This window comes from Ammospiza nelsoni, chromosome 2, assembly GCF_027579445.1.
Source record: "Ammospiza nelsoni isolate bAmmNel1 chromosome 2, bAmmNel1.pri, whole genome shotgun sequence".
Lineage (NCBI taxonomy): Eukaryota > Metazoa > Chordata > Aves > Passeriformes > Passerellidae > Ammospiza > Ammospiza nelsoni.
Window position 1 is genome coordinate 104,631,596 of NC_080634.1, and position 144,179 is coordinate 104,775,774.

The following is a 144,179-nucleotide window of genomic DNA, read 5'->3' on the forward strand; positions in this document are numbered from 1 at the left end:
GTGTTAGATCAGGTCTATAAGCACCAGCAGAACAGGAATTTTTCCTTTGTCTCCATGTTTGCTTTCCTCAACATGCTGCAATGTCAGGACACTGGCTTTTTACAAACCCTTTCTGGCTGGCAAAGCACACTCAGTGTGCTGTGAAGGTAGTTCAGAGCTAGTGATGAACAAACAATGACTTTTGTAACTGGTCAGAACAAATGACTACACAAAACAACCCTTTAAGATGTTTCAAAGTTTATTCATAGTAGAAATTTCAATTTCTTTTGAAGACTACAAAACCTGCCATTAGACAGGAAAACAAGCAATGATACTTTCCAAAACTGTTCATAGTTACATCTGGAACAGTTTTAATTACACATTAATAGCATGATTGGAACATCTCTTAGATCAGACTCTGAATAAAACAATCATTTAAAGTATTCAGTACAATTAATTTTTTTTTAACTAGCATTTCATTCTATGACAGCAGTGCCAAGCATCTAACAGATGCTATTGTAATGGTCTAGAACAAGGTACAATACCACTGATTTCTTGGAACAGTACCTTAGACTCACATGCCATGCTGAGAAAACTAGTATAAAGTATGATTGTATAGAATCGTAGAAAAATATTTTATCTGTGATTTTGTAATTTTTTAAAAATTGTTTAAGTCGACTTCCCCCCCCCAACTAGGTTGCAAAATAATTACATCCCTCATAAGTACACCTTCCCTTTGATTAGGTCAAGAGTATCAAGATAAAGCTAATCATTTACATCATTTTCATAAGTGAAAATTCATCTATGAACCACTGCTGCTTAGTAAGGGCCAGCACACTTTGAATCCTTTCCTTCCAGTAATAGAAAAGCACAGCTTTAATTGGTAACACCACATTTACAAAAGCAAAACACACACACACATAAATCCCAGACACGGTTAATCTATTTTCTTATGGCCTTGTCTCTTCAGAAAAAAAGTTTTAACTATTTGTTTGAAAAACTCCTTTTAAGTTTTACTCAATGTTATAGTTATTATGAACACAGAACTTTGCCATTACTGGCCATAGATGGCATTTAATGGGTATTGCAACTTCACTCTTCCCTCTGTTCCCTCATGCTCTCAAGCACAGTAAATGGTAATTTCACACTAAACAAATTAAAAACAAACCATGGTCAACACAGAAAAATTCACCTGTATCTGCATTCTCTTTTCATCCTCTATGACTCTCTGAGTCACTTGCTATGCCTTGCAGACCAAGCAGCAGTCCAGCAATGCATGTACACAGTGTGTCATAAACTCACATTCTAACAGAAAAGTGCTGAGACTCAGAGAAGCATTATGTGGATTTCTTTACAGGTTATAACAACTGCAGCTATAAAAACAAAGAAAAAAGTGGAAGTCATGAACATGGATCCAAACCAGGAAGTAAGGTACATAAACCCTGCCTGGCTGTAAAATACACCTCCCTGATTAGGCAGGCCCTTTATACCTTGGTTTAGAAAGTAACTTCAAAATATAGGATCTAGACTTCAACACATTCAGCTTAGGGTGTGCTAAATTTTTGTGTTTTGCTACAATTTAAAATGTTCATCCTCTGCTGATATATATACATGACTTAAAAGCAACATTTGTAAAGTCTAGACTAAATTAACAGCTCACTTGAGAGTGTAGATACATAAAATGCAGGAGTTGACTTTGCCTCACTATTTGGCTAATGAGCTTGAGGACCACAAAATAAGGCTACAATAAAACTACTGAAAGTATTTTTATATTATTTTAATATGGATATTGACAATAGTGAGGCAGCTCAACACTTCCTCTTTTTGGTCTGTTCTCTGCCAGGTACCTATATACACACACTGAACAGAGCAGGAACTCCTTCCTGAAGTGAAATGTTATTACTGACACACTGGCAAGTACTGCCATCCTTTTATTTCAACAGTATTTTAATTATTTGGTTGACTAGATATGATAATCTTCTAATTAACACCTTGAAAGCCACCAGAAAGTACAGTTTCCAGATTTTGAGAAGCCTGATTTAAAACTGCTCACAGAGCTGAAAAATACATTTTTTGAGAGGTAAGGTTTTACTAAATTCCTCTGGAACTGCTGACACTGTCAAAAAAAAAAAAAAAAAAAGATGGCCTTTTTCTGCCTCTACTTAAAAATGTTTCTTGAAGGAAGGGTAGATGCATCTGTACAGCTAAAGGGAACTTCAATGTTAGAGCACCAAGTAAGGGAAAAATACTGTTTGCTTGGGAAGAGCTGTGTTTTCAAACTTCTGAGAGCTAGGCTAATTAAGAATCCTTGTTTATAAAACCAATTTCTTCACAATTATATAATGGATTAAATATTTAGCAAAATTTTAAGTGGGATCCTTTGCAGATCTAGCAAAGGAAGCTTCCCCAAGGAACTAAAAAATTCTGGCAGAAGAAACACTCCCATCCAGAGCAAATCTCTGGTGTCATAAAAATGATTGTTTCTTTCAACAAATCACTGATGATTTCAGGGAAATAGGCCAATTAATGAGCATAAAAGAAAGTTAATTCCACTAAGCCAAGAAAATACCTTCTTATGCAAAACACAAAATTGCATTGTTCACCAACAGCCATTCACCCAGATCTGCATTTTATTAAAGCTAGAATTCCCAATAGTCATTTCATATCTGGAAGGACTTTACACAGCCTGTAATTTTGGTGGAATGGAACACTCACTGTATTCAAACACATTCCAGTGCCCTTCTCATTTGGGAAATTTCATCTTTTCAAGACAAGCCATCAAGATGGGCCTTTAATTACTTTAGATACCAAGAGGCCAAAAATATTAAAAATTTATACCAGTATTTAAAGTGAGTCTTCCACCCTCACTACCAACTCATGTTCATCTGTGGAAAAGTGAGAATGTTCCCTTTGAATGGCTTCATCTTACCTGTCTGGGATGACACTATTTTCATGGTAAATTAGAATGATCCTTTGCTAACCAAACAGATCTTTATGTCCTGCCCCTCATTTTGCTTTTGAAGTCAATTAAAATTATCAGAAAGTAATTGACAGAACATTACATCCATCAGTTTTGCAGCTGCAATGAATGCAGTTTAAGTCTACTCTTTGCAGGCTGCTACTTATTAGTGACCAATATGTTTTGCTTTATCTTCAAATGTTGCCTTTCTTCTATAATGCCAACATTCATTCACTGAACAATTCCTTAAACAAAAGTCATAGAATACAGATAAAATATTAACAATGGGTTATAAGAATAAACCATATAGAAATGTCCTCTATCAGAAAGTATTTAGCAATAATTCCTGAGTCCAGAGATTAGATGGGAGAGACTAAAAGTGAGGGGAGGGGTAACAAAAACAGTGAGATATGGAGCAAGTTATCTTTTCTCTGGGTTACATTACCTATAGGATATATAGTATGGTGAGAGATTCATTGTTTACATTTTATAACGTGACATGTGGCATCAAAAACACAGAAATGTAGAAAAGACATAGGCAAGGAAAACTACTTATCCATAGTATTACATTCAGTAGCTGTTTAACAGTCAGGCTTCTTTTAGAGCTGTCCAACAATACTGATTAATCCAGGTGCACTGTTTAATCAGACTTACTTGTCATAATGATTAATAATATCTAAGTAAAACAAGGCATGTATACATTAAAGAAAACAGCACGGAAATGTACTGCTTGTGAACTGTTTACAAAAACATACAAAATGTTGGATGGCACAATGTATAGTGCTAATATAAACAGATTGTTTAAGCTAAGTGCTTAACATAAATTGTCCATCTCGGCCTGTAACAAAGAATATTTTAGGGGACAAAAATAATATTCCTTATAAAAATAATGCTATGTGGTGCAGAGTGCTTTATTCAGTGTATTTTTGACAGAGGTGGCATTTGTAATTCTTCTGGTTTACGCAGTCGCGAACACGGTAATTTTCACTGTCTCCACTTGTCACTCCATTTGCAGCTCCAGTAAGATCAGTAACTTGCCATCAACAGTTTAAAGCGAGAGTAGATGAAAGCATAGCAGCAGCAGGAGCAGCAGCATTATAGGTACCAGCTGGGACAGAGTGTGCTTGCAGGTATCTGTCAGATATGTGCTACCTGTCGCCATGAGTTGTGCTATCATCTTATGCCGTGGTACCAAGTGTCTGCTTGAGGTCATTTCACAGGGCTGTTGAGGTAATTTTTTTAATACCTCTCCTCTGAGCAAGAGTGGAACGGCCAACTGGCTCCAAAACTGGTGACTGATTACGATTCAAAGCAGAGTAAGTTGCTGCCATTGCACCCTGGGCAGAGAGGAAAAGAACAGTAAGAGTATGTTGTGACTGATGCACACACTACAGCAGTGCTAAATGCAAGAAAATGAACAGGTTTCAACTTTCAGCCTATTTTCATCTACAAAACAGAAACATACTACTGCATTACTCAAGTCCTAGCAGTGCTAGGAGTGAGTTTTTTAGGGTAATAAACAGTTTTACATTGCTTGGAGTCAAACCCAGAAGGTATAAGCTAGGTTGCCAAATTAAGTTCTATCCCTATGTTGTGTGAAAGAGCTGGGGAATGAAATCCCATTGGCAGACTGTCTCTGCTTATCACTTACATAACCATTTCAGTTTCCAACAAAATATTTAAAAATCACCCACGGTATTCAGCACATAAAATTAATTTAAAAAAGATTTAGAAAGTTGTGAGCTGAGGGATAGAACTCCCCACTTCCCATTTGTGTTTTGGATGCTAGAACTTTTTAATAGCTGACTCAGAGTGTTAATTATATTCTTCAGACCTGTTTTATGTTGCACAAGAGATTCTTGAAAGTAGGACTGAAAACAAGGTTGAATACAAAGAAATAGAATTCAATTATTTTTTATTTTCCTCTGCTTATTCAAAGTAAAAAAGTTCCAGGTTGTTTCAGACACGGTGGAGAAGTGTGATACTATAGTAATTAACACTGCCCTTTTGACTTCAGCTTTTACTGTGATCAAAAATTATTCTGTTTTCCTTCAGTTACTGGCAAGTACCCCCCCGAAACTGTAAAGTTAGCAAACGATTTTACAGCTCCTCTATAGTCATCAGATATTTTTCACTTGGAGAAGAATGATTTAAGTTGGTTTCTAAAAGCACTTAAACCTTCCAGTGTAAGTAAGCCCAATAGATTTCAAACACAAGAAAATTAAATTTTTTTCAAATGTATTAGATTTATCACCTGTAAGTGGTTTCACATTAAATCCTATTACATATTCCAAGTTCATTTTATGTCTTAGTGCAACATCCACTTGTAACAACTTTTTCACAGTACTTAGAAGACACCCATGCCACCCCCAGTCTTAAAAACAAAACCCCTTTTGTTTACACTGATTTTGGCTAAACAGCAAGCTGAAAAAATACCTGCTTACCTTCACTAAATGGGGAGCATCCTGCCTGTTCAGCTGGTATTGAGGCAACTGGTCACAGTGAACTATCCAGGGGTGACTGAGAACTTGGGCTGCAGTCAATCTTTGATGAGGGTCAACATGAAGCATTTTGGAAACAAGGTCCTGTCAACAACGGCCAATGGAAATAACAGCAGAATTTCAACTTTAAAACAGACTAATAGTTCAAACTATAAAAGATTCTAGAGGTATAAAAATAATGTTCATCATGGCAGTTTAAAACAAGTGAAAAACCACCCAGCAATGCTAACAGTGTAACACAAAAGGAAAGTGTCCAATTAAACACGGAAAATGTTAGCATTTGAAGCATCCATATAAAAGGGGCATAAAGGATATTGCACACTGAGGTTCAGAGTCTATTTGCTGTCAAAAACAGAATTATCAAAAATGTAATACTTCATTGATTTTCATTTTTGAAAGTCATGCTTCTACATGGAGTTTTATCAAAGCACTCCTCACCATGGATAACTGTGTGTGTGAACACTGATAGAACACACGATTTCTAAGGACAGCTCTTAAGTGCTACAGTGTAAGTCACACCTGTTCTTTCCTCCTACATGCAAGTGACTGCTGAAACATGAACAGCTCAAAAACAGGAAACAAAATTCTAGGCACATAAGGGATTAGATCAGTATTTTAATATAACAATGAGAGGAACTTTGCCAATCATCTCTGATACAACATATACATTATAATCAACAATGTTACATTGCAATCCATCCCTGATTCCCCAAGAGAAAAAGCAAATATACTTGCCTTAGCTGTGTCTGAAACACTGTTCCAATAACCACCACTGAGGGAGAACTTTCCACTTCCTATTCGGGCCAGAATCTCCTCAGGGGTGTCATCAGGACCATTTGCAAAAGGAGTGTAGCTATTTAACCAAACAAATTCAATGTTAGCAACTTTCATAACCTAGGTCTCAGTATTATAAATCTGACTGCAAGTTCAACATAATTATAGGCAACAAACAGTCAAACAGTTGTAAAAATAATTTATTTAACATATGAAAATACATGGCACTGACTATCTGTGCGGCACAGATTGCTGGTGTTCTTATTGCATGTATTTCCTCTGTATCTGGTCTGAAAAGCAGATTTTTCCTATAGCAGTTCAAATACTGGTGGTTCCTGAATTACAGAAAGTATTCCTTAAGCTTTCATAATTTAGTGAAGTACTAAAACAATCCATTCTGTTGTAAATCTAAATGTCTGAGAAAGAATGACTGCTGGTTTAATGCCACAGGAAGAAAGGTGCACCAGTTTTCCTTGCCTGACTATACATATTCTTGCTATCAGAATGTCCCCAACCAAAAAAGAGATTCACTTAAAACACAGCATGTTTGTCATTTATTTTAAAATACAAAAATCTTTGATGACGTTAACACTTAACCAAAGTGGCAATCTGAATAACACAGCATAAAAAGATAGTTGCTATTGAATCTGCTAAATAGACATTATTTTGAACTCCTTGTACCATAGTTGAAATCCTTATAAGCTTTTATACAATTAATTTCTGTTGCATATACAAATGTCTTTCTATTGCATTTATTATATTCTAACTGCATCACTTCAAACATTCAGTGGCTGGATTTTGCACACAAACATGCTTTAATGCATTGTAATTGTATTTGCAACTTATATTTTCTTCAATATATATGCTGCTTAATCTGTCTTTTAATTTTCACATGAAATAATAAATTTTTACTGCAAAATCACCTTTAAGCAGAAATTAAAACCCTAAAATAGAGGAGACAATAGAAGCAAAGATTTTTTCACATCAGTCCCTTAAAACTTGGATTTTACTGAAGGCAAAGCATATTCTCAACCCCCAAAGATGAGATTAAGCACTGCTTTGATAGAAACATCTGTAACAATGTGCCTAAATTTATTACTGGTTTTGTTTGCATTGGTTTGGTATTCTACAGCAAAGCAAATTATAATCACCCTTACCCAGTGAGCATGGTATAAAGCAGAACACCAAGGCTCCATATGTCACATGCAGCGTCATAACCTTGCCTCTTTAAAACCTGAGGGAGACAAATATTTTTTTGGAAAAAAAATGCTTAGCAATGCTTTGATTATGCTATAAAAATGGTAAAATTTCAAATTTTTACTGTTTACAGAGTGATTCTACTTGTTACATAAGAGCAACAACAAAAAATCCATTTAGCAAAAAAATCCCAGTAAAATCTATCAAGGCATATAAACTATCCTGGGTTTTACCTCTGGTGCAACAAAATTTGCTGTGTAACATGGAGTCATCAGAAGACCATTTTCTGCTCGCAGTTGTTTTGCAAAGCCAAAGTCACAAATTCTAATTGATTCTGGATTACCAGATTCATCAACATAAAGAATATTGCTAGGCTTCAGGTCTCTGTGAACAACCTAAGAAAAAAAAGAAACCATTAAATACAGTGAGCTAAACACATGAAAAGCTTTTTATTTTAATTGACAATTTTGATACTTAATTTTAAGTCTCCCATCAGCATGCTCAGTTTCCAGAGTTCCAGCTTCCACCAACAGCTGCAGTGTTTTGATGCTCCATGATGTCTGGAGCAAAGAAATTCTAATTTGGAAACTCTTAACTGTAAAACCCCCTCCCGACATCCCTGCCACCCTAATTTATTTGTGCAGACAGTTCCAGATATCTCTTCTAATGGTTGAATAATGTATTTCTTTTTTAACATGCATAACTACCAGGCTCTTTAAATCAGAACCTTTGGTTTCTATTATCTTTTGGAGTCAGGGATGCCCATAGCTGCTGATGTGCCACCTTGCTATGTAACCACAGACTAGTTACTAATGGAGTAACTCTGTATTCCATTCTCTTCATTCAGACAGTCTGAATTAATCTCAGAAAAACACTTAAAGCCTGATTAAGAAGGAATAATAATAACAACAACAACAACCCAACGAAGTATCAAAGGGTATTCTCCAAGTACCAAAAAAGCCTGTACTGGTTCCCAAGGGTCCGCTTTTGCAGGGACTCAAGATGTAAAATGCTTGACAATACTGGAGAAGCTGCCATGTTCTGGCAGAATTTAAAGCTATGTGATAACAAGCCTTAACAAAACCTGGAATGCACAAGGACAGTCTTTGAAATCAGATGACCTGCTATATTTTCTTCACAAGATTAGACAGCCTAAAGCCTCCAGAGACTTTGCTCTTTGTAAAGAACAGGGTATATACCACTGTAAGGCAGCAGAGTGGATCTAAGTGTCCTCCTTTAAATATTGAAGCATAACATGAGGGCCTTTATCTTCCTTGTTGTGCTGTGTGTTTCATTAATGTTAAACACAGCTTTTTCATGGTTAAATTGAAACAGAAGAGATTGTGAAATAATCACATCAGAACAAAAAGATACCCCCAGACTTCTGCAAGTAAGTGACATCTAGAAATTAGAAGCTCAACACACTCATCCAAACCTATCAGGGTTTCAGGAAAGCGGTATGAGACCAAGGGGTAAGAGTGCAGAGGGTCATGCACATTGCAAAGCCATTTAACACATTAAGTCTATTTAGCAGAGACTTCTCCAGCATGCAAATCCTATGCAATTCTCAGATTTAACAAACCAAGTACCTTAAAGTATGGAAATAAGCACCCTGTAAGCTGAAATATACAAATGATATTAAAGAATTTGACTGGGAACAGAGGTGTTAAGGGGAACACCCTGGCCTGAGATGTCAGTGTATGAGAGAATCAGTTCCTGATTGCCCTCAGTTTTTACCTTTTTTCCCTAATAATAAGTGAAACAACCTTTACTGCTCCAAGAGGCAAATAAAAAAAAAAAAAACAACCAGTTTTAGTCTTATTGATGATCTGGGAGGGTTTTGAAAGAGATTCTAAAAGGGGTAGAAAGGAAGAAGTGAGCAATGGAAGCAGCACAGAGCTGAGGATTTGGCAGTTTCTAGAACAGTCTGCTTGAGTTGTATGCTTTTTTTGGAAGAAGGGGAAGCAAGGCTCAAGTAGGAGGACAAGTAAGTGTAACAGTGCTGCTCAAATTAAAACACTACTTCCCAAGCAACCAGAATGTTTATGTCAAAGAATAAGTGAAACACCTTCCTATGTTAAGCTGTTTTCCCAAAGGTAAATTTCCATGAGGAAACTCTTCCTGGAAGGGTTGTGGAGACTACACACAGATGCAGAGACTGTCAAACCAGATATTACCTAATACCATATTCAAATAAGCTCCTCCAGTGTCCAAAGGAGTTTCAACAGGAAAATCCACTGAAGATATGAGAGACTCTTCAAAAAAAGATTTAGACTACTGAAGTGCCCACTATTTACATATGTGGACAGCTCTGCTGTGGAGGTGTACTTAATGTAAGACTTGAAAATTTACAAAAGCAAACATTCCAAAGTGTGTGTGGTGTAATACAAATTAAAATGTCAATATTTATGGATATCTACAGTAAAGAAACTAAAATCCCTAAAATCCCTTACTTGATGCAAGGACTCTGGGCATCTTTTAGCCACATGTGACAAGAGTGAACCAAGCTATGATTTGTTATTCTATTATGTGTATTTCCATACAGAGGTATCAAGGTTTGATCATAATTCCCATGGGTGCTGCTGGCCAAGGACTATAAGCTGTGCACACAGGCTCAAAAACCAAACCACACACATGAGAAAGTGACTGGAGTGATGAATCTCAGAATGAGATACCAGATAACTTTGATCATAAGTTTTCTGAAATAATAGCTTCCAGCCATGACAGTATGTACTGAATTCTTTGTTATTTAAAATAATTTGAATACTATATATTCCAAAAAGCATCTTTTCTTGGGTAACAACATCATGTATTAGCAGCTTAACTTTTTCCTTGCACCCTTATTTTCTGCTTTTTCTCCATCCCCTTTTTCTTGTTTACTTAAAAATGCAACGCAACTTGTCTTTCTTGCCATGCAATTATCACATTGTCCTTCTCTATATTTGAACTACTTCTTCTGTCTCCAAATTAATTTCCCAAAGTGTTAATTTTCTATCTCCTACAAGTTCTTGACCCTATGGCACCAGAGTTACAAGTCATAAACCATGTTCTTCAAAACCAAGAAGTCAAAGGAGTATGACAGGTGGAAAATAAATTTTCAGTGTATGTCACAGGACAAGACTGAAGTTGCATTAAGTCCCATGGCTATACAACAACACTGGTCCTAGCACTTCTTCTTGGACTTTCTTTCCCTCATATCCTCTCTGTTAGTAATTATCTGCATATTCCACAGAACTGCTGACAGACTGCATAAAGAACAACAGAAACAGTTGCATCATCTCAGTTATCTGAACACATACAGAGCTGATAAGGAAAGTTTTGATTTCAACACAAATTCCGGCTGCAATGTAATTGTTTACCAAAAACTACTTAATTACCACACAGAAGAATGTATCAAGATACAAGTTTATGCTTCTGAAAGAGAAGCTTTCAATGGCAAAAACCATTTTGTCTGAGATGAAAACTTACCCCTTGTGTGTGCAGATATTCAACCGTTTTTGTTATTGTGAACAGAACAGCACTAGCTTCTCGTTCTGAGAAAAATTTTTGCCTAAGAATTTTATCCAGCAGTTCTCCTCCTTTCATAAGTTCTGTTACTACATATACATATTTTCCATCATCATACACCTGCAAAAAGTACAAAAAATTTTAAACTTCAAAACATTTATTCTCTGCTGTCTTCTGTGAAGCACATAGAGATAGTGCAGGTGTGTCCACAAGCTGTTTTCTTCAATTGTTTTCCCCTGATTTCATAACCCACGTTATGTCCAAATGTTGTGCATCTTCAGAACTGAACACAAAACAGTCACAAAAAGGCAATACTGTACCAAAATAACATAGAAATACTAGCATGAAAGTGCTTAAAGATAAAAGATAAATAACAGGTAGTTTCCCCCACACAGGTTCACTACAACAAAGGAAACCAGACATGAGAAATTAAGTAGCAAAAAATGGAAACTGGTCTAATTAGGCAAAACAAGAGCTAGTTCAAGCAGCGATTATTGCACTAAATTAAAAATATAAATAGAGATCATGCCAACAGTCAGACAAAAAAAAAAAGGAAAAATAATCAAAATTTATCTGAAATAGCCACTGTGAACAGTGAAAAACACCTAAAAGTTATACAACAGTCTGCATATGAAGACTATGACAAAGTCTAAAAGCATTAAAAGAAGCATATTTTATCCCTTACTTCTATGGAAAATGGCTCAATTTTTGCATGGATTTTATCATCCAGGGAAGCATTTGAGAATTCTTTACATTCTCACCAGAGGGCACTATAGACTGAGTGATACCAAAGCACATTTAAGGTACTAACACTTCAGCATTTCATTTCAGTTCCACTTCCACAGAATCACAGACTTGGGCTAAAAGTGTCCTTAATGATCATCTAGTCCCAACGTTCTGCCATAGGAACATGTTTCACTAGATCAGGTTGCTCAAAGCCCCATCCAGCCTGGGTTTGGAGTTCCAATTTAATCCAGAAACCATTCCTGCTTTAGTGAAATCTTTTACAAACTGTTCCCTTTAATTTTTTCAACCTACTTTTATGGGGATGTCGTAATTGTTATTTTCAGTAAAATGTGTGAAATAAAAAACTCCTTGTGTTTAAGTAGAAACAATTATCAAAATTATAGTAAAATGCAGTTAGGAATAGATACCAGCTAAGAAACAGAAAATAAGAATAAAAAAAAAAAAGTTTTTATCCCAATTCCCTGGTCTTAAGCTACCTGGGAAAAAGTCGCTAATAAAGTTCTAAGCATCAAAATTTTCTTCTCCTAACAATACTAAAAGGATTTATTTTCTCAGCAAATTAAAAGAAAAAGAATGCTAAATAATTCTGTGGGCCTTACAAGCTTACGATTGTAAGGAGATGAAGACATGATGGGTTTCTGTGCTCACATTTAACAGGAATTTTTCTCCCATTAAATAGCTGAGCACCCGAATGTGTTTGTATTAAGACTTTAAATATAACACAGTATTCAAAAGCAGAATTATCTAATTCTAGATACAAAACTGGATTTTTTTTTATAGGCATGCTTCCTCTAATCCTGGTATGACATGAGGAGATCAGCTTATTTCATTTGACATGACAAAGCATACACATCTCAGTATTGCTGAATTTAAGCAAAATTTGCATTTGATTACTATTTTATCTGCTGGTCCTGTCTGCCAGCCAAAAAACCCTACAGATAACTCACCCCAAACAAACTATTCCCCTTGCACCAATGGTATTACCAACTTAAGTTGTTTTACCATCCTCTAATGGTATTACCAACTAAAGTTGTTTTTGAATAAATACTGCTCAAGTTTTCTTCACAGATGGACAGTATCAGGCTAAGATCACAAATGTGACACTACTTTTTAAAATTAACTCTGAGCACAAGCCATAGGTCAGTCATTATGTTTGCTCTACAAGGTAAAGTGGAAGAAACTATAGTGAGAAACAGATGTAGGCGTATGAACAAAACATAATGCAAGGGAGAAAGAAATCAAGGTTTTTGCCAAGGGAAGTAAGATTTTACAGACATATTATGAGGTATTTTGAAATCATAAATAAGCACCTGGACAGGGAGACTGGATATCTTGTATTCAGGTTTCTAAAATGTTTCTGAAAAGATTCTTCAGGCAATGCTTTAAGTAACTCAAAGCAGGACAAAAGTTCTGTTACAGAACAGTAACTATTACATAAAAGGGTACAATACTTATAAAGGTCTGCCACAGGAAGTTTCTAGGTAATGTTTTGTTGGAAGCTGTGTGCTTCCTCCCTTCTTACACTGTTTCCTAGGCATGCACCAAGGGCCTCTGTCAGAGGCAGGATATTGGATAAGAAGGATATCTGAATTAGCACAATATAGCTCCTTTTGTTTATACACTGTGTAACTGAAAAAGACCACTGATAACAATCAGAAGGAAAATCACCAGAGGACTGTGCACTGCAGAAAGAATTTGGTCTCTTGAATATCCATTGTTTCAATCCAAACACCTTCAGAATTAAATTACATAAAAAGGCTGAACAAGAATGAAAACTTCCATCTTAAGCAAAATTCAAATATTGCTGCATTCCTTCTTGAAATAGAAGAAAAGATAGAAATTGTTTCTTGCAGAATAATAATTTCCAAAGCCGGCACTTAAATACTGAAATATTTTATTTTGGCACTTCAGATTAGAAATATTTCATTCTTGATGTGGAACTAAATGAAAAAATGAGGAAATCAACAGTGAGTTTTATTTTTACAATAGTACTCTAGAGTTTGGTATACAATGGTGCTCTAGAGTTTGAGACCTGAAGGCAAAATGCTCCTTATCTTCTCTGAAAGCTGTAATAGCACACCACTATAATGTGGGGTATGCAAGCAATCTGCCCCATGGGTCTGCATTAGGACAAGAAAAACTTAATGCCAAATTCTTACAGATTTACACAAGATTCTATTACATATGAATTCTACATCTCTTTACATCCTTCCATAATCTTGCTTGGGGAACTGATCTTGAAGCAGAAGTGAGTGAGAATTACAGCCTTTCTCCCTTTGTGGGCTTAAGGAGGTTTTTTTTGGTAGTTCTCCTATTTGTGTGTTGCTGTTGCTGTGCATGAAAGATGGTTCCTGCTGGAAGATGACTGATGATAATAAAAGATTAATTACAGAGTGAGATAATTCAGCATATATTGCAGCTGTTTAAGACTGCCTGGATTTCTGTTCTCAATGTAAAATTTTCATCATGCTTACATTCAGGTTAAGTGCTCACATTCTCATGTTTGCGTTCCTGCTTAAATAGCATAAGCTGTGTTATGAATTAAAATAACACATGAGCCCAGCATGCAGCACTAAAAGCACCATGAATGCTGATGCAGGTTCTGTTCAGCACAGCTCCTTCCAGGTAGCTTTACTGTCCACCCACATGAAACAGAACAGAAAGTGGGACTGTAATTGTGGCATCTTGCTTACAAGAAGATAAGCTCCCTGGTGGGCTTCCCTGAATATCTACCTTATTTTCTCTGTCCAAGAAAGGGCCAAACAGTATGATATCAATAAAGTGAAGACAGATTATAGCAGATCAGCTTCATGCAGAGTTCTCTAGTGCTCATCTCCACAGCATTTATGAGCTGTTGTTTTAATGGCTTCAAAATGTCTGGCAATCTCCTTTCAGTTGAGCTCAGCTTCCTGGAAATGGTTTGCTGTTTTGCCTGAGGTTTGGGGGACCAGAATATTTCCCTGCAGTCTAAGAAAGTCATTACGCATACGCCTTTTTAATTTTTAATCCTCTTCAATGAATAACCAAGGAGACAATTTTCTTTTTCAGTTAGGTCATCAGAATATACTGTTCACTATGAAAAACCTCTTCGTCCCAGCTTATATTATTCCTTCCTTTTTATGGACAAAGTGTTTCCATGGTCAGAGCAAATAACAGAAGGAAAAAATACCTAGATAGTGTTCATACAGAGGCCAGATAAAGATAAAAAACAGTGAAAACCATGGACATGGAAAGATTTTGTCTACTACTTGTAGTAATACTACTTGAGTAATACTTGCTACTGTCCATGAAAAATACCTTGGGTACTGTGCTAACAATAAGTCCTTTGTTATATAATAAAATTGCTTCTGATTTATGTAAGGGAAATCAGATTTAAAGTTAACTAAGCAATCAAAAAACTTCCCTGAGCCTTTAAAAACACAGCCAACATTAAATAAATTATTCTTGCTAGGATTTATGAAGGATGAATTATTTGACTCCTTAGAATAACACTGTACCACAATATATGCATCTTTAAAAGAAAACACAGACATCCCAGTAAAAACCTAGATACTACTGAATAAATTGCACTGTTTTATATTTAAATACTGAAAAACATGAACATAAATCTAAAATATGTAGCTTCTCATCTCTCAGATTAGAAGTTATTCGGAATTGTAATACACTAAAGGATGTGTTTAAAACACCACTTACATCTTTCAGGGTGATAATATTTGGATGCTGTCCATAGCGCAGCAGGATTTCAATCTCTTCTGTTGGATCTCTTTTGCTCTTGTCAATAATCTGTTAAGAGCACATACAGAAATGGGCATAATTCTTTTTGTGAATCTAGTGTAATGCTTTGGTTTGCTTATTAGCATGAACAGTTAAGCAGTATTTATTGTTGCAAAAGGCAGAGATTATAACCAAAACCAAGTTTGTTAAATTGGAAAAGCAAGGCAAAGCAAAAAATATTGGGAAAAATGAAAAAATTTCTTTTGAAAATGATTTCAGAGGATAAGTGACCTAACCTCTTTGGCCATGATAAATAATGCAAGGCTGTTCAGCAGATAAGACTTCAGTGATCCATTATTTAATAAAATGGGAAGTTCATAATTTAACATGAGATACTGGTTGGATGATGCTAATCAACAGATTTTCACAATGCTAATCTCAAACATTTGGAGCAGTAAAAGAAAGCAGGAGAGAAAGAGAACAAAAAAAATAGTAAAAATAAAAATCTCTCAGAGTTAATTCAAACACATTCATTACAAAAGTCCATTTGAATCTCTGGCTCTCAAGTTCACCTTGTTCAAACAAGCAAAATAACATTAACCCTACTTAAATGTACTCTTGTTCTTACTTTTTTCCTCTCCTGAACTGCAGAATTTTCTATAATGTCTCTTCCATTGTTATGTTAGCCCTTCACCCTTATGCCCATACTGCTACCCATCCCCTGCTAACACATCAGACACTGGCACCAAATTCTTTTTTTCAAGATTCCTTGAGGAAAAAAATGCCCTAACAGAGGCAATAGAAAAGCAAGTGAATCTTCACAACAAATGTTATAGCTGAGGGAATTATCAGCTATGCCAGGACCTTCTTGCAGTTTCAAGAAATTACTTCAAATTGAAAGGAAAGAAGTCAAATCTGTTCCTGGCCAGAACCAGAATAAAATAAAGTATTTAAGTACCAGATTAAAACTGGAAGGTTTAGAGGAGGCAATCTACATACTTAATTAATCTTTGTATTTTACATAATTAAGTACTAAGCTGTTCAACAATTCAAAAAGAGAACTGCCCCACAGAATAGGATTTAAAGATTGCTTTTTTTTTTTCCACTTAAAAAGTCTGCTAATCCATACTCTTGCTTTCACAGCAACCATTTGGTCCTAGGTAATTACACAGAAAGATAGAAAACCTTATCATTGCAGTTCTGGGAAATCTACTGATTCCAAGTGAGAATTTAATGCCTTCAAAGAAGTGCTAGAAAGCCCTAGAGAATAACAAAAACAACATTAAATACCTTTAAATGAAAACCAGGAAGCCAAAACAGCTGAAGTTATTCTGGAAGATATAGCAGACTGAAGACTGTTATGAACTCCTTACCCATTTAAGAATTTATGAATTTATTTTTATAGCTGCACATAAAATATTTTTACATTAAAAAAATTAATCTTAATCTCTGTGTTTCTCTATGGCAAATAAAAGATGCCCAATGCTAAAATCTGAAAAGTGTGATTTGTAACAAAATAATTACCTTTACAGCATATTCCATGTTTGAAGCTTTATGAACACATCTCTTGCAGACAGAATAAGAGCCAACTCCAATATCTTCTTTTACTTCATATCCATCAGTAAACTGAATGCTGTTCCTGTGCAACTGCTACCAAAATAACATTATCAATTAATGAATATTCTTAATGTGTAACTGATTTTTTAATTAAAATAACTTTTAAAAAATTCCTATTGATTTGCTTAAAATTTTAACTGATGACTCTACTAGGTGAAAGTGGTCAAAATCCCCATTACCTTCTGTTCAAACTTACTATAAGATAAATTATATATTACACATGCTGTAAATGATGCACACTCTATTTTAGAAACTGATGGCATTATTTTTCTGATTGCTGCTTTACTAATTTAAAGATAGAAACTCCAAACCAGAAGACTTCAAGATAAAATAGTGATACAACAATGGTAAAGAAGTATCACTGCTTTTATTATCTGAATAGACAGAATGGCAGCTGGAAAATTCAGACATACTGAATAGAATCAGATTGGTTGGAATTGCATGGAATAGCAGTCAAAAATCCTTTCACAGAAATAAAAAGCTGAAAGGAGGACAAGTGCTCACTCTTGTAAGGGAAGGAAATGGTGTTCTAGTGTATGGAGTTTGTGCAAAGGATGCAAAGCATTTGCAGGAAACCATCTGGGTATCCTGCAGCACAGAGAAGAGGAAATAGGAGTGAGGAAGTTGTTGAGGAGCACAGAGGAAAGGCAGCAGAGAAACAGATCTTTACAAGAGAAGGAAACCATATACAAAGAGCAATAATGCCATCTACAAAACTACATAGAAATAAAGCAGCACAGAGAAGCTTTCAGAAACTTCTAGCAAGATGCCAGGATCAGAAATAATTCTGATGTATATATCAAATCAGAAAGCTTCTGGAGAATAAAAAAGGATCTAAAGCTATATTTAAAAAAATATTATACATGAAACTGTAATGTGTAGAAAAGCATGTTGTGACAATTCTAGACATGACAGTGTTAATGAAACACAAGGGCCATTCACATTCTTTATAAATTCTGGGTTTTTTGCAATTTTCTCAGGTATACCAGTGCACTGAAAAATACAAATAAACCAAATAATACAAATAAATCTAATAGTAAATCCAATCATTTATTCCTACCTACATTAAGAAGTTTTCAACACAATTTGGATCATGAGTTGGTTTTCATGAGTCAGTAATTATTAAAAGAAGAGAGAGGAGGGAGAAATACAATTTTTACATAGGTCTCCTTTTCTACGTGATAATCTCACAATTATTAATACAGGAGACTCCACTGGGGTCATCCAAACACATGAAGGAAGCCAAAGCTTGAGTGTGCACTGTAACACTGACTTGTATCATGCACTGATACCAGTCACAAAAAGAGAGATTAGCTAACTAACTTCAAGTGGCTTAGGAGGGACAGAACATGTCCTGGGACAGGATTCCAGCAGTTCAGAACATCCAGATACAATTCACAATCATAGTCCAGTGCCTCCTACTACTGCATTGCAGGAGTCAACTGACATTTTCATGTATGGGGGAAAAAAACAATACATCAACATATCTGTTATTCTACTCCACCTTATAATTATGGCTTGACGTTAAAGAGTTAATACAGTACATACAGTATAAGGTTTTCATTTAAAAGCCTGTTTGAAGCTGTAGCTGCTCAGTAATTATACAGGTCCTGTACCTTCAGAGATTTTGTTTGGATGAAACAATCTGATCTTTACTTTTCTTGTCTAAAAGATGACAATGATTTTGTCATGATACTTCATTCTGTGACAAGGAAACAATCCATCCACCAAGAGACAGCACTGATTTTTTTTTTATTAGATGTACTCACCTGGACAATTGAATGCACTCCAACTGTCTGCATTGCTTGGCTTTCATCATCTGATGCAATAGCTACAAAGCTAAATCCCCGAAAAAGCTGATGTGCATTAGCACTGGGTGGAATACCAGGTGAATCTGAAAAATACATCATCTACTTACAAGCAGATTCTTTAACATGTAGATATGAGATTAAATACTGACATTTTGGTAGCACCTTGAAGTTATGAAGACAATAATTTCTATCAAATTTTGAATGAAAAAATCTGAAATTCAAATTCAATCTTTTGAATATGTAATTTCTCTCATTCTTATCTCTTTACCTTTTGGAGTTTTTGCTGTAAATTCAGGGTCAAAATAAAATGTATCTTCAGGTCTGCCAGTTGCAGGTTTAAAAGGAGGATGAATTTCTCTCCGGTACAATTTCTGAAGAGAAGGGACAAATTTGAAGTGGAAAAGTTACATGATACCATAAAAGACTTAACCAAGAAATTTACTGGATTGATTTTTAATTAAATACTCACATTCCAATCTATTTTGGAAAAGAATGCATGCCTCTTAATTTCTTCTACTCCATCAGGACCTGCTCCTTTTATAAGGAAGAAAAATGTCTTTGAATTATTTTCTTTTTGGTCAAAGGAATGGCTAGCAAAATTATATTTCTTATTCCTTCTGCATTAATTTTAGCTGTACGACTAGCAGAAATGATAATATTTGAAGGGCAAACTACATTCTTCCTTTAAAGTCTATTTTAGATAGGAAAAAATTTTAGTCAGTTTAATGACCACTGATGTTATGAATATTATGATCAAATTTAAAATATTCTGCTAAAAACTTTACCTAATCTGTTTGCTGGGTTTCTTTTGAAGAGCATTCGCAGGAGGCTCTGTGCTTCAAGACTCAAGAACTGGGGCATTCCAAGTTTGGCCCTAGAGAATAAAAATAATTAATAGCATACAAATATATCTAGGTAAGAATTAACTCTGCATTCCCCCTGTCCTTCGCCATTCAACAAGTCCATAATAAATGAAGTAGCATCACTGAGAAATTGCCTTCAGACATCAGATACAGAGCAAAAGTGCTGTCAGTCATGTAACCATGTTTGGGTTTTTAATTTTTTTTTAAGTAGTATAGTATTTTCAGTAATGACTCAGGAACTTAGGTGGAAGAAAAGGTGGAAAAGGTAGAGAAGAATAGCTAGAGAACAGCAGTTTATAAACTTGTACATTTCCACAATATGCTTTGATCCACTTATAGGTCCAGTTACTAGCAAATGACACCAAACCAAGCATTCTGATAGTTATCTAATAGAAGGACTAAGAAAAGTACCACACTATGACACACACCAAGATAACCCAGGAAACAAACCAGAATACAGAAATTCAATTAAGGTAGGACAGATCTTGCAGGATTAGCTGGTAAAAAAACCCCAAAAAATCAAACAATAAAACCCCACTTCTCTTTTCCTTTTTCTCCCCTCCCCAATCTACTTCAAATAATACTTTTACAATTTGCCAGCCTTGAATTTTTAGATTTAAATTTCTGTACTTTAACTTAATTTTGTTTTGTAATCCTTGTCATATTTTCTTCCTTGCCATTTAATGTTGAGCCCTCATTCTCTCACTGTTACTAGGTCTTACTTTTTCTTGTAACTATGATAATGGGAAAGAGGGATATAATTCCCTCCTTTCCATCACTAATTCAACCTGTAGCTTGTATTTTTCTGTAACAGTCCATGACACAAGCTCTGTGTTTCAATCAGAATTTGATTTGTCTTGTATTCCAGGTATTTGTAGATATTCACCTCTCTATCACTTGTGTAAATGCATAGGTGCTTGCCACTGATTCACTATTCATTACTTTAAAACTAGAACATAGTAAATTTTCCATTCCTTTCAGCTCTAAAAAAGCTAGGGCAGGGAGGAGGAAAATCTGAAAAACATTGGCTTCTTTGGACTCTTCAATAACATACTACAGACAGATGAAGGCCACCAGTGGAGGGGAGGAATGGGCAGTGGGCCATCCAGCTCTTCCTGACTGCCATGCACCACCACCTTTCACAAAATCCTGTACCAGGCACATGGCAGAGGAGAAGGAAAGGCAATTACCAGCTCCTCAGAGTTCCTATATTACGCAACTACATGAGTGACAGCAATTTTTTTCTGACATTCCTGATGGACAATGGCAAAATTTTATATGAAGGATATCTCTTAAGTAAAGGAGAAAAATGTTTAAAAATTTAACTTTGTTGCAGCGACCTATGATTTCTTCAAACTGCAGGGTTTCCCAGTTTTACGTAAAACACACAAGAATGAACAAAAATTTCTCTTGATAATGTTGTAAGAAATAAAGAACCCTTGAAAAAATATGTTGTAAGGAGAATGCATTTTCCATAGATTTTTAGGAACAGAAGGTAAGAAAAGCAATATATTGTAAATATACACTATGGAAACCAGAATTCATATGCACATCTGTCCATTTTAAAGTTTAATGGAAAATTTAAGGAAAAATATACTACGTATGTGGAAAATAAAAAGAAAACATAGACCAGAAAAAAAGTGTGGACTTAATCAGAAAATACTTCAAAATATCTTCTGGTTTTCAGCTGCTTTTATGACCAAAAGAAAAACACTTCTATGCAAGATAATATTAATAAGAATATGGAACATTCAAAGAGGGTAAAATATCTTTACATCATAGCACACTTTCTGTGCAGCTATTCGAAACCATTAACAATTGCAAAGACTAGAAGGTGAAAAAAGCTGGAAAGAAGTTGTATCTCATTAAGAGATATAGTCTCAAATGAAATCTGAAAGTAATTACAGAATCATAGAAACCTCTAATTGCTTAGGTTGGAAAAGACCTTTAAGACTGTCAAGTCCAACCATTAAGCCAGCACCACTCAAGTCCACTACTAAACCATATCCCTGTGTGCCACAACTTTTTAAAAAACCTCCAGGGATGGTGAATCAGCCACTTCCCTGGGCAGCCTGTTCCAACCCTTTTAATGAAGAATTTTTTCCCAATATCCAGTTGTAACCTCCCACAGTGCACTCATGATCCTCTCATCTGATTGTTTCTTACTGTGGAGAAGAGACCGACCCCCACCTGGCTACAGCCTCCTTTCAGGGAGCTGTAGAGCGAAAAGGTGACCCCTGCACATCCTCCAGATAAAACAAACCCAGATCCCTCAGCTGTTCCTCACAGAATCTGTGCTCCAGACCCTTCATTGGCTCCACTGCTCTTCTCTGCACTCGCTCCAGCACTTCAGTGTGTCCACAGTGAGAAGCCCAAAACTAGACACAGGAGGTGTAGCATCACCAATGCTGAGTACAGGTGACAATCCCTGCCCTGGTCCTGCTGGCCACACTATTGCTGACACAGGCCAGGATGCCATTTGGCTTCTTGGCCACCTGGCCACACACTGGTTTATGTTCAGCAGCTATTGACCAATGCTCCCTGGTGCTTTTCTGCCAGGCAACTTTGCAGCCACTCTTCCCTAAGCCTGGCTGTTGTGATGCAAGTGTAGGACCTGGCACTTGGCCCCACTGAAACTCATCCTACTGGCCTCATCCCATCGATTCAGCCTGTCCAGATCCCTCTGCAGAGCCTTCCTACCCTCCAGCAGATCCATATTCCCTCTTATCCAGGTTGGGGGCACCTGCAAACTGTCACTCAATCCCCTTGTCCAGGTTGTTGATACAGATGTTTAACAGGACTGGCCCCTTGGGAACACCACTTGTGACCGGCCATCAGCTGGATTTCACTCCATTCAGCACCACTCTCTGGGCTATGAATGACTATGAATGTCAATTACCTGGAGAAATGCAAGGATATTCTACATGGCAGCTGAATACAGAAGATATTTATAGCAACAGTGAAAAGACTGTTGAGGAACAGGGCAGAGTCACATGCAGACAAAGAGAAGAGAAAGATATGACTCATAAGACACACAGAAAAAAATGCATGGCTCCCGAAGCAAGTGAGAGTGCAGCAGAATTATCTCAGACTAGCTTCTTGTAAATAGGAGATGGTCAGAAGGAGTTTATGCTTGCTGTGAATAGATAGAACTTTTTAGTTAAAAGACATTGAATAATCACAACATGAAGATTTGATCTCACATAGTGCTGAGGCAGCAGAAGAAACTAGCATCACTAAATACATTTGCAAAAAAAATGAAGAAAAAACCAAAGAATAACATAAGATATATGCATTATGAAAGCAAAAGCCAGGAAAATAATGAGTGTGTTTTCTAGTGGTTTTCACATTCTAATTATTTAGAGAAAATATTAAAAGTTCCATGTATTTATTTTTCAAAAGAGGCTTTTAGTGCAAAAAAAATTCCAGCTTTGATATATGGGTAGACAAGTGGCTAACAGGACTGAGAACAATGATAAACAATGAAGCAGAAAACAAATTAGAAAACTAAGATAATCTTATGAACTTCCATGGAAAAAAAATGGTATTAGTTAAAAATAGATGGAAACAGAGAAGTGAACCTATGGTATGAAGAAACAGACTTGTTTGCACGGTGTTTGGCTACAGTCCCAAAAATGGGGCATTTACGCCATAGGTTGTACTAGTTTAGAGAATATGTGGGGAATTGGCAAAGAAAAAAGCAGACCTTCATAAGCAAAAACAAGAACATTAACTGCATGAAGGAAAGCAATTCCCACAATAGAACTAATGCAAAATCAATGCTGAAAATAGCAAAGGGAAAAATTGGAGCTAAGGCAAGTCATAGGAGAGTACAGAAGGGAGGAGTACTGGGGAGGCAAGTTGTTGGCAGCACCATTAATATAAAGAGTGAGGAGCTGGTAAGATAAAGAAGGATGAGGAGTGAAAATACTTTCTCAAAAAACCTCCAAAAACCTAAACAAAGGAAAAAAAAACCCAACAAGAAAAAAAATGCACATGTTATCAAAAAGGATAAGAAAGTTAAAAAAATATTATGGAGATAAGATGGGAGAGATCATGTGGTTGGAGAAGTTATTATTACAGATTAAAGAGCTGCTATGAAATCCTTTGTACCTGGTATGGTGGAGGAATAGTGATGCAAATTAGATAGGCAGCAAAGGGAATTAATAATATGGAATAGGGAGTGAGGATTTACCAGTACCTTTGAAAATGAGGGAGGAGTAGAAATTAGATTTTGCAGCCCGGAGGGCATCCCTGTAGAATACCTGATGAGATATATAAATAAGAGTGTACTCACTTGAGAATCATAGTCATGGTTTCTTTTCTGTCTTTCCCTTGGAAAGGTAGAGTACCAGTGAGCATTTCAAACTGTATAGAGTAAAACTTTCATCAATTACATTACCTGGACAAAAACTAATTTTTGACAAAACTACTTAGCATCTTAACCTTCCAAAATTCATGCATGTTAACAATCAAGTCTGAGCAAAACAACTTCATTGTACAGTTTCAATTGCTAAGAACATTGAGCAGCCTTTGCCATTTTTAAAGCTGCAAAATATTTTCCTATATTGGTAACTTCTTTACACATCCTTTTATCTGAACAACTTAGACTATAATGTTCTGTATTTAATTTCTGCCTAAAAATTTTGTCCTAGGAAGACTTGATCTGTACAACTGTATTTTTAGTTTTAAACAAAGGGGATGGGGTAGGGGAAAAGGTTTTCCTTTGAAAAGTTAGTGATGATTTCTCCTCATGCAGAATTTTTTTAAAAGGTCAAAATTTTGAAAATTGGCATGTACACAGCCTTCATTGGGAAGGGGAAAAGGTTAGCTGATTGACAAAGACATGCATGATGAAAAGTGGTTACTGTATGCATACAGTGGAAATAAAGCCTGAAGGAACACGGAAGAGCTACACAGTACGTGCATGCACATTCCACAGTGCCTGGCAGTAAGCAACAGACACTGCTGAAATACTGATTTGTTCTGAAAGTGACTGAGTAAAAATAGATAAATATAAAGGCACTCCTGTTGGACTGCAGTATGCTGCAGGGATATCAGATCTAAGTGAGGCAGTGAAAGCAGGCTGGCAGCAGTCATGGCAGCCAGCACCTAGGCAGAAATTGGATTTTTTTGGTTTAAAGACTGCAAAGCAATTTAGTTCAATGCAATTTCATGGCCTTCAGTTAATGACATCAAAATTAAAATAATTATAAAGGAACCCTTGAAAATGCTTATGCAAACTTAAGTCACCCTGAACACAAGGTATCCTCTATTCCTCTCTTTTCTGCTATGACCCAAACACTCAGCCTCCTAAACATAAAAAATGGAGTGGATAACTTGAATAAATAATGCATGACTACAGTATTTGTAGATCTACAATAAGAGCATGAAGCTGAACTAATAATATTCTTTAAAACACCATTTTATTGAAATAAAATTTGAATTCCTTACTGCCATCTCTTCACTACTGGTAGATACTTTACAGTCTAGATAATATTTCTTACTGATATATTTAAAAAATTAAATTTAATAATAATGCCAACATGAAAAAAAGACTACTTTTAACTTTAACACCTAGGACAATTGTCAGGAAGATGCGAGAGGGATAAGCCAGAACTGTAAGTATAAAAAAAAAATTTGTTTGTGGCTTAGCAAGATTTTTATAAGGTGCACTTCTAAAGTTTTTTTTTTTTTAAAGCTAAATTTGGAGTGCTCCACTTACACTTGCATGAAATACAGTTTCTTTTACAAGCTCCTAATTTGTCACAAGCACACATGCTTGTATTAACAATTCAATACGTGTATTCTTTGTCACCCCTCCCAAATACTATATTCCAACATTAATAAGCCAATAGTGCTTATAGAATAAGCCAACATTGGCCTTTCCTACTTATGTTTTATTTCAGGAGGAGAGTACCTCAGTGCTTCTGAAAACTTTAAATGAATGTTTTTACTTGTATGGCATCCCTTAAAACTGTCACTGCTTTAAAGGACAAATTGGAATATAGTTCTTAACAATGGCTTAAGCATACTTCATGTCTAGCAGCACAAGAAAAGAAGCAAAATGATTTGCTGAAATATCTTCAAAGTCTCAATTTCTATGCTATAAATTCTGCTGAATCTAGCTCCTGTGTACTTATACCACACCAATCATCACTTGAATTTTTGATCAGCTCAGAAATTAAGAATTAGTTAAAAGTGGATACTTACAGATTTGTTATGAAAATTACAAACTATAAATGCAAGTAATAAAAATATGTCCTAAAAAAAGCTGCACTGTATTTCATATATTACTTTAAAGAATTTGGTTTTTATGGTCATATTTTTGTATTCAAAGTAGAAGCCAAAGCATTTAACATGCAGAGCACTTCAGACTGTGAAAGCCACCCCAATCACAGCTAACATCTTACAGCAATTTTCAATTACACCATATCCACTTGATAAACACCAAATTATGTTTTCTACCTTTATAAATTAAAGCTGAAGTTTAATTATGTTTGTGTTATCAACAACAAATATTCTGCAACTACACTGTAATTATCTTTTAATTGACTGTTCTTAATGATAAAATGTGAGGTTGTGAGGAGTGTGTGTGCTTGTCTGGAGAGAGTTCAGTTATCAGGTGCTACTTTTACATAGTCAGTTTTCAGATCACAACAGCATTCTAATCATCATAAAGCCATAGGATGACCTATTTTCAGACACAAGAGTCCTTGTACTATAAAGCACACGCATTAGCTGTACTGTTACAGTTGTGTAGCAGAAGCAGTAAGAAATGAATACATTTATACAATTGCTTAATTTCCATGTCAAAAATGCACACAAATATTTTAAATATTAGAAGTCTTTCAGCATTTCTTAAATAACAAACATGATCTATTATTATTTTCCAATTCATATTCCATATACATAATATTTTCCCTGACCGTGAAACTTTACAGTAATTACCCCTTGCAGAAACACCATAAGCAACTGAGAAACTATATCCCATACCAGGTCAGTGTCATTTAGATCATCATGATGGGTGAGAACAACAGTTGAACAGTTGTCATTATTCCACTAACTTGTAATTACACTGTAGATTCTAATTAGAAAGTTGCCAATCACCTTTTTCCCCTTGAATGTAAATTCAAAATTAAAATTTGAATATGAATTTCTTCCCCACCTTGGAATAGACAGCATTTTTCTGTATACTTCTCTTGGTCATAACATTCAAACTATTATAAAGTATTTGATTGAAATGATAATAAAAATATGGTATATTATTGGTGTTGATATAAAACCTAGTCTATGTTCTTGACCAAAGTTTGTGGTGTTACTGATTTCACACAATTTCGACTTCCTTTGTAGTTAAAATTCATGTAAAGCTCACCTTAGGGGTTAGTATTTGATTTGTTTCACCAGACCTTGCAAATCACAATTTTGCTATTATTTACATTTGCCAGAAACCTACCATTAAAACACCAAAAGACCACCAGTCTGCACTCTGTGTATGGCCTCGTCTGTTAACAACTTCTGGTGCCATATATTCCACTGTTCCACAGAAAGAGTAGGCCTTTTTTTCATGATCAATTGACTCCTTACTTAAGCCAAAATCTGAAAGGATAAAAGTAATTCCAAATGTAATTTTTAAAAACAAAAAGTTGATGGTTGATACTCTTACCATAATATGATGTGTTTTGCTTTTACCATTTGTATAGACAACTGAACGCTAATATGGGACCTACAGGATTCTCCTTCCCTCCCCACATTACCACAGGTCCATAACATCAGATATACTTGTAAAGCAGGTATCTTATTGAAATATTTAGATTTTATTTATTTCAACCAAATTACACTACTTGCTTCCACAGCTAAATTACTGATCAGTTAAAATTACTTATTATATCTTACTGGTTTACCAAAAGGAAAATGCAAATATTTTACTATAAACAGAAATGAACCTAGTATTGCAATTCCTTTATTCACCTGTCAATTTGATATGTCCTTCCTCATCAAGCAGGATGCTAAAAAATAATAAAAACAATATTAAAAACTAATTAAAATATCTTAAGTATTGTTTCAGAAAACATACTGACAATATTTGAGAATAAACAGTAGAGGATACACAAAGACAAGGAGAATCAAACATGCAAGAAAATGAATTCTTAGAAGATACATTCAAACTACACATTTTGATTTCCTTTTACTCTTTCTTTTTAAAGATTAAGAAACAGGTTTACTAGAGTTTTATTCAAATATTTTATTAAATTCAGCATGTAGTAACAGTTTTGGCTATCTGCAGCACATGCAGCAGTATTGTAACTGTTAAAAACAGAGACATAGTTCTATTTTTCTTATACCAGGTATGTTTCCATATGTATACATAACAGGTATTAATTTGTAATTACCATATGTTGACCACTTCAAGTAACATTGAGTAATAAATACCCTCATGTTGCACCAAAGGACAGGACCCACAGGCCCTGTACTGGGAGCAGACCTTAGACTTCCACCTTTTCACTTCAATCACAAGTAAGGCCACACTTCTCAGAGATGCCAACTGTCCTTGACTACCACTGAATATTACTGTATTGCAAAACATGCAAAGTATTCAAGAACTGGATTTTGTAACACCCCTTACACAATGGATTTAGTTCCTCCATCTGCATTTCATCCTGGGGGCAAGACATGACCCAGGCCCCATTCCCTTCCTTTTTGCAGTTTCCATGGTGGGAACCATTAAAATCTGTCCTCAAGTGCCATATGCAAACACTGCCTTCCTGCCCACCAGCACATCAACACTTCCACCCAACTTGGTGCTGTCTGTGGGCTTGCTCAGGGCCACTCAATGCCCTCATCCAGAACTCCAGTGAAGATGCTAAACAGTACTGGTCAAACACAGAGGCCTGAGGATCACCACTGGTGACCAGCCTCTGGCTGGATGTAATTCCATTCAGCACCACTCTCTGAGCCTGGTCAATAAATCAGTCTTTTACCACGTGAAGAGTGCACCCATCCACACCATGGGAAGCCAGTTTCTCCAGGAGAATGCTGTGGGAAATGGTGTCAAAGGCATAGAATCACAGAAGATAAGGGGCTAATGTGTATGTCTCAAACACTGAAAGCCATTTGGCTCTGGGGCTAACCACAGATTGTTGCTAGAAACAGATAAGGATTGCCTGTAATAAGCAAGGATTGCTGGTAATAACACACTGTGAGAAAGAACAAGATGTGCCCAGAGAAGAGGCCATGCAGAGATAGGGCAGCACTTTTCCGGGACAAACATCCTCGTTCTAATTCCTCAAGATAAGCACAACCCAGTACAGCACAAGTGCAGGAATGAGGTTGAGAAACAGGCATGGACTGCAGGGGAAGAAAAGACCACCCAATATTCCCAAAAACCCCCAACCCATTTCCCGAAAGATCTGAAAGAACAGACTGTGCCTAATAACTAATTTGTACAGAAAACAAGAAACTTACCTTTGTGGCAGGGAAAGCTATCTATAAAAACATGTCCCCAGCAAGCCCAGCTGACACCCCCCAGACCCTGGATGTCCCAACTGTTGGACTGGCACTGTGATCACAGCCAAAACTGGTGATCTCTTTTTCTCTTTTCCTCTCTCTCTCTCTCTTCAATTCACCTTTTCTCTCTTTATCTTACCCCTTTACCTAAACCCCACTGCATGTGCTTTTATAGTAGGTCAGGGACTAAAATGCCAATTTCCATGCCAGGTATATAATTTACTAGTAAAGCCTTGTGATTTTTTTCAGACCCTCTGACTTCTGTTGCTCCTTTCCATGACAAGCATTTACAAATCTTGGGTGGTCCTTTCCCCTTAAGGGTTGGATGTTACAAAAGGCTTTACTAAAGTCTAGGTAGACAATATCCAGAGCCTTTCCTTCATCCACTAAGCGTGTCACGTCATCATAGAAGATGATCAGTTTGGTCAAGCAGGACCTGCCTTGCATAAACCCAGGCTGGCCTGGCCTGAACCCCTGGCTGTCCTGTACATGTGACATGATGGCACTCAAGATGATGACTCCATGACCTTTCCTGACAACGAGATCAGGCTGACATCCTGGCTTCTCCTTCCAACCCTTCTTATAGCTGGGTGTCACATTTGCCAACTTCCAGTGACCTGGGACCTCCACAGTTGACCTGGGCTTCTGATAAATGATTCAAAGTGGCTTGAGTTCTTCTACCAGCTCCCTCAGAACTCCTGGGTGAGTCCTATCTGCTCCCATGGACTTTTGGGGTTCTAAGTTGCACAGCAGTCTGCTGGCCATTTCCTCCTATATTATGGGGGTTTCATTCTGCTCCCCATCTGTCTTCCAGCTCAGGGGGCTGGGCACCTTGACAACAACTGGTCTTGTTATTAAAGACTGAGGCAAGAAAGGCATGAAGCATGTCAGCCGTTTCTTCATCCTTTGTCACTATGTTTCCCCTCATATCCAACAAACGATGGAGATTCTCCTTGGTCCTCCTTTTGCTGCTGATTTGTACAAATATTTTTTTTTGTTTTGTTTTTGTCTTCTGCTTCTGGGATTTCTAACATATTGATACTTCTTTCATCCTAGCTGCTGAAAGGACCTCCATCCCTTAACTCTACCTCTATGGCAGACCAAAGGACCTTGGAGGAACATTGTCCCTCAAAGAGTGGTGTGCCATCCATAGGCTTACCTATTGCTTTGCCCCCATTTCCCTTCAAACAGAGTTTAAAGTTCCCTCAAAAAACCCCTATAAGTCCTAAGCTAAGATCCTTTTTCCTCTTTCAGACAGGTGAAATCCAACCTTTTAAATGAAAATAGCTCATAAATCTCCTCCACCTCCCTCTGTTCAATTTATATAGTAAATTACCAAAGTTTAAGAGTTGGGAAAAAGTACACAGGAAGAAGTGCCATAGAAATGAAAGTAATACACTGCATTTCTCACAGAGGAGCCTTACTTTTCTGGTTTTAGATCCCGGTATATTATTCCAAGACTATGTAGATGGTCTAAAGCAAGTGCTAATTCTGCCAGATAAAATTTAACGTCATCTTCTGTGAACATCACCTGAAAAAGTAGCACAATGTATTTTACATGTGAAATCTGTAAAGGTTACACCAGCACAAACTAAACAACAACAGTGGTGTTTCAGAAGGGTTTCCTACAATACTTTAATTCATTGATACACAAAACACTAGAAAATTCAAATTTCTTAGTTATACAAAAACTAGGATTTTATAACCCACACTATTTCATACTTGAAATACTTGGACATACTTGAAAAAGAATTTTTAAAGGCAATATATTCTTCTTTCTGCAAATTGAGAGATTATCTGTTTCTGATTATTCAAGAAAACAGATAGACACATTGTAGTCAAACCGAAATACTTTGGAAGCACTTAAACAATGTGAGTACCACGTGGTTAGATGGGTTAATTTCATTTACAGACAACAAATGGACCAAACAAGTCCAAATGCCTGAATTTCATCTGCAAAGTAAGAGAGAAGAAAAGTATATATATCTTGATTTTGGAAAGACTGCTCCTGGGTACTTTGAGAAGAAGTGACAGCAATGGTAAAAGCTCCAAGGTGCAGCCTGAGATGTAACTGCAGAAAGGCAGATGAAGGAGTAAACTAACAGGAGCTAACAAGGAGTAAAGTGAACAGCCTGCATAAGAGCACGGGGAGGATCCCAGGTAGCAATCCCACTTTTTGGATTAGGAAGATAAACTACTCCCTGTTTATGTTAATTGAAATGAACATGTTGTCCCAGTATATCAACTGTTGTGATCCCTGACAGAATACATTACAATTCAACTCTTCTGAGACTGCAGAAAAAGATAAAAATAAAACCAGATCCTGCATGATTTGATTCTATTTCAGTTACTACTCAGTTATTTCACTTGCATTGTTTTTAGAATCGAAGACTTAATACCTTAAGATAAAGCATATACACCCAGAAAAAAGAATGGCAATTCTTTTTTATGCAAAAGCATAAAAATTTATTTCAGCATAGCAGAAGATTATTTTAAAGAAAAGTTAAGAATGGAAAACATGTTTCCCCTCAGCAGTTTCATGAGAGAAAGCAATACTAAAGCTTATACAATAGGTTGTTGCTGATGTTACCTCTACAAAAGAGCCAATATTTAGTGCAGACATATTCAAGAAAGGAAATCTGTATAAGAAACATTTAAAAGCTCAAATAATAAAAGATCCTATGAGGAGGATAATACACCCACACTATGTTATTTAAAACCATTGCATGGGACTCGTCTTTCCTAACCTTAAACATCTGCAGTGTAGACATCTAGCTTGGAATTAATCACCTTTCCCTTTGCAGTCAATAGGAAAAAGCAACAACTTTCATGTGATCTCTTTCAAAATCACATGGTGTGGTATAAGGATGACATTAACAGCATCCAGCATGCCATTTCACTCACCAGTCATTAACTCTGCTTAGATTCAGGTACCTATAATGAATATTTCTCATCTAACCACATTAAATTTCATAAAATGTGAGTAGCTCAGGAAAAAGTCAGGAAGCAGGAAGCCAATATACATTCTTTTCTGGGAATCAAGAATGAACTACAAACTTTAAACATATCTCAACTTTAGAGTACTAATAACCTATTAGTTACCTGTGGCAAAACAAATGACAAAGGGCAACTTGAAACAGATGGCATCATCAAAACAAATGTAATAATTTATGTGCACAGAAGTAAGGGTACATCTATATACAAAGTCAATTCCATTCTACTCTCCTTTTTATAACAATAAGTGGTATTGCACTTACTGCAGTGGCAACCCAGCTGCCCCTGACACTGTTGTGGCAAAGGAAAATGGAAAGCAGGGACGACTGCAAGTCCCTTGGATAGAGATTGTATCCAAAGTGTATCTGGTAGCCTGGACTTGCAGTTGTCGCTGCTTTCCATTTTGTTTGGTGTGAGTTTTTGAACACGAGTAATGGATAACAAAAACTTAAAAATATGGTGATATATTAGATGTTAACATTTATTTTAGGAATTATAATCAAATTAAATTGAGGTAATGAAACCCTTTGAAGTTGTTATTTCCTATATCTACACAGACACATTACCATCATGACAGAGGCAAAACATTCACTTTTTGAAAATTACTAAAATAAGTGGAGTACAACTCTCACTTTTTAAATATTCATACATAATGCAATTTTGCATTCAGGGGTAAAAAAGAGAATATCTTATCTGTCCCTGAATTCTGGATATTAAAACCAGCCATAAATTTACTTTATAAAAATCCAAGTTCTGAGTCTTATATTTAAACATGGTGACAAAAGGAGATTTTGCCAGGTATAAAAAGCAGCATAGGAAGACTGCTTATCTAAGATTTTTTTCAGAAATAATGTAAATTGCCATCGGCCCTTCTATGAAGTGACTGTGCAAAGAAACCCAAACAAACAAAAAATGTACCTGGTTAAAAACAAGTCAAAATTTTCTTAAATGAAAACAGAATTTAAAATGTAAATTCTCCTAATACAGACAATTTATAGTCAAGTTCTATCAACAGACAATTTTTCAAATTTAAAGACTGTACCTCTTTGGATAAACGTGTAAACAAGTCTCCTCCCCTGAGAAAATCCAAAATAAGATACAGCTTCCCTTCTGTTTGAAAAGCTGAAAAGATCAATTAAAAAAAATTAAATATCACCTAACTTTATCCATGATTAGGAAAATAACATACCAAATAATTCCCCCTTATTTTCATTATTAAAATTATTTTCTCTTGTTTGTGAGAAAACGTATTGAAATGAATTAGATAAATGATTCTCTACCAAGTAATTCCCATGCTATATGAAAGTAAAGCAATCACCAATAAAGTTCCTTAAAAAATAAACTTAACTTAGGTTAACCAGCATTTTATTTCAGATTTTAAAGTAAGAAGCTAAATTTAAAGGGCAAACTAGTAACTAATCAACCCTTTAAAATCTAAAGATCTAAAATCTAAATGTCCCAGCTAAACAGGGACATTTAATCTAGTCTGCAAAAGAATGGCAAATAAAATAGTGAAAGGTACATAATTTAAGCCACTTTAAAAAAATGAGAGAGAGACATTAAGCCACTTCAAAAAGTGAGAGAGAGTGAGGTTTAACTACAGGAAAAAACAAACCCTAAAAGAAAAATACGAGGTGAAAAAAACCCAAACCAAGCTAGAAACTCCCCTTTTTTTTCCACATGTTAAAAGTATTGATATCCTCCCCTTTTATACATAAATATTGTGCTACAGCTGCTCCTACTATTAAAATTAAAAGGCTAATTTCCACCAATTTTGATGCAAGTGGAATTAATGCCATTGCATACATTTTCTATAGAATAAACAAAGCAACTGTAAGAAATAACTTAAAAAATGTATGTCATACAAAAGATTGGAGGTTTTGGAAAATAATGGGTAGTTATTAATAGATAACTGCTTTTAATAACACAAAAGGCTACAGACTCTCAGTTTTATAAAGAATTAACACTGCATGAAGTCAGTCATGTGCTTCTTTTGCATGAGAATTATTGCAGAACAAGTCTGCACAATTGGGACTTAACACCCTAAAGTTCTGTGATTTTCTGAACCACAGAGCAAATATTAAAAGCTATCTTGACAAACACACTAGGCTATAAAAATGAATTTTTCTGCAACTCACCATAATGTAACTTGACAATAAAAGGATGGTTAACTTCCACTAGGATATCGCGTTCCATTTTTGTCCGAACCCGATCTCGAACTACAACAGAACATGAGCACGCAAGATTAAAAAAAAATTACATTATAACTCAGTACTTCTCATATGTTTCCTGATGTACTTCCCATTGTATAATATTATAATTGCCTGCAGGTCATTGTACTTTACACAGCTGAGTACTGAGAAAATTTATTCTATATTTTTTCTGATAAATATCTTTATGCATTTTGCTTTACTTCAGTTTTTGCTATAGACAAAACCTAACACTAGGCAAATAAATATAACAAAAGCACATGAGAAAACACAGCCACCCTTCAGTCTGCTCTGTACTTAGTAAACCTTTCAAACAACAGAGCAAAACTGCCACAGCTATGTATAGAACACATTCTGCTAGTGAAAAGAATAGAGAAAGTCATAGCAAAACAAACAGCATAAGTATAATCATACTATCATAAAGATGTTATATTGGTTTAACCCATTAAATAACTCACTCTAATAGAATATAAAGTCCTTTACAATTTGGAAGGGATTTTTTTCATTTCCTTTATTACGAACTTAAAAATGCCATTGATTCAATGTAGTGTATACTTCAGATTATATTTTTGATTTTAAGGACATTTACTGAGAGTAAATGTGCATGGAGAAATATATCAGACATTAGAAGCAGTTGCTGCTCAAGATGCCTGTGCTGTCCATCCATGGTGGCTCTGAACAGGACATGTAAGTGCTCCAATGCCACCAGAGATTAAACCTGAATGAGCATCACATACCAGCAATGCAGGAATACAGGCAGGGCAGTCAGCTGAGCACAGCACCTGCTTCAGCTGTTCTCCTGCCAGCTCCAGTCAGGGCTTGGTTCCCTTCTGAAGAAGCTCTGAATCAGCCAGGACACAGACAATATTCAGTACTTTACACAGAGGAGAACTATCAAAGTTTTTTCTTTTCATTTTCGTGTTTCGTGTTTCATTTTTCTCTTTCCCTCTATTCTACATTTTGTTACTGCTCCTTTCACAAATGTATCTTCCTGGAGGAAGCACCCCAGAGCAATGAAGTCCTGTCCAAAGTTTAAGCTGACAGCATTCCTTGTACAGTTTACAAGCCAGAGTTCTCATATATTAAAACATAACAAGGCAGAAAAGAAAAAAGAACAAGAAGCAAAATGGTGTTAAGGCATTTACCTATATTTTCCCAGAAACACACACATTAATACAGATACTTATGAAAAAGCTATATAGATATGTTTTCATGAATGAATACAACCATGAAGTTTCCATCTGCCTGCAGAACACATCCCTAAAAATGGAAGCTTATGAAATAAGTGCTCAAGTACAAAGCAAACATCACATCTGAATGTTGACCTTTGCATCTAAAGCCATTAAAATGTCACAAGATAGTTAGTTGTGCAGTTTAACTGTTTCAGCAGTTTATCTGAATTACAAGACTGAAATTCAGAATACTCTTTTTTTTTTTTTAGGCAGGTTCAGATGAAAAAAAAATTTAAAAGACTTTCAGGTGCCTGCAGCTATGCAGCAGTTACATGGAAAGCATGGACTTAAAACTCCAAGCAAAAGAAGTGAAAAGAACTGAGCTCCTTCCAGATAATGGCATAAACCATTATTTGACTTGACATCTGATTTTTATTTGACTGTAATTTCCACATGGGTTCTACTGGAAGCACTGATTTGTCTTAATATATTTGATTCCAAACACTCTAGCAATGTTTTGGCTCTGTTTCTCTCTCCACTTCATAATGGGGCACTGAAAGATAACACCTTCTATCAGAGTGTATTAATAAACTAGTCTCTGCAGTAAACAAAATTATATGTATATATTCTTGCATTTGCTCTAAACATTAGAAAGTTGGACTGTGTAGTTACATCAATGTGTTCTGGCTAATACAGTTGCATTTCTATGAAAATATTTTCTCTAATTTTGATTTGTGGATCACGTACACTGTTTGCAAGCGGTATTTTTAACTTTAATTATAGAGTGCAAAAATAACTTTATGAAATAGATTTGAAAGAGCTAAAGAAACAGACATCAAGTAATATGCTATATTCTTTAAAAATACAGTATTACATATAGTAAAAAGTTGCAATTATGGAAAATAAAATTAATTTCAGTTAATTTCATATTAAAGTTTTAACAGTAATCTTAATTTGCTTGCAACTCTGCTCTCCCTAAAACATGAATCACAAGCAAACAGTGCATGAAAAACATCTGATAATCCAGATACAAAGTGTTGAGGACTGGGGCATCCTCTTGATGTTGTCACCTTTTTGCTCAAGCCTTTTGCATCCTTGAATTCTTAGTGCCTCAGAGGGTCTCCTTTCCCAATTAGAAGTCATGCTCTCAATTTCAGTACATATCAGTCTCTCCCAGGGGTAGGCAAAACTAGAACCACAGCCTGGACTGTAATTTTTACACGAGGTTAAACTGCAATCAAAAGGTGATGAAGACAAGCCCTCAAACATCTTAAAAAGCAACTGCTGAGTGACCTCTGACCAGTCCTGAGCTATTAACAGGCTGGGGAATGAAAGGCTGTTGAGGATATTAATGTACCTTAAATGAGTGGAAATCAAATTCAGAAAAATAGGAAGTAAATAATGAGAATGACACGTGCCACAAAACACAAAGGAATCAAAATATAGGAAACTGTTCAAATACACAGCCCTCTGTAAGAACTGTGACATTCAGCACTAGATCTTAAGTGAAAAAATGTAAACATTTTAGCAGAAGTTCATAAACCAATGTTTTTGTTCCCTCCATCACTCTACAAATATTTGACGATAAAAGGATTAAAGCTGAAATTAAAACATTAAAACTGAAATTCAATACAACAATCGATAACATCGGTAAAGCACTACAGGCACTTGGAATCATCCCAAAATTATCATTTCAGTTTCAGTAGAGTCATAAATTAGAAGAACTTCACATAGACAAAACTATAAAACAATGACACAAAAGAACAAGCATACAATCTGGTCAAGGCAGTGCAAAAGATGAGTTTCATTCTGATCTAGGTAAAAAATACCTTATTTCTTTTTTCTTACAGAATTCTCTGAGACAGAATTGAGATTGTTCAGGCTTAGACTTATTTTGCTACTGATAGCATTCAAGATCAAAATCACCCATGAAACAGATCAATTCACAATTCATTTTTGCTCAAGTAACTTAGATGATTAACATAAGATTTTATAAAATACATTCCACATCAAGATCACGTGCTAAGCGTTTGGGGCAAGTGTACTGTATACGTCTGTTTCAAAAGAAAAGACTAAGTCATGTGCTTAGGAACTTCCAGAATACAACAGCCAATATAAAGTACTTTTAAGTATCATGACCTAATTATAAAGTGAGCAAAAGGCATTAACTGTATCCTTGGTGACACACAGCAAAGGAAAAACGGAAGGATATTGAATTTCAAATAACAGCTCAGGAGCAAGTCACGGGGCAGATGCACCACAAGCACTCCATTAAACCCCCCATCACCTAAGGAAAGTGGCAAGGGAAGGAGCCTGCTGTCCTCTCTGACTAGCACTATGGTATTGTTAATCCTTAATCCTTCCAGGTTTACAAGACAAAGCAGTGTATTCTGCTATTTCCTGTTTCAGAGAAGAAAGCTGTAAGACACAATCTGTAGAGCAGCAGCTGTGTAAAGATTAGGTTTTGGTATAATGTCCCTGAGTGACCTTTTTTATTTCTCTTTCCTTGTTCTAAACAATGCTTACCTTTCAAGGTGGCCTTTTTCAATACCTTCATTGCATAAAGCTGTCTAGCATCTGATCCTGAGATTTTTTTGACAAGGAAGACCTGCATTAAAAATTAGAAAGAATTCTTAAAATAAAATAAAAGCAAGTCAGATTAATTTTTTTTTTGCTATGAAATTCAAGTAGTCACTATGATTTCAATGAAACTTTATTTGACAGTTTTAGATTCTGCAAAGCCAAATCTCCTTTCATAATCTAAAAAGTTCATTCAGAGGATACTCTGCCAAATTAATTTTGGTCTAATTTAAGTCATTTCAGTGAGTAAAAAAAATAAATTGGATTCTCTCTGAAGTTCTTCCAAATTTGACACACAAAAGTCAGCTTTTTAAAATTAATCTCTAGTTTTATCTTAATGAAATTCAGAGGATGAAACAGGAAATGTGCTAATAAAATAATTTTCAGATATGACCATAGATATGTGAACAAAATTTGATCCAGAAACTTATATAAATCCATGTATAAATAAACTTTAAAAATATCCTAGTGTTGGATGTAACAATAAAGAACAAGCAGCCTCAATTAAAGGGTGTTTCATTTCCTTCTTCAATATCATGGGATTTCTTGACTGGTATTGTTTTAAATACCCTTAACACAAAATTAATTCCAGTAGAGACAAATTTTAGATTTAGGAATGAAAAAAACCCCAAGTACCAAAACCAACTGTCACAGGTTTTCTGGCTGTGGACATGTATAGACATATGTTGTGGTACATGAGGAAGTTAAACATGTCATGTGAAATTAGTTTGATGCCTGGTTTTGTGCCCAATTCTCACTTATGTTAGCATTCCTTGCATTACTCAGAGACTACCAGATCATTATCAAGAGACCTTGAAAAGCATGCTAATCTACTTTTTTTAAACTAAATGGGAAACAGAGACAGCTTCACCAATTATTAACAAAATGATTAATGGATTTTTAAAAGATATTAATGATTTTTGCATAAAGGCTAAGACAACTGAGAACAAGACTGGCATTTTTGCAGAAAATTGTGTCAGCTAGACAGTTTATTATTTTTGCTTTTTTAAAAACTCACATTCCCCCTTCTCCCTCCCATTAAATTACTGAATTTAATATTATCAATAAAAGAATTGCTGAAATGATAATTTATTAGCTTACTTTTCCTTGCTCTTGAATGATTTACTTCTCGTGATCTGAAGATTTCCAAATAAAATCTTGGTTATGATTCTGGATTAAATCAAACCTTTGGAATCAGCTTTCCCAGTGGATTCTTACTAGTATGAATACAAAATTTTATAGTTTCTAAGCACCTAGATTTCCAAACTTAACTGGAACAATAATGTGACTAACAGTAACTTGTTACCACCAAAAGAGAATTGGACCTATTTTTCTTATTTCCCACTATATCTAAGGGTTTTTTTTTTACATGCTAGAGCTTAATATCACATTAAGAACTGCAATTAGGCTGAAAACAGATGCAAAGGCTCTGCTGCCCTGTCTTGCATATTCCATTCAGTCTTGATCTGTCTTGTCATGTGAACTTAATGTTTTGCTTTCAAGTTGGATTTGGACAACCAAAAGTATAAAAAATGTATCCCTAGTGAGATCTCAGTACTCATGAAATGTTAGAAACTTTGAGTCATTAACAGATGTTCAGATAAATATCAAGGTACACTGCACCTTAACCAAATTACACCAGAAAATGAACATGACTGGGATGTATCACATTTACTTCAGTAGCCATTATTGCCTAAAATTTGTTCATTACAATTGCACCATGCTACAAAAACCAGCTTCTGTACTGGTGATGTCCTACAGTTAGCAAGCAACAAGGAATACTTACCAAAAAAATACTTCAGCCCTCACCCTCTCAAATAGAGAAGAGTAGTTAAAAGAAGAATGACATTTCATTTTAACAGTAAATACTGAATTACTTCATATCAAGCCATTTTTTCTATTGAACTTTGAAACCCACATATCATGCTAACATGAAAAAAAATTACTGCTTTAAAAAGATCTGTCACAATTACAGTGCCTAATTAGCACTAATTTAGAAAGCAGTTTTCACTTGCAACATTGCCTTAATGCAAAACTGCCACTGTTCTGAATATTTCACAACCAATATTCAATGCTATATTCCTGAATAATTGGCTCCACAAGAGCTCAGTTACCAACCTTTCCAAAGGATCCTTGTCCTAGTACTTTCAGAAGTTCAAACTGTGAAGGGTCTGCTTTCTCATGTCCTTCCTTTACATGGTGAGTTATTGCAATTTCTTTGATACTTCCTTCTTCCTGGCAGAGGAAAACAGAGGAAGAAATTTAGATTAATGGTTTACAAATATTTACAAATTCACAATATGTTGGAAAATAACAGTGTCACTGAACCCAATCAATTAGACAATGCCAAATATAGGGAAAAAACCACTTAGCAATGCTATGTGCATAATTAAGACAGACAGCACAATTTCAGTAACAATATAGCTTAAACTTTTAGAGATGCACCAGGATCCAAACAATAACAGTTGACAGAAGTCAGGAATTCCCAAGATTTTCCTCTTAGGCCCATATTATCGGGTTCATATTTCTGTTCCAGATTCACAAACAATTAATGGAAACCAATCTTCTTAAGAATTCAGTAATCTTAAAACATACTTGGAGTGGATCAAATGGACCAGATGTCTGGAAAGCCCTCCTTTTTAACACCTGAATGAGGAGCACCATGCTGCAGCAATGCCAATGCTCACCTTTTAAGACGGTGTGAGACTCAAGAGATTCCCACACAAAGCAACACTCTCCACCCCCACTTCAGCAGCAGGCTCCACCTGCCACTGACAAAGTTCTGTTGAAGAAGGTATTCTGCCATTCTTCTCAAGGAAAGTCTATCCTATAAGAGCTGCCCAGTCTTAACCTTTTCCCCTTCTGTGAGAAAATGGTCATCAGAAAGCTCTGAGCAGCAGTGAATCTTATCTTCTTGTGCTCTGCACTTAATTCAGTGTTTTCTGCACTGAATTTGAAAACCCCTGAAAAGTGACACTCCTTGCCACACAAGGAAAGAATTTCAGAGCTTACAATCATCAAGTCAAAAAACCTGCATTGTTGATGTTATCTGAAGATCTATCTAGGCATTACATGCAATCCAAGCTACTCTAAGTTAACACACAACTGATTGCTAGTTAACAAACAGAAAGCAACATACTATCTATAATTTTAACTTCTTGTTCATCCTCTATTTCTTCTATTGGTTATGGTGAACAAAATAAATCTGAGAATACTTTCCATCTATTTATTGAGGAACTCTTAGATCCATTTCATAGAATTGCAGACTGACTGACATTCAAAGGGACGTCTGGAGATCATCCTGTCTAACCCCATACGCTATGCTCAAGCAGGGCCACCCAGAGCCAGGACCTGATCATCTCCATGGATGGTGACAACCTCCCTGTGCAGCCTGTGCCAGGGCCCAGCCAGCCTGACAGTGAAAAAATGTTTCCTAATATTCAGACAGAAACTCCTGCATTTCCCCTTTTGCCCATTGCCTCTGGTCCTGCCACTGGGCAGCACTGAAGAAAAGCTCTTTGCACCCTCCCTTCAGGCTGGTTGAACATCATTTCACCATTGTGAATCCATGCTGAATAAGCCCAGCTACCCTTTGGTACTCCATGCATACAGGAATACTTTGTTTCTCCATGATTTCCCTAAGGATTAAAGCCTGGCTGACCAACCTGTAGTTCCCTGGATCCTCCTGCTTTTTGAAGACAGGAATTGACAATCACTTTCCTTCAGTCCTGCCACCTCTCCCAGTAATTGTGATAATTAGAAAATAATCAACAGTGGCCTCACAATGACAGCTGCCAGGTCCCTCAGCACTCAGGTGCATTCCACCAGGGCCCACAGACTCAGATACACTCTGTTTGCTTATCAGGGCCCACAGACTTAGATACACCCTGTTTGCTTAAGTATCCTCTAACCTACCCAGGGGCAGGACCTGAGAGAATGGCCTGAAGCAGTGTCAGAGAAGGCTTAGGTTGAATATTAGGAAAAGGTTCTTCATCCAGAGGGTGGTTGGGCACTGGAACAGCTCCCCAGGGAAGAGGTCACAGCACCAATTCTGACAGAGCTCAAGAAGCATTTGGACAATGCTCTTGGGCACATGGTGTGGGGTGGTGATGGTGCTGTGCAAGACAAGGAGCTGAACATCAGTGTCAGATCATCAGTGATCTTGATGAATCTCTTCCACCCCAGGATATTCTATGATTTACCTCTAAGACTATGTCCTCCTTGCTCCAGTCTTTTCCTTCATCTATATGCACCAAAATGTGCACTAATTAGCTATAGTGATAGGTTAGTAGAGGCCAAGTTCTAAAACTGTGTTTCTGAAGCACTAATTTGTAAGCTTTTCAAGCATTCTGCAAAATTTATGTGCGTGAATTAGTGCTGAAAGTACCCTTTTGCATCTGATCATTTCAGTACTGTATATAAATGCAAAGCCACTGTCCACCCAGGTCAGCATATTCCAACACATGCTTCTCCCACCCAGACAGACAATTCTTCTTCAAAAGATTCTTTTTTCAAAAGATTACAAAGTTGGAAATGAGTTGCACACAAGAAATCCTGAGAGCGCGTCATAGTCAGTATATATTAAAAAAACCCAGCATGTGATTTGGAATAATGCACAGAACATGCTGGCAACTTTTAAAATCAGTGAGTGAAAAAAAAGATACTTTAGTGTGAAGAATTTAGTTTTAAGAATAGTTTTAGAAGACCCAAGACAAATCCAAGATGTCCTGTACGTTTAGGTGGCTGTTTCCATTTAAGACAGCCAAATTTTGCATGTGTGTGCACATAGTCATGCTGAGTACTCCACCAAATAACCTGAACTTTCGTGTCATTTCAGGAGAAAATGCTACCATTGTTGATTACCAGCTGAATCTTTATAGAGTCTGAAAGAAATATTGTGGACATTTTTGGTTTTATATTTCGTATTATAATGTGATCAGTTTGATTACATACTACTTAAACCACCCACTGAATCTTAGAGAATCCCAAGGGAGGAACAGAATAGCTCAGAAAAACAAACTGCCACGCACACATTACTTCAGATACTTTGATCCATTTCTGCTTAACAGTTTTATCTATTTGCTCCCTGGCAATCTTGGGAAAGACAAGAACATGTGAAACACAATGTACTCAAATCTTTTTTATTTACTGCCTTCATGGATACAATGCAATCAGGTGGACATAAGAAGGAGCAGGTGGAACTGTAGGAGCAAATCCAGAGGAGAGCCATGAAGTTGGTAAGATGACTGGAGCTCCTCCCTGTGAAGACAGGCTGAGAAAGGTGGGGCTGTTCAGCCCACAGGAGAGAAGTTTGCGTGGAGAGCCCACAGCAACTTCCCAGTATCTGAAGGGGACTGCAGGGAAGCCAGAAGGGATCCTTCAGCAAGAACTGCAGTGACAGGACAGGGAGTAATGGGGACAAACTGAAGGAAGGGAAATTTAGGTTAGGTATTAGGAAGAAATTCTTTACTATGAGGATGGTGAGATACTGGAACAGCTTGCCCAGGGAAGTTATAGATGCCCCAACAGTGTGGAAAGCCAGGCTGGGTAAGGCCTTGAGCAACCTGATCTAATGGGAGGTGGCCCTGCCCAAGGCAAGTGGGCTGGGATTAGGTGACTCTTCCAACCCAAATCCTTCTATGATTCTATATTGCTTTAAGGGCACTACAAAACTCAACAAGAACAAGAAAATATATTAACTTGCTCTCTGTACACAAACAAAATTATTATTTTTGAATGCTATGCAATTATTATGCAACCATCTTTCCAGTGGTTATTTTGAGCACCCTCTAAAAAACAAAACAAACCCCAAACCACCACTTCACATTCCTGATACCAAGAGAATATTCCCAGGCTTTGCATTTTCTCAGGGCTCAGTTACTCTTCAGTCCATAAAAGGCAGCCCTAATAGAACTCTGTTTTAAACTAAAAGGAACTCTAATGATATTCAATTTTAATTTGTCGGTAACTCTTATTTGGGAGCAAGATTTATGATGAGTGGTTGTCCACAAATTTGCAGTTTCCTTTTCTGACATGACTGCTGAATGTTTGTTATTTTAACCTAAACAGTGCTCTGCAAATGCAGTTAAAAATACAAAAGCTAAGCCTTTTATAGAAACACTAATTATATGGAGAGGTAATCAAGCCTCACTATCTACCTGAATTAAAACACAAATCTTATACACTGTAGAAAGAGATGTCTATTCTCAACCAGCTGCACCAATTCTATCAGATTATAGATGTCACCTTGAAGTAAACTGGAAGAGAAGCCAGCTGTTCCATCGGGTACTGAATTGTTTGATCATTTCTTGGTACCTGGCAAAAACATTTGTCCCATGTGATGAATTGAAAATAAATGAGGTGCTGGAATGCTTGGGTTCTCTGCTCCTCTCTTCCATTCCTTGACACCTTTCACACAACTACAGACAGTCAACTCACCAGCTGCAATGGTGGGCTCTTCCTTCTAGTTACAACTATACCCTACTGCCTACATTTCATTTCTGTTATTTATAAGCTTGGAAAGCTCCCTTTTCTCAAGCATTGTACTGCAGCAGGGTCTAAATAAAAGTCTCGAGACATGATTTCCTCTTCTAGGCACACAGTTCTCTCAAGGCCTTCTTCACACTATAAAGTTACACTGCCTCAGAAAGCGATTTAAAAAAATCCCCAAAACAACCATGTGTGTCAACTTTTAAGTAGTTGCTGCTGGCTTCCACTACAGTGAAACTCAATGTGGAATACAAGGAAACAAACAGAAGGTAACATTACTCTGAGTTTACTTAACAATGTAATAGTGGTTAAATCAACACTGGCCTAGAAAGGAAGGGAGTGACAAACAAGTTTAGGTATGAATTTAAAATACGATATTCCAGAACAATTTCCTGTACTGATCTAGTCTATTCTGGGCAGTATCTCCATATAAGTAAGATTATAGTAATATATTTCACAATATATGTCTGTGCACAAGAACACACACATACACACAGGAAAGAACACCAAATGGACTGTATGGTACAGACAAAATCTGAATGAAAAATTTTATAGAAAAAAAAAATGGGGATTCTGCAACACCAAGGGCAGCTCATTTTTATCATAAATAATCAGCTACAAATTGGAATAGGAAACATGCTTGCCAATAAAACAAAAGCACAGACACCTTCTAGGGAAGCAGTGAAAAACTATTTAATCATTATCAAACTATAAAAATGATAGCCTAATCATGTTGCTGGGAAAAAAACTCCCAATATTTTAGGTACTTAATTAACAATAAAACAATAATTTTACTTCTAGTAATTGAATTTATGTGAATTTCCTTTACCATAATTTTTAAATTCAAAAGTAAATTAACCCTGCTGCAACATAAAATATTTGTATTTGTTTGAGATCTTATTACAGGAACAACTAATAGATAATGTGTTAAAAGAAAACCAGACTTCAAACCCTAAAGGAAGTAGAAACAGAGTCTTACTAGGCATGTATTTCTCAGTAGTAATGAAAAAGTCCAGAAAAACATGAGTTTACTTATACATAGACTCTTCTGCAACTTACCCTTCAGAATTTTGAATTTTCAATAGGAAACCTGAAAACTGCTCTGTGTAAAGAAGTGGCCCATGCAGAGCTGGATGGCATAAGTTCATCAGTGCAGAACAAGCTGTGTGTTATCTGCAGACCTTTCTCTGAGCAGTATGGTCCAGGGACAGCTGAAAAGCTGCTCTAGGACTACTAAACTGGGCTCTGAACTGATATTTAGGAAAACTACCGGTAAAACCAACAATATCATTGCAAAACTCATTAGTGTTTAAATTGTAAACATTCAAAAAATGGAAGCATTCTTCATCCACAAATTTTACATTAAAAAGAGAAATAATCAACTAAAGATGAAATAATTTTAAAAATATATAAATGTATGCTGCAATACTGGTAAAATCATTCACAAGGAAATACTCCAAATCATCTAATTAGGCAGCACAGGATCAGATCTGTGCTCTTACTCATAGCAGGAAGAGGAAAGCCATTCAGAATAAGGAATATTAGCACATCCAAACACCATAAGAGTCTCACTGCACCTAAAATTCTCAGCCTCAGCTTCCTGAAAAAAATGCATAAGCAAAGTGTGAACTTGCATGGTGACAAGTGCTTGGGAAAGAAATTCCACAATACCGGGGCAGAAATAGGAAATTCAGCAAGAATGTACTCTTAAAGAAGTGTAAGAACTAGATGTGAATTAACTTAAACACAACATCAAAGAACAAACTGCTACGTTACATATGAAACGTGTACTTAGGAAAGGTATTTCTGGAAGGTGGACATAAGAAGGACATGGAACTGTAGGAGCAAATCCAGAGGAGAGCCATGAAGTTGCTAAGACAACTGGAGCACCTCCCTGTAAAGACAGGTTGAGAAAGTTGGGGCTGTTCAGCCCATAGGAGAGAAGTTTGCATGGAGAGCCCACAGCAACCTTCCAGTATCCCAAGGGGACTGCAGGGAAGCCAGATTTCTCCTTTTCTAGATACTGAAAATTACAGGAGTATGTGTAGATATATTTAAACACTTTAATCTTCATTAAGATGGATATTTTGATATCTTGATAGCATAGTTTAGATAACAGTTGCTAAAAAATAATTTGTTCATCAGCTTCACGATGAGGGACAAAGACTTGAGGATATGCTTATATTCTGAAAGTATAAATTAAAATTATGATATGCATATATTATTCCAAAGGACAAAAGCAGCAGCTACCTAAAAAATGTGAAGTTTTAATGCAAAAATAATAATGGACTGGTGTATTTATATTGCTCCTACACAGAGGTGACATTTAAAGGGTGTAAAGTCATGAAGTGACATAGAATTGGAAAGGTAAGAAAAAAAAAGTACAGGGAAACATTTACAGCTTAAGGCATTCAAACATTAAAGTCAATAGCATGTGATTCTAAAAGTAAACTGGACCCATCCTGAACAGAAAGAGTGACTGCATAGTCTCTGCTGTCCACTTTGTTCACTTCAGTGAAATTACACTAAACAGAAAGCTGACTGAAAGCAAGATAGCCAAAACCTAAGATTTGTAACAAAGACAGGCATGCACAACAAGACTGGGGGGTTGGAAGGGTCCAGGAATATTTTATCTGAGTCTGTTAGTGTGGGATTTAAAAAAATCAAATTTAAAAAAAAATCTTTTGGACTAACTATGCAAAGAATAACAAAAAACCTGGCAGGTTTAATTTTTTTACCATACCAAGAGCAAAGATAGGTATGTGCAGTACATGCCACAAGTACCTGTAGATTAAGGCTTTTTGAAAGAACATTCTATTTATTTTTAACATGTTGAACACTTTGAAAGGATTCGCATTACTTTTTGAATTATTCTGAGGCCTGTTATTGTGGAAAATGGATGTTCTTATCTGATGACATAAAAGGAGTAACAGCAGCTAAAGGCTAAAGAAAATAAATGACTTCTTCACCACACCCAAGTTCTACCTGGAACAAATTCAGGAACAGATTTCTGAGAAAGTGCTCTTTATAAAAGGTTGATTAAGAAAATCCTGAAGTCATTATTGCATGAGACATGTGATGAATGACCATCCTGAGTCCTTTGCATCAGGAAGGGGATATTGAAGATAACACACAACATCCGCACGCTGTTACAAGGAGGGACCCACAAGGACTGAGTGCAAAACAAGGCCGGCTGCAAGTTCACTTTCCCATGAAATGAGCATTACCCAGATGAAGGTGAAAATTTCCTCAAAAGTGCAGTAAATTTCAGCTGGCAGATGACTAAATACTGATCAAAAAGCTTCCCCTCTACACACTTCTTGGCTTTACAAAATATAGCAAGAAACAGCACCAAACCTGTAACATCAGAAAAAAAGGTTTCATGGTTGAAAAAAGTAAAAGGCCACAGATCAACCCCTTCTGCAGCTAATAGAGATGGAAGTTATGAAATAAAGGACATAAGAAATGAACAAGAACAAACTATTAACCTCACACTCATTTTAGATAAAATCTCTAAATTTTACAACACAATTTTTGGACAGAAAGAAACCCTTCTGTCATATCTTTGCTTTTAGAACTGCAAAAAAACTTGACTATCAGCAGGACTTTTAAATAAACTGCCATTTTCCAATAACAAGCACACATCACTAGGGTAGATGTGCTATACATACTCAAGTTCATAAAAACCCAGTGGGAAGGAAATCTGACACAAGCAAAAAAATCCTTGGATGGGTTCAGTAATCATAAAAGCTCTTCCCAGACATCAAACATTGTTGACATGCTGACCAAAATCTGTAAAAATGAGGCTAAGGCTTTGACTTAACATCAACATCAGATAAGAAGATTAACAAATTTAATCTCAATAAATAATTAAAACCTTGATAATAGCTGAGCCATCTTAAGCAACTACTGGAGAAATTAATTTAAATACTGATAATCCTGGTTCCAGCATTACCCAGGTTTCACCTTTACCTGTTAATTCTGTACTGCCTTACAGAGTAAAGGTACGAAACAGAACAATCTTTGACATACAGTTACATACAGACATAAGTCTTAGTTATGATTTAATTTGCTTCTTAAAGATTTTTTCATATTTTTCACTGTAAAGTGATTTTCTAGCTCGTGTTCTTGTAAAGTCTTCACCGACTTTTTATTTTTACTACTTGATAGTTCATGTTATTATGGAAGCCTCTGCATCACTGATTTCTGCTGCACATAGAGCAACAACGCCCACAATTCCAGCCACAATCCTCCTGCCTCGACCTGCAGTGACCACAGCTGCTGAGGGACCAGCCACGGGGCTGTGTTCAGTGGGCACTGAGAGCCCCTCCAAGAGCCACTGCCTGACAAAGCCAAGTCACTCCCCCAAACTGTGCAAGATTTTGTTCTAAATACATCATTTAGCACTCAACTGTAGCAATATTGGGACTTTAATATTTCTTTTAAATAGACCCTATGAAAACATTAAAAAATGTTGGTGGATCCATCAGAAACTCTTTAGAGAACTATTTAATGAATATGTTCTGTTTAAAATCACATACTACAGTATTTTAAAATCTATTTTATATGGGGATAATTTACACATTAGAAACAGCCAGAATCACCATTAGGAAGCATCACAGTTCTGGATCTTCAACTTCTATGGTCAGGAATCAGAATAAGAAAAAAGAAATCCTTTTTGATAGCTTTGATCATAACAATTAAGTCAAAACCATTTTGCCAATATTGGCAAACACCTCCCTTAAACCTCAGCTATTTTTCAAGATAAGACTTAAATCAGTGTATCAGTCCTAAAATCGGGGTATGCTGTTGACCATACAATTATCAAAAAAAGCAATCCAAATGTGCAGCAGCCAAGATACTGCTTTTATAATTTTTCATTTGTTAGTATTGATTATGTAGCAACATAGATTTTTCCATTTTCATTACGGAAGTAGCAGCTTTGCTTTCACCCCTCTTAATCTCTTTTCAGGAATGTTTTGCTTCCTTTAGACAAATGCACTTTCCTGAAGCACATGTACATTTAGTACCAGCAAAGATAAGGCTGAAAACAGAAAAATGGATTCCCCAGCAATTTATTACCACTGCTCCAACAATGGCTATAGGTTGCCTTTTACTACTTTGTTAGCCTTCACTGTACTGCTAAGAGCTCTGCTGCACATGGCTGTGTTTGTCTGTCACAGGCATCATAATGTTGATCCCCACAATCAAATAAACTCTTTCTGAAGTACTGACTATGATATTAAACCTTGGTGCTGAAGCTACATAAAGCAGTTATGTCCTGTAAGGACAGTAAGCTTATTGGATATCAAGTGATTTTAAAAGGATGACTCAATGTTGGCACAGTTCCCCAGCTCATATACAGAACTTCCTTTTCCTCCCCTCCCTTGAGTCAGGAAGTCTCCTAGATGCATTTTTACTTTCCCAACTTGTTATGAACATAGGATAAATTTTAAGCATTATCTGCAGAAATTAGACCCTCCTTTTGAGTTATACTTTTATAAATAATAAAGAACAACAAACTGAAAACCAATTACTTTTACCTCTTCTAACAGAGCTTATAGAAATCTTCATTAAGATAAAAATGGGAATTAAAAATGTGAAGAATTCACCAGTCTAGATGTTTTTAAATACGTTATACACATTTTATATACATTCATATATTCTATACTTTTTATACTCCTACCCTCAAATTCAAAACTATCCTAAAAATAAAACTCACATTGCAACAAGTACTTCACAATCTCCCACCACTTTGGTAAGCAGTGTTAGTGAGCTAAATCATGGACTAAAATCCATTCCTTATAACTGTGACTAATATTCAATTTGAGTCACTTATAGAAGTAGCCACTACTTATCTGCTCATACACAAACAATTGTTCTAAAAACCCTCCTTCTGAAGTAGCAATTATTCCAATACAACAAGAAGCAAAGCAGTACCATGCATAAAATTAAGTCAAGCTGATCTAAGGATATTCTGTGTATGCTGTGTGTTTTACACTACTACCAAAGAAAAACAAGAGTAGAGCAGAAGTTCTAAATGTGGACATCTGAAGTCAGAAACCAAGGCTTTCACAATTTATTCTTTGCTTCTTTTTAAGAGATGGAAAAACCTACAATTTCAACTAACAGCATATCATTTGTTGCAGACAGTATCTATTGTTTTACCTGATAGTAAACAAGATTTCTTAAAGAAAACTTTATTTGTAAATGTTTAGTTTCAAGGTCTGGCTTTTTTTTTTTAAATTCTTAAATTGTTAAGTCTTTTAGAGGAAAATAATTTGTAGAGATAACAAAGAAAAAATTGTATTAATGTATTTATTCCTTAGCCTCTTTCTAATCTTTTTCATTTTTGGCTTCTTCTGCAACAATTTTGAGATCTAGAAGGATGACTATATCTGTATTTGTTTCATATTGACAACTCACAAAATGAAGACTGTAGACCTGGTTACTGAGACAGAACTCCACTCATTCTTTTGGTTGTACTGAAGAAGCCAGACAGGACTTTGAAGAATGAAGGCTGTCCCAGAGAAACAAGCCAGAGGACAGGTAAGGCCCTATGGACAAATGTGGTTCACCAGGCTGGGAGTGTCATTCTGAAAATGCTTTCTTTCCTTAGAATGAAAACACAAAAGGACAGGACAGGAGTAGGACACTGCCCCTTCCTCCCCAAAGGATCTGTGAGCAGTAGGTTGTTTGGCAGGTAAGCTGAGGAATTCCTTTAAGCATTTTAAAAGCTCAATGTCACCAAAAGCAGTTTTGCAATGCAGTTCTCTTTTGATCAAGCACAAAATTATCTCATGAACTGAAATGAGCTCGTCAGCATTGGAAAAAAATACTCATTGGGTGGAACTTTCTTTTCCCAGTAACACTGATATAAATTTTTTTCCTACTTGGTAAGCACTAACAGAGAATTGCAATTAAAAACTAATTAAAGTTAAAAAGCCCCAAACTATTTAGAAGGAAAAATAATCCCTGAGCATACTCAGCACTAATCTATGAAAACTATGAATCCTGTTTTATTATCATCATTTCCTAAATATATATTGAACTCTATATGGGTTGAAAACCCATAGTTTGGTCTGCAATAGCTAGCACTTTACAATCAACAGAATGTTGAAGACAACCTAACCAGGCTGCTGTAAGTAGATAAAACAATGTCATTATTTAAACAAATTTCTGAGGAATACCTTTCACGTTGCCTGTGGAAAAGAACTGCAATTCAGGACCATGAGTTGATAAGTATATATTTTATAAGATTTACGTTAAAAATCTCTTGATTATAATGCAATCCATGTTCTATTGTTTTACATTCATATCTTGTTTTGGTGTTTCACTTGTGGCAAGAAAATTCCATTTCATTTTTTAATATGCATTGCAAAAACTAATACAAATTGTTTAAACCAGTACATGGGCTAGTAGGTGTCTACTGCTTACAAGTTAACAGACCCTCACTTAAGTCATTACACAAGAAGGTCATGAGGTTTTGGGTTTTTTACCCCCTCACTGAAAAGTATTTGCAGACCTACAAAAGGATAAATGTGAAAACAGATTTGACTTCCAATGATAGAATGTTTACATGTAATGTTAAATAGTTCTGAAACAGTGCTTGGCACAATACAATACTCCACTAGTAATTTTTCTCAACATAAACCAAACTTTTTAATGCTTAAATATATGCCCAACAAGACAAATCACACAAATAAAACATGTCCTATGACTAATTTATCATTTGAAATAACCCTAACCCTGTTATGCAAGTATCACTACTCTTCACACCATTTCAGAAGTAAATTTAAGATACGAATATGCCCGAGTTATTTTAACTATCACCACACAGAGCCATATTTTACAGTTCAAAGCACTACATTAAGATGAAACTATTAAAATTAGTTAAAATTACCACTAATATTAAAAATACAAAGGCTTTTAATAAAACTTGACTCTCAGTGAGAAAACATGCAGCTAAGCTCACAATTAACAACCCCCACCTCCCCCTAAAATAGAAGTTTTACATTGTTACCGGTATGTAAATAATTTCCTAATAAGGCTAAATTTTATCAGCAGGTACCTTAGAAACTTCTACAAGATACAAACATACCAGAGACTTTTTTTAAAGGAAATACAAAACACTTCGTATCCAAACAACACTGATCCCTAAGCAGCGAAAGACTAAAACTGCTCTGAAATCCCAAGTTAAACAAAAGTAAAACTTTCCCCGTTATTCTCTTAAATAATAAACTAAGCTCACCCGAACAGAGCGAACACGCAGAGGCAGAAACTTAAACATGACTAAGGAACCATGATGTTTGGATTTTCTGACTGAGTGATCAGAAGTCTAGCAGGGAAGACCAACCCTGGCGTTTTTGCTGTGACCAGCTGTTCCGGCAATTAGAAAATTTCCTGTCAGGCAAGTCAGACACAGCTGGGGGGTGGGGAGAGAGAAGGGGGAAAAAAAGGTCAAAAAGAAAAGAAATTAAAAAAAAGACATGGATTTCACACACACACATATACAGAGCTGTGAAAGAAAATAATAATAAAGAAAGACTGGGCAGCAGTGGTACTCGTGCTGCTGATACTTACATAGATCAGCACAGGAAACTTAAGCAGATTGCCTGATAGCAACAGGCTGTTGCAGATGTTACTGATTCCTGGTTCCCAGAAAAGAACACCAGAGATCAGCATCTCTTTCAGAAATCACACTACTACACAACGTTTTACCGATTAAGCACAATAGCAAGTATTTTAAGTCCTATAGGTCCTATTACTATATTTTTAAGAATTTAACTTTACAAAATGTTATAAGATCTCACATATCATTATCTTATAGACTTCAATGCAGAGAATGCCTACAGGTTGTTTTTATTTACTACAACTTAGTGGGAGGACCAAAATGACCTTGTACTGAATCCTTTGAAATCCTGCACATAGAAAATGCTACACAGATGTTCTAGGCCAAGGCAAACTGCAGAAATATTTAAATTGGATTGCCCAGCTCAAATGTCTGACTTATGCACCAATGTTGTATTGCTCTGTAGAAAGTGAAATTCTTGAAGTAAAAAATATTCCTAAGCTTTCCTTCAATGTTTAAAAAGCCCCAGACACTTCAAATGTTTTAGGAATTAGAATTCAATCTATTTACTGTGAAGAGTAAGAGAAGAAGTTTTTAATTTGATCTCTCTAGATTTACTACGGGAGCTATTTTCCTGAAAATTGACACTATGTTTAGCCTTTTTGATACTTGTTAAAACAAGGAATTGCAAAGTACATGCTCCTTTGGCGGAACAAGATTGTTTTTCAAGTAATAAATAAACAAAGGCAAGTAAAAACCTTTAGTCAAAGGCATATACAAGTATTCAGCTACAAACATATCCAGGTGATTCTGTTTAGTGACTGTGTATCAAAGGAAACATACAGCAAAATACTCTAGTCCTGCTTGCACAAGACATGAAAACAAATCCACCCTGCACACAGCTTCCCTTCACTGGGTTCTAACAAATATCTGGATTACTTCATTTTTTGTTATATTTTAATTCCTCTTCAGAAGACAAAGCCAGTAATTTAAGTGACAGACCACATTGCTATCTCTAGCCCACATCCTGGCTCCCTACAGTATCAGTTTCTAGCATTTCCTTTAAATTGGGATTACACATCTCCTCACCATGAGCCAAGATCCTCTTGTCAAAATGGAGAGGTGAAATAAAGACCTGACTTTAGCCATATCCCAGAAGCAAAATTGCGCCCTTTTAGTGTTCTCTTGTACTCCTCTGGGTCTTTATTTGTGTCACATCTGCAGGGACAATCTTTCAAACTCTGTGTACTGAATATACACAATTACTATGATAATAAACACAGGCCTTCAGGAACTGCTACTACACAAAGGAGGACTTTGTAACTCAACTGAGGGCTCTGAAGTCCTCAATGCCAATGTGCTATTTACAGTCCAGTGTGGTGCAGCCTTTTGGGAAGCAGTTCTTCCTACAGCAGCAGTAATACAACATAAAGAATTATTAAACATTAGTTTCAAGATGAACAAAGCTTCTTGAACACAAGAAGCTTACTGCAACATAAGGATTTAAAATGTTTTATTAATAGCATAAAATTACTTGAAGCTTTCTTCTCTTCAATTCATTCAAACTTGTAGCTACTTTTTCCTTCAAAACTGAAATACCCCAAGAATTTAATTTTGCTCTTGGAAAACTTAAAAGTAATTTAAATAAATAAATGGGAGACCATTCAAGCTCTCTGCCATTACCTTGTAAAGAACAGATGCAATTACACTAAAAGCAGAGTGACCAGGAATCTTCAAGTCACTAAATTAAACCCTGTTGTACCAGAAAGAGCTAAAGGCAGAAATGGAGAGTAAATGGTAAGAGCAGCTCTAACTACAATATTCCTTAAAGATGAAAAGATACTGTGGGTAAATAATAATTTTTTTCTCTTGTGTCTGTAAAGGTAAGAGTGTATTTTGCTGCAGATATGCTGTATCTGCTAAGGGTGATGGGAATAAGGCATTTCAACTGAAACATTTGTACAATTACTGACTACTGCTCTCCAAAACCTTTTATGTGACCTCCCAGAGAAGTACAAAGCACAGTGCTCAGGGGTCACTGGGGTTACTGCACAACAATAGCTCTCCTATAACTGGCATGAGTCTGGCAGGTGGAAGAAATTTCTTGCGCTCTGGGAGAACACAGCCTGCATGGTTCCCAAAGAGCACCAGCAGCCAACCAGAAACATTAAGATACAAACTACACAGCTCACTTTGAGCATGTCTCAGAAGAGAGCTTGCCCTTTTAAATATTCCCTCATATACGAAGGAGACAGGTTAGAGGGCAGCAGTCCCCAACAGGGAAGTCTCTGATAAAAAGAAGAAATTGCTCCAGCAAGTTGCTTCCCCAATTTAAAATCTTTGATAAGGATTATATTATACTTGTTTATCAGGAGACACAAGTGTCTCCAAAACAAAGGGAATGTGGTGAGCCTGTCAGTCAGAGTCCCATCAATTGCAGAACTCCACTTGCACAATGCATTTCCTTCTCCTCCAGTACAGAAACAAAGTGAGTTCATCTCCCCCCATCCCCTCCTCATTGTTTAAATTGGATGATCTGAATTTACAAAAATTAAGAGAAATGCTGTCTAGACTTTCAAGAGAACAGAGCTCACATACACTACAGAGAGCAGGAGAAATGAAAACTGCTGAGGAACTCTCAAAGCAATAGAGAACATTTGGGAATCCATGAGTTGTACTGAATGCTGAAATATTGTCAGTTTATCTGAAGGACTCCATTTATATTCTATCTCCTATACCCTCAGTTTGAGAAGTGTAACAATGCAAATTAAGTCTTTACAGTGCTAGAAAAGCAAGGCTCTGTAGTATGGATTGCTTTCAATTATTTGCAAAAAACCAAAGAAGCAGTACACATATGGAATAAAAAGCCCTTGTTTGACAAAGGTCAACAGTTGAGGAACAGAGAGCTAATTTTTTGAGTTTTCAGAAGCAGAATAATATACTTTTCTTCATAATAAATACATTTGTATAGCCAAAGCAGAAATATTCTATTAAACAGGGGGTGTGGCAGCTTCCATCTGTCAGTTTACAGGCTTTGCAGGGCTACCATCTGTTTTCTCTCCATGTAACAAGTAAGCAGCTTGACTTTGAACATTGCTTACACTCTCAAATTATTTAAATTTTCTAACCAAGATCCAGAACATATCCTGCAACTAAGACACCAAATGCAAAATAAGTCACTCAGAAAATCCAGTAGAACACATTAAGGAAATTTTTGCTGTAATCTTTCCTCAACACCTGATGACATCTTAGGGGAAAAAAGTATTGCAGGGCTTGCCTTCTTTATATATTAGTTTGATATCTAAGAATTAACATCTCAGAACAATGGTCTGCACTGTTTACAAGGATGCTGTAACTTCTTACATGAGGACCTGCAAGTTCATTCTCAAAAAGGTAAGATGCACCATGTCACAAAGTCGCTAACAAAATTCATGCAAATTTCAGCAGAGTAGAGTGCTTTGGAAGATAATGAATTTCTAATTTTATTACATTAGACAAAAAACAAAAAGTATTCAGCCTTTTACAAAGCACAGTCTGGTCATTGAGAAGGAAATGACTGGATTTAATTTTTAGAGATGTAAATTGTTTGCCTAAAAAAACCCTTATTTGTTCCAGAATCAAGTTATTTGATTGTAAAATAAAACTATGCACATGAGTACATATATCTAAGTATATTTAGTAGAATACACTAAAAGTAATGTAGGAATCACAGAATACTTTCAAGTACAAGTTTAATATTTGCAATCCAAGCTACAAGTAGCTACACAAGTAGCTATTTCAGCTAAAATTAAGTATCAGTCTGTAAATAATGAGAAATCCAAAACTTGGATTATGGATTTGAACACCTGTGAATCCAAACATTTCCCTAATGTTTAAGAAATTATAGCTATGTCTTAAAGCCTCTACCACAGAGCCAAGAATTTTAACCAAAAAACTGACAAACATGCACACACAGAAAATTGGAATGTGAAGATTGTATCAGAAAAAGTAAAACAACAAAATCAGAAATGCCTTTATTGTCATGCTAACAGATATGACTGTTCTTAAACATGGAAACTGTTACTGATCACCTGAGCAGGAATATCCAACAGATGTTTAGAGCAGTCCTGAAACAGTGCTTCAACTTGCCAAAAGACAACCAAAAGTTTCTGAAACACTGAGCTCTCACCAGTACAGAATACTAAAAATTGAGACTAAACTGAAAATCAGCTAAAGCCTCTCTGAAATGTTTTAAAACCTAAAAATCGTTCAGTTTAGTTATGCTTTTTTCCTGAATTTTCCTGAATAATGTTCTCATCCGACATTATTTTCACAGATGAAGACACAACAAATGAGATTACCCCAGATTACCCTGGATTTAGAATTACTGCTTGAGTGACGGGGGCTGTTTTGCCCATGGCTGTAACTGGTGAATGAGCTCCCTCTCCTTATCTTGACGTCCCCACCCCAGTGCTTTACAGATTTAAATTGTAAATTGTATGGTATTCATACATGTAAAATACAGAATCTCAGCACCAGCCAATCAAATGCAATACTTCAACAAAGAGATTGTATTGTCCACATGCTTCAAATTATTTTTCCAATGTATACTGAAGCCTTTTTTAAAATCATGCTTTTCTTATAAACTCTTTCAATAAAAAACACCAAGTAGGAAGACAATGATCTTAATTTTCATCTCTCCTGACTACAAACAGATGTGTTACTTAAATTCTAGCAGGAAAACATAAGTGAAAAAGACTTTTTAAACTACTGACTTCTCTTTGCAAGCATTTATTACTCTACCTTTGACTACCCACTGACTAGTCATTGTTACTTTAGTTGCATATTTTTAGTAAGAGGATGACAGCTACTGAGATTTATTTTATCCCCTTGATCTGCATATTTCAATATGATTTGTTTTGGTTTAGTTTTAATTCTATGTGTGCCTTAATTCTGCTTGTTTAAAAGCAGGGCCAAAGCAAGAAGTTAAGGGTAGTAATACAACCCCACCACCTGCATTGAAGAGAGGCTCATCCCAGGTTTGAGATTGAACAGCTTCCACTTCTGCCTGTACTGGGAAAAAAACCCCTTTAATCCTTGCAGGTTACCAAAAAGAAATCTTCCTGCAACTTACAAATGAAAATCTCACTTCTAGTGAAAATAAAAATTTTTACAAAATCTTGGAACCTAATATTTTTCATATGCTTAATAAGTAGGCTTAAGCTAGTGGAATGCAGTGGTAATGCATCAGTTGTACTAAGTGTTCATTCAGTTACACAGAACCCAGAAAACAGAACATGAAGAACACAGCACAGACATGATACACTCTTCACATACACATAAAATGGGAAGCCACCTGTTAAACGAAGCTGCAGTTTCTGGTTAGCTTTAACTAGCAATAAAGCATGCAGCATGATTACAACAGCTCCAAACAATTAATTTGCTCAGTTAATCTCTATGGACACAGAGGTACAAAAAGCAATGGCAGACAGCACGAGAGTGAGAAAGGTAGCAAATAAAAAGCTTTAAATAGCTTCCCCTTTCAGTAATGTTCACTTAAGTTTTCAGATCGGGTTAAGCTTCAGCCAGCTGCTCTTACATTCATTTCCTGCTGGTCCCAGGTCATTTATGAGATACAGATAAAAAATTGTTGGCAACAAGCTATAAAGTCAGCTATAATCAGCACACTTTTGTTGCAATAAAACCAGAGTACTGAATGAGTTGACTTTTAAAAGAAGCAAGACTTTGAACCACAGAGCATCTTGGATTCCTTAGAAATGGCTATCTTTATAGCTCCTGATTTTCCTAAAACAATCACCAAATTTGAATCACAGCCATGTAACTCAGGCTTTCCTGTTAATTAACTTTACTTTTGACCAAAAGAACATGGATCTAATGAAACAATTTATCTTTTGATACACAGAATACCAGAGAAAGTTCCTACGTACACAGAACTGTGTTAAGTTTTAATATTTATTGTAAACTTCCTATCTTATTTGCATTATCAACATTCTATCCAATCACTTACAACAGCAAAAGGATACAGATTTCAAGCTTTCACCTTCTATCTCCATAGAAGTATGGCAACTTCTGTCCTCAACTTTCATATTTTACACACCTACATTCTGATCTGATTTGCCAGTACACCCGAGGCATTCTACTGTCCTCAGTTACAGCTGAGAAATTTCATAAATTGTTAGCAACTATGTAAGTGCCCCAAGTCCATTTAAGTGCATTTAAGTTAAACAGCACAACATAAATGAGTTTCAATGGTAATTTAGAATTGTCTGCATCTTGTATCAAAACAGATTATGAAGGACTGACAAATTCTCACATCGCAGCTCAAGTAGTATTTTAACACCTGACTGACAGCACTGGTTAACTTCCAGCTATAACTGACTCAGCTGAAGTAACATGTTGTTTAAAAACCCCTAGAGTAATTTACATCACAACTGGCAACCTTTTATTCACCACAGTCTAGAAATAAATGCAAAATATACTCCTAAAATACTGGTATGAGACATTAAAAAGCTGAAACAATCTTAACCAAGCAACTCAAGCATGACAGAAAGAATATCAGATTAATGTTTCAACTTCTTGATGGTTATACTGTATTAAAATCAATTGCTCACAAAAAAAGCAGCAGTTTGGAAATTTCCAAAGGAAATACAGGGAAACATTTGCAAGCATTCTGTAGTTATCAAATATTAAAAGAGAAGTTTGATAATTTTGAGGGATAAACATTAGCTGACTGCCAGACACCCACCCAGCCACTTTCTCAATCCCCCTCCTCAGCAGGACATGTAGGAGAAAAGCTCATGCCCTGCCTTGAGTACAGGGACAGCACACACCAGTTACCACCATGGGCCAAAGAATATCTATTTAGGGAAAATTGATTTCACCTGTTGCCAGGATAGTGAGAAACAAAGATGAAGCTAAAACCACCTTTTTCTCCACCCTCCTCTTCTTCTCAGGCTGATACCACTCCTCTACCTCCTGCCTGTCAAGCAGCACAGGTGGAATGGGAAACAGCTTGGACCATTACTCACAGCCTGAAGTCTGCCCAATATGCAATAGCAGCATATAAACCCTGAAGTCCAACCAAGTATGGAGTTTCAAAAATTGTTTTTACTGGCAAAGCCATTTATCACCAGACCTAAGATTCAGCTAGTACTCTCTAACATGAAAGCACAGTTAAACTTCACGTTTGACAAAATTCACAGGCATTGCAACAAGAAAACTGAACTTGGTACCTTCACATTACGAAATTTTGTAAACTGCAAGTCTGACATGAAGGCAAGGAACCTTAAAAATGATCATAGCCAGGAAGGTTCATTGATCCCCTCTTTAGTAACAATCTCGATTTCTGAGAAGCCCAGGTTAAGAACTCCTTTGATGAATGCCTTTAAATAACAAGCACAATGGAAACTAGACTTTCACAGCTGTTCCTCACACTCGACCTTCCCTGAAACACTATTAAAAGCTGAGGAATGAATTTTGAGAACAGTAGGATACCAAACTAGACCTGAGTCAGTGAGAAAAAAACCTCTCTCAAAAACATTAAGATCTGAGAGCGCACCCCATGTCCAGTAATCTCAAACAACAAAACACTAGTGGCAAACTGCCATGATGAATTAAGAGATGTCAGCATGCTCCAAAATTGTACAGTTTTTATTACAGCCATCTTTCACTTACAGTCTGTTGGTTGATATCATCTTCTCCCATAGGTTCATCCACAATTTGCTGTCCATTCTGTAAAAAAGACACAAAGTGAAAATAAATACTGAATCCAAGTACAGAAATAAATATATTTGAAATAGGCTTTCACAGCATGTTACTGTACTCTCTTCTCCATATTCTACAAAAGCAGGTAATTGAAAGTAAACATTGAAATTGAAAAAATGAAAAGTAATTGAAAGTAAACAGTAAAAAGGGAAAATTCCCTGTTGCTGGCATGTAATGCCACTCTTGCTTTGATCCTTGTGTATTGTCAACCTGGATGAAGTCACAGTAAGAAATACATAAAACCACCTGGCATCTGAAGCCTCACTACTACACAGGTAGACATTATTTTCCATTACTCCAATTTCTGCAAAACAGTTAAACCTGATGAAGACTGAATGGCAAAAAGCCACACAAAATAAACAGATAAAGGGGCTCCTTCTAAGAGCATGACCTTACACAGCAAGTCAGTCCTTATTCCACCTTAAAGAAAAATATTTAACTACAGTATAGACTTAAAAAAAATTTGAATGCAATTCTAATTTTACAGCATTTTCCACTTTCTGTACCTTCCCAAGGGCTATTCTAACAAGCAATACAGAAAAAGTCTTTGAAATTTAGCCATAAAAATTAAAAAAAAAAAAAAACAACCCCCCCCCCCAAAAAACACTTTAACTTGTTGGTCAACAAAAGCTTTCTTTTGCTTGACAGTGATACTATACTTGGAGAATTTCTAAGAGATATTCTTCCCTGAAAGAATTTGAATGACTTTGCTTGCACAACAAGCATGGCCAATAGGAAGTTGTAAGTAAAAGTATGTATTTCCTAAGTTAGGGTACAGGGCATCGCCTCAGGCATTAATTCTTAGTTTGCTCCTAAATTTTAACAGTGATTCAGAATCATTTTAGAAACAAATGAAAAACTATTAAAAATGGTTACCATTTTCCAATACCATTGGAGACAGAATTTGAGCTCATTTGTGCATTGTTTCCCTAGAGAATCCAAAGTCTAATTAATCAATTTTTTCAAATCCTAACTTACTTAAAAGTTACATACATGTATAGATAGTTACCTTTTAGATGTCAGAAAGTTAATAAAAGCTGTTCAGAAATTCAGATTTTAGTTTCATTTCACACCTTCCTTCCCATTACTCAGTTTTTCAGCACAATTCTTCAGAACTTTCCTAACATCTTCTGTAACTTCTGATTGATAGAATCTTCTAGCTTGCATATGGCTAGAGGAGAGTCTTTCATATGTGACAGATTAACCACTTAAATGTTTTAATTTTCAAATACTGCAAATTACCTCTTACAAATTTTAATTTTCAAATATTGCAAGCACACTGAATGTTCAATCAGACGATTACCAGCTCTCTAGCAACTGATCATTTTTTAAATTTCTTTTTTCTTTTTTTTTTTAACCTGGAAGATGCAGCTAGAAAAAGTTAAATTATAGGAATCATGGATTTCTCAAATATGACACAGGTGGGTTGGGATTTTTGAAGGGGTGTTTCTTCAGGGTTTTTTTAGGGGCTTTTTTGGTGTTTTTGGTTTTTTTGGGGGTTTTGGGTTTTTATGGGTTTGTTTTTTCTTTTTTTTTGGTTGTTGTTTTTGGTTGTTTTGTTTAGGTGGTGGGGAGGGGAAGAAGGCAGGGTTTTCTGATTGTCTTCCTAGTGCAGACATCTGGCACATGGTAGCAGAGCTATTTACTCATCTTTCCTGGCTTCAGGAAGACACTAGAGATTTCTGACATGACTCTGGAAATCATCTTTCCATGATGGAAAGATTTCTTTCTAGTAAGAAATCAGTGGCATGTGCTATACATAACTACAGCAGTGAATATAATCTTTAAAAGCTGTCTCAGTTAAGGGCAGTTAATACAAGCTTTTATCTGTACAGCAAAGGGTAATTTGATGATTCTCCAAAAAGCCCACATTCCCCACACTGTAACATCTTTTACTTATAGTGTACAGGCAGTGAATATTGTATTGTACTATCCTTCTTTAAGATACATTAAAAGTTAATATTATCAAACAGAAGACCAGAAAAATACCAGCTTAACTAAGTAACAGAAATGAGTGTTTTTAATAAAGCTTGTTTACAGGGACAAGCTGTATATTGAGTACACATATATCATTACCATCAAGGCCACAAGTCACATACTTCCCCTTTTCTCAAATTTATGACATAAATTAACATCAGTATTTTAGCTATATACCTCTACATTCTGTTCACGCCACAACATAGCTTCTTTCAACCTTGCAATCAGAAAAAAAAAAAAAATTAAAAAAAAATCAGTGGAACAAATAAAATAATTGACTTTAGCTGAAAAGGAGGAGTCTGTAATGTCCTAACAGCAACAATGGCTAAACACTGAGGCCTAAAATAGGGCAATTTGTATATCAAAACCATGTGCTCTACACTGACTCCACTCCACATGCAGATTTTCAGAAATAGTGATTCCTGCTACAATAGTCATTCTGCTAAATAGAAATGTACATTAACTGCAGGTTAAAAAAGAATTCACAACACAGTAAGTTCTCACATTTACTACTTTAAGACAACTGAAATCAGTTGGAAGTGAAATGCACCCTCAGAAACTTCAGACAAGCTTCCCTTCAAAGACAAAAAGGCAAGATCAACCTCTGTTTTTAAAAAGGCTCTAATCTTCAACCTCACTGACTTTCTCAGCAGTCAACCAGAAAAACCACAGCAAACTTCTGCAAAACAAATAAACTGTTTTGCACAATCTGGTCTTCCTGTTTGATCCTGCACTCCTCACAGTTACTTTTCAGCTGAACTCAAGCAAAACACACTCAGTGGAACTAGGAACAAACTCAAGGAATCAGCATGAGCACCATGCAGTCCTGTCTGAGCCAGAGCACTGGCTTAGCAAGATCTTTTCAAACAGGTCTACCCAAGCAATGATTATGCCAAGGGAATCACTGGATGGTAGAACCAGTTTTTCTCAGAACAGTCTGAACCATGTAAGGTAAAGAAGAATATGTATATATGATTTATGGTTTGCTGGTATACACCATTGAATGGAAAACAGCTGTGTATTCAAAAAGGCTACAAAGTGCACAGCCTTTCTTAGGAGTTCAAATGGAAAGCCCAAAGGTTCCTGTTGGAAATGGCACTATTGAAACCAGTGTGGAGTGAGGAGGTCAGCAGCACACTTAAGAGGTGAGAAAATGAAACATGTTTTGTTTTGCTGGGTGTAGACTCCCTCTAGTATTTAACCAGCACCAAGGGCCTGCCTCAGTGACATAACAGGCTGGGAGCAGATCCAATAGTCTGAAGAACACAGACTAAGAGAAGGCTGAATAATATATCTTTCACATTCTCAGATTAGTTTAATTCAAAGGACAGAGACTCTAGACCCTGATTATTCTTCAGGTGCTCTCCTCTCATAGCAGGACAACTAAGTTAGCAGAATTGATCCAAGATCTGGCTATTTCCAGTACTCTGGTTTCAAGAGTAAAACATATTTCAGATGGCAACACAAGAGAAGTACAAGAAAAATAACAGAAAAGGTCCACAGAAAATTTCTACTTCCACCTGAACACATGACCAAGCAATTTCTGCCAGGGAAAGGAGGGTCTACATCCCTTACATAGGCAACCTACAAAACGGTCTTCCAATCCACTCTGATTCAACTTCCTATTCTGTTTTCCAGTGGAAAAAGTCATGTTAATTAAGTTACAAAATTTGTTTCCTCAAAGCTTTTAAACCTGTTGCCATATCTCACTAAATTAGTAGAAATCAATACCTAAACACAGCTGGGCTCCAGCAGTTTTCCTGAAATCAAATGGTCAAGAACACAAAGAGTTCTTACAGGTTCTCTACTAGGTATAAAGCAGGCAGACACCAGGGAATCTTTATCAGGCAGCTAGTACATGAATGTCCCCCAAATGATCTGACAGAACATGTGACACAAAAGTCAATCAATCATCAATATTTCTAGCAATCAAAAATTACAGGTTTCAACCCACTGAGCTCTCAGAATGTAAGAACTCTTAGGAATTTCCTGGCAGAAAGACAGCTTAAAGCAAGCTTTTTTAAAATTCAAATTATTTCATATCTGGACCAGCAATGCACACCCATAAAAAGCACACTGCAGGGACAATGTGGTCACAAGCAGTGTCACATGCTAAGGTACTGTCATCAAGAACACACAGTCATACCAAACCCTTTGTAACAAAGAAGTACACCAAGAAATGCAGCCCAATCTCCCTACAATCAATTAACCACTTCCTTTGAAGCACTGAATATCCTGCACTTTACACGCTACAGTTACATATGGACCTGCAAGTTGTAATGCCACTTTTTTTTTTGTTTTCAATTAGTTCCAGCATTTACTGCAAGAGATCCAATTTGTCTCAGAAGTCTGGTAAAACTCACCTGCACAATAAACCTAATGCTTTTCACATCTACCTTTCTGATTAGTGCTGGATCCAAATAGGCAATTTTTTATGTACAACACAGCACCTAGCATCCAAAAATACAATTAGGACTTAGCAATCTGGGGCAGGATATCTTATTTTAATAATAATGTCAGGTAACCATCATTCACAGTGCAGTGTTTTTCACATGTATCCAAACCATACCAATTGAAATTTTAAGTGAGCAAATCACCACGTTTCCTATTGTATTCATTTTTTGCATTTTCCCCTTAGTTTCATCAATAATATGATAGACAGTATACACTTGAGTTTTTAGATTTAGTTTAGCATTTCCATTCTAACATTCTGTTAATCTTTGTTCTTTTCTACAGTCAAAAAGGATTTTTTTTCTGAAGGGCATTAAGTTTGTCCCCAGACCTTCTTTGATATTCGACACCTCCTACCACCTCTACAATATCTCTCCTTTGCATTTAGACTATTGTTGGACTATTTTGGGATATTTAAGTATTCTTTCTGCTAAATATTTTAACTTTTTTCTTCAATTATGTTTGTCAGCTACTTAAAAACTCTTTATGAAACTGATACCAATTGCATCTTTTGGAATAATTCTTCTGCCATTAAACTCAACATTTCCTAATTATTAATACTAGACTTGAGTATATAAATTAGTAAGCAGTCCTTATACTATTAACAGATTTCAGTAGACTTGGCAACTACTGGCTTTTCCATGTAATTGGTGCCTTGTAGCAGAACCACAAAACTCAGTAAAAACAAAAAATGTTATATTCCTAGACTTAGCAATTAATCAAGACTTAACAAGAGTTAAATCAAGAATTAAACTGTGTATCAGTGCAGAATGATGCTTTGAGGACACAAGCAAAAGAGATAAGATGTCTGAATCAGACCCTTACAAATTGTTATTTGGAAGTTTTAACATGCCAATGAGTAACATAGGTGATGAAGGCTCTCTCAGGTAACTCCTAGTTTTCAACTATGAAAACTTCCAGATCTACCCAACAACTGGAGTTATTTAAACACATGACAACTTTCAGTATTATTTAGTCATGAAAACACTGGGTATATATAGATCTGAGCTCTTTCCCTCTGTGTTTTCAAGGGACTCTCAACTGACAAAGCCCAAGAACTGAGTTCCTTGGATAGAGGAAAGCTGTGACAATGCTTCTGGCTTGTTTCAAAGCAGCACAAAATGCAGCATTCCCACTGAAACACTCATAACAAACCTGTGCCACAAGGCACTGTGTGGAACCACATTTAGTAAAAACCTTTCAAACTCTGCACACTCAAAACTGCTATTCTAAGCAGCAATGAACTACCTCGAGAAAAAATTTGCTGGTCTGCAAAAAATAGTTGAAAATAAACTAAAAGGACCTTAAGAGGTCAGCTGATCTATCTCCATGTACCAAAGCATGATCAGCTATTCCTACAATGCTGCTCACAAGACATTTATGTCTAAGCCCTTAAATCTTCAGGAGTTTTCACAATCTATTCCAGTGCCTAAATAAAATATAAGGCTTTAATAGGATCTGAATTAATGACTTATGCCCTAACTTCTGAGCTGTGAAGCCACACAGATCCAAAGCACTTACCTAAATCCTGACCTGATTAAAATTTACTAGATGTAAATAGCAGAAGTGAGCCACCATCTTAGACTTCTCTAGCTGTTCTCTTATAGCACTTATCCAAAACATTTTGTATGTGCTGTTAGAAATAATACATGCAAGTATCAAAAACTCCTTATTAAAAAAATATCCCATAAGCATTTTTAAATATAAAACTTTGTTAACTTATGTTCCATGAATTCCACAGAATTTATTTTCCATTTTATTGTCTAAGGTGACTGGCTTCTTCATGTGCTAAGTATTAAGAGAAACAACAGGATGTTGAAACTTGCCTCTCCACAGACAAACTGAGATAAAAGCCATTAACTTGCAAATCATTTAGGTACAAAGCCAAACTTCTTTAAGTTAGGATACTTGGGCAACTTTATGTGATTTTGTAAACCCTATCTGCTTTGCCACCTTCTTCCCATCTAGTATGACTCAAGAGTATAGCTGAACAATACAGTAAAGCAGTCACCCCTTTCCTGCACTGCAATGCTTTCCTTCCCTGGCATTTCTCCAGCACTGTGCCAAGGAACATTAGAAAAGAATAGTAAAAAAGTTTGCAGCTCTCAGCAAGAGTTAGTCTCTGAATTAACTTGAAGTCAAACATGTGCGACAACATTACTCAAGATGCTGTACATATACTGTTATAAAATCTTTGTCTTGGACAAGCAGTCTGTGTAGCTAAAACCAGCTCCAAATCATGTGTGGTCATGCGTTCACAAAAAAACCCCAACCAATCAACCAAAAACCCAAGAAAATGAGAAAAAGACAGCGAAGAGAAAGGCTCAGTTCTCTACCTAAACAAGTGGATGGGTAGTAAATTATTACACTTAACAGATCAATTCAGCAGCCTTAGTAAAAAACAAAGCCAAAACCCCACAGCACCCCATCCCTGTTCATGTGCTCCAAAGAGGAAGAAGAAACATACACATTATTAGAAATCACCCACCTTAATCTATCCAACTACTGCTGCACAGTTGACAATAGAAGAAATTCCTTCTGCTTGAACACATCTTAAGAGTGACTCTGGCACCTGAGAGTGTCCAAATCATATACCAAGCCTGCATCTGCATGAGGAGGCAGGTGCAGCTCTCCTTCCCTGCCTCCTGCAGTGCCAGGCCCCCAGAAATGCCCTGTGCCCTCCTGGGCTCTGCCAAGGACTGGATGCACTCAGGGAGGATGAGCCAGGCCCTTCCCTGTGAGCAGGGACAGGCAGCAGGCACGGCAAGGCCCTGCCCTGCACTCCCCTGTGCTGCACACACTGGCTTTCGGAAGTCAGCCAGTTTATCAGAATTCATAATAAATTCAAAGGGTGAAATCTACACTTTTTTTACACTTACTTTATAATTTACTATTTTGACACATTTTGCTAAGAATAGAGAATAAGTTGTGGAACAACTTCACTATTTCCTAAAATTCAGGATTTCTGAAGTATAGTTCTGACTATGTAACAAAAGTCAGCTACAGGAAGACAGAAGGAGAAAGAATCCCCATGAAGTTAAAATAATTTTTTCACAAGTAAGTCTAAGTTCTAACAGTAACTAATTTTGATAAACATGTTATGCAAGAAATAATTAAGATAATATTTACATCCTAAAACCACTACCTTTTGAATATGCACGACAAAGAGAGTTTTATTTTTCAAAGCTATGTATCATTGGACATTTAAAATCACAAAATACCATTTCTTCACATCATCTACATATAGCTAAGCATGTTTCAATAAATTAACACTTGGATTAAGTTATTTAAATATTCTTTTAACATTTATTTTAATTTAAACTTAGAAACTGTCAGGAAACATACCCAGACCATAATAAAGTATTTTAAAGACACATACTCACACCAAATTGAATGGCTTCACTTAATAAATAAATAAATAAATAAATAAATTATTTCCTCCAAAAATACTTAAGTGGAGCATTAAGCACACCACAGAGGTTTCTTGCATCAAAGCAAACATATGGTAACTCTCACTGATAGGAATAAACCAGCAGTAACTTTGTGGTCAAGGCACTGGAGTAGGTCCCAAAAAATCAGAGTTCATGTAATTCTAGAAGAGACTCAGTGAATGATGCTAGATGGGGTCACTAAGCTGTTGAGCCTCATTTTCCCATCTGCTACACAGGATTTTTTTCTCCCCTCTACTTCCAGGGGGGTGAGGCATTTAATCTTATTTCAGGGAATAAGGGGAGAATAAGTAGAATAAGTAGCACAGTATCATGTATGCAAGCATATAGCACAGCAACGGTGGTATCAACCACTTCGCCCAAACTCAAATGCTCCCTGAAGGGATTCTAACTTTTCCCAGTTTTACTGATTAAATTGTTCCCCTCTTGAACATCACCAAGATTGAAAAAAACCAATTATATGAATCCACTCTGGCCTAAAAAAGTGCTTAAAAGTTTCACTATTGGAATACGGCTATGAATTATATATCTGGTGGAAAAAAGAACCCAAACAAAAAAAGCCTCAAATTCAAAACAAAACATCTCCCCACAGAAAAAAAACCACAATTCCAAACCAGTATCTTGAGTAGGCTCTGAAAGCTGGTAGATCTGCCACCTGCCAAGATCAGTCAACACCCAAAGTTAGTATTTTTGATGTGCAGAAATAATTAAACGCCCACCTCCGTCTATGTTTCAATGTGACTTTAAGTTTAGCATTTCAAATGACAAACAACTACAGTCAGTGTGACAGACCACAACCAATTCAAAGACAACAGACACACCTTTAAATGTGTCAATCTGCTCACATCTACTTTATGTTACAGCTGGGGCAAGAAATATTGCCTACACTACAACAAACAAAACAATAACAAGATAAGAACTGCCCATGTCCTAAGAAAAGCAACAGAACCATTCAAAGAAGTTAAACTCTACACCTTTACAAGGAAATCAAGAGCTGCAGAGAGCACACAGTAGTGCATGGAGGTACTGAATTCAACAAAGTAAAGCTTCTGCCTATTCCTGTCCCACTCAGCTGACCACAGGACATGATTATTATGTTACAGACTAGGATTGTGTTAACTGAAAAACAAAGCAGGTAAAATGGTACCAATAAGGATATGAAAAATCTGAACACCTCTCCAACACTTTTCATGCAGATTATGTGTTTCTCAAGACAGTATTTACATACATATAAGATCTGTTATCTGTCTATCACAACAGTTTGTGGAATATAGTGTATACTACTTATTTAAATGAAAATTAAATTTCCAATTCCCATTTTAACTCAGTACAAGAAAACATCACCCCACAAATCAGTGAAAAATTCAGACTTCAGAATGCACTATGCTGACAGCACTTCTGCATGAGAAGCGAGAGCCGAGCGCTGCACATGATTTTGTCTATAACGGAGCGACAATGGATAGTCTTCAAAACCCCACAGACCAGTCCATTTAGGTGATTCCACTTTGGCTTTAACTATTTACCTGTGTTGGCTATACCAGAAATGACTGTAAATATAGCCTTTGCTGCTGTGGAACACAAGTACAACACTGATTACACGGTACAGAATGTGAAGAGACAACCACAGGCTCAGGGCTACATGTGGCAAGACATCTGACAAATTTCAGCTTCCAGGCCAGAAATACATATTGACATAGAGAATGCCACACTGACAATCAAAATGAAATTACAAAGCAAAATTTGCATTATACAAGTTTCTTTAAAATAACAGCATGGTTGTTAAATGCTAGCATCCCTTGTCTCATGGAAAGTTCAAATAATTCTGGATACAGAATATAAAACAAAGAAATTTGGGATGGAAAATTCATATCACCTATTTAAACACCTGAACAAGTGACCATAAACTCTGTCAAGAGCAGTGGAAAAAAAAAAAGACCTTTCTCCACAGCCAGTCTGGAGCATCTAAATTAAAGCACTTAATGACGATTGTCACAAATACTTCCCAGAACACCTAGTAAATGGCATCTCCTTATGATGGCCAGTTCTTTCAACATACTGGTGTCCAAAATTTGGCTGCCATAACTGTATTCATTCTCCTCCAGTTGATATTAATATGCATGGCTGGGAGTGCAGACCAAAGGATCAGGCTAGTTATTCAGGCATTCAAATGCAAACTCAAGTCATCAATACTTAATTTCCTCAAAAGCAGATGACTTGCAATAATGGGCATATTCTCACCAAGAAAAACAAACCTGTGCTTGTTATGAATCCTGAGTAGACCCTGAGTCAGTAAGAGACAGCATCATTCCACAAGCTTTAAAGGTGCTGTGATTTACAACATGAAACTGAAACTACACATACAGACAAAATATTTTTAAAATAGTGTAATAGCTTTACATATTAAAAAAGCTGTCAGAGATGCAATGTGGATCACTGACCTATGTGCACCTGTAGAAATAGAAGTCCTGAAAATCATAAAGCCACATTTTATCTTAAAAAAAAAATATTGTCTGCTTTATTTTTTAAGAAAGAAAGACTATATTCTACGTTCTGCACACTTAAGTTAGAGCAGCTCTTTGTGGTTAAGGACACTTCTAATCTAAAGCTATTTAAAGGTATTCTAGTCCTCCTCCTAAATTTGCTCACCTATCACAGAATATCACCTCCTTGGTGGTACCACTGTAACTACAGGATTGCACTGGGAAACAAATGAAAAATCAAGTCAATTAAATATTCTATGAGTCGTTAAGAAAAGGAAAGTGTCTGAGCTGAGTTTTAGAGCTCACAGATTTGTAATTCCATATGCAGCTAATACAGCATTACAAGAACTGTGTCAGCAAATCTGAGAGGTTAGCAGAAATGCTTTACTGAGCACAGCTAAGACATTATTAGTATCAAACTATGACTGAAATCACAATGAGTTTCAGGCAAATGTAAGAACATTTTTGCCCAAGGATACTCTTGCAGAATAGGGTCTGTAATTAGGATATTGCTATGTTACAGATAAACACAACTCATGCAAATCAAAAATCCAAGTTATGTATTTAGGTCACTTGTCTATGTATTTGAATTAAACTTATCTGTTTTTACTAAAATATCTTTTCTTTAATAGTCATTTCACATAAGCAACCTTTCTAAGTAACTTTTTCCTTTTGAATGTCATCTGAGGAGCTTTTGCAGGTGCAGCCTGGTCTTTTCAAAAACTGTTTATTCTAGGCTAGGGCCTTGGAGTGCAAACCTGTCAATTCATGCTGTTTCATGTTTTATTATTGGTCCTATGCATTTTTTTGGTGATAAACTACTATACATGGTACACTCATGTCAATAAAAAAGTTTAATTACTTTTAAGGAAGTGATAAAATACACTTGTTTCAAAAGGTTTAGGACAGCAACTTAAAAACAAATGATGTCTTAAATATGCTAAAACAAAGTAAAATCATGGAAGTACACACATTGCAGTTAACAATCTATTTTTCTACATATCTAGAAAATACACTATTATTGAAGTTAGACCGCATGCAGTAAGCATCAAAGACTAAAGTAACAGTTACTTTTCTCTAAATGATTAATCTGTTTTCCCCTACCACCCTCTGCCCCACCTTCAAGCATCACACTACTATTGTAGTAACTCCCAGTTTAAAATCATGTAAGATCACTACTCCAGAAGTCAGTGAATAACTAGCACGAATTTAAAAGTAACTACAGTAGCTGGCAAGAATAAAAAAATGTATGTGCCTGTCAGATCTGAACTGTAGGTTCCTCTGACTCCTTGAGATACAGTGACTTTCAGCAGAAGGATGACAAGACAAATATCAAAAGGACAAATCCTGATACTGCAAAAACTCTGCATTGGTCCCTCTATGCTCGTCTCACTAAGGAGAGTCCTAACCTTGCGACTAATTGTTGTGAGCTGGCCTGGGTCCACACCGTTCCACATCAGCATCACTTGAAGCAGCCTGGCTGAGCATCAGCTGGAGCCGATTCAGGTCGAAGCTGCACTGTCAAAAGCAGCTTTTTCTTTTCAGATGGAATCTGGTCACAAAGTAGCACACGCACTGTGGGCTACTAGGGACTCAGGGAGCAAGCATAACTGACAGTGTAGGTGCAGTGTTTACATAGATCCAAACCAAGAGTAGTAGGAAAAAAACATTAAAATAGCTGAAAGCTTCTATGGCCTCGGTATCAAGTAACTCGAATTTCCAGCCGCTCTCATTATTCCAGCCTAGGAAAGCTGACACGCGTCCTGCCTAACAAGGACAGGCACAACACAGCACTCCCCGCTACCACAGCGGGAAACCCAGACTGCGCGGCACCCCGGGCTTCTTCCCGGCAACGCCGCCGAGCACAAAGCTTCACCCATGCTCCGACACCCTTCACGTCTCTGCGGTTTCCCAAATTCTTGCGAAACTGCCGGCAACCCTATCCTGCCGAGATAAGTGGGCAGCGGCACCGGGCGGGGACCCACACGGGGAGCGGCGGCAAGGCGAGGGCACCGGGCAAGGCGAGGGCAGGCCTGGCCCTCCTGCCCACCTCGAGCCCCGCCGGCGGAGGCGACGGGGCCGCCCCGGGAAAGGAAACTCGCCGTGACAGTAACCAGACACCGCGCTGGAACAAAAGCGCCCAGCCGGCGGCCACCGCGGAGGCAGGTTACTCCCTCCCGGGAACGGGGCGGAAGGGGAGGGAGTGCGCCGAGAGCAGCCCGGTCCCGGGAAACACGCCCCGAGCCCGGTGCGGGCGAGGGAGTCCCGGCCGATGCCGGCCGTGAGTCAGTGCTCCGGAGAGGAAGCGGCGTGCAGGGGCCGGCGCTCGCCGCGCTCCCCCGCCGGGCCGCTGCCGCCCGGCCCCCGCCCGCTGCCCACCCCGAAACCTCGCTAGGGGAAATTCTGCCCATCCCCGGAGCGACGGCAGCACCGGGAGTCCCGGTCCCGTCCTCTCCTCACAACTTTCCCCGCAGCACCCCCCCGCCCGCCCCGTACCTCGGTGCTGCTCTCGGCCGTGCTCTCCACAGCCATCTTCTGCCAAGGGTCTGCCAACTGCGCCAGGGGCATCTTCCCCGCCCGGCTCCCGCAGCCTCCGCGCTCCGCGTTCCCGCTACCCGGCGGGGGCGGCCAGGCAGGCAGCGAGCGCTGCGGAGGGCGCGGGACAGCCCGGCTGGCTCCGGCGGCGGCTCCTGAGGCGACTGCTGCCCGCTGCCGCCGCGGTGCGCCCGTCCCTCCCCCGCGCCCTCCCCGCTGCCGGGCGGGGCCGCGCTGCCGCCCTCCCCCGGCCCGGCTCGGCTTCCGCTCACGACATGGCGGCCGCCGGGTCCCGCCCGCGCCTGCGCCCGGCGGCCCCGACCGTCGCCGTTCCGTGCCCGTGAGGGGCTGAGCTTTCAGCGCTGCCGCTGGGGCGGGCGCGGGCCCACGGAGAGGGGCTGCAGGAACCGGGACTGCGGCCCTCCCCGGGCTGAGGGCAATTGGAGACACGAAGAGTTTGTTTGCACAAACAAGCGCGGAGGGAGAAGTCGAGAGGCGGGTGAGACGTGGTGTTGTGCAGAATATCATTAGGCAAAGAGGGAAAGGAATTAAGGTGTAGGGATTTGTTTTTGTGGCAGCACCATTTAAGTAGTGGTTGGACTGCGTGAGTAGGCGTTGCCTCGAAGCGGGAAAGTCATACTTCCCCAGGCCAAGAGACATGAAGGTAAAGCCGTCAAAAAGCCCCCCACAGGTTCTGAAAACGGCCCTTACTTTTTTATTCTCAGCTGTTAGCTGGTACGCAAACATATAAACTGAGACCCACAGCCTATGGGGTGTTGCATGGCTCTCCTAAAATGCTAAGCCCTGTCATAAACACCCATCGTTTTGCAACATTAGATGCCTTGGCTGATGCTGAAGAATCCATGAAACATGAGACCAGCAACTGAAGGTGGGTGACCGCTGGTGTCAGACTTCTTGCTGTTAAAGTCAAGCTTTCCAGAACTCTCTGAGAAGGCCTCTTAGTTTTCCACAGTCCCCACTGCCCTGACCATTTCTAGATTTTGACAGGTCACATGATTTATTCCATCCTTTATGTTAACGTTCTTTAAATACTTGGAAGGCTTTTTGGAGTGGGAGAAATGGCGAGAGTGCTAGCAATTAAAAGAGTATGTGTGTTTGTATGTGTGCATGCACACACTGTTGTGATGAACACAGGCTGCTTCTGTTTCTGCTTGGTAGCAGTTTTGATCCCCCTTCACGTTCATGTAAGCATAAATACCCATCTACAAAGAGCAACAAAGGAGTGGATAGGCAGTTGCTCATAATGAACCAGTCTTCAGTTGGTCCTACAGAGACTTCCATATCTGCAGTAAAAGGTCACAGTTGAATGATCACCTGAAGCCAGGAGGAGCAGATGTGCCCTCATTTACTGCAGTTCAGTCTGGCCCTTGCATTGGTGTCTCTTGAAGGGGTGCAATTGCTTGTGCTGTCTTGTGGTGAGTTATACCAGGGAACAGATCCACATCAAAACTTACCCTACCATATCCTTTTTACCTCCTGTTGTCCTCAAAAAAACCCCACCAACCAACCAACCAACCAACCAGCCCACCCACCCACCCACCCACCCTATTAAAGGCTGAAGAGGAGCTGGGACTGCTTCCCTCCAATGTAGTCAAGTTGCAGCACTCTGGCTGGTTAATGATATGAAATTTAGAACAATGCAGACATTATGATATTAAGCACAATGCAAGAAATAGTTTTTCATAGTCTGATCAGCACCAGGTCACTTCAGTCTCAGACTGGCTGCTGGAATGTTGAACATAAAACTATTCTTTTACAGCAGTCATGCATTATGTGGTGACTTTAAAATCAGGACTTTAAAAAATATCCCTGAGTTAATGTAAAAATTCATGATGTTCAAAAAATGTTACCTTACATTCCTCTGGAAATACAAGTTTCTGTTCCCCCACAGGGATATTTCACTTGACTTTATCAAAGCTCATGCATTTATACCTGCATCAACTGCACAGTCAGTACATACATCTGAAATGTGCCATTAGGGAGAAGAACCTGAGAACTGAAAGGTGGCAATCACAAGAAAAATACACCAAACCTCAACTTGCATTTCACATAGTTCAACAAGTCCCTTTTTATAAAAGACTTCCTTCCTCTAACTAAAAATCTCCATGATCTCTTTTCCTTTCATAGTTGTCTAGTCCTTTCCTGCCATGGGTACATATTCTAAATTACTTGTTTGAATTTTAAACTCTTTTTAGAAGGGAAGGGGGGTCATAGTTTGGTTATCATTTTTTACATAGATCCTCTTTTGTCCTTCACTGTATGCATCTTACAAATCCACAATAAAACAAGGGCAAAGGTCTTCTGCACTAGCAGGTAAGAGGGCTGCAAACAATAGGAATCTGACCTTTTCTGAGACACTGAAGTACAGAGAGTAGGTAGAAGTATGCCATTTCATTTGTTCAGGGGTTTCAGCATTATCACACCACACATTTAAATTTTATAAAAGAGAAAGCTGCATCAGGATTTTAGTAGGAGTTACTATGCAAGAACAGACTTCAGGGCAAGAAAATCATCTGGAAAGTGTCTCCACGGGGAAGACAAACATATCAGTTAATCTCTGGGAGATGCAGGGGATTCTGACTTTCAAATCCTGCTAAGCTCAGAGTTGGATCATCCTCTCAGCAAGAGGTAAGATGCTGAAGATATTTTGCCTCAAGACAGTGGCTCCTATTTTTCATTCCTTTTGTCTCAGGCCAAAGTAAGGCAGTGCCTTCACCTGTGGCAGCAGACCTCTCCCTTTACCCTCTTTCCCTCTGGGCACAGCTAGCTCTGCTTGACTGCAGTCACTGCTAATAACTGTGTGTCACCAGGCTGGGCTGTGGGCGTTGGTGTCACCTTTGCATAAGTGCTTGCAATTGTGCTGCATCCACACGGATGTTTTATACGCATTGCAACCGAAAATTTGATCACGTTTGGTAGAAAAGGGTAGCATATGGCACTGAAATGACAGTGCTGTATAAAATCCCATTAACTTGTCATATGAATTAGATGGGCTTCACATGCTGCACCATTTTTTTTCCTCTTGTTTCTAACATACCTCACTAAAATGTCACTCGATTGCAAGGGAGACATCAGCTTAATAGTACTTACCTGTCTTTTCCTACAGGCAGCCTCTTGATATATATGTGACAGAAATTAGGGAAGCTTGCTTATGGATGGTTGTATCTAATGCTTTGCTTAGCTTTGAAGTAGTACCTACTTACTCTTTGCAATTAGTGCAGAATTAATTGCAGAATTAGTAAATCACCATAGTCATGCCCCCCAAAATAATAAGTATAAACCAAAATTATTTTACTAATATTACTATCAAGATAATATTTGGGAACTTGAACTTGCATTTTTAAAATACACATAAAAGTGGGGAGAAAATGAAAGGAAACTATGGCAACAAACCCCACAATCTGACAGTCATCTAGAAGGTCTAGTAGTGCATTAGGTGGGAATTATGATGCAGTATCTTCTGAATAGAATATGAAACAGTAAATACTGTAAATACAGTGCAAAAGTGTGAAATTCTGTTTCAAGTATTATGACCACAGCACTGAGGTGTATAATTTGAATTTAATGCACAGGAAAATATACAGAAGGTACTATCTGAATTTATATGGGAAAAGACCTCCAAGGAGTAAAAAATAATCAACACTGTTTATTTGTATAGCTAATAGACAAAGAGAGTCTCTTAAGACACCTGGATTCAATTCCTAGCAGAACACAAAGGACAATTGTGTAATTTAGTCAGTCACTTCATATAGATGAGATTCAACTAAGAAGACTTAGTCTATCTTCATGATCTTTTCAAAAGTGTGAGGAGGCCTTGATTGAAGAAGTGTAAATACATTCTGCCAAAATAAACTAAGGAAACCTTAGTGCTAGTTTGAATTGGCTCTGTGCTTTAGGTGCAGATATAAAGAACATCTCCTTAACCTCATTGGGATATTGGAAGGATGGTTTCAGTGATTTTTGGGAAGCTGACAAAGACCAGGGAAAGAGAGACAAAGTGTGGCAAGAAGTTTCCAGGTGGTGTGAGTTGTCATAGCAGAGACACCAGAAGGATTTGCTGTATGAATCAGAGTTATAATCAATAACTAAAAAGGGAAGAACTGAAATGAATGTCTATTGTGTATTAGGATTTAACCTGACCTTTCAAACAACATCTGCTGAAGGGTGCTTTCACCATTACAGGCCCCTGGATGATGGAATCATACAGGAATGCAAACATTTCCTGCATTTTCCTCTGGCAGGCTCTTCTTTGAAGTTCTAATCCTGCAAGTGTAGTAAATGTGATAATGACAATAAGAATGCTTCTAAATCCTATATATGTTAGAGATACAATGTCTGACTCACTGCTTAAAACTATAGCTTTTCTGGATGTAAGTATGTTTACATAAAATTGCACTGAAAGGGTAAAACCTAATGCATCAGGCTTCATGGAATTACTTATCCGAGTTTTATCTGTGGTCACTATGCTAGCAGGAAATAATTGTGCCTGTGGTTTCTACATCCTGAGTGGAAATCTGGAATTCAATAAAATATGGTCTCATTACAGCATACCTGTCTCCAACATATGTTCTCATTTTAGTGTTTCTGTACATACAGATAGCTCAGATTTATTGTCTGAATGACAAAATTTATCCTGTTCACCACAGAGTATAAGAAACCTCTTGCTGAGCTTTGAGATCTTACATGGAGACCTGCTGTCAAATTCGGAATGTAAATTGTCACCCCTTTGCACTGGAACATTGAGAAGCAGATTAGAATTTCAGATTGGGGTATTTTGAGACAAAAAGGAAATGGTGGAGTTTGAGCAAGCATCAGTGTTCAAGGGTCAGTGTTCTCTTGTGTTAAATACAACACAAGATAGCTATTTACAAAAAAAAGCAACGAAAACCAAATCAACCAACAAAAAAACCCAAAACAAAATCAGTGGTGACAGAGATAGAATATGATGTTATATTATACAATATAGCAATAAAAAACTCATCAGCTTCACAAATCATTGCAATAAAACACACTGTTTCGATGAGGCACAGCATTATTTATGCACCCTACCCCCCACAGATCTAGGACTTTAAGGGTCACAGACCCTTTTATTATTCTTATCAAAGTAAAGAGCCTACTGACAAGCAAAGCCTATTTTATCTCACTTTTTTGCTTTTTAACCTTACTACCTAAATTTCCTGATTTTATGCCCTCACAATTAAATAGTGCCTCAGTCTCTTTGAAATCTGGATACCAATTCTACTCCAACAATCTTACTCTTCACTTCCTTTTATAGATTATCCAGCATCTCTTAGCCAAGAATCCCTTTTAAATCTAGAAAGATTGACTTTCTCTTTACTGACCCTTAATTATACTGAACAGGATTCTCCAGACTGAGCTAACAGCTGTCCTTTATCCTGCCTGACAACACCTGATGCTCATTCCCAGCAGTCTGGGGATATTTCCAAGATATGTGCTGTTGAAGTGATCATACCTAAAAATAGAGTTTGTTACCTCTACTGGTTTGAAAGATCCATGTATTCTCTCAAGACAGTTCACTTGCTTTTCCATCGGCATCTCACCATTGTGCTTTGCCTTTTGCCCTGTGGAGAACAAAGCAGTGTCAGAGGGGGCCCAGGTTTGTGATCATGTCCAAAATGTTATCTAGTGATCAACAAACCTGTTACATCATAGATGTAAATCAGTAGGGATCATAATTGTGTACATTGTACAAGAGCCTGTGTAGAGGTAATATTTTCCTCAGCTCCCTGTATGAGCCCTGGGCCCCTTTGTGATTCAGTGAAATCATGGATTCACACTCCTATGTGCTGTTGATACATCAAAAAGGAACTTCACTGATGACTGCCTTACCCTAAAGTGTTTTTTGGCACTCACTATTGGCTGGGAGCTATCAAACTCCAAAGTATACTGACTCCCTTCCTTGTGTCCTACAAGTGATTTTACTGGTGAAAAGGTGCCTACTCTAAGTATAAATACTTTACATCCCCAGCAATCATTTCAGCACATTGCCTTTACACAGTTCCACAGTGAGTGCATGTTTCTGTCCCCAAAGTCACTGCTTTCTGAAGGGAAGCATGAAAGTGATGGAAGACAGCTTTGAAAGCATTATCTGGAAGCAATGAAGAGAAATATGTTAAATGAAACAACCCTGTTACCCCCTTAAGTATCTCACTCTGCCCTGGCTGTGTTGACCCACTTTGTCCTATTTAATGGAGCAAAGACACGCTCAAGGCCTTGCTCCAGAGTCCCAAACTTGCCAAAAGGAGTAGCAGGATGAGGAGGCAGCAACATTTATCCTGTACTGCAGAGCAGCTGAAGACTGTGTTAAGATGTGGTTCTTTACTTAGAGCTTTAGTGTTGCAAATGGTATATATGTGACAGGTGAGTCAGGAGCTGTGAAGTCTGATACCTGATGAATGTTCTGGGCTTAAGTGGTATGGACTTGATCTACTAGGATGGATCATGATATGAACAGACTAATGGGGAAGAAGGTAATGGAGTAGAAATCTATTTTTAGGCTGATGGGGATTTTGAAGTTTATAATCTCAGGAGGTGAAGCTTTTTGTTCCAAAGTAGATGTAGATTGTTATGGGAACTAAGCTGATTAAGAAGGAGGTTTTGACTGTGTGATTGTGTTGGGAATGTTCTTGAGGTTGTTGATAGAAGTGGAAATAGGGTGAGGGTGAGTGGTATGGACTTGATCTACTATGAGATGGGCAAAATACTGGAGGAAGGGAGATTGTGGAAGATTTTTGGCTTGTTGGTCATTCTTTATTAAGTGCCAAAGAAGGTAATGTAGGATGTAGGATAAAATGGAGAAGGAATGTTGAGAATAGAAATGGCTTTTTAAACAGGGAAAAGAGCAGAACAGTTTTAAAGGAGCTTATAAGTTTATAAGGAGTGGTTGTGTCTTGGATGTGAATAGCCAGTTAAATATATACTTCAGTATAAAAATGGTAAAGGCTGTTGTGTTCATAGTGATAAGCCAGAGAGATGCTCTAAACATTTGTAGAAATCTGTCAGTATTTTCTTTTTAAAGTCACTTGATACAAGATTAATGAAACAACAACCATTCACTGTCTCATTAAATCTGTTACAGCTGGATACAATTTCCAATGGCTTGGCTTAATGCTTGCAGTAAGAAGTAAATTTTCAGCTCATGAGTGGACATATAAGTTAATAGAGTTTTTGGTATTACGTCACCACAGACAGTAGAAGGGATTAAATGAGTTGTCAGGATTATATTCTTCCTCTACTGATTCACTTTCAGCAAACTGAAACTTTGTCTGACTTCAAAGAATCTATTTTAAAAATCACAATTTTCAGGTAGGAATGACGTTATTTTGCCTGCTTCATCAGAATGAATGCTCCTCTGCTGTGCACAAACACACTGCTTGCCCTAGTTGAACAAAAGCTGTGATGGGGGCTTTGATCAGTGTTGACAGTGTTCCTGCAGTATTTCAGTGCTTCATTACTTTTTGCTTTCTAGAACCCCTACTAATGACGTTGCTTAAGAGAGAGTGTAAATTGCAATAAGATGGCCATCTCCAGAGAGTGCTGAATTGGTCTGTTGCACTGCTTCCTTAATTATTAATTTTGTTACTAGATTTTTTAGGGTTTAATAGTTTCTCAGGACAAAGAGATTTCTTATTAGCTCCTTAAAGCACCACTCATCTGTATGACAAAATTTGTACACTTTAGTCAATAGAATACCTGGTACATTCACAACATATCTTGTCATGAATGTTCTTGTCTGAAGTGTGACATTCTGCATTGGGTTTATTTTTTCCTTGGACACAAGCAGGAAATCTGTCGCTAATTTCCTTCCGGCCAGCTTTGACTGCCTTTTCTCAGTCCTCTTAGCCCTCTGTACATTTCTTCTTCTTCATTTCATCTTCTGAAGGGAGACCTTGTTTTCTTAGCTTCATTCTCATGTTTCTTTCAAGGTTTTCATAATCCTTCTCACGCAGCTTAAATCTGGCACTTGGCAGAATATTGCCTGCTCTCATTGCATTATATTAAGTAGATCTGAGGTGCCCACCCACCTCATGTACATCTATTTCCTCACTTACTATGACTCCTCTTTCTGCCCTGTCATCATTATTTTTTAATTATCTGTATATTTTATGTGGTACATCCAAAAATTTTCTTCCCCTTCTCTCAATAATTTCCTACTTGCTGCACAAGAAGCCAATCTCTCTAATCCTCCTTGTCAAGTCATCAGCTTCTCACTAAATCATGTACCTTCAGGACCTGCATATTGGCTATTCAGCATTTCCTTCCTGTCTGTTGCCAGTGCCAGGAGTTGCAGTCCTGTTGCTGCAACGTTCTCATCACCTCACATCTCATCACTCACCAACACAGCCAGGCTGCTCCCATCTCCCTTGACACTTCCACACTTTCACTTCTTTCTGCTTCTTACTCAGGTTCAGCCTCATAGCTTGGCAGAGCTCTGCCTTGGCTTATTTCTTCCTTTTCTCCTTTTTCTTGTTCATGGGCCTCTATACTCATGCATCTTCTTTTCTGCTGCTTCTCGGCCTCATGCATTTTTTATGTCACTCTGTGCTTCAGGCTTCTCATGTAGAAAGGCCTGCTTTTCCCCAAATCCCCTCGAGTCTCCCTGGATCCACCTTAATAGTGCCTCTCAGCCACTGTCCCAGAAAGTCTTTTTTTTTCCAAGTTAGAAAACTCTTCAAAGCACAGTTTTTGTAGTGTCAAAAAGCAGAAGCTTTTCCACCTCCACTTTAAAAGAAGGCGATGCAGTTGAGAGAGAGAGGTATTTTTGCAGATGTAGAGCCACATTCTATACTGCCCACAGGGCCAACACGTTGGGCATCTGAAGACTGACAGATTTCATATAAGGTCACTTTTGAACATTTTGGGAAATGGTTTAGAATCTTCTCTGCTTTATTTAGATGCAATTCTAAAGTATTTGGAGGACTTGTTTCCACTTCATACAAGGATAAAATTGCTGTAAATCTTATGTTTTGGTGCTTCCTAGAGAAAGAAAGAAAAGTGTCATATGGTTACAAGCTTTTGAAAAATGCATGTATACTTTTAAACACAGAATGACAAAAGCAAAAAATACCTAACTTGAGGGAGAGGGTGCAAAGCAAATGTATTAGGAGTAGTCATGAGTAAAAAGTTAAGTTTCCGTTTCTCACTTTTATGCTTCTCCTTTACCGGTGCTGTAGAGACTGAAAATAACTCTGCTCTCAGTGATGTCATCACCATTAGAGGCATGCTGTCAGCTGAATTTGTTTTCTGACTTCAACAAAGGAAATAGAATCTGACTGCTGACTCACTTGTTAGGTCTGAAGCAAGTAGTTATGCTTATTTCATCTATTTTGGCCATGAGTTTGGGTCTTTAAATATCCACCTTCTTTGTAGCAGATACAGGCACTCCTATTAATGAAGGAAAATGTAAATGAAGATTGAAATAATTTTGCACTTTGTTATCATACAGCAGATGTTGTTGAAAGCAGAAATATATATGATTTTTTCAGAGTTGTCATACTGATGAGTTTTCTCCTTCCATACCAGGCCACAGTGTTATCTAGTTGTTGGTTGTCTGAGATGGTTGGATTGCTACTTTCACCTCAGCTGATTCAGTGCCAGTGGTGTCAGCAAGTGATGCTTTGGCTGCAGATCCACCGCTCAGATGCTTTTATTTTTCCTTCCTGGCCTGCCCCAAAATACCTGCAAGCTAAAGTGAAAATGTCTTGTGGAATATGAGTGTGCAAATGGACCCTCTTTTGTCAGTTTTATTATCTTTTTTTTTCCATGTAGCTGCAAGGTTCAGCAGAATTGCTCCTGCTCACAAAAAATATTTTGATTTCTACATGACATATTTTATGCACATTATGGGGGGAAAAAAAAGGTTGCAGTTTAGTTTGGATTAACAAAATAGCAGCAAATGGAGGATTTTCCTGACAGCATACTTTTCTTGGCTCTCCTTCTGTATGTAAGTATCCAGGGGTCAGATCCTTTGCTGGCAGATGATGAAAGGGGCTCCAGCTTTTCTGACCACTTTGCATTTTCAGGGATGCCACTGACTCGCCTAAGCAGAATGGAGTTGTGTCCATAATCAAAAGATAAAGTATATTTGAATGCAATGAATGGCTGTATATATTCAGAGCAAGGAAGAACACACACATGAAATAGGAATAGGCAAAAATATAGAGATTGTTTCATTTGTGTGTTTTTCCTCAGCATGTTTAAGTAGCATTGCCTTACTTTCACTTTATTTTTCTGTAAACCTTAGAAGTTATTTCATATCAGATCTCATCTAATTTTCTGCCTTTAGCTTGTTTGTTTTTAGTTTCTCCTTTTAAAGTTTAGGTTGGAAGCTGCTCCTTGCTGTTTTTTCACCCTTTTGTTAGGATGCAGAAGAAAAACATGCTGGCATATTTCTAAATTCTCACAGACTCAATGAATAATTTTTCAGTTTGTCACAATTTTAATCATGTGTGTGCATTTCTGTGGGAAAAAAATCAAGGAATTCTAGAAATTGATGTCACAACAACACTAATACTTACAGAATTTCAGATTTACAGAATCACAGAATGGTTGGAGCTGGAAGGGACCACAGTGGGGCCATCTGGTCCAACCCTCTTCCTAAGGCAACTTCACCCAAATCTGGCTGCACGGGATTGTCCCAGGCAAGTTTCAAATATCACCAGAGAAGGAGATATTGCAGTGCTTTGTCACCCTCCAAGTAGAAGTCAAGGTAGACAACATCCACTGCTCTTCCCTCATCTTCCTGGCCATTTGTGCCATACAAGGATGTCAGTTTGGTCAAGCATGTTTTCCTCTTGATTAATTCACTTTCATAAAAGTTTCCCTCTAGACATTAATGTCAGTTGTAGAATGTACTTTCTTTTAAAAAGCCTGAAAACTAATGTCAACATTTAATTTAAATATGAGGTCCATGGAAAGGCAATCTCTTTCCGCTGAGAATATTTTGTGATTCTCTGATTCTGTAATATACTAACACAGTAAAACAATGAATAGAATTATTTTCCTGTTGAAACCATAAGCATAATTCAAATAAATACCTACAGGAGCAAAAATCAATCTGGCTGTTAAACTTTTATTTTTAAATGGGACAGTTCATTTGGTCATAGAGGATTGCTGCATAGCATCCTTTAAATTAGGGGTTTTCAAAACAGCTTTCTGGTATAGCACCATTCATTTCAAAGACATGTGAAGAACTTTAATTTACAGAACCAAAATTTCCATGCTGTGTCATAGACTTAATCTTATCGATCCCACAGTGGCACCTGCAAGGTTCATGCTTAGTCTTGCTTTTAACTCTCTGTACAGTTTGATGAATTCTTCACATAAGCTGCTCTGCACCCTATAAAAGAGCTTATACTCATAGCTTTCAAAAGGCAAGGACCAATCAAATCTTGTGGAAGTTTTGTTTTACAAAGAACTGAGTAAACTTTAGATAGAAACATCAGGTTCTGGCCCAGAGAAAGCTCAAGTAAATAATTTTTTATTGTTACTACTGTCAATTATTGACCTTGTTAAACAAGCTGAAGGAGATTTCAGCTAAAGAAACAATATCTGGAAAATTATAAATTTTAGAAATAATAAGTAAACAGCAGTGAAAAATTGGGAATTCAGGCTTGCTGATTGATATGTGATTTTTAAAGTGTTGAAAACCATTATCATTAGTACTTTGTCTACCATAATATTATTCTTTTATGTATTTCGTGATGTTTACAAAAATTGAAATAATTGGATTGAATGTCATGCCTTCATAGGGGTATGTTAAAACTGAGTGTCTAAAGGCTGAGGGAACATAAAGGACACCAAAGCCATTTCTATGTTTCATTATGTGCATATGAAATACAATACAATAAAAATGAAGAAACTATAGAAGGAAAATTCTTACTGCCTTATGCATTGTGTAATTTTGCCATAGAAAGCAGAGTAAAACCCGAGTTTTCTAAGGTAATGTCTCAGATCAGACCCTGAGATAAGCTAAGTATTTTTCCATCCATCCATCCATCCATCCATCCATCCATCCATCCATCCATCCATCCATCCATCCATCCATCCATCCATCCCAGCACATCTACCCATTTGTCCTGCTTTTTCTCTCTCACAGGTTAACCATTTGTAACAGCAATATTCAAAACAGTACCTGGGCAGCAGCTGCTCTGTATGCTTTATACTTGTCAGCAAAGCAAAAGAAATACAAAACCCAACACAAGTTCAGCAAAAGGTAGTTCAGCTTGACTTTTTAGTTGGAGGAGGAAGCTAATACTGGTGTTAATTACACGGCTTTAAAAATGCAAATCTTCATTACAGCTATTGTTGCCAATTCAAAGTCAGTTAGATTTACTGTCTGTCACAATTCCTATCTGCAACTGCCTCCATACAAAAGACTGCAATCAAGAACTTGCCAAAATTAAATAGATGCGTGCATTGACATGCTTATTATAGCATTTATGATGCATTAAGGGCCAGGTGGATGCAGGGACTATGAGAGAACTAAAAATACAGAGCAATCCCAGTTTTATGGATTTCTATTGCTTTGTGAAATGTATCTGAGGCCCTATTTTTCAGAGGCATTGAGATCACATACTTTCAAAAAAACTTCTCTAGGGTGGAGGAGCAGGGTTTATTAAGGTTGAGAAATGTTGGTTCTTCTAGCACATTTTTATAGTAAGGCGACTGAACTTCACTGTCTGAAAATTGTAAAGTAGAATGTGGGCTTTATCATTGGCAATTTTGTAATATTGAGACATGTACTGTTAACTTCTAACAGTCTTTAAATCAACACAATAGAAAGATGCTACACATGTAGCTTACCTGTAGTTTTATATTGTGTCAGTGGCTGAAGATGAACCTGAAAATGTGAGGAAAAGTGTCAGTCACTTGAAATCAAGCTCAGTGTTGTATCTGGAGGAGGCTTTCTGCACTCAGGCAGTAATTTCTCAAGTGGATTTTTGTTGTAGACTAGCCTCTTCCAAGCTTTTCAAGCCCCTGGACATCCACTGGCAAGGCTGATGTCTCAAGCTGTTACACACAGACCTTCTTATCACCCTGAATTCATTTTCACCAGGGCAATGCAGATGTGAGAAAGAGACCATATCTGGCAGAGGCCTCTTCTCTTGCACAAAATCAGTGTTGTACAAGCAGATTATCCAGACACTATAAGGACTTGCTGGGAATCCTTTAGTGTAGTTCCACACAGCTCTGCCCTGATTTTGAACTCTTCTTGTCCAGAATGCAAGAGTTGCTTCTCCTTTCTCCTCTCAGCCATGTGTCAGATGCCATGGCAGGAGATGCCCATCTGCCTTCCAGGTCACCATGTCTTGGAGACAGCCTTGGGTGTCTGGACAGACTTCCCAGCAGCCTCCAAGCTGACAGATGAACGAGGGGTCCAGCTGTATCAGTGGGAGCTGACCCTCACTGATAGGAGCTGCATCTGAATAGGTCAGCAATATGCTCATCAACCTTCACTCCTTAGACTGAAATGCCAAACAACAACAAAAACAACACAACCTCAAAACCAAAGGAATTGAAAAAGGGACTCCTAGTGTTTCTAAGTGCCAGAATATTTGCAGTTATAAGAATGGGGCAGGGGGTTGTGGTCAGGGCAAAGGATGGGCGTGGGCCTCAGAGCAAAACTTGGAGCGACAGCTAAGCAAACCACAACAACCAGGAGCTGCTCAGATAAGCAGGTTCAGAGAAAGTCCTACTTCCCTGGCCTTGGAATGGACAGGCAGACCTAGTCCTGCCTTACTGACCTGCCTATCAAATCAGACATGTCTGCTGGACTCCTGGGTTTTTCATACATGAAAAAGTGTCAATTAATTTCTAACCATGATTTTCTTTTAGACAGCAACAACAGCTTTTGCAGAGATAGTGTGGGCTTGTCCCATGTTCTGGCTTCACCCATTTCAAAAAATGAGAAATGAGCTGGCAAATGTAGTCAAAGGCTGTTTCCCCAAACACTGCTTTGGTCCTGATTGGCCTTCCCATGCTATACTCAGTAATCATTTGAGCAATTATTCTGGAAAAAAGGCCTGTGCTCAGATCATAAATAAATGACAATCAGCATTTTTGTCTTTAATACTTCTCAGTGGGAAAGGCCATGGTAGGGAGTTTCAGTTGTTTCTTTGATATCTAGGAGAAAAGGCTTTCCTCAGGAGCTCCCCTTACCCCTCCTGCAGCCATGGCTGGGGCTGTCCCATAGTCTGTGCTCTCTCTGGTCCACCAAACTTCAAAGCTGTCTCAGGTCTTGGTCTGTCCACACAATTGTTCCAGGAAGATGAGCTGTAGTCCAGTCCTTATCTTCTTGCTAATATCCCTTCCAAGCTCTGTTGCTATCTTCCAGTTCATTCTACTCAATCCCATCAGGTTTCTGTGAAAACACATCTTATGTATCTCTTTGGTGTTGGGTAATTCATGGCTGAGGGTTTCAGTATTTACACAGAGTGGGTGAAAACTGATTGTCATTGTGGGAGCTTTGGTTTTTATATGTTTGGGTTGGCCAGGGATGGTGTAAGCTCAGAGGCAACTGGGAAGATGATGGAGGAAATGGGACTTATAGGGCCAGCATGTGACAAAATGACTCCAATGTATTAGGCAAGGGCTGAATATTTACATGGGAATATGGCCCATGTGTCCCAGACTCTGTGTGATCTTTGGGCAGAGACATCAGGTTAGTACTAGAAATCTATTGGAGATAGATGGAATGAATCACAGTGGGACATACCTAAATTGCCTTTGACAGATACTTTAAAGCTGATGAGCCTGACCACTAACTTTCAAATCGCTGAAATTGTATGAATGAAACTATTCCTGCAGAAATACCTTAGTGAAAGAGTTGTGAGAATGCCAGGTGAGAATAACAGAGAGGATAAGTGCTATGGGCTGTATTAACTGATCAGAATCAGACTGTGAGCTACTAATGAGAAGCTGCCTTGAAGCACAGTGCTTGGATTTGTCAATTGAAGTAATTGTAATGAAAAAAGAGATGTATTCATGCAGGTGTAAGTGACTCTGCCAAAACCTTATCTGGAGTATTGTGTGCACTTCTGAGCATCAATGACTGAGGGAGAGGGAATTCAGACTGGAACAGGTGCAGAGAATTGGTTACATTTATGGGAAGTGTTTTGAACTAGAGAGCTTGCTCAGCTTAGAAAAGCAAAAGCTGAAAGAGGACCTGGTTGCTCTCTGTGAATGCCGAACAGGTAAAACACCTGGAAGCAAAAGAGCCACTTGTGCTCAAGAACAAAATTGGCACAGAAACTAATGAGTATAAATTGTCTGTGAACAAAACTGAATTGAAAGCTGGGATGGTTTATAACTAGCAGAGTAATGAGGTTTTGGTAGCTTTGAAACTACAGTGGAAATAAGGGATGACAGAATCTACATAGTTTTAAACTAGAACTTAGTCAGTTTATAAAAAGGATGATTCAGGTTGCTTGCCAGTAATACTAGATAGGTAGAACTTGTTGCACTGGGAAATCCCACCCAGTCCGTTGCTACTGGGTCAGTCTCTAACCTTTATACTTGGGCAGATATAGCAAGTGTCCATAACAGAAAAAAATAAAGCTAAACTAAAATTGAAATATAAGTGGCTTTCTGTGGAGGGGCAAGTGATTATTTAGTACATAATATGGTCCTGTAGATACTAGAATCAAGTTCCTACTGGTAGCATTCAGGTACTTAGTCATGAGTGCCGACATGCAAACCTGATTAGATAAAGACAAATAGGGTAAGATAGGGAATAAGAAATAATGCTTTGTGAACAGAGATTACATTACAGAGGTGGCCTAGCAAACACTATTAACCTAGAACCTTGAAAGCAAAGGAATATGACATTAGGGAAAAAATACTTTCTTTTCTACATGGTCCTTAAAACTCAAAATACTCAAGGACTGCAGAGTTTCACTCTTCTGCAACAAAGGCAACAAAGAACTACAGAACTTCTGAGCTCTGAAAGAAAACCTTACTGGTGGCTGATACATATGACTGGAATAAGAAATATTGGGCTAGATGGGCCCAATTGTCTGTTCCTAAATTTCTGTTCTAATTGTCTATTCCTAAATTTATTCCTGAGAATTATTGGCATTTCTATCCATCTTCAGTGTGTTCTTCATACCCTGGAATAAGGATCTCATTTTAGGATCTCTGATGCTAAAATTAGGGTTTCTGGTAATGACAATCTGCAGTGTGAACCTCAAGGATCAAAAAGAATGGCCAAAGAAGAATATAGATGGCAACAATTAAACCAACACTCTGCACCTTTATTTTTTGCCCCTGCAGACTAAAACTTGCTTAAAACACATGTACCACACTCAGCAGCTCTGACAGAGCTGTTTTCTTCTTCTCCTGTAGAAAAAGAAGTCATAAAATCTTTCAGATGATAAAAGTCTGAAAGGTAACCTCTTTTTCATCATGTTTTACATTTTTGGACCTAAATTTCAACACTGAAAATTCCAGATGTTATAAAAACATCATTGAAGTGCAACATGGTATTAAGGTCATGTCTCACTGGTGCAGACTGTACTGGTTTAGCCACCCAGCCTGGCAAACTGCTGCTAGTGCCAAACCAATATATCTTTTTTTCCCCCCTATAATTATACCATTTTTATCCCTGAGTGAGAATTTTCAGACAAGCTATTGTTGTCGGGGATATAAGACTCCATTTACCACTAATCTGCAAACTTTTCCCTTGCCCCCCAATGCATTCAAATGTATGTTTGCTTTTACAAAACAATGGTTTCATAATCACATATTGAGCAAAGTATAGCTGTGCTTAATAAAGTGGTGAAGTACAGACATGGTCATTTTCTTAATTAACTCTAAAAAAAAAAATCTCTGTACAATACTATTTTGTTTTTCCACTGTCAGAATCCCCTTCTAAGACTCACATGCTGTATCAAAATTTAAAAACAAGTCTTTGACTGGAGCATGGTAAGACCTGTGGTTGTCATGGCAGAAAATAATTAAAAATGAAAACAAACTGGAAAGCTATATTTCATTTGAAACAGTTACATCAGTGATTGATAAACAGTAATTTGAGCTGATATTCCTGTTATTTCCAGAAAGGAGTTCAAAGTCCAGATTTTAACAGAAATACTATTTTTATTGTATTAAGTGTCACTGTGATTGAAAGTAAAGCTGTCACTTATCTAAAAATAGAGGACCAGCTCACCTCTTCAAGGCAATTATTATGGAACATTCTTATGAAGTTTAATAGTGTCTGTGGCTGGCAACACATGGCTGTACAGACAGACAGCGCTCACCCGTGGCAGAAGGGTGCTCACTTCTTGGGAACAGGCACAAGCTCCAAACCAGCAGCCCCATCCTGCTGGCAGGCTCTCCTCCTCGGGGTGATGGTTTGACTGAACCCCACTGATTGACACAACCTGCTCCCCACAAGCAGGAAAGAGCTCTGGTCACACAGGGCAGCCCAGGATGCAGCAACACAAGATGCTGGAGGTTGGTGAGCAGAGGACCCTGGTCTTTGGGGAAGCGAACAGGGAATGGTTCAAGGTTTATCTGGCATGATCCATTATGGAGCTGCTGTGAAGGGGAGGAGTGAAACCAGCAGGAAAGCTGGCTGGTTTCTGAAGGTAACTTACTGAGAACTCAGGAATGAATCCCACCATGTGGGAAGACTGAATTTCTGGAGAAGATCTGCATGGCTAGGTGGGGAGCTTCTCATTGAAGTAGCTCACAAAAAGTAAGTGGAGAAGATGTAGAAAGAAGGACAGGCAGTATAGATGGAGCAGTGTTAGAAACTTAGTGTCAAAATTAGGAAGGCCATAGCCCAGCTGGAACTGAAACTACTGAGGAGCACAGACTCTGGAAATGTTGGTTTCAAAGTAAATTCAGGACCCAGAGATGGATGGAGAAGATGAACTAGTTAAAATGGAGCAAAAATGGCTTAAGTATTCAGTGACATTTTCCCCTCCGTATTCACAAGGAAAAGCTGGTTTGGAACTGGCATGATGTGGGATGGAGAAGGACAGCCCTTCCTGAATGGGGAAAGATAAAACAAGTTAGAAACTTGAACGAAGCTGGATGTACTCAATACTGGGGATAGGGCTAGGAAGGATTTATCTGAAGGTGCTGGAGAAGCTGGCCTGTATAATTGTGAGATCAGTCTGTGGACAAAACATTTTAAAAATAATTTTCTTTTAAGAGCAAAGCTGCTGTGAAAAAGAAAATGGAACAGGCATGTGAGCAATTTTAGATGTAGCTGAGCTATGTCAACTACACTAGTTGTTATAATGAAAGAAATTCCCACAACTGAGTGGGGCTTGGGATTTGATTTTTATATCTCTTGTCCTACTTTTATGTTTATAAGACATTACATATAGCAGCTTTCATTAAGACCTGGGATTTGTTGTTTAATATTTCTGAAACAAAAATGAAAGATTTGCTGAATTTATCACTGAGGGGAGAGGGAAAAATCCAACACCAGGTGAAATGGTACTTTTAGAAGCTGGATTTGATATGAGCTTTCACAGCTGGCCTAGGTGAGATGAGCTGGTACCCTGGTGAAATACTCATTTGCCATCTGGGGAGGAAATGAAGTGAGGAAGTGAGCTCTTACAGCCACTGGGCCAAGTCCCAAAGTTTCTGCTTAGATTTAGCTCAGCCAAATGCCACATCCAACTCATGTGGATTCTTCTTCAGAACTTAGATATTCGCAAGGACTGCAAGTCATTATCAAACTGATCCCTCCTCCTCAAAAAAATAAAAGTAAAATAATAGAAATAATAACAGAACATCCAGTTTGTGAGTTGTCAGTTGTGAATCTTGATTTCCAGTCTGGCATCCAATCTGCTTAAGGCTCATGTCAGACTCATCCTGACTCATCCTCCTGTGTGTTCTGTAGTACCCAGCTATCAACTGGGTGCTATCCATGCTTCCCAAGGACTGCCTTTCCTACAGGGGTTGCAGCCTGGCAAAATGGGGGGAGTAACAACCCCCCTCACACTGCCACCTTTCTCCTAGAGGGGTGACTGATCTGGGTGTCTCTTCTCTGCTATTTCCCCAGAAGCAGAGAAATAAAACCTTTTGGAGATCAGGAGCTCTCTCAAGTTAAAGTACATTAAGCTAGAGGGTTCAAATGTGAAGGTGAGCATAAAGACAATGTGGTCAGATATTCCCTATGCCCTTCAGAAACCAATATAAATGTATAGTGAATCTAAGAAGGAAGAGAAAAAAGGAAGCTGAAGCTGGGAGTGAAAGATACTAAAATGTCTTATTTTCCTTTTCATTTGCGTCATTAGGTTTTAATAGGAACTGAGCTGGACCCTAATTCAGCTATGCATATTTCAAAGAAAAATATTTAATTTGGGCCATAATTAGAAAAGTTGTCATTTAAGCAGAGTAAAGAGGAGACAATATAAAAGAAGCAATGATGCTTGGTCCTTTTTAAAAAAAATTCTGATTGATATTAATATTTAGGCATCTACTGACACACTAATAACTGCTTTAGGAAAAATTAAAGGAAAAACAGCTCCTTTGGAGCTAGGTGGCAATATAAAATAAATTACTTGATACACTGGAATAAGTAGAGAACTGGAGAGAAATGTTTTATTACCAGTTAAGAAACAGTGAAAGAGACTCATTTAAGATTGAATGCATAACCTCAACATTACTGTTTTCCATCTTGCTGTGCTTAGGCAATTTACATGGTTTTTTGAATGTATTGCTTTTAATGAACATAGGGATGATACTGTGTCTGTGTATATACTGAGATAAATTAGCTTTCACCTTGGTTATCTGCTGTACATTCTGAGTGACTGTAAGAGAGCTTTGGTCTCCTAATATTTAAGTCTAAAATTTTCTTAGATCTTTTCTAGCGACATCATACATGTTAACAAATTTTTGACCTGCTTCTTCAGATTCAGCATAGAATGAGCACTGGCTTTGTTAGTCTGACCACACAGTTTCATAACCATTGAGCACTGGGGTTATTAGTCCTTATGCCTTTATTTGGCAGGGTATGAGCTAAGCAGTGGTTAAACATTCCATTTGGGCAAGAGCTTAAAGTTACGTGAATTCTGCTGGACAAACATGCCCCTTCTTGGAGTTGTGCCTAGGGATGCTGTGATTCATCACACATATTCAGGCACAAGAAAGAAAAGGCAAAGAGAGAAGGGGAGATGTATTTCTGAGGCAAGCTCATCTTCCTGAGACCCTGGAAGTGGCTCTGGACACCTGCAATGTGCAACCTTCAGATATCTGGAGATGAATCAGGCAGGAACTGACTTTGCAGCTTAGTTCCTTGAGAAGCCAGAGACATGGGCTTGTTAAATAAGAATCCATGGAATTTTTCTACATCAGGTTTAATGTGCTTAAATTTGCAGGCTATAATTTAAAAAATCAGACTAGACCTCTTCTGACAGAAGGTCATCCACTGACTGACAACCTTCCTTGCTTCTGTTTTATAATTCCTCCCGTATTTTTTCAAAAATGGATCTTCTGTGTTATTCTCTCCAGGTGTGTTAGCCAGGGGCTCAGCATCTTCTTATGACATAATTTATTGCTTAGCTATCACTGACCTTGAGTATTCAGAGCTGAAAGCTGGTTTGTCCTGGCCAAGAGCCAAGGGTTTCCAAGGGTGGGACATAAAATGGCTGGTCAGGCTTCACTGTTCCTGTCCACCCTGTGCTCCAGGCAAGAACTGGCCCTGGTTCTGTGTCAGCTGGGAGGGCAAACACAGGAGAGGAGGCAAAGGAGGCAAAAGAGACCCAAATTGTTTTAATCCTGGCCTCTGTATGCAGATGCCTGCTGTGATTTAAAAGCCAAATAAGGACATTTCACTGAGGTTTGCAGTGGCCAGAGGTGGTTGTTGGGCTGCCATACCCCACACAACTTGCAGTCCTAGGCAATAAGCTGTCAAATCAGCTGAAGCACAATGTGACTTAGGGAATGTTCACTATATAGGATGAGTAACTATATATGGTAGAACTTCCTAAGCTTACAAAAGCTGATCTTGGTTATGCAGAAAGAGAATGGCTGGGATCTGAAACGGAACTACTAAAAATGCCACTTTCTTGTCTGATTTATAAATTCCAGTTTTTGGGCTGTACTTCAGTGTTTTGAAAGAAGTTAATCCCAGAGCATGAGGAGTGACTAATACTATTACTCTCCTTTTATATTGCTCGCACAGAGCTTCTCTTTCTGATTAGTAAGAGGAATTCTCTACCCAAAAGTCTCATCTACTTGCAGCCTCTGCTGCTCATAGTCAAGGATTACTTTCATTTAGAAAATTACTTGGATAATTTTCATAATCTGCCTAAAATTTTCCTTTCCTATTTCATATTTTTTCTCTTGCTTATATTCTTCTCTGTCTTGCACTTCACAGAGGGCTATCCAAAAAAGAGAGAGTTTGTTATGATCTTTTGCTGCAATAGTTTTAGAAGATTTAGCATGGAGATAGTTTCAAAATTACCCCACTTGTGAGCTTCCAGCTCCATGTTCCTTCTCTAAAGAAAGGAATAGCCTCTATTAAAGAGGCTTATCACCTTTGTAGTCAGCAATTCAAAAGCAAACAACAAAATCTCAGCTCTTCTGCTGCTCAGGAGTTTTGCATTGGTTAAAACAAAGTTAACAGTCAAAATGATGCACAGGCAAAAATCCAGTGATGCACATCCACACATCCAAAACCAGCCTGAGACACTAATGATCCAGAAAAGGGGAAAGTCCTCCTTGTGCTGCTTCTTTCCAAGACATTACCTTGTCTGCTTTTAATTAGGTCCCTGTTGATTACAAAGTAATGCAGTTACCAGTGGCTCAAAGCTTTAGCAGTTTGTTGATGCTCTTCTTCTACTTCCCAGTTTCAGAAGAGATCAGTGCATTGGGTTGGGACTTCCCTCCAGATGGTTGTCTCAGTTTCCCAGTAAGTTGCTTTAGTCATGTCAGGTCTAATAACACTTTCTCTTCCTAAAGCCACTTTCACAGAAAATCCTCTGCCCTTTGGGGTTCCTTTCTGGGGCTGTTGCAGCCTCTCAGGGGGAGGCAGGGTATTTCAGAATGCTCATCCCCAGAAATGTATCTCAACCCAGAAACAAAGTTTCTCATTCCTGATAATTGTTGCTGGAATGGACTATTCCTATCTCTGACCTGCACTTAGTAATCACTGTGAGCCTAATCTTCACTTGTTCTTTATCAATTTTACATAATGAATTTGTTGGGAATCACAAAGGTTTAATGTAAAACATAATTAGCACAGGAGTATTTTTATAGATTTTAAAGAGCTTTTTATTATTTGATAGTTCTCATTCAGTAGGAGGTAGACAGTTCTGGCTCACAAATGGGTAACATTATTTTGCTTTTCTTTCATAAGTAACACTTAACTACTGTTTCTAATAATATTGCAGCAAAACAGTTTCTAAATATGACAGAGTGTTGAAAACACTGATGTGCAGGGGAAGTTGCATAATTGAAAAAAATCTTCATTTCTTGTGCCTAACACTTTAATCCCTCCATTCAAAGGCTAGAGGTTTCTTGGTCTTTCAGCTGTGCTTATCTGATAAATGAGCTTTTAAAAATAGAGATGGCAGTAAATTCAAAAGGAGTTTCAAACCTCTAAGTACTGGGAGGGCGTAGATAAACTGAGCTTATATTACAAGCAGCTGCTGTGCTAACCATCTACAAAACAGAAAATGGGCCTGAAGTTGAATCATGTATTGAAATATCATAGTATTTGGTTATGGTTTAATCTGGTTCTCCATGTGTTATTCTACCCAACAAAACGTGATTTCAGTTTAAGATCAGTGTCATTATCTTCTGGAAAGCATATGCTGTTACTGTGCCTGCTGACAGGCAGCACACATGTGCTAGGAACCGGCTGTGGCTTTGACAGCTGGTCCCAACTAATTGCCTCCAGCAAGATAAACATGGTCTGGATTTTGATCAACTACTTTTTAGGATAAGGGACCAATGGAAGGGAGCTGTGCACTGTGGGAATCCAGGAGACTAATGGGGAAAAGATGAACACTGTAAGGGTATTGTTTCAAGGCAAAAAGACAGTATATTTTATGCTTATAAAGGTACGTTCTATACAAGCAATTTAGAACAATCTGTGATTTTACCTTTGCTACATCCCACGAAGAGTATCTCCTTTCTTGCAGTGCCATTTTATTCAGTAATTGTCCCAAGTCATTAGACTTCCCACACAAGAATTCACAGTCAGAAATGTAAGTTTGAAGGGAAATGCATTCCTTCAGTTTATGGAAGAATATGTACTCCACTTCCACTGGGAAGGAAATTCTGATCTGATTTATTTGCAACAGCCCAAAAAATCTATTTTTATTATTTAGCTTTCCACATGAATTTGTGTCTTGAAGAAAAAAATGCCTAATTATTTATACTGCTGTTGCACAGGCACAGACTTGATGGATGCACCTTTCCCTTCTCATGCCAAACCCAAGTGTCAAGAGGAATAACATGAAGAATGCTGAAATTTGTTTTGAGCTACATCTGGGTTTGTATTTTGTGGCATACACTACATTAATCTGTTAAGGCAAAGCAAAAAATTCAGTTTTCACTGTGGATTTGTTTCAGTCACATGCAAATTTCTGGCTGATGAGGCTGCTATGACTTTTTGACATCTATAATTCTTGTGAAGTATCACAAGGAACAACTTTGAGAAGGGGAAGCTCAGAGAAGCTAGCAAATTTAACTTCAATGTCATCTAAATTTGGGAGAATTAAGGCTCCTGGTTGCCAGCTACTTGTGGTAGTTCCACTGTTGGCTGCCTTCTGCAAAAACCCAGAATGTTTTCTCCCCAAGCCACGTGCTAAAACTTCCCCAAGGACAAAGGTGTTAATAAGCAAGATGAAAGGTCCCTGCTCTGGCACAGCACTGAAAGGGTGACACTAGGCTCACAAACCACCGATGCCAAGTATGTGAGTGCATTCATTGTACAATTACCCTGTGTGTCTGCAGTTACAGTAATTGGATAATTGGGTCCACAACTGCCTGACTACATTAGTAACTACTCATTGCTAAATTATATGTGAGCAATGTATAAAAATCCCCAGTGTCTAAAAGCCTTTGTTACAGAAACTCTCATTTTGTGAAGGCTCATCCTAATTCAGAAAAGCATGCCTATGCACCATGATCTATCTTTTTGTTCATTCCTTTTGAATCTGGACAGGACTGAATCTAGACAGGAAAACAAACACAACTGAAAAAGAAAAGAGGCAGTTGTGAGCACAGGCTCTTGTTTTTCTCTCCTGCTAATTCTCAGAGCTTTTCAAGAAGTGCCATGGGAAATTAAATCAGGAGGTTTTAAACATTCAGCCATTAAATGAGCATTCTGACAGAGTCTTTAACTGACAGGTTGTTACTACTTTTTTCTCCTCTCCTGGCCTTTTCACAACTCTCATTTCAGTTAATTTTATAGGAATAAAAGAATTACTTCAAAATGTCCTGACCTGAAGGAGTTTTGGAGAGCTGAGCCTTGGCAATGGCATACCCATGAAAACTCAAATTGCCCTTAATGGCCACTGCATGGTGAGTTAGCGGAGAGCTACCAGCAGGACCATATTTTTCACCTGAGAGCTCTAAGTGGACACAAATGAACTATTAGTTTAGTGTACAGCCACTTGTTTCTCACCTGTAACCAGTAACCTGGATAACAGAGGAAAGGAAGTGTAACAAATGATGCTGCCTGATGTTGAATGGAGTTTCAGAGACTTCAGAAGATTACAGACTGGTTTTGTACATTATTAGAAGAGCAGAATTACTGGATATGTAGGCAAATATGCTACATTCAGAACGATTTTTGATGGTTCTGCAAAGGTAATGAATTTCTCATAAATCTAGCTGAGTTCTCTGAAGAACTGAACAGCCATGCTGGTCTGGGAGATACAGCTGATATGGTCTCCTTGCATTCCTGAAAGTCACTGGACAAGATCCTTCACCAAAGGGTCTTAAAGAAGTTGAGACTGGGATGAGATGGACAATGCTGACATGGATAGGCAAACAATTAAAAGAAGTTACTTTTCTCACCAGAGCCAACGTAACACTGTGGTCCCATAGGAGTAGATCTCATGAGCCCTGCTCTTCATTACATTCACAAATGAATGGAATATGAAGTGACAAAGTTCAGTGACTGTTCTGAACTCTTCTTTGTGTTAAAACCAAAAGCTAGCAAAGTTTGAAGAGCTGCTGTAACATCTTGTGATACTGAGTAACGTGGCAGGGTGGGGAAAGGGAATGTGTGAAAATGTAAAAAGAGTTCACAAGAGGAATTCTAATTTAATATATTGGATTGCAGACTCTGAAGAAGCTATTATCAGCTAGTACAGAGATTCTGATGTTATAATAGCAAATTATTCAGGAACATCAGCATAGTCCTGAATGGCAGCAAGTATGAAGAAAATTACTAGGGAAGGAGGGGAGAACGATACATAAAACAATATTAAGCTACAATATCTTGGCTGTGGACATTTTTTAGCCTTCATATCAGTGTGTATATATATATATATATTCATACACATATATATGTATGTATTTATAAAAGGTACAGGTGAATGACAAGGAAAACTGTGGGTAAAGAGGCTCAATACAAAAAAGAAATCAAACATGGAAGGACTCCAGCTATGAAAAATGACTCAGAGGAAATATGAAAGAGAGCTGTAAAATCATACATGGCATGAAGATCAATAAGGAAGGATAATTTTGCTCTTCTAAAATAAGAGGGAGCATCCAAGGAAATCACTAGGCAGCAGCTCAGCTGTGGAAACCAGACATGGGGATATATGAAGTACTAAAAATTAACTTTGATTCAAAATGTGATTTAATAAATTCATGAACATAAAAAAAACCCAAACCAAAGGAAAACACAAACTTCTATTTAATGCTGAGGTAAAGTAAGAGATGTCTCATTAGCAGACTTTGGCAATGCCTCTCCCAGCAGTCCTTTATGAGGATTCCAACTTTTAACAAGTGTTAGACATTGACAATACTTACCTTTTCTTTGGCACATAGTTGCTATGGAAATAAACAGTAACTTGGCACTGACCTCTTTGAGAAACTTCAGATCAGTGAGTGTCACAGACATTTAATGAATGAATTTAATCTTGCAAGCTGCACACACAGTTCTTCAGCTGACAGGAAAATAGTTTTAAAGTAAATAATACATATCAAAACAAGTCACCGTCTATGGGAGGTTTTACCAGTTTCACTATTGTTGAAAAAAAAGCAAGCATCCCAAAAGGAAAGGTAGAGAGAAAAAGAAAAAGAAAGAAAGAAGGTATGCAGCTTATTTTTAAAATAGAATCATTCCAATTTTTCCAACTGATAATTCATTAAAGCGCTTTTTGTTTTTTATTGCATGCAAGCAAGCAGTTTTTTGTCTTCCTTGTTCTGGCTTTTGGATTTTATTTCTGTTTATTTTGCTTTTATATCATAATGCCATGATATTCTTGATCCAGGTTTCAACTGTCCATTCCTACTTAGCGTGTGCTTGAAGTACTTTAGAGAGGTTCCCTGATTTATTTTTTTTTTCAAAATATCTGGAACATTATCCTTGTCTTTTTTCATTCTGAGAGCCCTCAAAGAGTCACATTCACACACTCATATTGGACGCACTGGCTCAGAGAAATGACAGCTTCCCTTCAGATTGCCATCTCCATGACTCAGCAAGCATCTAAAGATGTTTAAAATGAGGATGGCGCAACCCAACGTCTGAGAATTTTGCAGACTGTGAAAGTTATTTAGTAAGTTTTAAAACCGGAAGCAGGTATGTGATAGCACTGCAGAGTTACTAGTAGATGAAGTTGCTGACAATAAATCCCCAACCCTGTGGGGGCTTTTTTCCTTTTTGTTGGGGGAATTATCTTTTTTTGTGGATATGCTGCTGAAAGTACTGAAGTTCTGTCTAACAGCTCTGGCTTCTGTCCCAGAAGTGCCCTGATCACTGTGTCTGCCAGCCAGCTTGGTGGGTGAGAAAACCACATCTTGCAATGCCTAAAATCTGGGGTCTTCAGGAGTCAAATACTTCTTCTGTGCTCACCTCTTGAATCCACACCAAATATGTGCATCTCCCCTTGTCAGAGTGCCTGAGGAATCTACCACAGCTTTTGGAAAGTTTTTACACCCAGGGATGTGCTATAGTCACATACCCAGAAAAAGGAAATGAGAATGATAAAAATAAACACCAAGGAAAGCAAGAGTTCTGTTTCAGATTGAGTTCACAAAATATATGGTCACCAGTAGAATTTAAGAACCATCCATACAGAGCTGCAGATGCTAAAGACAGTTAACACTAACAGAGATTAGAGAGCAAGTGAAAAAATGGCATCTTAAGAGGCAGCTTATGGCCTACCAAGACTGATGCTCCTTGCACCTGTTGCACCCTGAAAATAACTCATATTGCCATTGCTGTTAATGTTAAAGGCATAATGGTTATAACTCAGCATAAGTTGTACCCATGGTCTGGTGAGGGGCAGAGCCTGGAATGGTGATGGTGGTTGCCTGCTGGTGGTTTTGGTGTCCTGGTGTGTGTCTGCTGAAGCCAGTCTTGCACTCCAGCCATCATGGAGATGGCCTAAAATGCCAAAGGAAGTGACCTGACACAAGCCACGCCTTTAGGTCAAGCATGACCAAAAGGACCCAGCGCTTGCCCTGGGGTTAGTGTGGGGTGCAGAGCGTTTGCTGCTCTCAGGATGCACTGGCACAGTCAAGCAGCACACTCCTCTTTGTGGCTCTGACTCCAGGACCTCCTCCCCTTGTGCTGTTCCAGTAGCCCCAAACAGTTTCACTTCAGGAAGCCAAGGTTGCACAGATCAACTTTCAAAAGTAACCCAACAACAAACTATCTTACAGACTTAAACTCTTTTTCTCTTGGTATCCTCATATTTTAAATGTAGAATTTAAAAGTCTTTTTAGTTCTCGGTCTGTGTGTGTTCAACTTTTCTCAATTTGCTTAACAAGTGCATAGGAAATCACAGAGCAAATAATATAAACATGTCAGCAGATTCAGGATCATGAAGCAGTATTTGCCAGTTATGTTTAGCTTAGAATCAGACTCAAGCAGTGTGACTTCTTTTTGCACTTGATAATCTAGGAGAAGCAGCCCTGCACAGTAATTATGCTCAGGAACTCAGGTCTCTATCTATGACTAGCATTAGATTCTGCAGAAAATCCATTATGAGCTGAGTTTTCTTCTAACTCTTAAATATGGGAGAAGGAGTAATTCCTTTCTGGTTTTAATTCATCCAGGCAGCACCAGTCTGAGCAACTGCAGAGCAGTGATCAAAACAGAAGCTCAGTGTTGGCAGATGTCAGACTTGTGGCTTTCATGGGTACCATCTCCTCCTATCTGAAGCATTCAGCATGGCACCGTAGTGTTCTGTGCCTTGGTGGGGTGGAGTGGAAGTTACTTGGACTAAAAGCCTTTAAACAAAGTCTGTGACATATAATATTTGTGTGTCATGTGCAACCTCTATGAAAATCCAAATTAATGGTAAAGATTGTTTGATGACACATAGTTAGTAAGAGCATGTGCAACTAAAATATAATTAGTAGCACACAGGATTAGACTTAGGAATGTTGTAATAACAAGGAAGTGCTTTGAACACTTGAGATAACTCTCAACCCAGGATAAGCCATGAATACCTCACCTGTACATGAACAGGTCTCTAGGAGCTGATCATGATACACGCAAGTAATTTTTCATCTCAATTAGGGAACAAGTAGAAGGAGGCAGTAGCTCAAAGAAAATCAACATCAAAAGTAACCTTGAAGTATTAAAAGCAAAAATTTCCAGGTAAAGCCTGAGTTCCTCATTTATACTGAGGAAGGAGTTTTGAAATAGTGTAGGAGAGGTTGGCATTTACCTCTTGGGGTGCTGCTGGAGTAGTTGAATGCTGCACTTTGACTGACTAAGTCCTGATTTAGGAATCATAGATGAGGGACATGAAAGTGGTCTTCAAGCAATCTGTTGGTGAGCAGCCTAAGCCAGGCTAGAACCTGCTTAATTGCTGTGCTCTGCCTCCAGGAACTTCATCTCCAGTTTTGCAACAGACATCAACCTTTGGCTCCTCTAGAACAGCCCTTTCTGTTACCACTTGGAAAGAGACAAAGTCCAGAGTAAAACCAGTGGGTTTGGTTTGTCCTCTTTTTCTGGAGGCAGTAAAGCCAGATTAGCCAGCACACGCTTCCACCCAGAGATGTGTTCAGTGGAGACTTGTTGAAACAGTAGCACTGGGCTAGGAAGGAATTTCAATGCAATGAAGAGTGGGTATTTGAAAGACACTTTTGAGCTTCAGGCAGGCCCTAATTCACCACCATGACATCTCTATTGGATAGAAGGAATAGTTACTTTTATCTATATTCATTCAATATTTCTGGTTTTCAATTATAGCCTGAATGCTGTGGGAATCTTACTACAAACTCCACTGCTAATAGTTTATGTGACACTTGCCGAACTGAAAGACCTCATTGACCTGTTAGCAGATTATAATCATTGGACAAAGCTGTTGGATCCTTCAGGAAACTCCAGCTCTGTAGCTGTAGCAGAGACAGGCTCCTATGTGTATAGGAGCTCATTGTCTCATGGTGTTGGCCACAGGATCTGGGCTCTAACTTTTCACTCTTTCTCTGTAGTTTAAACATTTCCTTTCTCAGAAGAGCAATGGAAACGTGAGCTTCTGGCTTGTAGCTGAAACCCTCAGAAGCCACAAGACAAGATGCAGACATTCTTTGCAAAAAATTTACACTCCTGTTAGTACTGGACCTAAGATGAAACTGGAAGGCTTACAGAAAGCACAAGTTTATTCTCCCCTCTTGGGACAGCTGAAGAGAGAGTCTTTCTCCATCCCACATGGTGAGGTAGGATTGCAACTTATTTTCCAGCTAGTGTAAATTTCCGCAGGAACAGATTGTGTATAATTGCATGATCTTTCCCTTGCTGTACAAATATGGTTCCCAGAAATTAGTAGATGTAAATTTGTATGTGGTGGTGTTGCAAAATAAATAGCTCATTGCTTTTTAACTTTTGGTGGTTTATTTGTAAATAATTAAAATTTTTTAGAATCCTGTTGATAATTTAGTAGCAAAACTGTAAGGTGGTTTGGCTTGTTACTGGCATCTCACTGCTTTTCTAAGAATGGTAACAGCCACAATCAATACTTAAAGATGAGAACGTGGCCTGCCCTTTGGGTTATGTCCTGTCAGTGATGTTACAGTTTCATATCTGAATGCTTGATGGATATGCTTAGTGGACATAGCTCACTGCTATAGTTCTTACTGTAGGTGATATTCATTAGCCCATCCTAAAATAAAGAAATAAATTAAATAAAGCTCAGACAGTCCAACTGCAGTGGTTTAACAAAGTGAAGCTCTTCCCGTTCCCTCCAGGCTCTCGTTCACAAATGTTTCAGCCTAGCTGAGGGCCTGTCCCTGCTTCACAGGCATTTCATGAGTATGAATGAATGTGTGCTGAAATCCTCAGGGATTCCTCACATCTTGGTGCCAGTGGCAGAATTTTAATGAGAGAGGACTCAGTCCCAATATGGAGGGAGGAGTTGGAGCTGTAGTGAATGTTAGCTGTTCACAGGTTAACATGAGGGAGTTCTTTCCCACTGTTTAGATTACAGCACAGATTAGCTGAATGTATCAAACTGCTTTAGTTCTGCTTTAGTGTAGAAATGGTTTTAGCTCAAAACCTCAGTGTTAATTTCCTTTTATGCAAGTTGAGACACGCTTGGCCCGGACAGCAGAAAAACTGCTGCAATTCAGTTACACTAAAGCTGAGGAGCAATAAAATGCCAAGCGTTTCATACGCCAGGAGACCACACACACTCTTCCTGCTCAGCACAACAAAACCAGCAGAAAAGTGCCCTTTTTCTCGTGCCCAGTGAAGCCTCCCAGGTGCAGGGAGAGCAGGGGCAGCCCATCAAGCTGCCAGCCCAGGGCTGGCATGACCTCCTCCCTGAGTCTGGGTAAAATGCACCCCACTCCATGCCTGCCCCTGAGGGGATGGGGCACTTCACTTCTTATTGTAATAATTCCTGCTGCCCTCCTGTGCTGCCTCTTCTCTTGCCAACCAAGTTACAGTGCTCTTTGTGGGCAGGCCTGCATTCAGCCTTGGAAAAATTGGCAAGTGACAGGAATAGAGTTTCCCATAATTCACTGCTGGCAGTCCTTCCTGGTCCCCATCACGTCCGACAGTGAAGCCAATAAACTCAGCTAGGGACCATCACACTCACTGCAAAGTCACAGCAGTGTCATGGAAAGCCTCCCCCCACATCAGGATTTTCTTAATTTGGTAAATTATGGCCTTGAAGAGGGCATTTAAGTTGTATACCAGCATTTAGTCTCTAATTACTTTTTCAGTGCCTTATGCAATGACAATAAATCACCCTAAGAAGCTGTTAAGTAGGACAGGTATTTTTTTTTGTAGTTTCATTATAATGGTAAAGGCTGAAAAAGAAAAAAAAATCATTGTTGCTTATGCATATGCTTCCAGAAACATTGTACATATATTTGTGCAACCTTCTGATGTCCTGGGGTGGAAAGCTGTTTTACCTTAATTACCTTGCAAGGAAATTTCAGAAGAGTTACAATGGGACAACTGCTTCTCTCAGGTCTCTTCCAAGGCTCCCTTTCACTAGAGAAGGTCACACAGGCCTCTTCTGCAGGTGTTGCCATGTTGGCAATGGTGGTGATGGCATTTCCCAGAAATGTACTCTAAAGTCATGGGGTCCCCACTGTGGCATATAGACCCTTTTGGCTGGTACAAATGTGACCCAGAAGTGAATTACATGGCAAATTCCATTCAACAGCTAACTGGTCAAGTGAGGAACAGTGTTTCTGGGTGGCAGTTTTATGTTCTTTTGTTGCTAAAAGGAAAGCAGATGAAGATTTACATCAGCTTTTTGTTTGAAGTACTATAACACAGTGGGAGTTACAATCCTCATCCTCAAACCCATTTAATTTTGAGATGATAGAGGCAATAATGGGAAGCAATTTTCTCTTTGCAATATTGAATTACTATTATATCTGTGTAAATGCCTGGATCAAGCACCTTTTTGAGAAATGATCTGTCAGACAAAGTGTAGGAAATGCATGTGAAACAACTGTCACCAATCCTTTTGTAGATGTAACAGTGCATTTTAGCTGTTAAAGCATAGGAAAGCCTGTTATCATGAACGCAGAGATGAACACAAGGTTTTATGGTCATGTGGATTAAAGTGCTTCCTGATGTTTAGCATTTGGCAAATCTTCGTGGGGTTTTTTTTTCCTTGAATAATTATTCATGAGGATATTCCTGGCATGTCACTCTTTGTTTGGAAAATGCAAAGTAAGGTATCCTCTGCTTATTCCATTGTTGGGATTAATGCTCTCCATATGAAGAGGTGCTGAAGGTGGTCACTTTTATGAGTTTACCAGAAAATATGGGAATCCTGCAGAAAAGCAGGATGCTTTTGCATGGAGCTATGCATCCTCCCTTCCTACCCCACAGAGGAGTTTCAATGTTTCCTTTCCCTCCCAATCTCTTTCTGTTTGTGGGGATGGAAGAAGAGCTTGCCTGTGGTGAGTTCAAACTCCTGAGTGGTCCACACTCCCAGATGGTGCAGAAAGTGAGCCAGGATGCAGCCCAGGCTGCTCCTGCAGGTGCCCACAGGACACCTCTGTCAGGGCTGTGCTCTGCTCCTCTGGCAATGTCGTGCTGCACTCATCCTCACAGCTGCAGATTTCTTGGGATGTTCTTATCTTACACAGGCACATAAATAACTGGTTAAGGACATGTTAGAAATATGGCCAAGGACACTGAAGGTCCCAGCTATGGCTGCCGCCTCTGCTTCCTGCAGCCTTTGTCTTGGGACAAAATGTACTTATTTGCAAGAGGATATACATTCTCTGATTCTTACGTAAGTCACATCCCTCCTCCTGCCAAAGACAGCAATTGCATTAATGTCCAAAGCACTTGGACATACCAGGCACAATTAGCACCTTCTCTATCTCCTCTTTTTTCAGGGAAGACAGAGCAAGGATAAATTTGGCCAGGAGTAAAACCTCTGCTCAGTGTTGTGCTCCTCATGCATAAATGTTATTGCAGCATTTAAGGAACAATCACTTGCTGACAGGGCTACTAGCAATTACAGGGCATTTTTCATTAGTGCATCCACACAGGGCATTGGCCAGCTCTAACAGCTGCCAAGGGTTGCACTTGTGAATGCCAAAGAAAGTTTCTTTTATTTGTCTGCCTGGGTACAGATGTTGGACCTGAATTACCTCTCAGCATGAGGTCCCTCATTGTCTCCCAAAATATCTCCAAGTCACTTAATTCCATCAGGTCACTGTACCTGACCTTTAGCTAGAACATCCCAACCTGTTTTTCCCAGGGGGAAACAAGGACTGTGTCCAAGCTGGCAGTGGGAAGGCAGTGCATGCACACAAGTGCAGGGTGCTTGTAAACAGGAAAAAATACAATGTGAGGGTTGGGAGAACCACAGGAAGGATTATTTGAGCCTATTTCTGATGTTCATTTGTCACTGGCTGGCTGAGCCATCCTCTGAGGGTTCTCTAGGCTGAGTCCAATGGCTGCACCCAAAATGAGACTGTTTGTGTCTGAGTGGTTGGGCCCAGCCTGTCAGAGGACCTGTAGTTGGAGAGACCCTTCTCTGGGTTTCTTCCATTCTGGGTGCTTTGGTTCAACTCTTGGGAGCATGCAATTGTTGAAAGAAAGACATGGAACTTTGGCAAAGCAGTTTTTGAACACCTGTGCTTTTCTCTAGGGCTCTGCTGCAGCCACAGCAGCACTAGCACACCAGTTTTTTCCTCAGTTTCCTTGCTAAAGCCAGGGATCTTCAGGGCTCTTCAGAGGAGGTTTCTCTGTGCCTGCAATCAGGAACAAGTGCATGCCCATTTGATGAGTCATTTTAACCTCCAGTGACTAACCCATCCAACCTGCAGGAGGGAAGGAATTATAATAGTAATAACAGTTTGTGTTGCCACTGGAGGGTTTCAAAGTGCTTCCTAAGCAATTTTCCTTATCAGGGTTCCTCTGAGATATGACAAACATGCTACTCATATTTCATGGCCATTTCTGTCTATTATCTTTTTAAACTGCTTGCTGCTTTTTATCGCTGAATTCACAGAAACCTGAAACCCACAGAATTCTGAAACTCTCCCGCAGAATCCCAGAATGGATCAGGTTGGAAGGGACTACAGTGGGGTCATCTGGTCCAATCTCCCTGCTCAAGCAAGGTCATCCCAGAGCACATGGCACAGAATTGTGTCCAGACAGCTCTGGAATATCTCCAGTGAGGGACACTCCACACCCTCTCTGGTCAATCTGTTCCAGTGCTCATTCACTGCACAGGGAAGTTCTTCCCCATGGCCAGGTGGAACTTCCTGTGCATCAGTTTCTGCCTCTTGTCCTATTGCTCAGCACCACTGAGAAGAGCCTGGATCCATCCTCTTGACAACCCCCTTCAGACACTTACAGACCTTGATGAAGTCCCCTCTGTTGTCTTTCCTCCCAATTCCTGATTTTCCCTGGCTATAATAAATTATCATTTCCAGTCTGGAAAATAATATGGTGAATTGCACTGTAGTGAAAGCAAAACTGAATGCATAAAATACCCATCTGTTTTTTAACACAACAACCTGCCAGTTAAAAAAACCATGAATGGTTGCAATGACTGCAAATTAATCAGTGTGAGGGAAGGCAAAGGAGCCAATTCCACCTGTTTAAACCCTTGGGACTGCTCAGGTACACCTCCAACAAAAAATGAGAGACAGTTTGAAGAGGCAGATATTGCTGTAGTATTACATTTTATTAATATTAATTGGGATATTTCTTCAGTCAGTTTTTCTCCTGGCTCTTCAGCTGTTTTCCCCAGTGCCTTGTGTACAGTAAGAATGTATACAGGAGAGTCCAATTGAAAAGTTATATTAATCATAAATAGATTCTTGATTGAATTAGGAGATGTAGTGGACCAAACTAAAGCTGCTTGGCTGAATGCTTGGGTTGTGTTTTTATTCTGTAAATGCAGAAATACGGCAAAAGGATTGTTTTTCCTGTCCAAAACCTACTTTTCTTGCTGTAGATTGAGTCAGTAACCACTGAGGATTGCACTGAGATCTGTCAGGAGGAGACTTGTCTACCCAGCCCCTTTCCCTCTATATTTTAACAGCTAATTTTCCTTGGTTGTATCTTTTATTAATTTTTATGAAAATTACCCAAATTGCAGAATGAGCACAAGAAATAACTTAGTGTGTGTGAGGAATCCAAAATTAGTGAATCTTGATTGGGATAAACACATGGTTACTGTTCCCTAACTCTTCCCCTGCCCACCAATCCCTAATAAATCAAATTCACAAAAGCAAAGTGAACAAACCAACCATCCACAGTGAAGTATAGTTTAAATAATGACTCAGCCAGATTACAGATACTTTATTTATATAACCATTGAGAAATAAATTTTACAGAAAGCACAAAAATAGTCTGACAGTTGAATTCTGTCTCAGACACTGTAAATGGTTCCTTTCATGGGAAGAAATTAAATAAAATATGTACAGGTGTCCACACTATACAATCACACTCTTTTGTATATAAGATACATAAATATATTCACTTTCTTTATTACAGTTATAAAAAATCCCTACTGTTAATGATGCAATCTATGTGCACAGTGTTTGTATGAATATTTAATGTGTAAGCTGTAGATTTTGCTAAATGTAGGACATATTATCCCAATGGCAGGGAGCAGTTTCTTCTCCTGAGGGACCATCTACCCATAAATATCTGTAAAATGGCTCTTGTCATTTTTATGGCTTTCATGTTATAAAAAGCTGAAAAAGCAGACAGATAATAAGGAGCTATGGATGGCTAATTGATCTGACATTATTTCCCCAGTAGTATTTATCCCATGATGTCAGACTTCCAGAAAATGTGAGATGTTTTATACTACCTCAGTGATATACATTTCAGCTGGATGAATTAGAAATTACTGATCCTGTTGGGTCATCACTTTTACCTGCATGGTAATGAAACTCTCATCCAAACCTTTTTTCAGAATTACCAAAAGATATCTGATGTAAGTTTTTCAAAATTTCCTTAGTATGCTTTTTGGACAATGATTTATAAGAATGACAGAATTGACTGTTAGAAACTAGACTTACATTAAATCTAAATATATTTTCCATGTCATATTAGCATGTTAAGCATATTTCTGTGTACACTTAGCATATCTATTTTCTCTGTCTGGAGTGTTCCTCTCCATGGTCTCCAAAAGTTTATTTTTGGTGCTTATTTTTCCTCTGTTTGACTGCCAGCCTGTCTATAAGTCTGTTTTTCATCATATTAGTGGTGTTAACCTGAGCAACAAGGTACCTAAAATTTAATGCCATTTTTTACAACAACTTGATGAGACGTGTAGAGTTGCTGTTGCCAACCTGGAGAGCAACATGCAGAGAATATTTGTCTGTTTTACTATTTCCTGGTTTTGCACTCTCAGACATTTTATCCCTTCTGCTAACACACACCAGACACTTCTATTACAGTTGCATTTTAGTGCTGGGATTTAGTTTCAGATGTTGCTTTAGGTTTTGAGGGCAGAGCTCAGTGGGACACTCTAAGCTGCACAGTTCCTACAGCAATTTCTCTGTACAGCTATAAATAGGATTAAGATGCATCTAATTTAGTTGTGCCTTCTAGTTTAGCTTGCTGCTTTGCAGAGGAGGAGTTAGGAGCTACAGGAAAGGTGAAGCAGCATAATTGAAGTCCACACCTGATTCACTTCAGGTAGCTTGCCCAGCTCATTACTGACACACATTTGGAGCTGAGCTGGTGCTTTCTGCCAGTCTCAGGCCCCCACTACTGACACTGACACGTCTCATGTCAGAGCAGAGGGCTGCACTCGTCATTGCAGGAATACAGAAAAAAACCTGTGGAAGATGAATTTAAGTGACTGTCCTCAGCAGCACAAATATACAACTGACAAATACTGAGATATATAGGAACAACAGAAAAACAGTCTAAATCTAATCCTATGATTTGCCTTCTATGCCCCCATTGGATGAAACCCAAATTTGTCAGCTGATCAATCCCCTGGGTATATTGGCAACAGAATCACTTTAACAGGGATTTGTAGCAAATTGCTAGCATTGAAATATTTTTATGATTGTATATCTATCTAGTTCTATTCATCACTGGATTATCAAAGATGAAATGCGGTAGAACAAGAGTGTCTAATACATCTTAGTTGGATTTTTCACTGAATTATTTTTAAAATATCCCAGCTACTAGAAAAGTACATAAAACTTTCTTAATAGCATCACATAGAGTTCAAATTTAAAAATTGACTGCAAGAAGATCTCTCTTCTTCTTAAAGCTATGCTGATCCTATTGTGAGACTCTGCAAAGCAATCAAACTGAGTTTATGTAAGTGTTCTCTTTTATGGGGAAAGCTCACCCGTGCTGGAAACAATAGCCAAGTATTCATTAACTTTAATGGAAACAGGATTTCCCTCTTAAATTTTTTATTTGGTTTTGGTTTTTTTTATGGACAAACTATTGAAATGATATTAATTGAGTTGGTCATATATACTACTGAACGGTCTATAAAAATAGACTTGCACACATAGTGTAAAAGTTATCACTGTCCCAAAGAAAATATTGTTGCATTACATTAGAAGCTGTGGATTCAATAAGAGGGTTCTCAATACATAAATTAATTCTTTAGAATAGACAGTCCCCAATGATGTAGCATACATCCAAATGAAGTCTACAAGACTTTAGTGCAGCTTTGCAGGTCTCCCTATGCAATACTTGGCTTTTTTCTTTGGGTACTCATTTACTTCCTGTGCTCTAGATTACATTCTCTTTTTTTCTGGAAGAAGAAAATTAGTTTTGCTGACTTCACTTAAACCCTTGTCATTGGATATTTCCCCTCCTAAAAAAAAGCACTACCACTTACAGACCACAAAAATATATTCACTCAGCAATTTTCCATGATGCTTCGATTTTAAAGTTAACAATAATATAATTTCACCTGAACAGAAGTAGATTTCCTGAATCACTATGCATGTATGCATTACTCATAGCAGGTAATGAAAATATTAAAGATATAGGTTTTGTGATGGAAAGCTGATTGTGATGAAAGGAACATCAGGACAAAATCTCTTAAATAAAGGAAAATGGCACAAAACTATGAGGCTGACATGATATGCAAATAGAAATCCATGTGGTATATGTGGTAAAAAGATTGAATTGTCATATTTTAGGTCCATGATTCTTAAAGGATTCTGGGAGAATTCTCCTCTGAAGATGCAATTTTTCCAGCTCATTGCCATGTTTTTTTCAGATGGGTTTGCATGATTCCATCATCTTGGACAGAGCTCAGGGTGTGATGCTTTGGTTCCTGACTGCGTCATGCTGCATAATTGGGTGAAAATAGTTCACACATTTGCCATGACGCAGTCCAGCATCTGTAGCTGCACAACATTCCCCACTTTTGTACTTTGAGTTTAGTGGCTCCATAAACAAATCCATATGACTCATAATAAACTAATGCAATTGTTTTCCATAGCATATATCTTCAGCATGGCCCAGGTACAGACTGCTCCTCTGGCTACTCTCCTCTGTGCAAATGGATTATGCACGCTCTGTGTAACCTGGCTTGTAGTTATTCAGGTCTTTTCTCTGTAGTTTTAGTTACCAGTTCCACCATGACCAGCAAAAGGGGATCTTTCGCCCAAGAAAAGTACATCAGTGGCAAATAATAAAACTCATATGTGCAAAATAGATATTAAATAGTTTCACCTCTACTTTTAAGGTGTATATTTACTGCTGCACTGACAATTATCTCAATAATAGAAGAGGTATTTAATGCATTTTGTTTTCTCTTTTTATAAGGTCTAAGTGAGATTGCTCATTCTCAAGTTTACTGTGGCTCTGCTGCAGCTCGTTACTGTGATTGCTTTTCCTGGAAATTGCATCTTCTGAGTCTTTGCCTTAGAAAACCCTTTTTTCTGCACTAACTCCTCAGACTATGAGTGTACTTCTTTATTTGAGCTACAGTAGTGTTCATATGCTGAATTTTTCATCTGTATTTGGACTCTATAGAACAGTCATCAAAATACCAAGAAACTGAACTGATTTTTTTAAAAAAAAGCTATTTTGAGTGTTTATCCTCTTAAATAAAAGAATTATTGCAATGCCTAGCATTGTCACAGTTTAAAATGTTGATGTCTAGCAATTCTCTTTTGAAGCTCTCCTACTGTATGTACAAAAACATCCCATTGTTCTTGGGCTTTTGAGAAATACAACTGCTGCTGTAGCCTGTTGTGAAATTAATTCTAGAAATTTGTTTCCTGTTCAAAGGCTGGGTGCTTAAGACAGCAGGGGATGTAATTAAAAACCCTTTAAAAATTCATGGATATAATAAAGCTAACCAAGCCATTTCAGAAGTATGGTTTGTGTAATTGAGAAATAATGAAGTGATGCTTGTGGAGGTCCATGCTGGCATCTGCTCTGAAGAGCAATAGAGCATTTGCAAAGCTTAGAAAGACACAGAAACAGGAGGATACTCAAAAGAAAAAAATTATTAAGTCCATCTGATGATTTAATCAAAGTGCATTATGACTTGAAGGGGAGAGTAAGGAGAATGTTTCACCGGGCATGAAGGAATATAAAACTCACCCACACCCTTTCTTCTGAAAACAATAGCTCAACAGCTACAAGTGCTTGGCAAGTTAAGCCATGTAGGCAGTAGGAGGTACAGAGATTATGTAATTCTTCAACTATCTCCCATTTTCATTAAAATGGGTCAGCACAGCTTGTACATGGAGTCTACTACAGGCCATAGTTTCAATTTATCTGTAATTGCCTTGCCCTGCTATGCTCAGTACTGTGCTCCCACTGTTTTTTATAGGCTTGGCTTCCCTTAAGAAAAAGATTGGAAGAGGTTTAATGGCTGTCAGGGTGGCTGAAAATAGTGCTAAAGAGTCAGATAAGAAATAGAAACTTCTTGTGAAGAACCAGCTGCTCCTGGACACATCCAAAGGAACTGCAGGCTGAGCAGATTGGTTTTTGGGAATGAGTGAATCATTAGTGAATGGTGGGGAGTGCTGATGTCTTGGTACAACTGCCTGCTTGGTTTTCCGAGGCCAGGAGAGCACAGATTATGGGGCTGGCATTTTGCCACGTTTCTATTTTCTCAGGATATGTAATTTTCTGTTCTTTTCAAACTCAAATTTGAATAGAAGTAGAAGCTACCTTAAAGCCATATTGCCCCCTGCATTTATATTCTAGTATTGCTCTGAGCACAGCCATGAAATAAAACAGGATCAGGCTCATATTTTTTCTCTTCTTATCTCCCTTACTTTTTTATATTTCCCAAATAAGTGTTCACCTGTGAACCTCCCTAGTCTTACAAACCAACTTTTTATTCAGCTGACTATTATACAAACCTCTTATGTAGCATTTATTTACTATGTATGAGGATTCCCTTCATGAAGTTATTTTCCTGTATTCTTTAAAGTCCTTTAAAAGTGTATCCATATGGCAGTTACTCCATTATCTGCCTCCTCCTGATTTTTTAAGAGGACTGGCCGTTAAAAATAGTTATCCTCCTGAGATTTCAGCTAACTTCTCAATTGCTTACTGACCTTTACCTTTGATATAGACATAATTTTTCAAGGAAATATATTCTTCAAGAGTTTCATTTCTTCTGATTATGCCAGCTCTTTCAGAAATGAACAGCTGGTAAATCTGCTGAAGCAGACCTGTGTGGTGCCACATTAATGGAGTGCTTTCTTGGAGCAGAACAATGCATTATAGCTTTAGCCACAAAGTGCAATCTAAAAATAATTCTACTCTGCTCCAGACATATGTATGGATTGATTATTTTTCTCCTTTAGAGGTGATTCAAGCTATTAAAGTGTAGGATGAGTTCAAGAAAGGGAAATGTGATTAGACCAGGTGCATTATATCTTTATCAGCTTCCGGCTTTCTTGTAAGAATTGTTGGTTTTAGCTTTGAAATGAATCACTTATCGTTTGCATACTTAAGTAAGACTTTACTTTTGGCAAACAGTTAATGTTGAAGTTTTAATGCGGAAGAGTAGGAATGAAAAACGTGATTATCAGGTGACTTTGCTGAATTTTATTCAAGATGGAGCTGTGTTTAATGCTTAATGTTTAATGTTTAATTGTTCGTTGTCTTTGGCAATGAAAATAAAACAGAGTTCACTCATTCTGCATGACCTAATAAAATGTCTTTAGAAGGTGAAGCTTAATTCCATATCTTGTGCATGGCATGAACACACAAAGAAACAAAAAGAAGTGGGCAGTGTTCCTCCTGAGCTGCTGGACTTCACTGAAGACCAGCATATTCCTGGTAATCCATCAGGCTTTGGTGATGTTGAGGGGAGGAGAGGGGGAATTGCAGGGTTCTGCTCTCCAGGGCTCTGACTCCCTTGCCAGTCAGTTTGTGAGGTGCCTCAGCCATGGTCCCCTCTGCCCAACCTCTGCCTTCCTGCACACACTTTCTCTGCAGTGTGTTTTTTCCATAAAGGACATGCTGTTAAACTCCTCTTCTGTCCCCCTTTGGCAAAGCTTCTTAAATAACGGCTATTTCTTTGCCCTTGCCTCTTCCCAAGTACCCAATAATGCCAGTGTCTCAGCTGGACTTCTGTCAGGTCCTGGAGGCAAATGAAATTGTAATTACCTGCACGATCTGTGGAGCAAGAGCAACAGAAATCTGGCAAAACATTAACTGCATTTTTTTCTTAAATTCAAAGCAGAAGAATACTGCTACTTGCACAGTGAATACTCTGTAGTGGTGAATATTCTGTCACGTTGAAGAGCTTAAGAAGTATTTGGAGGGTGCTCTCAGGAACATGGTGTGACTGTTGGGGATGGTCCTGTGACTCTTGGGGATGGTCCTGTGCAGGGCTAAGTGTTGGAGTTGATGATCCTTGTGGGGCACTTCCAACTCAGCATGTTCTGGGATTCTGGGATTCTGTGAATACTGAATACACACAGTAGTTAAAAAATACAGTACAGGCTATAATATAAGGGTTTTTAATGCTGCCCCACAATTTGAATCTTTAGTGTCTCTTAAATTCCCTCAAAGACAGTCTCAGTTGATAAAGGTGCAAAAGGTGGATAATAGCTTTTGGCAGCTGGCTAGAGAGCATCTTAAATATTTTATATTGGAGGGTTTTTGAAAATGAGCAAAACCTCAAATCACTTGCAACTTCATTAACATCAGTAACCAGAAAATAAAAAGAAGCTTGCATACGAATTGTCATCATTTGGTATTTCAAAGATGAGTTGGGCACTACAAAGGTGGCAATAAGGCTTCTTCAGGATTCTGGCAGTATGACTTAAAAATATTGTGTAGGTTTGAAGATTTTTCGATAACCACCAAAACTATAAACATGACTATACTATATTTAGGGATTGTGAAATAAATGTGAAATAATTCTTCATGAGGGATAACAGGATGGTAACAAACCAGGGAATCAAATGGATTTTTTCACCAAGAGTGATTTGTTGTGGTGTGATATTAACTCCAATAGTTAATGGAGTTGGGATTCATGTTTGGGATAGACCCAGAGGCTATGTCTAAACTAGAGACCTGGAATCACTGACATACTTATGGGTTAACAAAGTACTGCAGCCAGCTCCAGAGATACAAATTGCTGGCAGCACTGCCACCCTTTTCCTGCTTCCACAGAAAATGGGGCAGATGAAGCACAGTTTGTACAGCCCAGTGGTTAGATGCAGAGTGTGAATAAAACAGTATCATTCCCATGGATGTCTCTAACTCCTGTAGTTTCATATAACTTCTGAGTTATACTCAGGGATTTAATACAAATATGTCTGATTTATGGTCCTGGCTGGAAATCAATGGAAGATGATCAGCAGAAGAAATGTCCATTACTATTGGCATAGCATTCATACAAGGAAGCTTCTTGTGCTACAGACCTAGTTTTCCATTTTGAAGAATGACAGAGGTGTTTGAGAAAGATGCTTCTGCATCAGTTGTAGTATTATTCAGAAAACAGAATTCAAAGGGAGAAAAAGACTCACCAGTTGTCATGTTTGTCACTAGAATGGGAGGTTATCCCAAAGGAGACTGGCAACATGAGTTATTAACTCAGCTTCTCTGTTAGGGCTGTTTTTGAGAAAAGTTATAAGTGAAAAATTTGGCTAAACTTTTTATTTATAGATGAATGAGACTATTTTATCATGAAGTGCTGATAAAGCTGGAAACTACAATGGATACTTACAACCATATTAGGCATCACTATTTTCTTCTATAAGGAAGAGGAAGGAACTGATATTTTAATTTTCCCCCTATTGTCTGGGATGGGGATTCTGAACTTCTGTATGTTTAAAGAAAGACTTTAACAGACTAAGAATTATTTTGCACAACTGGCAAACTGCACATGGTCACACCCCACATGTGGACATGCTTTAGGGAATTTCCTTTGCTCTATTAAATGCTAATTTCTGCATGTATGACAAATTTAAGGGGCCAGCGAGCAAACTGAGGTGTTTCTGTGAGTTTTATATTCCTGATCCTAGTTCTAATTGCAGATGGAATTTCCTGTGCATTTCTCCACGTTCTGAAGTCAAGTGCTTGCTTTCACTTTCTCTTATTGCTCATGATGTCACATTTTCAAGGAAATAATGACTAAGTGAAGGACACCCATATTTCCAAGGAGATGAGACAGTATTTCACACCAAGTAAAATTTGCATATATTTGTTTCTCTGTCTAGTAAGAATACTTGTGCTTCATGAAGTGTTTTTCAGCAGGGTGAAAATGCAGAGAGAGTTCCCACTGTCCCACCAGCATGGTGCCTCAGAAAGACAGGGCTGTATGAGGGGGACTGAGTCTACTACCATCCTTCATCTCACTTTGTTTTTCTGCTTGCCATTAAGCTCAGAGTTCAAGCTCATGGCTGGTGATGGTGCACTTGTTTCTCCTGCTGAGTGAACACGAGATGGTCTAAAAAAGGGGAATCTTTCAGCATAATGACATTATCAGGCAAGCTGATTTACTACTGGGGAAAGAGCCCATTGCAGCTTTTCTGATCATGTTTCAAGGTTTTGCCTCTTTTCTCTCCAGCCCTCCCAATAATAATGATGTAATATATTAAATTAAGTGGTAACAGTCTATGAAGCTGTGGTTATTATTGAGTATTTATGCTTCTGGAGTGTTGTAAACACACAGTGCCCTAATTAACCATAGGTAGTCTGCAATTATCCCATGGTAATTACCCTAATTTGAATTGGCTTATTATGGGAAATAGAATAGAATTTGTTTTCTGCTTGGTACTGAGAAATAGAGTTGGCAATTAAGTAAAAACAGCAGTTGCTTCATCCAAAAAAAATTAAAAAAAAAAAAATTTTTAAAAATTTAAAAAATGAAATTGCCCTCTTAGAGCCTGTCACAGTTTACACAACTGGAGCAGTTTTACAAACAAAACCAATAATCTGATCCAGCTTCCAAAGAGTACATGCTTTGATAACCTTGTCTCTCTGTCAGCATTGACTGATAGCTGTGCTGAACAGAGGTCCATAAAGAAGCCCAAAGGGCTATCCACAGCACCCAGAGGCACACAGATCATTTGCTCTTGAAGCTATTAGAGGAGTTAAGGGAGCAGTGAGAAAGCACACGCCTTCTTTTGCTCTGGGAATAATTCAGCTGTAGACATGCAGAGCAGAGTCTCTTGTTTAAACATGATGAGCAATATTTCTGACCCCTCCTCTCCTCTCCTGGCCACTGGGAAACCTTGCAAGTGTAAGACAGGGAGATCCCAGGCTGTTTGCAAGAGAGCAGCCCTACTCTTATGGAGCTGCCACAGGCAACTGGATCTCTCCAGTAGCCCAGGGAACTTGGCTCATTCCAAATGCTCATTCCCAGGCCTCTGCCAGCAAGAGAGTGAAACACTCATGTGCAGGACATGGCAGGTGTATCCAAATGCTCTTGGACACCATCCTGAACCAAAGAAGACACAGGATCTCTAGACTAGGCTGACTCCCCCTGGCCAAGGCCAAGGCCTGACGTGCTGCTCTGCTGTTGCTGCTTAGCTCAGTAAAGGTGCTGTTCCCCCCAAATCCCCACCAGACAGCCCTGATTCCTTACACACCAATGCTGGGGTTCTGGGAATAGCAGGAAGTAGGAACAGCCTTGCCTGGAACTGCTCCTGGCAGAAGAGGATCTGTAATTGCAGCATGAGGATTGAGGACAGAATACTGCCACTGTGAGGAATCTCCTGTTTCTAATTTTATTTTCCTATCTGTTCATTAATGTCATGAAAAATTAAAAAAGAAGTGTAGGGTGTTACAAAGTCCTGTCATACAAATGTATCTTCTAAGTCATAAATTAATGATTTGTTTTCTCCATCTGCTTTGCCTGATACAAACAGGAACAGTCTGCTTTTGCTGAGAGTGGAAATGCCTCTGTTGAAATGATCTCGTGGAAATAGGAAGATGCAAGAAGAAAATGTTCAAGTAGTCTGTAAAGCCTGCACACTGCTACAAACAGAAAGAAAATTCACAAAAGAAAATAAGAGTTGGAGGATAGTGATTGATCTGTATCATATGCTGTCCTCATGTGGTACGTATGTATCAGTTTTCCACAATTAATGAATACCAACTTTTTTTTTTTTTACTCTACTTCTAAAACATGACCCGCCTTTCTTTTTGTTATGTCTGCGACTTTGTGTTTTTAGGACTTAGTTCCATTCTTTCCAGTGTTGTTTTTATTTTTTTGCAACAATTGCATTAGCTGCCATCCCCAAAGAGGAGTTTTTCCAGCTATAAATGAGGTTAAATGTGAAAAGTAAGAAAAGGAAGATACTGAAGATGTGCCTGTGTTACTACAGCACTTCGAAAAGGTAATATAAGCTAAAGCTTTGGAGACAGTGAACAATGGCTTAAATCAGAGTAAAGAAGGTAAGTACTGTACTTCTAGTTAAATGATTTTTTTTTATTGCAGGAAATAAGCAAAAAAAAATTTCTAAATTGCTTTTCTCTGTTTTCCAAATATCTTGAAGTTGGAGACTAGCAAAACTTGGGTAGACGTTAGCTATTTGCCTGTGGTTATGCCTGGGACAAGGAGGTATTGCACAGGGAGGTTGTTGGTGAAGTTTTCTGCATTTGCATGATAAATTTCAGAAGACCTTAGGGACAGAAGATGGGGAAATATGTTGGTCTCATTGAGAGAATCAGCCCTGAGCTGTACCATGGTCTTTGCTTCTTCTCCAGCCTCTAACCAGGCTATGTTGTGATTTTGTGGGGCTAAGGCAAGTGGAGGTATAATAGAGACAAGTGAGATTACAGAAAACAGTATTTTTGCTTATTAGCTCCAATCAGGCTCTCAGGAGGAAGATAACTGAGGCAGCACCTAACTGGAGAAAGAGCCAGAAAGGGCAAATCTCTTTGCAAGGACAATTTATGGAGTACATTGAAAAATGATGGCTGTCTTTCACAGAAATATTATAAAAATTGTATTAAAAAGTATGCACAAGCATGTCAATTTTACCTTTTAGTTTCTCTCTCTTAGCTCATCCACATGTTCCCACCTCTTGTATTTTCCTTTGTACAAAGCATCTTCATTTCAACAGTCTCTGTGAAACACTTCTTTCACTCCCAAGCATTTCCAGCAGAACCCAGCACAGTGTGACTCACATGTGATATCCAGCTCAGCCCTGCCAAGGGATGGGGACCCTGGCCAGGCTGCTTTGTTACCAAGGAGAGCTGAAAAGTTATCACTCAAATCACCCCCCTCCCCCTCCTCTGTTGCCTGAGATGTTCATGTTTCTATGGAAGAGCCAATTCCCTTAGTCCCTATTTTCAGGTTTGTGCTAGCAGCCCCTAAGAATTAACATTGAAGATGGAGGGAAAAGGACATTAGTCAAGGTGAAGGTCTGCATAGGCAAACCAGAGTTTTGGCTTTAAATGGAGTTTATTGGCCAGTACTACCATAAGGACTGCAGACATGGATTTTTTGAGCAGTGCAGATTGTCACAAGAGCCCTAAATATGATCCTTTTTCTATTTGCTTATTTTTGAAGTACCTCAAATTTTTTAGCTGAAGCAAGGATCAGTTGCATTTTATGAACTTGTTCCCCTTCAGTGTTGAATCTTGTATACAGAGGAATAAAATGGCAGAGGGACACCAAGCACAGTATGTGGAAAGACTGCCTGAAAACCTCTACAAACCAGAATGAGCTTTAAGTGAAGTGTCTAAGTGAATGTAGCCTTCTTCAGGATTGCAAAGGGCATTGCCATCCAGAAATTTTGGCCTCACTTGTCTGCAAGCTAATTCTGATTCTAGAAGGGACCTGGCCCTCACAGCACGACTCTGCCTTGGTTCACAATCCTTCATAAGCAGCAGGAGTTTTATTTGCATTAATTGTCTCCTTGCTCCCTTGCAATACCCTTCTCAATCATTCAGTGTAAGGGCATTTTTACATGATACTGCATTGTGCTGTACAAATATAACCTTTAAATTTAATGCCATTTAAAAAAATAAATTTAACTGCTTAATAATTGCCAAAATGACATTTAGCTTTTGCTTTTTGTTTTGAAATATAAATACTTGTTTCAATTCCATACTCCAGCAAGAAATACACTATTTTTAATGGGCTCAAACACACCATTAAACTATTTTACATGTTACCACAGTATCCCCATTTTTCTTTAAGTTATTCATTTGTTCCAGCACTCCTTCCTTTGGCAAGAAACTCACTCGCATAAGCTGTTGGAACAGCTTTTGACTGATTTTGAACTCAGTGATTTTTTGCTTCAGCAGAAAGAAGAGCTGAGTAAAAGAGGTTTTAGTTTAGAAATATTTTTTCTCCACCAGGAATTTGGGTGTCCATTAACTCCAGCAAGAATGGAGACTCCTAGCACTTGGCAGAATGGGCTTGTCACCTTATCCAGGTTCCAAGGATCTGTGCTGCTGCAGTCTCATTCCCACTGTCCTCTGTTTCTCATCCTGTGCTTTTCTGACTTTTTTCTTTAAGTGAAGGCATTGGTTTTCTTGGAAGAATTTGCAAAACCTACCCCTCCCTCTGCCTCAAATATCCTGTAAGATGCAATACAGGTAATTTCCTAGAAGTGTGCTTTTTCTTTTTAGTGGGCATGTAAAGTGCTGCTAATCATTAGTGGGTGTTTAAGGCAAATGAAAGCCAAGCTGATGAGTGAGTGATGCCTGGCAGGTAAATCCTTTGATTCTCTCAGTTGCTGCTGTTAGTTGATGTTGCTTGCAGTGACTCCTTCCCTGCTTTGCTTCCATGGAGTACTTGGGAAACAAGGAAAATATTTATTAAAATTGTAATACCGCAATAGCGTAAGACATTCTTTTCTTGTTGGGATTCATTCTAAAGCAGTGCATTACAATGGAAAATGCAGTTCTTTGCAACGGGCACTGCAGCAAAGCAAACCTTGAAGTGCTCTTGAAAGCTCTCAGCGGCTCCTCTTGTGGGACGTCTTGAATGTAATGATTGCGATAAGTGACTCACCTTGCTCAGTCTCACAGATACCAAACTGAAATGCACAGCTGGCTCTTCGGGGTTCTGCAACACTTCTGTTCACCGTGCTGGAGCCAGGATCCAGATGGAAATTTTAAATTCTGTGAGAGAGCCCAAATGAAAACCTTGTGTGCCTGAAGTCAGGCTGAGTTGTGTGTCCAGATTCTCAGGGGACAGTTGTTTTATGCTTTAATTTTCAGGAGATTTCAATCTTAAGGTGAATTTGATTCCAGGCTTCAGACAACCTTTGCAAGGATACAACCTATGAGACAGGAGGCTGAATTTGGATTTGATCCACTGTTGGCCAATAGCTCACTGTTGATGGGTGTTGAACACAGTCTGCTGGAGGCCACTCTGTCTCAAGAGGTCCCTACACTAATGGTCAGTAACTGAAGGAAAAAGAAGGGAAACACAGCTCAAGGCCCATTACTTAGGGCATTGTCCTGAGCCTCCATTGCTGACACCCCTCAGCACAGTCTCCTGGAGTAAGTGGTTCTTTGCTCTAACCCGGAGGGACTGTTCCTGTGTGCTTCCTCAGGTAAATGATTCAACTTCTGTGCACCTTCATTTCCAGACATAGAAAATGGGATAATGCCTCACCTTAACTCTGTGCATATGACAGGTAAATCAGGGTAGACATCTAAAAATATTCAGGCATCTGAAGATGGAAACTATCACACAATAAGGTTTACAAAATATCACAGGTTTTTTAATTTTTCCTGGAGTGAATCACAGTGAATCACCTCAAACACTTGCTGCTTGTATGGGGCTCAGCTCTCAAAGGCTGTGTGAAAGGAGTTTGCACAAAGCTTTGACCCTTCTTGCAAACACAAATATGATTTTTTTTTGTTTTTCTGAAAAAGTGACACTACTTTTGTTCAAATTTTTCACTGACGATTTATATGTACAAGCTCAAATAACAGCCCTTTTTCACCTGCTGTTGCTCCGTACAGCTAGCTGACTTTTCAATGGGTTTAACGATTAAAATGTACATTAATTTGCAACTCTCTTTCTTTTGTCAAGTCTTGGTCACAAATGCAGCTTTATAAAGGCTTCTGGCTCATATGATTCAGAATATATTTTACAAAACCACTAGGCTGTGTGGAGAGATTTGATTTCTTTGTCAGCGAGAGTGATTGACACCCAAACCCCACATAATCTAAAAGGAGATTCAGAGGCAGGATCTGACAGTCCATCACCACAAACCTGCCGAGTTAGCAAAGCCCTGTGCAGGGACCCTGCAGGGAGCTCGGCGATGGGGCAGGCATTGATCAGGGGCTGAAGGCGTCTGATGAGCGCAGTGTGCTGGGGGTGGCAGGGGAAGCCTGTGGGAGAGACCGTGGATCGCCGGCTGCCAGAGCATCTGTCCCTGAGCGCTGCCTGTCCCAGAGCCAGCCCGGCTGCCGTGCGGCTGCCCCTGACCGGGGACACCGGGCCCCGCCGCTGGGCGTGAGGGGGAGCACGGGGATGGATCTGCGAAGCGGCTGCCCCTGTCCGGGCCCAGCTGCTGGGCGTGAGGGGCAGCACAGGGATGGATCTGTGGAGCGGCTCCCACTGTCCCGGGACACCCTGCCCGGGAACACCCTGCCCGGGGACACCCTGCCCGGGCCCAGCTGCTGGGCGTGAGGGACAGCACAGGGATGGATCTGCGGAGCGGCTCCCCCTGCCCGGAGACACCCTGCCCCGGGACACCCTGCCCCGGGACACCCTGCCCGGGCCCCGCTGCTCGGCGTGAGGGGCAGCACAGGGATGGATCTGCGGAGCGGCTCCCCCTGCCCGGAGACACCCTGCCCCGGGACACCCTGCCCGGAGACACCCTGCCCCGGGACACCCTGCCCGGGCCCCGCTGCTCGGCGTGAGGGAGAGCACGGGCACGGATCTTGTCATCATCTGCGCGACTCGGTGAGTCTGACACCACCTCAAGCAGATGTTTTTGGCCACTGTTCCAGTGGGCTGGGCTGGGAAACAGCACCGAGTTTCGGCCCAGCGAGTCTCTCCGAGCTGTGCTTGTGAGTGTGGCCAAGCGCTGTGGGAGTGGATTCACAGAGCTGAGTCTTTGCTGCAGCCGTCATCCGGGACAGCTGCTCAGAAACCTGTGTTACCATAATCATGGTACCAGTGCTAAGTGCTGAATCATGCACCTACCAAATCTGTCAGCAAAAAAATTTATAGGTAAAAAATAAGTCACTGCATCTCTTTAAAGTGTTGGCAGCATTTTGTCAGGGAAAGTATTTGGATCTTGTAAGTGTATGAGCTTTCCAAAATATTAATTCAATTGCATAGCCGCCTTCTTATCTAATTTGCCCCTAGCCAGATTTTAAAATGATTCAACTTCAAAGACGATAGTAAACCCACATGCACAAAGACACTTGGAAAAACGATTTCTTTGAAATGTAACTGATTACAAACTAGTGTTGGTTCCCTGTGCTTTCCTTGCAGCATTAGCTCTTCTGTGGACATGGAATGCTCTTGTAATTTGTCAACCGCTACCACCATTTAGGATCAGTTAAGATTTCTCACATTAATTAAAAACTGTAATTAAATAAGCAAAAAGCCCTCACTATGACTCAGTCTCAGAGTGTGCATCTGGCCCTTGTTTAAGATGGGGAGAAAAAAAAAAAGTTATGTCAGAAATTTCCGGGACATTTTCTTTTGATTACCTCCTAAAGCAACTCTGCTGAAATGGTAACGGCTGGGAAATAGAGAGAGAAAGACATCTTTTATTGAGGTGGAAAAGACTGTGGCAAATCCTACTATTTATGTTGCATTTTGATCTGAGAGTGCAGTAGAAGACTAAGAGATCAGGAACAGAAGCTGCAAAATAAATATTACTGCAAAATATCTTTTAATATTTAGCCCTGTAACATCTCAGTGAACTTTACTTGAAATTTACTCTTACTGTCCCATATTAACACGAAGGGGGAAGATGAGTGCTAAAGAAGCAGATTTACCCTTGGAAGTGGCTACGACTGTATTTAATAGCTATATATTTATGTATTTTAAAGGATTAGGATATGGTTTCTGAGCATATTTGGGAAAAAAAGAAAGAAAGAAGAACTCTGCATAAGGTTGATCATATTGCACAAGGTCTGCCACCACTAATAAAATTTTACTCCTTTTGTGTTGTTTTAGTGAGCAGATGAAACAGGGAGGGTAGGATACCTCAATATCTCTTGATGGAGAGGATGTACATGTTATAGTTAAAGTTTTCTAACGATTAAACTGTCCTGATTGTAAAGACAATACTTATTTCCTCATAACTCCCCATCTAGATCTCATGAGAACTGTTAAAAAACATTTGTTGAGCAGCTGTCTCTAGAAGGAAGAGTGCACTAGTGAAATATATTTCTTAAATGGATACAGATTTTGGTGGATTGCTGTTTGGAGCTCTTAAAAAAAGATTTGAGAGTGAAAAAATGTTCACTTCTAAATACACTTATTTTTCTACAAAAAAGATGTTCAAAATTATATATATTGAGCAGAAAATTTGGAGTTCACAAAGTAATTTTTTGAAGGTGGGAAGCATGCATGATAACTGCTGGCTTTATAGCTGAGTTTAGTTTAAAAGAAAAAAGAGGATCTTTTTCAAGACAGAAATTCCCTTTTTATCAGCTCAAGATCATTATTTCTGTGATGGAAAGTGGCAAAAGGGAAATTTCTTTGTTTGTTTACTTTTTGTTTATTCCTATGTTCAAGTGAAAAACACATCTTAGGAGACTGTGATGTCACGTGCGAAATCATAGTCATAACACCACATTTGGGTCATCTAACCCATTTGGACTGGAAATGAGTCGATGATCAACTAACCCAGCTCCTCATCTTGCACTGGACCAGATTGCTCTGAGCCCCATTCACCCTGGCCTTGAACACTTCCAGCAATGAGCCATCCACGCTTCTCTCTGGGCAACCTGTGCCAGTGTCTCACCACCCTCACAGCAAAGAATCTTTTTCTAATGTCTTATCTAAACCTGCCCTTTTGAGTTTAAAACCATTGCTCCTTCTCCTTTCACTGCAGACCTTGGTAAAATGTCCCTTTCCAGCTCTCTTAAAAGTCCATTTTGATGTATTGAAAGGCCACAATGAGGTCATCCTGGAACCTTCCCTTGTCTGGGCTGAACAGCCCCAGCTCTCTCAGGCTGTCCTCATGGGAGAGCTGCTCCAGCCCTCTGATCATCTTCACAACCTCTTGTGGACTTCTGTGAAGACTAAAGGAAAGAAATATATATCCTGTGCTTTATCTGGTCCCCTCTTCCCATGCAGGTAAATCTCAAGAATTAGAGAAGGGGAAGACCCAAGAAACATTCCTCTGAAATGGTAGAAGACAGAGGAAGTTGTGTAAGCAAAATCTCCTGTGAGGCTGCTGAATGTGATCTTTTAAAATTTATATCACTGCTTTTCCACTAATTCTGAAGACAATAAAGTGCAAGGTTGAATTTGTTCTAAGCTTGTCAGATGTAGCCATTTGTCCACCATTTCCAGGAGGAAGAAATGGCTACATTTTGACAGGAAGGCAAAATCATGATCCAAAAGCAAAGAAGGGGATTTTGGTAGAATTATGAAGCACTTCTTCAGAATGTGCTTTGCTAGAGAATTATTTTAGGAATTGGGATTTCTGTTTCCAATTATAAAAATCTTAAGAAGTTATCAGAAAATGCAAAGCTGTGTACATCAGAGGCACTGGGGCTAATTTATGGGTGTGTATGGGAAAAGTTGAGGTGCCTTATCCTTGCAATCTGTATTTCTGATGGGACAGTCCTTTCTGAAGGTTCTGGCCCCAGATCCAGCATGTTACTTAATAACCTGAAGATTCCTGGTGGCAGGAGCAAGAGTTAAAGCAAAAACACGCCAGAGGACCTGGATCCTAGTGACACCCTGGTGGCTTGAGAGATGTCTGCTCAGTGCATGTCTGCTTCTGGAAAGGGAGGAGAAGGTGAGTCATGACATGTCCTCACTGCATGGTTGAGGGTCAGGTTGAGGAACACGGATCACACTGAAGTGAACAGCTACATCCAAATCATGCAGCACAGTGTACACAGAGATCATGTTTGGCTCATGCCAAAACAGTCTCCATGCGAAAGGACATCTAATCTCCACAAGGTGGATTAGCTCAAGCACAACACAGGGGCAACCTACACCACCAGAGCTATCTCTGTTTATGTTAATTTGAGCTAAATCAATCTCTTATGCCTTATTACAGCATGTAGAAATATCCTTTCATTTTTTGTGTATATATATGATAGCATTCATTAAAACCACCCATGTCTGTCTCCTGGTAAAATTGAGCAGTCTCACATTTTAGATGAAAATCAGAATTCAGGCTGAAAGGAAGCCAGGGTAGGGACTTTCTAATAAGGAGCCCCCGCAGTCTGTGGACTGCTATGGACTCTTTGAAGTTTTTCTAGGCATATTTTCAGGTTTTTGATTGCTTGGCTCTCAAAATCCATGTACTAAATTGAAGCAGCCAACTGATGTTTCGATTGTTCAGTGTGCATCTATGCTGACCAGCTTTGAAGCTAGATTGGATTTTTGCTAAAATCTCCTCATCTGTGTCCTGGAAAATGCCTCTTTTGAGAATTGTTCAAAACACACAGTCAGTTCATGGCCCAATCCTCTTTCTATTGGACATTTTACCAAGAAAATGGTAATTTTACAAGTCAGTGCAGTATCTTTAAAACAATAGTTCTACGGTTATCTCAGTGAAAAATTAATAGCAGAGGTTTCCGAAACATATTCTACAGTGGTATAAACTAACATTTCAGTAGACATGATAAAGAAAACTTGTCTCTTTCTCAAGGGAAAAGTTCTGTAAGAAATAAAATAATGTTTCAATCTATAACAAATTTCCTTGCAAGTAAGACCTCTTACATTTGATCCTCTCAAATATTTGTATGAAACAAAGGGTGTCAAATTTCTACCAGAGCTCTGCTTGAAGTTTATTTGGATAACTTGTTAAGTTTGTCTGTTGATGGCTATGCTATGACTGACTGTCACTGGTCTGGCTAAGCAGCCTCATTTTTGGACAGGGAGCTGTGTGGAAACCCTGAGGTAGGGAGAGGACAGTTTGAGTGGGATTCAAAGATTAGATACCTGCATTTCAGATCTTGTGAAGACCCTTGAGAAGCAGTGCATACTCTGTGTGATTCACATTAATCAGAGTAAATGAGACTATGGGCTAGAAACACTTCGGGTTGTGTAGACAGAGGCATCTCCATTTGATAAGTACCAACCTTGGCCATCATGGCAAACAAAGTCACAGTGAGACTTTGGTCCAATTTTCACTACTGACATGATGCAGAAGGAGGGTCTATACAGGAAAAGGTATATTCTGTTTTTTAGTTGTTAGATCTGTATTTGCAGAGTGTGTGTTTGGAAGGTGTCAGATATTAATTAAGTACACAGATTACAAAGAAAACAATGCATGATGTTTATGCTTCCAGGGTCTGAATTTCCATGAAGGTTTGGGATGAGGCTACAGATGCTTCCTGCTTTGCCCCGGGCTTACTCCCTCAGTTTTGCAGAAGTGCAAAAGTCCAGTGTAGCTGATAAGCTTTTTTTTTCTGGCTCTTTTTTATTCTAGAACTGGGAAATGCCAGATGTTTTTATCAGCCCTCTCACCCTTAGTCCTGAGTGCAGTCAAGTCCAGGGGAGGTTGCCCTTGCAAGTGCAGGGCTAAGGCAGGTGCAGGGAAGGGGAGACTTGTTTGTAAAAGCTTCCACTGGGTGTGGAAGGACTGGGGGAGCTGCTTTGGCACTCAGGGCACAGTAATGGCTGCCTGCTTGCCAGTGCATGCTCCTTCTTGCCCCAGATCCAGAGCATTTGGCTCCTGGGCTGAGAAGGAGCGTGTAGAATTCTTCTGTTGGTTACTCTGTCCCAAAACTTCTAATGCAGTAATTTTGAGACCAGTCTGTTTTTTTATTAAAAAACCAACCAACCAACCAAAACCAAACAAAAACCACAAACCAACCAACCAAAAACCACACCCCCCCAAAAAAAAACCCACAAAAACCTCTCCCCAAAACCCAACAGTTTTCTTCAGTTTCTCAGAAAAACAGGAGATGATTTCATCTTATCATAATTGCTGAATTTATTTTCAAGGCGGGAGAGTGTCAAAAGCTGTAATCTTGCACTCCTCCTTTAATATATAACATCCTGATTGTCGTGGCCCAGAAAAATTAACAAGTATTCAAATAACCCTAACTAAAATGGATATGGGTCCACCATTATCCAGACTGCATGAGTCATTAGAGTGAAGGGTGAAGAGCACAGCAGAGTGGCATTAATCACTCAGTTCTGCTACAGGAAGAAAAGCATTTGTGTGATACTTTATTTACAACATACCATATGCAGAATTAGCTGATAGTCTCACAAAGAGTCTGGGGATGGTGATGACAAAGGAACATCCCACTTCCAAATAATTTTGCAAGGCTATTTCATTCAATTTCATCTTAGACTTTGCATTTTTCTTGACAATAATACACAAAAGATGCTTATATTTTTTTTTTCTTTTTGATGAAAAAGAAAAGCTTAATTTCCTGTTTAATGGCTTCTTCTCTCTTGGATTTTAGAATATGACAAAAAATCACATAAGTCTGAAAATACAATTTCATCACTAGATTTTGTAAGACCAAGAGAGGGAAAAAACCCCCAAACTTATGACAAGGCTGAAGGCATCTTTTTTAGAGTAAGTTTTTGGATGAGTTTTCTTGAAGATACTCTCAGAAAAGTCATATGGTATTAGCTGAGTTCTCATACAGCAGGCAGCTGTGCCATTAGAAAAAGAAAAACAAATGAGTGAAGTAAAACTCTGGATATTTAGACTCTCTGAAGAATACCCAGGATCAGAAAACAGAAAAGAAAAAGCAATATGAATGGAGAAATGGATCAAAAGGGGTATCAGTGGCATTGTTTCTGATGACAGGTGGTACTGGTGTTTTTGGTGTATAAGTGTTATAAATTACCATTACAGAAAATGTACCTGGCTCAGAATAAGATTACTGGTGATAGTCACTGTAGCTCTACAAGGATCTCAGAGGAGATGGTTAGAGCTCTGCACTGTGCTGGGCAAAGGTTCATGTTGCACAGCACTGTTCATAAGTGGGACAGCAGACAGAGAAAATCTCAGATGTGGTTGATACTATAAAATCCAAACACAGAAGAAAAGAGACTTGGTGCATGAAGAAGTGACAAATTCAAAGTTGACAGTACAAAAAACAACATATGGAGCTTCATATGCTATGGCAAACACCATAAACTGGCATTTGAAGAAATTTTAATATGGTTTGGTTATTGTTGTTTTTGACTGGGGTGCTGTTGCAGAGCTTCCACCAGGAGCTGGGACTGATTACGGTGTGGATCAGGACACACAGCAGTGCGGGGCAGCCTGACCCAAACCCCTGGTGCAGCAGACCTCTGCCAGACTCCTGGCTTGGAGTGGCTGCTGGATTTCCTGTGGTAGAGAGCACAGAAGGGTTCCCAGTCTGAAATTGCTGTGTCTTGACTGGAGGGTGTTCAGATTTGTCCACACACCACCATTCTCACCTCCCATAAATCACTCCAAAGAGCTGTTAAGATCAGACCAAGGATTCTTTCGAGGTAGTCCATGGGGTTTCTTTTTGTGTTGTCAACAAGCTTTTCAATTATTGGTAATCCAGGTGGGGAGGGCCTGTGATATCAGCAGAAAATTTTTGATTACAGTTTTGATGACAATCATGGCCTTTTAGCTTCTAATGTGCTGCTTTGACTTAAAATTAACTCTCAAACATTTCTGAATTTGCTGAAGTAAAAAAAAAATGCTCTTGGTTTTTACACAGTCTTCAAAATTTGCAATACTGCTACACATGGTAAACATAGATTTAATCCAGTGATATCAATAGGACTGTTCTTATGCTTAGAGATATACACATCTCCAAGACCTTAATTCTATATTGTCATAACTACGGAGAAAGACATAGGTGTGAGCTGGGGCTGATTTCACTAGTAAGCTGAAAATATTTTACTTTGAGCGGTCATGCTCAAAAATTAGTAAAAAATTCACTCATCATTTTTCCTGGTCAGTTAACCAGTCTGAACCCAGGGTTTGTGTTAAAACTTGATAGCATTTTCCTCCTTATGATGGATATATGTGAAAAAAAATCAATGCTAATGCCTTCCCTTGTAAAGTATTGTCAGGATGAGCCAAACACAGTCAGCCGGTTGTTTCTGACCCACAGGAGATTATCACCATCTGGCTTAACCAGCACTTCCTACCTTTGCTGCCTGCAACTTTTCCTGTCATATCTTAGTATTCAGCAGTCAATTGAAACTCAGAAACTTGATCTAAATTTGTTTACCTTTGCAAAATGCTTCTATTGTTTCAGACCTGTACAAGTATTTGTGTGCCTGAAATCTTTTTTCTCAGTGATGTAAATGGGCCTAATAGATTGCCTGTCTTTGCAAAGTGTGTCTTTTCAGCAAGAAAGCCTCTTTAACCAATTCATCTGATCTGAGTTTTGTAATGCCTTCCAAACTAACATATTTTTAACACAAAAATCTAGAGTGAATTCTCTATGATCATGATAGGGTAATTTTTTTCCCCTGTCATACTGGCTTACTGAAGCTCAGAAGTATGTGTGCTCAATACAGCTTATCTTACTTTAGGACTCATAAATTATTTTGGTTGATTTGATTTCTATTTCAAGAAATTATTTTCAAGTTCATCTTGAGAAGACAACTGTTTTGTTAACAGAATTATTGACTGAAACCCAAGATGCTGAATGAAGCATGATAAAACTGACATCTTGTAAACATTTCTCTGTCCCTGAACACAACCTTAATTAAATCAGAGCTGCAACACTAAAATACTCTATATACACTAGGTTCATGCTATCTGTGAATTATAAAACCCAGAAAATCATTGGTATCTTAATAAGGAAATCTGCTTTTCTTTGGTCTCATTTTCTTACAGAAAGTTTCTCTGTCACATTTTCCCAGTTGCATTTTAAATTGCAATATCCAGTTCTTTCAAGCTCTGTGAAATAAATCACATGTCAAGAAGTCAAGTATCTGTATTTCCTTCATATACACAGTCTGTGAGAGCATTTATATAGGCTTCCTACCTTGCCATGGGGAAGCATTTATATTTTACCTTATTTATTCATGGTACAATCAGGTCTTAGGTAATGAAAACAAGGGCAGTGGGAAGTAATGTCAACAAAAAGTACCCAAAAGGTTTACATAAACTGCCATCTGAGCTTCTGCAACATGCAGATGTAACTGCTGTGGATAATAGAAATACCTGTCATTTCAGCTGTCAACATATCTTGGCAGTTTTACCCAGTTGCCCTTTGGGTGCTCCATTTGCTGCAGTCCTTTGACTGGTCTTGCCTTACTATCTTTCACAGGCAAAGTTAATGGCTCTGATCATTCCTTTCTACTCACTTCACATATTCATTCTGACTCAACTTTTTCTCTGACTCACAATCTGTTTCTACTTCCGTAAGCATGAGTGCATGTGAAACATGCTGGGCTAATGTGGAATGGCACAGGCATCGCAGTGCGTTATTCATACCTGTGTGAGTAACAGCCACTCTCTCCTTGCTACATGTGTACTGACTCGACAGCAGCTTCATTTCCTGCCTTCTCCCACTTACTCAATCACTTGGTAAACCTTCTTCTGCAGTGCAGGGGATAAATCCTCTTGTTCTCGTGTCAGAATGGAACTGCCTCAACCTAACAGGATTACACTTCAGCCTACTTTAAAAGAATTATCAAGAAAAAGAGGAAAAAAATGTAGGAGTTCTGATGGACTTGCCATGCTCTTGTTAAATCAAGATCAGTAGCTGACCTGTAGGTGTTGCAGCTGCTTCAAATATTGGGGCTTTCTGGTGGAAAGCCCACTGTACATGCAAATTCTACTGGGTATATTCTCCTCTTGGACATATCTTATTATGTGCTATGTAAGATGCAAAATTGCAGGGAAATTTTGAGCAAACTGTATGAAACCCCTGATATATCTCCAAAATCCACAAAACAAACAGAAACTATTAGCAGAAGGAATATTCTTTCCTATACTAACATCTATGTATATGTCCCGTGAGCAAAGGAAGCCAGGAAAGAGATCTACAAAATAATAACAGCATTATCTATTACTTTAAACATGACATTAAGGTAACAAACTGGCTGGGTTTTTTTTTTGAGGGGGAGGGGTTCTGGGTTTTTTTTTAGATTTTGGTTTTGGTTTGGGTTTTTTTTAATACTGGAGCACTATTACATACAAATGTGAAAATCCTGGAGATTTCAGTTTATCAGAATACGAATCCTACTTTTATATGTAGATTATTAATTGACAAATTTGACCTTTCAGATATGTTCTAAGAGGTCATGGACTCACTCATTACTATAGAACAGCAGAGTTAAATTTTCTAGGAGCTCTTACTGGCAATCCAGAAATGTGGCAACAGCTCTAGTTCAATTGCTTGATGGTTAAAGAATATTGGTAATATGTGCTGTGTAATCTACAATGCCAGTACACATGAATTAACTTCATTACATGCAGTAAGTCAGGTTCTTACCAGTGAAGACATCCAGGTGTAACAAAGAAATCCTGACATGCATAGAAGATCTGATGTTCAGTCTGCCTTCAAAATGGCATAGTCTGTCTCTCAGAAACGTCTGATGGACAGCAAAGTAAATCTTAAAATGCAGTTTTAAATACCCAGTTAGTCAGAATTAGAGGAAAATCTGGAGCTGGGTGGCATAAGTGCAGATGTTCTATTATTTCAATGTTTTTGCTCTGCACAATGTTGCCAGGGACAAACAAACATCATATGTTTTGAAGAGGCTTCCCTGTAGTCACTGCAGCATCATACTGAGCACAGGCTCCCAAAGCCTTGCTCATAGGAGGATTGAGTCCATTTGGAAACGTTGGGGATGACACATCTGGTAAATAGGTATGATGCTCTGCTTTTACAGCTCCAAGTGGGTGGATCACTGGGTGTCACTCTTGGGTATAGTGGTGGAGGCAGGGAAGGAAGGCCAAAAAGAACTTGATTGGGCCAGGGGGAAACCTCATTTCTTCACTGTAACATTGAAAAAAGTGATATCACAGAGCAAATATTATAGTAAAACATGATTTTGGCTTGCTTGTTTCCACCCTCCCTTGTTTTACTCCAAAATGCTTACTTTATGGAAGTTTTGGATGTTTGATTTATTTGTTTGGGATTTTTTTTTGGTTGGTTTATTGTATTTTTTCTTTAGTCACTATGGTGCTATAACAATAATTAACATCCAGTGCAGTAGAGTATTTTGTCTTGCTCAAAATTATTACTAAAAAAGAATTCATCAGACTTATTTTCATCTTCAGTTTTCCCTAATAGCATGACCCTTCCAATTTGCCATTTGCTGAACTTACTCTCTTTACAATAGCAGCACAATCTTTACACACAGAAATTTTGTCTTAAGACTGCTGTTATTTAAAGCTGGCCATGCACTAATAACTGACAGCAGCTTGGTTTTTCAGGAAATGTTTTAAAAAACAGGCATCAGTGAACATGGATGCAATTAATATTTCAGAATAGTGAGCACCTACCACCCTTCTGAGTAATTTTCTGGATTATCTGAACAACCTGGAGATCAAAATCTAAAATTTGTTGCTTTTTTCATGCAGGATATTGCATTTTGTAGGAATAAAAGATATGAGTGTCTTATGCTGGTAACTAAAGACATATGAAGCACTTGGATACTCCAATAATCTTCTGACTCATTGAAATTTGTAAACTCTCTGTGGACCTAAACACTCCAGTGGAAAGAGTAGAGGTTATCTGGGTAATTGAACTGAACTCAAATAGTTCATCAAGCAACATTTCTTGTGTTTCTTACTTTGGAGTTCTAATTTCTTCTTGTGAAATCATCTTGCTGGGAAAAAAAATCAAAACCAAACCCACAACACCCAAAACCAACTGCAAGAACCAGATTAAACAAATTCTCCAAACTGCATTTTTTGCTATGTATTAAAGTTGGTATTTGAGTGCACAGAGCAAAATTAACTGGAGGGAGATGCCAGTTAATTGTGAGTGCATCGCCTCACGCTCTTTCCTTGGGAAACCCCGGGGACCTCTGGTGTTGGCAGGTGTTGGCATCTGCTCTTCCACCCATGGTCTTGGTGACACTGGTCTTTGGCCACCCTCCATGTCACTGGCCTATGGCCTCTCCTTGTGCACTCTCCTGAGCCCAGAGCTGCTCCTGGGAGTTGCCAGTGCTCAGCCTGTGGGGATCTTCCATCTCTGCTGCCTGGCACGAAGCCTTCCATCCCAGCAGGGCTGATTGCTTACACAGCCCTTTCAGAAGGCACATGCAAGAGGCTGGCAGTCTTTCTGAGGGGCCTTTATGTAATGTTTAGTGTGGGGTTTATACTCCTGCCATCTTCTTTGGGACTCTGGGGATCTTCATACAGTAAGTGTGAACCAATGCTCTGTGCTGCACGTGGAGTGAAACCTGTCTCCAGGGAGAAGCTCTGCTGGAGCTCTGGCAGTGGGAAGTGAGCTGTCTCCCAACATTAACCAGGGTACTGGTAATTTCTCCCTGTTTCAATATTTTCTTTAACATTGGATAGCATTAAATAGAGTGCAGAAGGCACTTAAGTGGTGGCAGGGACTTGGCAGAGCACTCTCGTAGCCAGTTCCCAGAGGAAACAAATCACTGCTCTTTGCTCAGCAATGATGACCAAGTTACAGTGACTGCATGGGCTGTAGATTTAAACCCCAGTGTCCTCTTATTGCAGTTCCAATATCTTTATTCTTCCTGGCTGGAAGATGAAACTTCATATGGAGAAGTTCACTGAGAAATTCACCACTTTAAAAGGACATAAGTAATGCTGTTTGCTATAAACTTGTTGTTAAGCTGTGACACCAATATTTGGGAGGATAGTAATTATAGAAGGACTCAGGGAGAAGTGATCTCAATCAATGGACAACAGCTCAGAAAATGAGCAGAAATTTCTTGCCTCTAAGACAAAAGTTAATTTGAGCATGTGTCAGTTTGTAAAGATACAAAAAGGCTGTCAGTGGCAGAAATTGTACATCGAAACAAAAAAATTCTGTGGAACTCTTCTCAAAAATGTTTGCTGTAGTACTGAAATTCCTAGCATGCTGGGGATACTAGGGAAGATTCCTGGACATAGCTCAAGTCTTTGCAGTTAGATACTATCAGTCATTAAAGAAAAACATAGCTGCTTGGAAAGAGCAGGATGACTTTTTGATTGAAATTCAAAATTACAGTAGAAGCTTGCATGGCTTCCAGCCCCCTTTGCTCAGCATTCATTGAGGTCATACATTTAAATATATGTTGCTTTAGAAACTACTAACAGAGTATAAGGTACATTACAGCTTTTCTGCTCAATTAACCAATTCAAAACCACATTTCATCTCCTGGAAACAGTCATCTCACACTATCATTGCCTACATTTGGCAATAGGTTTTGAAAGATGCTCTCTGACTACCCTGTTATGTGGGTTCCTAAAGCTCAGAACATGTTTGTCACTACACGTCTCTGTCTCATGGACACAGTGGCTTGCTTCTCATAATTTTGCCTTTATTTGTTGCATTCTTAACTCTTCCAAAAAAACACTTAATCAAGTGAAGGGAGAGTGAATTAGCCTTGGAATTAATTTATGGGTAAGCATGTTCTTGAAAGCTCTTAAATTTCTCAGTGTAGTAGACTGAGAAGAAAACACACAGAAGCAAGAAATCAGAGACCTGCCATAGTGCATCTCTGATTACAGTTGCAATCTCTTTATTTGAGAGAGCATGTGAGAGATGCATGACGTACAAATATAAACCTGACGTACCCTTATAAACCTGACCAGTCCTTTGGGCTGTGGATTCCTGATTGTACAGCTCATGCATTCCAGTAAAGCATTTGTATTCCAGGTACACTGCTACTTTTTAAAATTCTTCTAAATTCTTCTTCCCATTTCACTTCAGCTCTGCCCATCTCACCTAAGAGAGCAGCAGTCATCATAGATGCATGCATTCCCCTACACTCTTTCTTTCATGGCACACATTCAGTCTCAGGAGAATTGCTTTCACTGCTTCTGTATTTTGAACAGCTTGAAAGAAGAGATGGCTGAAAGAAGGGTCAACAAGTTAGTGTTAAAATGATAAACAGACTGGTTGCTGGCATGCCTGAGCATTTTTGGGGCATATTTTACATTTTCCTGCTCACTGGTGCTTCTTAATTTCATACAGAACCTTGAAAGGACCTCTAGTATTAATGAAGATCATATAGAGAATATATTTGGCAAAAACACAGTGTGATCAATCTGCATCTGTTATCTGAAGTAAAAACTGAGGTCAGAATTTGAACAAAGAGTATATGAATATTTTTGCATCTACAGAATAGCACATGTCAGTTTTCAGTGCAACTGCATCAAAATGACTGCTACTGCCTACGCTGACGGTGTCAGACTGCATAGTCCTCTCTCTCTATTAGGCTGGTAAGGTCCATGGAAAGCAACTGCCAGCCCATACAGAAAACTAAGAACTGCCTCCTAATCTTGATGTAGGCTTGGTACAAAATAATTGGCTTTGTGTATGCTGAAGTAGGAAAAAAGAAGAAATCAATACAAAAGAATATTGAAGTAGTGGGGCAATTTGTCAGCTAATATTTGGTGTCAAACACAGGAACTTTAATAGTGATTTTCAAAGGAGGAAGAGAACTATCAACCAGACAGTCATAAAAAGGAAGACTACTGAACTGGGAAAGAAAACAGTTTGGATGGAATGTGTATGAGTTGAGGCACAGGCTTTCCTCAATTTGTAGTCTGCAATGAATTTTCTGTAGAAATCACATCCTGATGCAAGGCCCATTTTCTCATTAAGCAGAACCTTTAAAAAAGTGAAGCAAAGAACCACTGCCCACTCTGGAGATGCTCTTGGTGAGTCCTTATTTTCAGATAAGAACATCACTGCCCATACTTAGTTTACTGCCTGTTTTTGATATTTGAATGTTGGAGAACTGGAGCTGGAAAGAAATTATCCCTGGCTATGAAATCACATTAGCCTTAGCAACATATTTGACAGTTGTAAATGAAAATTTTCCTATGACCAACAAGCCATTGCTCAAAGAGTCTGACCAAAGTATTAGTATTTTTCAATGAACCTAGCTCAGAGCAATAAATGTATCTTGCACATGACAAGGTAGACTATTGAATAGTTCCACTTCTGTAGTAAAGAAGAAAAAAAAGGAGAGATATTTCTCCTAGGATACACTGGAGCTATTTTGTCCAATCAAATATTTCCCAAGGCTTTTGAAAAATGGACAGAGCAGTATCATTGCTTTGCCTCAATTATGTGCAACAGAGAACTGAGTTCCTAAAGTGAAGGGAAGTCTCCAGGGTAATTGTCTTGAAATCAGCTGTCAGACTCTTAAGATTCCGTTTATAAGAGCCTGCCCGTACAATGAGAAAGAATTCTGTGTTACTGTGTTCATCTGATCTGTTACCAGCAGAGCTCAGGATGAATTCAGCAGTCTTGATGGGACTTGTACTAATGACAAGTATGAAAGAAGTATGCTATATCCCAAATATTTGGATTTTTTTTTGAGTTGATAAGTGGTCCCTTAAGAGTTCTGTTTCTCATTAATGCGTTGTTACCTAAACCAAGCTTTCCTATGAATGTTTGTGTATTTTATAATCATTATAGTGTCTATATTCTACCTTGACTACTATCTTGAGACCACAAAAGTGTCATGCCAATGAGACAGATCCTTTTTTAATATAAATCATCTTTTAAAACACACTAAAAAGCCAGAAGATTGCCAACAGAATTTTCAGCTTGTTGAGATTTGAAATTCTCCTGGAATTGTACCCTCTCACTGACAGGCAGCTGTAGCCATTGTTTGGAAAAGTTTCTCCAAGCTCTGTGCCAAATATGATACTGTGATTTAATTTTAAAGCCAGAAATGCAAATCTCAGTATGTAGACACTCAGGTAACAGCAAAGGCAGAGTCCTCAGCAATCTGAGTCACTACAGCTATTTCCAACAGTACAGAACACATAATTTGAGAGTGAACCTGTAGAACTGGGATGAAGAGCACACGAAACCTCTCCATGTAGGCAGTGAGGATCTAGTCAATTCTGTCCACAGCACTGGCTTCTCTCTCCCAGCTGCCACCTCTGCCTTGGCTTATTAACTTTCCTTTGAGGCTGTTGTGCAGGGGTTTGGAAAGCAGTAGCACTTTCCTTCAGAAAAAAATTTCCTTTGTGCCACTATGAAGACACCTTGTCTTTCCTCAGGGACTTTGTGTTTGAAATAAGCAGAAGAGTGGACAAAACCAGAGATACTGTATTTGCTGCTGGGTAATTGCTTGGTTTCCTTAACAATCTTTGTCTGGGAATCACCTGAGTGGACAAATGATTGTTTCTATGTTGGGCTTGGTTTGAGGCAAAAAGAAACCTGGGAAGGCAGAAGATAAAAGAATATGAGCTAAGGAAATTGGTGTTCTACTTATGATTCTGGTAAAAGAGGTCAGAATTTACCACATCTCCTGCTTATAAGAAAAAATTCTGCAGCATCACTTCTGAGGGCCAAAACATACAAGCAGAAAAAACACAGTAAACAAAAGCAGAATATGTGTTCTCAGCCATGTCTTACTTGAACTGCTATGAATATAATTACAGTAAACATGTTGATATGTATTACAAATAGACCCTCATTACTGTGAAAGGAGACAGTGGGAAAAAAATTAGTTAGAGAAGTCTAACACTGAAAAACAGGGCTAAAACCACCCCTACAGACTAACTGTAAAGGTGTAAGAGTAGATAAATTCTCCACAGTTCTTCAGTAAATGGAGGGAAAGCGTGTGTCAAAAATAATTAAACCAGCCAATATTTCACAGTCACAGTGTCTGAGTTACTCTTTTTTTTCTGTATCTAAATTTCAAAGCAGCAGCCTCCTTTCCTTGCCTGCACAGCACACTGCTTCCAGATGGGTGACTTATGTAACTCTCTAGGAGACACCAAGTTGAGGTCTGAGGCATGCAGAGGAAACACAAGAAGAAATCAACCAAGAGAAGAGAGGAGAGGAAGCCTCAGGGTAGCCAAGAATGTCACTCTTGCTGCAATCCTCAGCCCCTCATTCCTTTCTGACCCCTACAAGGACTGACAGGGCTGGGAGACAGGGAAGTTTGATGGACTCCATCAAAGTCACACATTTCTAACTGCTTAAGAAAAGTTTCTCTTCTTTCTATGCTAATGTCACTGTAACAGTGCAACTCTTCTAGAATATGAGGTATCCTTAAGCCTGTCTCTTATTTTCTTTCCTCTGATTCCTGCCTTTTTGCATCCTTCATGATCTATCTTTGTCATGTATGACTCCAGAGTCCTCCCTCAGTTTCTGTCTCCTATTCCTTTGTCTGTGTTGGAAGATTTCAGTGTAGGGATGGAAGAATGGAAATATCCTGTTGCAAATGCAACTTCATATATTCATTTTTCTCCACTGCTCTAATGACGGTTATTACTGGGAGCTGCCCAGCTGTGATACTTTTGTTGCCTTCTCCATTCAAGAAGGCAATAACTTGTGCAGCTCAGTGTCAGATCCATGATAGCTGACTAAAATACTGCCTAGATGACAAAAAAGGAGTGAAACCCTTTCCAAATGATTTGCTCTCTTGGCTATGCTCCTTCATCACTGTTTCCTAAAGGATGCACAGTACTTTATTGCCTGTGATGGGAAATCAGGGAATCCTACAGAGTGACAATTTCCTTCAGTCTCCAGCTCCTTGCTGACACTTTATCAGTTCACAACAAGAAAAAGTAAGTGTATCACTTGCACTGGGAAAGACAAGAAAGTACATTTTCTGTATCTTGAATCTTTCACTGAGCTCTATCCCATCTGTCAATGTTTCTTTGATGTGCAGATACAAGCGTTTGAAATTCCCTTGATCTCAAACAATGATAATACCCACTGCCTTAGCCATAGCAATAGAAGTTCCTATTTGCTGCTACAAGGCAACACACATTTAGCTGATTACATGTTGGGACCTCTACAATACTTACAGCAACTTTCCAAGATCTCAGTCTACATATCTCAGAATCCACACTCAGTGTTTATGACTGTGATAAAACCTATGCCTGTTCAAACAGGTTTATCCCATCTGTCTATTCAAGGTCTGCAGAGAAACACTTGTTTGTGCAACTGCTGTATTACAGCATTATTTACCACTATTTATATGAAAATACTTATGTTGTCAACACTTTATGTACTTTGTCTAGATTTGCAAGATAATGAATCTTTGTGCTCACTAAAATAATCTATTTGTCTATTTCCTGTGCCCCTGTCAATATAATAATCAACTTTTAATTCCCTTAATATGACATATTTTACTGGAATTCCAGCCACATGAAATGAAGTTTATATTTGGGGATGAGCTGCCAACATTTTCTATAATCTACCTTTTGAGATAAATAAAAACTTGGTCTTCCAAAGCAATCAGTCATGTACCACTGGGCTTTGTCCCATCATCTGGCACCATCATCACTCTCTGCCTTTGACATGAAATAATTTTGCATTTGCAAGTCCCTAAAAGGACAGGATGAAATCTTTGTCTCAAATTCCTATATTTATTCTAGAGCAACTTGCTTAGATGAGGACAAGCACTCATCACTCATGTAACCAGTTCCTTTCAAATCAGTTTGACACCCAGGAAAACAAGGAGCTTTGGGAGGATGTCATAGGCTGTGGTCAGCAGTAATAGCAGCTTGCTTATTTATAGTACTTTTCATGCAGAACTCTGAATGCAAACATGAAGGCAAAATTAAGAAAGTACGACGTAAGAGGAAAGCATTGATTGAGTAGTGGAGACACCAGCCTGTGTCTAAGGAATCAGGGCAGCACTAATTATAAATGTATTTGCTTTTATTGTCATGTTTTACAACTTTAATGGTCATCTAATGTATTTTTTATGAGATGAACATACTTCTTTCAAAACCTCAGGAACATGTGCAACTGCTTTTAATTTCAGTGGGAGTTGTAAAAGCTCATTAGCCTCTAGATTTGTCCTTCAAATGTATTTAATTAAATATATAAAGAAGACAACCAGAAAGCCTGAAGAGGCCGAGACACAGTTAGCACCCAAACCATCTTTCCTGCTCTTTTTATCCTAGGAATAGTCATGAGTTGATCAATTACCACTTTGAATTAAACTAATTGCACAACTTCCTGGGTTGAAGTGGGCTGCAGATTGTGTGTCCCACTTTGGCATCTCCTGGGCTGATCCTTTGCCTACACAGGGGTGCCACAGATATTTCAGCGCTAGCTCAGAGCAGACAAACGGCAACAGAATGTTTGTGGCAGCTTCACGATTTCTTTGAACTACCTTTATCCCAGAACATTAAAATAACTCAAATTTTCAGCTGACAGACAAAGTACTAATCCATTCCGTGCCTCACATTTTACAGACGTTGCATAATTTTCTGGCACTCAGCCACAAAAATTCTCATTTGAAGGAATGCTTTGTGGAATGACAACATCCAGAAGCAGGGCTTGCAGGACTTGAAGTGACCAGCCTCTCTGGAGCCCCCTAACCTTGTCCCAACTAAACATGCTGGGAAAATTGTTATTTTATAATAATGGAGAACTTAGTAAGCTTTCAGTAATGGAAATGGAAACACAGTGTCCCTGCCCTAAATAACTCACTTCAGTTTCAATGCCATGAAGGAGGATGGGTAACAAACCAAAATAGAACAAGGAGTTCTTGGGAGGAAGAACACACTAGCTTTGACAAAGTTATGCATAAACTGAGGAAGTATAAAGCCATATTCAGAAGAACATCAGTCACTTAGCAAAGGTCTTGCATAGCAGGGGACAGACAGAAGTAAAAGATTTTTAGGAAAAGAAAACTGTAAAAGATTTTTTTCCCTCACAATTTTCTTGGGGGCTTGAAATAAAAGTGGATCAATATGGAAAAAGCATGACAGAATGGAGCAGCCTTACACAGGATGTTCTGAGCATGGAGGAAACAGGCTGGTGGGGGAGCTGCAGCTGCAGGTATGTGCCAGGGTCCTGCCTGGGGAGGGCATTTACAGCTCCCAGGGTTTCCAGGAATATCAGGAACAGGTGAAATGGCACAGCAGGACAAAAAGGTCCTGGGGATTATCAAAATGAGGTGCTGGAAGTGGTCACAAGACATAAGATGTGAAGAGCATTGAAAAGGGCAGAAAATAAAGATTTCACAGTAGCATGTCACTGGTAATGTGGCATCTTCCAACCTATTTGGGCACCTGGACCTAGGTGTCCAAACCTGCTCCAGTTTTTCTTCATTTACTTTTTCTGTTCTTGTGGAATTTGCCTTCATTCTCTTCTTTACCATCACCTTTAAAGTACTTCTGCAAGAATGTGTTCCTCCTGCACATGCTGTGACATAAAGAATTTTTCCTGACTTTTGACTTAATTTGCTGCCAGCAAGCCTCACCAGAAAAATTCTCTCTTAGTTCTTTACTTCACCTCAGTTTTTTCTTCATCTGCTGTTAATTTTATTGATACTTTTTTTCTCTCAAACTCACTGAAAGCCATTTCCAGGAAACAATACAGAAAATTCAGCATTTTGTTTCATCAGGGATTTATTCAATGGATTCTGGTTTCCCTTTGCTGGGAAATAGCTGTTTCAGAAGATTGCTGCTTAATATGTAACAGTCAAGAAACACAAAAATAAAATAAATTAAATATCTGGAGTAAGTAAAATAAAAATACCCATCATACTGAGAATAGGTAGAAAGCTTCCTACTTGTTTGCCCCATGCAGAGGGGAAAAATGCAGGAGTTA

At 38.4% G+C, this 144,179-nt stretch overlaps 1 protein-coding gene across 3 annotated transcripts; it reads right to left on the reverse strand.

Annotated features, from left to right (window-relative positions):
* Nucleotides 1-220: 220 nt before the first annotated feature.
* RPS6KA3 (ribosomal protein S6 kinase A3) lies at nucleotides 221-74,043 on the reverse strand. Of its 3 annotated transcripts, none has more exons than XM_059467116.1 (22): nucleotides 73,811-74,043; nucleotides 60,868-60,924; nucleotides 40,251-40,367; nucleotides 38,079-38,160; nucleotides 34,309-34,389; nucleotides 33,213-33,292; nucleotides 30,601-30,707; nucleotides 27,641-27,678; nucleotides 27,126-27,268; nucleotides 23,967-24,037; nucleotides 19,592-19,680; nucleotides 19,276-19,340; nucleotides 19,075-19,177; nucleotides 18,765-18,889; nucleotides 16,903-17,025; nucleotides 15,358-15,447; nucleotides 10,879-11,037; nucleotides 7,644-7,805; nucleotides 7,371-7,447; nucleotides 6,175-6,292; nucleotides 5,383-5,523; nucleotides 221-4,275 (listed from the first exon to the last, which is right to left on the reverse strand). In XM_059467116.1, exons 1-22 carry the CDS (start codon nucleotides 73,880-73,882, stop codon nucleotides 4,153-4,155), a joined length of 2,223 nt encoding a protein of 740 aa, XP_059323099.1. In that variant the 5' UTR covers nucleotides 73,883-74,043; the 3' UTR covers nucleotides 221-4,152. The 3 variants fall into 3 exon arrangements, with proteins under 3 accessions (XP_059323099.1, XP_059323098.1, XP_059323100.1); XM_059467115.1 differs by having other exon boundaries at nucleotides 16,903-17,028; XM_059467117.1 differs by lacking the exon at nucleotides 73,811-74,043 and adding an exon at nucleotides 72,724-72,935 and having other exon boundaries at nucleotides 16,903-17,028.
* Nucleotides 74,044-144,179: the final 70,136 nt, after the last annotated feature.

Excerpts from the sequence above, each read along its gene's own strand:
- RPS6KA3 (XM_059467115.1), bottom strand. The coding sequence starts at position 73,882 with ATGCCCCTGGCGCAGTTGGCAGACCCTTGGCAGAAGATGGCTGTGGAG. Across the intron at positions 40,368-60,867 it reads ATGATATCAACCAACAGACT|GAAGAAGGAAGTATCAAAGA; the intron begins GTAAGTGAAAGA and ends TTCCTCTGCCAG. Across the intron at positions 17,029-18,764 it reads GAGTGCATTCAATTGTCCAG|CAGTTGCACAGGAACAGCAT; the intron begins GTGAGTACATCT and ends TTATTTTGGTAG.